The sequence below is a fragment of the Vidua macroura genome, chromosome 3, assembly GCF_024509145.1.
Source record: "Vidua macroura isolate BioBank_ID:100142 chromosome 3, ASM2450914v1, whole genome shotgun sequence".
NCBI lineage: Eukaryota > Metazoa > Chordata > Aves > Passeriformes > Viduidae > Vidua > Vidua macroura.
Window position 1 is genome coordinate 553,506 of NC_071573.1, and position 112,796 is coordinate 666,301.

At 48.2% G+C, this 112,796-nt stretch overlaps 8 protein-coding genes and 1 long non-coding RNA gene across 18 annotated transcripts; 6 read left to right on the plus strand and 3 right to left on the minus strand.

Annotated features, from left to right (window-relative positions):
* Nucleotides 1-8,276: 8,276 nt before the first annotated feature.
* Nucleotides 8,277-23,333, minus strand: SNX5 (sorting nexin 5). 2 transcript variants are annotated; one of them, XM_053974284.1, is made up of 13 exons: nt 23,261-23,333; nt 16,216-16,320; nt 15,615-15,725; nt 14,993-15,114; nt 14,550-14,673; nt 13,823-13,918; nt 12,866-12,971; nt 12,711-12,786; nt 11,812-11,851; nt 11,616-11,702; nt 10,383-10,542; nt 9,568-9,653; nt 8,277-8,836 (listed from the first exon to the last, which is right to left on the minus strand). In XM_053974284.1, exons 1-13 carry the CDS (start codon nt 23,291-23,293, stop codon nt 8,789-8,791), a joined length of 1,194 nt encoding a protein of 397 aa, XP_053830259.1. In that variant the 5' UTR covers nt 23,294-23,333; the 3' UTR covers nt 8,277-8,788. The 2 variants fall into 2 exon arrangements, with proteins under 2 accessions (XP_053830259.1, XP_053830260.1); XM_053974285.1 differs by lacking the exons at nt 8,277-8,836; nt 9,568-9,653; nt 10,383-10,542 and adding an exon at nt 11,380-11,534.
* Nucleotides 23,334-23,686: 353 nt separating this feature from the next.
* MGME1 (mitochondrial genome maintenance exonuclease 1) lies at nt 23,687-31,265 on the plus strand. 3 transcript variants are annotated; one of them, XM_053974464.1, is made up of 6 exons: nt 23,714-23,734; nt 24,699-24,857; nt 26,712-27,317; nt 27,985-28,207; nt 28,624-28,756; nt 29,923-31,265. In XM_053974464.1, exons 3-6 carry the CDS (start codon nt 26,795-26,797, stop codon nt 30,055-30,057), a joined length of 1,014 nt encoding a protein of 337 aa, XP_053830439.1. In that variant the 5' UTR covers nt 23,714-23,734; nt 24,699-24,857; nt 26,712-26,794; the 3' UTR covers nt 30,058-31,265. The 3 variants fall into 3 exon arrangements, with proteins under 3 accessions (XP_053830441.1, XP_053830439.1, XP_053830438.1); XM_053974463.1 differs by lacking the exon at nt 23,714-23,734 and adding an exon at nt 24,437-24,496; XM_053974466.1 differs by lacking the exon at nt 24,699-24,857 and having other exon boundaries at nt 23,687-23,734.
* A 2,049-nt stretch (nt 31,266-33,314) lies between these two features.
* Nucleotides 33,315-40,175, minus strand: OVOL2 (ovo like zinc finger 2). The gene is given in 5 exon segments (XM_053974467.1): nt 33,315-33,855; nt 36,584-36,773; nt 38,986-39,176; nt 39,874-40,010; nt 40,012-40,175. Coding segments are annotated over 5 exon segments (993 nt in total). The 3' UTR covers nt 33,315-33,544.
* Nucleotides 40,176-53,467: 13,292 nt separating this feature from the next.
* Nucleotides 53,468-57,853, plus strand: LOC128805294 (protein PET117 homolog, mitochondrial). The gene is made up of 2 exons (XM_053973876.1): nt 53,468-53,607; nt 57,704-57,853. Exons 1-2 carry the CDS (start codon nt 53,512-53,514, stop codon nt 57,851-57,853), a joined length of 246 nt encoding a protein of 81 aa, XP_053829851.1. The 5' UTR covers nt 53,468-53,511.
* A 3-nt stretch (nt 57,854-57,856) lies between these two features.
* On the plus strand, nt 57,857-76,859 carry KAT14 (lysine acetyltransferase 14). 2 transcript variants are annotated; one of them, XM_053973874.1, is made up of 10 exons: nt 57,857-58,363; nt 60,661-60,779; nt 63,989-64,110; nt 65,752-65,933; nt 66,460-66,879; nt 67,728-68,299; nt 68,796-68,929; nt 69,215-69,390; nt 72,449-72,639; nt 75,082-76,859. In XM_053973874.1, exons 1-10 carry the CDS (start codon nt 58,108-58,110, stop codon nt 75,253-75,255), a joined length of 2,346 nt encoding a protein of 781 aa, XP_053829849.1. In that variant the 5' UTR covers nt 57,857-58,107; the 3' UTR covers nt 75,256-76,859. The 2 variants fall into 2 exon arrangements, with proteins under 2 accessions (XP_053829849.1, XP_053829850.1); XM_053973875.1 differs by having other exon boundaries at nt 66,463-66,879.
* A 375-nt stretch (nt 76,860-77,234) lies between these two features.
* Nucleotides 77,235-78,761, plus strand: BIRC5 (baculoviral IAP repeat containing 5). Its single transcript, XM_053973588.1, has 4 exons — nt 77,235-77,819; nt 77,897-78,006; nt 78,134-78,251; nt 78,479-78,761. The coding sequence occupies exons 1-4, from the start codon at nt 77,706-77,708 to the stop codon at nt 78,557-78,559; spliced, it is 423 nt and encodes a 140-aa protein (XP_053829563.1). The 5' UTR covers nt 77,235-77,705; the 3' UTR covers nt 78,560-78,761.
* A 763-nt stretch (nt 78,762-79,524) lies between these two features.
* DZANK1 (double zinc ribbon and ankyrin repeat domains 1) lies at nt 79,525-100,636 on the minus strand. Of its 6 annotated transcripts, none has more exons than XM_053973584.1 (21): nt 100,579-100,636; nt 99,369-99,493; nt 98,575-98,728; nt 97,395-97,512; nt 97,016-97,112; nt 96,142-96,254; nt 95,507-95,592; nt 94,710-94,827; nt 93,711-93,824; nt 92,671-92,763; nt 90,648-90,764; nt 89,773-89,934; nt 88,937-89,165; nt 85,537-85,640; nt 84,269-84,340; nt 83,250-83,346; nt 82,358-82,443; nt 81,199-81,279; nt 80,535-80,662; nt 80,148-80,222; nt 79,525-79,732 (listed from the first exon to the last, which is right to left on the minus strand). In XM_053973584.1, the coding sequence occupies exons 2-21, from the start codon at nt 99,475-99,477 to the stop codon at nt 79,612-79,614; spliced, it is 2,274 nt and encodes a 757-aa protein (XP_053829559.1). In that variant the 5' UTR covers nt 99,478-99,493; nt 100,579-100,636; the 3' UTR covers nt 79,525-79,611. The 6 variants fall into 6 exon arrangements, with proteins under 6 accessions (XP_053829559.1, XP_053829561.1, XP_053829560.1 ...); XM_053973586.1 differs by having other exon boundaries at nt 100,619-100,626; XM_053973585.1 differs by lacking the exon at nt 100,579-100,636 and adding an exon at nt 100,499-100,542.
* Nucleotides 81,240-83,308, plus strand: LOC128805107 (uncharacterized). The gene is made up of 2 exons (XR_008436284.1): nt 81,240-81,328; nt 83,229-83,308. It is a non-coding gene; the product is annotated as an uncharacterized LOC128805107 (long non-coding RNA).
* Nucleotides 100,637-100,940: 304 nt separating the features above from the next.
* On the plus strand, nt 100,941-108,004 carry POLR3F (RNA polymerase III subunit F). Its single transcript, XM_053974475.1, has 9 exons — nt 100,941-101,114; nt 101,548-101,665; nt 103,100-103,167; nt 103,284-103,351; nt 103,624-103,736; nt 104,259-104,402; nt 105,742-105,849; nt 106,553-106,744; nt 107,329-108,004. The coding sequence occupies exons 1-9, from the start codon at nt 101,059-101,061 to the stop codon at nt 107,404-107,406; spliced, it is 945 nt and encodes a 314-aa protein (XP_053830450.1). The 5' UTR covers nt 100,941-101,058; the 3' UTR covers nt 107,407-108,004.
* The last annotated feature ends 4,792 nt before the right edge of the window (nt 108,005-112,796 follow it).

The window sequence follows — 112,796 nt, forward strand, 5'->3', positions numbered from 1 at the left end:
CTGGGGCAGGAAAGAGGGCAGGAAGCTGTCACCACCTCCATCTTTCCCCAGAGCAATCCACCTCTCACCAGCCATCAGTCAGCGGTGTCCTCCCGCTGTCCTTGCTCCTTTTTTAGCTGCTTTAAACAGAGCCAGGTGGTTTATTTGCAAAGATTTCTCCACTAAGACACAGGGATGCCTGTCTCCCACAAGAACTCCCTGTTTGCACTGTACCTCCCCCTGCTTGCTGCGTGCACCAAGGAAGCTCTGGCACTTTAAGCGTTGTGTCCTCGCACACCACATGGCTTTTATGATTAACCAGTTTCTGCAGACCAAATTATCCTGCCTGAGGAAAGCCTTCCAGCCAAGCGTCGTGTTTCTCCCTCCAGAGCACATCCTCCAGCTTGCCATTTCACTGAAGCACACAAATACTACGTGCACAGTCCCAAGGAGGGCAAATAAATCTTTAATTTTCCCCTCTTCTCCTCGAGCGAAGGCTGAGCCGTGCACAGCACCCAGGTGCCACATTACATTTTGCACTTGGCTTTTTGCAGCCCCAATATTTTGTAAGCATCCTCTTCTCCAGAGTCCCTTGAAACGTCTGACATAAAGAGATGGTGTGTGTATGCAAAAGATGGACAGACACACAGCCACCCAGCGCTGGTTCCATTAGCATTGCCTCCTGCAGAACACCAGGCCCTTGACGTCCTTTTTGCCAGTCCGTGCCACAAAGGAGGAAGATGCTGTCACGAGGTCTAATGCAAGAGATTTGTTTATCCCCAAGCAAGGTCTTTAGCTCCTTCTTTTAACAAAAGGATGTCCTGGTCCTCTAGAAAATTGAAAGAACAGGCTCCATGCAACACAATTTCCAGAATCGTTGCCATTGACAACCAAATTGAAGATGAGCAAGACCATCTCTGTTTTCATTTATTGCCTTTTATTCCTCCTTTTGCACACACCTAAAGGCCAGGCCGGGGGGGGTTCTTTTTCACGTGGTCTCATTGACACCAGTGAGTGGTTTCTGTGTCACCTTGCACATTTTACAGGCCAAAGGACTAGAAACACTCTGAGAATCAGGTGGCCCTAAAGAAACCCAGCCAGGCCCTATACTAATGGGCCAAACAGTGCCAGTTCAGCCCCAGAATTAAGGGTTAAGCAGGCATTCTGCAACAAATGGATGTGAAGCTTAAAAAGCCCAGCCTCCCATCAGGGAAGAAGAACCCCATCCTAGCAAGGTGAAGACACCTAAACCACACAGCATTCCCAGCCACTGATGGGAAAATAAAGCAGCACAGAGGGTGGGACTTGACTTGTGCAAATATACCTAGGGAGGGCTGGTGGTAGAAAGGAGGAGGTGGCACTTTGTGGTCAGTCATAAAAGGAAGACATGGATCAGGTGGCCTTGTGGTGACTCCAGAGAGACGTCACAACTTGCCTTATTCAGGGCTGGGCAAACACAGCCAGGGAGCCCTGCTGGTGTAAATCAGTCTTGCGTTGACTTGAGTCAACACAGCCATGCCAGGTGACATCAAAAGACTCTCTCCCAACGTGAGAAGACGCAGAGCAAGAGGGTCGTTTGAACATTCTGCACTGCATCAAAGCCGGGCTGTGGCAAGGCTGGGAACAGCTGCAAGGGAAATCCTGGAGCAGCTTCAGGAAGGATACAGGAGTTCTGAGATTTTGACACCATTCTCATCACACTGGGGGCCAAAGGTACCTTAAATTCACCCACAATGTCCCTATGAGCAATTCCAAGAGGGGTCCCAGAGACTCTGCTCCTGATTTAACACATCACGTTGAAAGCAGTGACTGGTGTACAAAGAGAAGCTGATGAGCGCAGCTCCCTTTCCAGCCAGAACACCACGGTCTACTTGCAGGAATATCCTCTGGAGCCCTGAAACAAGTCCAGTTTCATGAGCATCAGCTCAAAAACTTGACTTAGAAAACACTGCCAAGCAAAGGCTAAAGCTCACCAAGTCAGACATGGCCTTCTCTTCTTCTGTTCCAAACACAACTTGGGGTTGCAATGGTGTGAACAGCAGTGGGACAGGACCAGACCTGAACTAAACAACTGACAAACCTGTCTCTGGAAGAAGGGAAATTCCTGATCCAGTGGTGATCAATAATCACTGGGGTACATCAGTGGTTACCTGTTTATCTGGCCTCCAAAGCAGTCCACAGGCAAGAACGACAACCCTGGTGATAGGTGAGGTATTCATGGGTTGGGCAGCATCCAGGCAGCTCAGCCCTTATACAGCTTGACAATGTTAATTAACAGTAATGGTTAAAGTTATTAACCCACCACAGGCTTGTCTGGTCTCAGCTCCTGAGGGAACTGGATCCTCCCACAGAGCCTGCAGTGGAAAGGTGGCACCAACATGTCCTGAAAGATCTGTCGGGATCCATCCCCGTAGGGGCGCCAATTGTCGGTGCTTGGCACCAATCGACGGTGGATGAGAACTGACTGTCATCTCCAGTTTGTTATCTTACTGCAAAACTTTCCTACCTTCTCTCTGGGAGTTCTCATGGGCAGCTCCTCACTGACTCCTTCTCTTTCTTCTGCGTGGCTGGCTGACTCCTACCTGTCCCTCTCACAACCACCTGACCCTTTCTGTCCCCAGCAGCACACACTGACCCTCACTCCTCACAGCAGCACAGCCAACTGACTCTCCTCTCACAGCTAACCCACTCACAATTTTATAACACCAATTTTATTGGACCATCCTTATTGGACACAGCTGTGGCCTATTAAAGGCAAGGCTGTTCCTACTCTTTGGTACAGCTGCAACTCCTCAGGGGTGAGATGCCTTCAGCACTGTCTCTGTTCTCCCACAATCCATCCTCCCACAAAGATCTGCCTGGAGTCTCACCTCTTACCCATCTCATAAGGACAGGGCAGCTCTAAACATCTGGGTATTTGCAGGAGCAGATGGCCAGCTGCTCGATCTGCACACGTGGCCCAAACTGGTGTTCCCACCTCCAGCAGCAGCAGCCAGGATATGTTAAAGATTCCAGGTAGAGAACACAGAGCCAGCACAGCACAGAGGCCTGCAGCTCCAAGAGGTCCAAGGCAAGAAAAGGCAGAGAGGAAATGTAGAGGGAAACAGGAATGAGAAGAGCTGCAGAGTTAAATGGAGAGACATACACTGAAAGTTTGCTAAGTATCTTACTTCCAAGTGAAAATCCCTCCTGCTTCTCACATTAATCAGGGCACTTAAAACTAGCCCTAACCAGCTGCGCACAAGCAGCCCACTAAGAAACAGAGCAAATACGTGCAAAAATTTGCAGACAGAGCCAGAGACCTTTGGAAAACACTCCGTAGAAGCAAGCACCCCTCTTCCCAGCACAGAGGCAGCTGTGCTTTACAGTAGGACAGTTTCCAATGTTTTCTTTCTCCGTGCAGACGAGGGATTTCCTGTCCTCCATGGCAACCACTTTGCATTTACTGAAGGAGACTGTGCCAATAATCTCCAGAGCAGAATGAAAATTTTTAAAGTGGCACTGCCTCTTAGCTCCTGGCTTTAACTCGCTGATGTTTTCCACACACGTGGTTCCAGTCCATTCTTCTGCCCTCCTTAAGAGTGTTGCCAATTGGGGTAAAACTCCAGTGCTGCATTGCCCATGCAGAGGGAGTTTCTCAAGCACTGGTGACACAGGTCTCTCTGAAGAAGGCACCAACCACCAGCACCTCCCAGCAAGAGCTGTCTGTGCAGCTTCCAAATGACAAGGTTTTTGCATTTTCCAGCAAGGCACAGTTCCCAGTTTGAAGACAGTCCCTGTCATGAAGACAGCCCTGGACTTTGATGGCCCAAGTCTTCCTGTTACAGGCTTAGAAGTAATCTTTCCTTGAAGGGAAGCACTCAGTGGACCAGTGCTGGTCCAACAGTTCCAAAAAACAGCTGAGCCAAACTAAGCCGCCCCAGCAAGGTGTCCTTCTCCACCCCCTCTGAGCTGCCCTTGCTTAGGTCTGTGTGCTTCTCGGCTCCAGGGACACAGATTCAGTGCAGTGACTTGGCAAAAAGCCTTTGTTTTGTTTTGGCCCATCTCACACCATTTTAGCGAGTTACATCAGCTTGGCCTGAGGCCACACGAACATCAGGACCAGCCCAAGGCATGCAATAAGAACAAAATAGGAGGGGAAGTGAGGCCATCTCCTTTCAGTGACAGTGAGTTCATGATGAAACTACATCCATTGCTGTCTCAAGTTCTACTGTACTAGAACATCTCTCATTAACCCCTTACACTTAAAGAGGTTTTGTTTAGCAAGGCCTTCAAGGAGGAGCAGTTCAAGAAAGAGCCAGAAGCTCCTGACTAAGTTGTACTAAACCCGAGGTACACTTTTGGGCTGAGTCACAGGTGCAATCTAAACTCCCTCTGCTGTTTCAGAGTTGAGCTCTCTTCTTTCTACTTTTTTCTTTTAAAATCCCTTGGCAAGGGAGCAGAACAAACTTGATTCTAACTAAACCAGACATAATAAAGCAGGACATATTTTTCAAAGTAGGCAGTAGACTAGCATTAAACAGGAACCTTAAAGTTCTTTTTCACTCCTGTTTTATGTCAGTGAGTCAGACTCTCATGAGCCTTTTCCTCAAATGAAACAGGAAAGTTTTTTAGTAACAGCAAAACAACATTAAACACAAGGAACAGAAAGGGAATGAGAATATCTGAACTGATAGGGAAGACTTCTGCAGTCTTGCCTAAGAGAGGTTAAGGTGCTACAAGCAGTAAATGCACAAAGTCCACTGCTCTCTAGCTTTGAGTGCTGACATGAAGCACAGGAGCTCTCACAACACATTTCTACCTGCCCTGGACCCCAGCAGCCTCTCTTGCAGAAAGTGACCTTGCAATTCTACTGCCAAGTAAAACAGACCCACAGAAGAGAGCACTAAAAGTCACTTAAACTGACTGAAATGCTTCACTGCACTGGAGTGGAGGTAAAACAGTGACGTTGGCAGCTGCCACATCTGCACAGAAGAGCAGCAAACCACAGCCAAGGGACAGCCAAACTCAAAGCCACCAGCACTCATTTGACTGCTTCCAAGAGCAGCTGATCAAGACAGCAGGAGCCCTGGAATGGAATTTCAGATTCAAGTTAATTTCCTGGATCTGACAAAAACTCCCCATGGAACCTTTTCTGCACACCACCTGAATTCCCTGTCCTGTAAAACAGGCACCGTTCCTGCTGCTCTGTTTAAGTCATGAAGCACTCCTAGCAGGGATTATTTTTAGCATGCAAGCATGACAGCCCAGCTGAGCTGGACTCTGATCTCAGCTGGGCCTTCTCATTGGCTTTGTAATATTAAAAGTAAACAAAAAGCAAAGCTGAGCCCACACCAGAGCTCAGCCACCAGGCAGCATTTTGATAGCAGATGAAACACAACTTGGTAAACAGTGAGCTGCAGATCCAAAGCTGCAGCCAGCCAACAAAGTGAGGGATTACGTGGATCACCTGTGGCTGCACTCGTTCACTGGTGAGCAGTGATCCGCCAATGGACCGACTTCAAACCCATTTCAGACATTCCAGTGTCACCAAGCAGTGACGCAGGTGCTCAGGAGGACGAACTGAAGTCGCTCTTAACTGTGCTCTCAACCATGGCAGCAAGTGCTGGGAGAGCAGGGAAGAACTGAAAACTCCATCTAAGAACAGGAACTCTGCAGAGCTCTCTGCTTCACAGCACAAACAAGCAGCTTCTCCCAGTCTGTTGAAAGAGACGCCAAGTCAGAAACTTAATACCTGCTGAGAAAACCTTCCCAAGTCCATGTTTTGAGAAATTAACATTTGCTATCAGAAGCGCAGCACAAGGGCCTCAGATCAGAGCTCCTCTACAGAGTGTGCAATCCAGAAGAAAGAGGGTGGAATGGAGAAAAGCAGAATGAATTGGGATAAAGAGCACAAAGAGTACATGCCCATGGCTCTTCCAGGCTTTATGTATCACAAAAGCACACAAAATGTTCTCTATTTTCTTAACCAGCCTCAGTGATGTGTCTTCCTAGAATCATGACTACTTGGATATGTCAGGGCAAACCACTTCCTTCCTGAAGTACATTTGATCCTTAATCACGCCTTTTCTCTGCCTACAAACCCATTTTATTGCAGCACCTGGAATCACAGCCTTGTGCAAGAGGACACGTTTTTGAGCCTCTCTTACAGGACCAGCTTGGTTCCCATCTGCAGTTTTTCTACAGCTGAATGCTTAACACATCTTGGTGTTTGACCAAATAGTAGATTTTTCTCTGCCCTTGTTCAAATAGGGGGTGAAGAACTGACATCTGCAGCATGTGGCTTTTCCCAGCAGTTAACATCACAGTGATAAGGCCTGTGCCTGCTCTCAAAAGCCAATTTTTAACTCATAAACTAGAGGAACAAGCTTGTAAAGTTAAAGTTAACCTGCTTTACAGATGGGATCAGTAAATATACATTAGTCAATCTTTGTTTGGGACATCTATGAAACTCTGCTCTCATCCACCCCAACCAGACTTTTAAATTAAGTCTCAGCAGTATTTCTAAAAACTTATTTTCATACTGATGATAACCTGCCTTATCACACTGATTTGCCCAAGCTGATCTTCATTCTACTAAGGCTTTATTCAAAGCCCTGCTATAAGAAAAGGCAAGTCCAGTGATATTATATGCCTTAAAGGACTATTTCTATCCTTCCTTATGAGCAGGCTGCCTTCATACACAGCTAATTTCTCTTATGTATCAACATCTGTCCAGCTACCTGGACAGGTAAGAACCTGGGGGATGCAGCAGCCTTTTCAGGACTTCACCTCAACTCAGCCTGAGGGGAAAGGCGGGAGCAGGTAAGCAGTGGCTGTTGCAGCCTGCCGCCCACTGGCCTCCCGAGGTGTGAGCTGTGCTGGGGCTCATTTTCCAAGTCACCACGCTGAAGCTGACTGCAATGCACTCTGCTGGCAGCAGCTGACAGGCAGCAGCTTCCTCCACAGCATCAGTGGCATTAGCAGAGACGTCTTTACAGCTTTCTTGCAGTTACTGTAAATTAACTGCAACATCAGTATAAAGCCATAATTACAGCCATTTGTAGTGCTTAACATACTTTTAATCTGTTCACATTAATATCTTGACTTGGATTAAGGTATGTCAAGAACTTAGAGTGCCAACCACACAAGAACAAACATCTTGTGGAAAAGCTCCAAAAGGGTATTTGAAACAGAAAAAGGGTCTCTCACTTAGCTTCCAACACTTCTACTGGCAGTGCATGAAACCCACCATAGTATGGACCACTTCTGGGGTTGGGACATAAAGTGTTGCTTGCCATGGCAAAAACAACTGCTCCCTTTCTCTGGAGAAAATGAGAAGAGCCTTTGAGCCAGGTTGAACTAGTTTAGGATAAACAGTATGCTTTTTTAGGAAAAACCAAAGCTTTGCAGCATGAACCATCCAGTTTGGGACCACTGATGGCCCCAGGACAAGTGCAGGGAGCTTATTTGACATCTGTCATAGGAAGCATCACTGTCACCTATCAGCTATATAGAGGCCACATATGCACAATGTGCTTATGGCAAACAGCCCCAGGTTGAAACTATTCCTGCCAAACAAAGGAAAAAGCAGTTCACACATTCTTCAGCTACTCTGCTGCAGGATGGTGTGGCTGGCACAAGCTGCTCAGTTCTCATGGAGCATCAAGAAGAAAAAGCAGTAGGTCACAGGAAAGTAAACCCTTAGAAACAGCCACAGAGCTGCCCATTCTCAGAGCTCCTCTGGTTGAAGCTGCTTCAGGCAGTCTGCCCAGAGCACAGCCACAGAGCCCACTTTGAACAGGATGAGAAGTTTAGTCACATGAAATTAAGCAAGGCTGAGACACTCATCTCACCCAAAAGCTGCCTTTGGGAGGGTCTGACTCACTGGCCTCTATCCATGGATGCCAACTGATAGTAAACTGTCCAGCAATGGCCCTGGGGTTTATGGGCTGGGCCACCTCAGCTATGGCAATGTGAGCCCAGCTGTTTCAAGAGGTTTATACCTTGAAGCCTATGCTTCCAGAAGCCCTGAAGGTTTAAACAGCCTCTTGCTGCTAGTAGGAGGTATAAAATTACTTTACAATGCTGTACGGCAGCACAGGGGAAGTAAAAGTTGCAGCCAGCCACTCAAACAGCAATGTGACTTGAAGTCCACACATTTCATTTCAACACCCATTCCAAGAACAATCCTCTCGAGTCAAATATTTCTCTCCAGTGATCTGAAGAGCTCCAGGTGATGAGTAATTCGTGATAGTTCTGTGTCTGAAGCCTCTTTGTCACTTTACGTCCCACACAAATTCTTGCCATACAACAGCTTGTTGTGTCAGACATCTTTATTTGCTGTGTTGCCCAAGTGTACAAATAGTGAATGTAGTTATAGAAATTCAAAATATATTATAGTAGAAATCTGTCTGGGAAGTGGAATGCTAAGAGATTCACTTTATAAAATTATTACCCTTAAGTCACTCTCACTTGGCAAGTTTTAAATATATCAGGGCCATGAAGAGACAGATTATGATCCTGCAAAAAAGGAGTTCTCAGTAAACTTTTCCTGCTAGATAAAGTCAGTCAACAGCAAATTAATTTCTTACATTTGACTCATTTTGAGTTATCAGCCAACAGGATGTTAGCTACATCCAGACAATTCATACACAATTCAGCTCCCATTTATACCAATAAAGTCAATGTATCACTATCAACATACCTAAGCATTAGTGAAACAATCTCAGTGACAATATTATTTTAAGCTAATGAAATCAAGCCAATAAGTTGCCCCTGGCTATTGAGTGCAATTGATGCTTTTGTCACATTTTCAGAGTGAGAATCCTCAGTTCTTGAACAAGTCAATACAGCTCTGCAGGAGAGACACATTGTTCTGCAAAGGAAGAGAATTAGTTTCAGATGAGGATGACTGATAATTCAAATCCTGCCTTTCACAATGAAGTAGCTTCCCAAACAGTGGGTCGGTCACAGGATTTTGTAGCCTGTACCAATGCTAAAGATCTCCTACTGCAAAGACAAGCATTCAAGCAGTAAAGAATCAAAACCAGATCACACATTCTGCAATCTGCCTCTTCCTGCAGGCCTGCAACCATAAATCAGTTTGTGGTAAGGAGAGGGGCAAGAGCCAACAGGAAACTTTTAAAGTGGGCCAAACTGAGCAGTGCTGTCAAGGCTTTGTGTCACATTCCAGTTCAGCACTGAAGTAGCTGCCTGTGGTAAAGTCCAGTACTCTCAGGGAGCGGGCCATTAGAATTTCCTTCTTCAAAGGAAGCTGAGGATGCACAGCTACTGCTTTGTTCTCTACACTAAGTTAACAGACCCTTCAAGCCTGCCTAGCAAAGCTTGGCAGAGGCTGCTATAAAGCCAACATCCCCTCCACTGACAAGCCAAGTGACAAGGATTGACAGCCTGATCACAAGCTGCAGGATGTGCTCCTGTCCCAGCACTCGGGAGCACTGGAAGCAGCAGCTGCCTCTAGCAGTAGGGGTCAAACCTCACAGATGAGGCTGCCTGATGGGAAGTCAGATGACCCAGCAAATCCTCCCAGTTACACACTACTCATTTCTCTCAACCCATGCCTGTTAAATTCCAAAGAGAACACACCTTTGCATGTTTTATTTCCAGTTCTGCCATTTCAATTAAGTTTTTACGAAATGCTGCTATTCTTTTCTGTTTGAAGCTCATCAGTTCTGTAGAGAAGGAAAAAACAAAGGTAAGAGATATACAAGGTGTGACAAGTAATGCCCCTTATGTTTCAGGAGTTCTGTTGTGCAGTTCAGATTAGAGTATTTGATCAAAAAAAGGTTAGAGTCAGTCATGCTGTTTTTAGACAGAGATGCAGTCATCACATGATACACAGACAGCTTAAGACAGAAAAGCTTTGTAGGAAGACAGCTGGAACAAACCAAAAATAAGCCACACAGGCTCTGTTGAGAACCTGGATCATTTAAAAGCCAGATACACTAAAGGAGCAGCATGTATACCATGAAAGCATATTTCCTCTGCTTTATATTGTCCAAATATATAAATATATATACACACATGTACTCTTCTGCTGAGAACCAGTGTTTGAAACTCTGTAGAAGGCACTCAGCTGTACTGGGACAGAGCAAGAGCCTGTTTGCACAGTTCTGACTGAGATAATTTGTTACCCTCTAGTAGATACATTCACATGGAGTTCAGTCCAAAAAGCAAATACCAGGGGCTTATAAATAAGGTTGGTGTAGTACTGACACAGCTCTGCTACAGAGAATTACTTTAAAAAATGTTTAGCTGCATTAGTTTTACAGCATCTATCTCTACTGTCCTTGGGATGTCCAGACTGTTTGTTCAGGAGCCTTCAGCAGCTGAAGGTCAGATGGAGACCTCGGCTGCATTAAGCTCTCCTTTAAGCATAAGTTCAGCAAAGCCTGTCTTACCTTGTTTAGCAGATTCTGAAATCTTTTCAAACTTCTGACAGCAATCCTGTTGATGTGCCTCAGCCAGCCTGACGTCCTTGCTCTTTAGTCTGGCTTTGTCTAGAGCTTTGTTCGAGTTCTCATAGTCAACAAGAGCCCTGGTTCGTCTGTACAGGAGATCCTGAATAGACAGAAATAGCACACCAGAGCCTTAGCAGGACTACTTCCCAAACTGAGGTTACAACCACCTTAGCAGCAGGAGGTTACACTTCTTTCAGCACCAGATTCTGCTTTTTCAAACAAGTTTTACAGCCTGCTTTTGGCAGCCTTTCACAGTGCAGAACTACATTTTCAGGACAGCCAGTTATGCCCTAGTGAAGGAAGTCTAAGGGCTACTATAGGCATTGTTTCTTCCCTTAAAGTAGTTTCTCCTGCTGTAAGGTGGATGTCTCCACTAGGAGCAAAAAGCACTTTCTGAACTCTCAGTCTACTTCCAGCAGACATTTAATTTGTTGGAGATCTGACAGTTTGACTGAAGCACTGCACTAACCTAGACAGGAGAAGCAGTACAGGTCTCTGAGCCAATCCCTTCCTAATGCAGCAGGAGTATAGTTGTGATGTCTAAATAACAGTACACCCCAGGGAGGGAGGCTGTAGTGAATGTTCTGAGGTACCTGACATTACAGGTAAGACACCAGATGAAGAGGACCAGTAGGTTGTACCTAGATACCTTTTTGCAGCATAGTCTTCCCTGTCAAATCAAGTTTTGATTAGAAAAGAGTTGCCAGCAATGCTTTTGCAGTCACATCAGTCTACCAAAGCCCTCTTGGAAGCTCAGACTCCAAGAGCCTTCACAAGTTACCACGTATTTGTGCTAAGGTACTCTAAAAATCCTGAAGTCAATCACAACTACTAATTAGTCATCACTGATTTTATTGACAAGTCCCTGAGTACTCAGGCAGGGAACAGGAAAGAAACTGCTGCAAACTTAAATTCAGTTTGCTCTAACTTACAGAAATTTAAAGAGTTCTTCCACTTTACAAGCCAAAGAAAAATTGGTCCAAGGTCTTCTGTAAGTGGCTGGGCTCCAGCTAGCTAATATACAGCTTCTATATTCTGCTGTGGTTTAAGAGTCTCAGGTTTCTTAGGCAAAACAAGGGTCCACTTTCCTGTCTTCTTAAAGCACAAAGAATACCATGAGTGAGTCATGTTGCCCATAACAAAACTAAGCTTCAAAAAGAAAACTGTTCTCACCTTAGCAGCTTCTATATTGAGCATGTAGTATCTCAACAGTTCAGAGAGCTTTAAGTCTTCATCAGATGAAACTCTACTCTCTACCTTCTACAGAAGGGAAAAAAAAAAAAATCAGTTAGTTGGTGTGTAACAGAACAGCAAGATCCAGAGTCAGAAATTCTTCTCCCCCACACCTGCCACCAGCAAAGCTTCTTACCCTGAGTTTCTCAAAGAGTTCTGCAACTTTCAACAAGTATCTAGTGAAGGGAAGAAAAAAAAAGCATAAATAAGTTTGAGATACTTCTTAGTCTGATAAATACCAGGATCAATTGGCAGGAAACCAGAAAGCTGAAGGCTGGAGTTTACTCCTGTATACAGATCCAAACAAGGGCTTGAAAAACACTCATTTAGGCAAACACTCATTTCGGCATCGAACCTTGGAGAAAAGGTTCGATGTGCTGGATTCCAGCTCACCAGAGTAGTACAGCTGAGCAGCTCAACACCATTTAATGTAACGATGCTGATCTCCAGAGCATAAAGGTCTTGTGGAGAATTTCCCTGCTGCTATGCAAGAGGGATGAGCTGACTTGTTTATCCAGCTATACACTCTGTTTTAACAAGGTCTTGGTAAATTGATAGCAAAGTCAAAAGGTGGAAGAAGTCACCTCAAAAAGGCAACTGGGTTCCCCCAGCTTAAAAATCCCCTACTATTCTGGAAGTGCAAAGGTCCAGAAAATAGTACAGACCTAGTGTAAGCTGACCTAGTGCAGGTATATTTAACAGCACATTAGAACACACACACAAAAACCCTTTCTTCAGGGGTCTCCAGCAGTTTATGACATGAAGGTAATCAAGGAGATTTCTGTTCAGAAGGAGTTTGATGAGCAGCACAACCTCTAGGCCACAACTGGCAAGTGGCCAACTAGTTCAGAGTTAGGTGCAATTGATAACATTAGGTCTGCCACAGCAGGAGTGCCAGAAGAAGGAAAGTTTTAATGCCACTTGCATACAATTCAAGAACCTCAAACCACCTATGACTCAATCCTCTGGATTTTACAGAAGAAATTTGGTATTCCCAGACTCAGGATATGTTTATGAACAGTTGGAATTGCTTACTTTTTGATAACTGTAGGCTCTTCTAATGCCAGGCTGTTCAAACAAGCTGAAGTATAAATATAGTCATCTGCAACATCTGCAAGAACAAGACAAGGTTTTCAGGCTGAAATTATCAAAACTGCATGATCTCTCGAAAGGGCTTTGAAAAGATTCACTTTTATGAGATCTTGTCATCTTATCTGCTTTTGCACATGCATCCTTGATTCTGTTGTAGTAGTTCACAAGGAAAGTCTTCTCTTGCTCAAAAAAATCTTCTACTTCCTGAAAAAGAATATGACCTGTTAAGTCAGTAACTGCAGAATACAAGCTCTTCCCTATTTTAGGAAGGGCCAAAGAAACAACCACAGCCTGGGCATGAGCTTGAGGCTCATCAATCCCTGTGGAAAAACTGTTCAAGACAAGATGTGAGCCAAGGGTTGACTGGCAAACTACTTCCTCATTATGCAGTGAAGATGAAGTTGACACTCAAGTACTGATGCAGGTTTTCTGAAGCAGCCAGTAAGTTATGGGACAGCCCTCAGGACTCCCAACTGTGGGATTTTATTTCCTAGGCCTGCTGCAACACTGTAGCTGAGTACTAAGCAGTTTACAAGCTTGTTTCTCATGCACACCAAGCATGATACATATTGTAATGTTTCATGGCACCGCTCATAGGACAACGAGCTTATTGGGAAGTGCTGCCGTGGCAACACAACACAAAAGCTGGAGAAAGACCAGTTACAGGGGTCTTTGGTATTTGATCTTGTTTAGTATAAGCAGAAACCCATAAATCATGTCTGTTCAGAGCTCCAAAGTAGACAAAGGCCACAAGCACATTTCCTGAAGGTATAATTCCTTCCTTTCCAGTATCAGGTATTAAGGTAGGTTTTCTGCATCCAGAAACTTTAATTATACACTGAAATTGAACAGTGTAAAGCGACAATGTCTTATTTTCATAGAAATCAGAATTAATACAGGCTACTCCCCTCAACTGGGACAGCAGTAACAAGGCAAGTTCATGTCACTAGCTGAGCCTCATGCACAGCAAGCCTGAAGCAGACAGGAGTAACTTCCCTGGGGCAGGAAGCAAGAAACACTCAAGATTAGGGTAAGAGACAAAGCAACAACCTTACCTTGACTCCAGAGAAGAGGACCTCATCAGCACTCTTTACTACACTTTTTAAAAAGCCACCAAACATCTCTTTAGTGTTTTTCCTCCGAACACTCAACTGTAATAGAGAGGCCAAAGCAGCTTTAAAGTTATACCAGGGGAAGGGTAAAAGTGACTGTTTTGATACTTGCAATGTTAGTAACATGCTTTACACTTTGCATATGTCAGAGCAGGTTGATTTCCAAGCCCTCCATAATGCCCATATAAAAATGCAACATGTAACACGTGGCTTGGCTACAAGTAGTTCAACTGTTCAGCACCACAGATTTTTCCAATTCCAATAAACAGCTCTGTTTCTCCTTGCATATCTTGGCTCAGCATCTATCACTCATAATTAGGTGTGACAAAACATATGCAGGAGTGACTTTAATACACCTCCATCCCTCCACTTCAGGACCATGCAACACAGCACAGGTACACCAGAACCATACATGTTTCCAAGATAAAGACATGCAAAGGTGGCTTCCTAACCAACTTGACAAGGATTTAGAAACATGGTGAGATTTATAACAGAGTAAGGTCTAAAGGTCAGGCTTTCATCCTTGAGTCATCTCACAGAAATACTTGCAATATCTACTTGCTGATGCTGCACATAGATCCACAGAACATTCTGACTGTGCCCAGCAAAAACAACAGCACTCCTAACAGTTTGCCTCGCTTGGAAAGGGAAACAAGGAAAAATGTCTCACATCTTGGTCATACTCCAGGAAAACATGGAAATTGCGATCTTTGCTGAGCACAGGATGAGAAGCAATCCGCTGCAGGAAGATCTCATGTGATGAAACAGTCTTCTTGAAGACAGCGAGGTATTCACTGCAAGGAAACAACAGACTGAGATCCTCTTTGTACTTACCCTCTTCAGTACACAAAGAATTGCTTTAAATTTAGCCCATGAAAATATCAACTGCAGACTTCTGAAAGAGCCAGCTTGTGATAGTGAAGCTACTTTCAATCTCTTTAGCTAGGAAGTTTTCCAGCTTGAAAGCTGGAAAACCTGGGCCACTCCCCAGCTCCATGATTTTCAAGACACCCTTCAAAACAGAGACACTCAAGATCAGTTATCACCAAATGAGTTGCTCTCCCAGGAGGTTTCTCTAAACACAGCTTTTGGCAGTAGATTCATTTTACTTACGCTTCCAGCTCTTGCTTCATTTTGGCAAACTCTTCTTTTGTCATGGACACTTCTCCTTCCCCCAGCTTCTGCATCTTCTCTCTGGGACCATCAAAGTCAGGCTTTGAAGGTGCTGGAGGTATCTAAGCAGGGAATTGGTTAGTCATGGATATTAGCAAATTAAGTTTTCCAAGATTACTTCTCTTTTGCCTGGTCATAGGAAAGTGTGGTAAAGAGTGCATGATCCAGGAATTCTAGGTCCCTGGTTTGTGTTATCCCTCCCCAGGAGGGAAACAGCTTCTGTAATCCACCCCATTGCCAGCCATCTCTTAAAGAATCATGATAGGAAGGAAAGCCCACAATTAATAGATTATTTCAGTGTGCCATCTTCAGGCAGATATTAATACCACCAGATAGTCAAGGACTCTCACAGCACCTTTTGCTGCTCCAAGCTATATGGAAAGTTAACACAAATGCCATACCACTCAAGTTGTTTAGGAATTAAGGAAACAGGAAGCATAGGGAACACCCAAGTCACTGAACACCAGTAACACTGGTAAAATATACTTCATGTCCTTATTAGTAGGCACTTTAGATTGCTACAGTTTTTCACTTAGAATCACATTCTTTAGGAAGTACTTACAATGAGTCCTGCATACTCTTCAGTTTCAGTGAGTGTATCATGTAACCACACAAAGTCTTCGTGCTGCCTTGTAACTGAAAACTCAGGGCTTTGAAAAGCTGGCAGTGTAGTCTGGAAGAGAATATATAGAAGCCCTACTGTTTTGTAAATCAGTGCTTTTAGAAACAGTTCTGCCCATTTCCAAAGGAAGCTATTCTGCTTACTAAGAGCCTTGCCCACTCCCTTTTAGCTGAGCTGGCACTTCTTCAACAGCACCACTAAGGAGACTGTTAGAAAAAAAAAAGTACTGGTGTAGAACAGCATTAATGCAGTTTCTTTTGTGACATTTCACAGTAGCTCCCTTCCTACCCCCCAGCCTTCTGGTGTCTAGCTAGGATTCCTTAGCAAAGCCAACCTAACCATCAACTACTTGCCTCTGTTTAGAGAGTTCAGATCCTAGGAAATCTGAAGTTTCTGCATATATATACACATCCTCAGGCCACCTTTAAGTGGAAAATCTCCATCTAATTAGATTTACTTCATTGCCAAGCCCATCTTTGCAGGTATGTGTACTGCAAATACATCTGTTACTTGCAAAGCCTCTTTTTGCCCATGACCTTACCTTAGTGTGCACAGTGAACTTCACTCTGTCCTTTTCACTTAGGGCATCGGGGATATCAATTTGGAGAGAAGGATCAACGTTCAGGTCTACAGAAACAGACCTCAGCTGCAAGAGAATTCACAGAATAATCCTTAATCAAGCATCAAGTAGGTTTAGTGAAGCTGACTGATCATCAGCCATGAACAAGAACCACACTGCACTACACACCTGCCTTCAGGTACAGACTTATGACCAGAATTCCTTTCCCAGTGCTTCAAAGAGCCATAAACTGAGCAAGCATCTTCCTTTGGGGGCTTATTCCTTCTTTCATTCCAACAGAATGAACCAGAACATCATTTCAAGCCTACTCAAACTTTTAAAGAGCAGCGGAATAGCTTTCTCAGTAGAAGATCCTCCAGCTTACACATGAAGACTATCTTCTAAGAGGCCCTCCCTTGCTGCAGCCTGACAAATTCTTGCTGTTTTCTGCAGAAGGGAGAAACCACCAGAGATCAAGGTCACAACACAGGAAGTTTGCTGAAGAGCAACCGTCAGAGCCAGGAGGAATGCTGAAGTTATCCTTTGGAGATAATTCTGAAGGCCTTCTCAGAAAAGCAAGCTAGAGAACTGCAGCAGGACTGCTATTTCACCACTCTGCAGCACAGACCACACCAGCCAGGAGCCTGCTCCTGCCTCTACAGTGTAAGCTTCAGCACCCAAGCCCACAGACAAATGGTGCCAGGATCTGAGCAATCCTGTCATATCACAGATGGCTAAATGCTGCCTCAAGCCTCTGTAAAGCTGCCTAAGAACTGTTGATAGGCTGCATGTTATAAGGTGAAGCTCTGCTTCCAAAAGGCTCTGGAAGCTCCCTCCCCCTAGGCTGGCCATCTGCAGTCCAGATCTGTTATGTGACAAGTCTCTCTGGCTGTCTGCAGAGGACACAGCTGCCAGGACAGGGAGCATTTGCCCCTGCCACTGCTCTCCCCTATGATCAGACTGCCGTGCATTAAGTGAGGGATTCCCCAGTCACTGCACCCTCCAACCACGCTAAGAACTCTTCTATCTGCTGTATCCTCACTGTTAGCTGGAATTAAAAGGAGATAAATAATAGATAAAACTCTTGAAGCCTTACAACTATGGAATGACCTTGCATGCAGCACATTAAGCTTACCAGAGGATGGGAAGGACAGAAGACTTTTAGCCCATCCTGGGCATTGCCTTGGCAGCGAGCACACTTACAGAGTATGCCCTGGAGCACAGTTCCTAGCAGTCCCAGGCCCTGTTCACATCCCTCAGGACATGGTGGGACTCCAAACTCTTCAGGGACTCCAACTGTAATCACTTCCCTCCAGTCCCACTTAGGACAGACTATTATGTTCCCATACAGGCAGTCAGTTCTGGTCCCTGCTAGGAAGGCACAAGCCAAACAGAGCTGCATGGTTCAGAGGTCACTGACACGGACTTGGGCAGAAGCTGCCCGCCCCAGGCACTGCAGGAAGGACAGGTGGAAAGCCACCAGTCAGGCATTAGTTTCACTGGGAGCACAGCTCACTGCCTGTTGCCAAATGAAAGGCAAGCTGGTTGGTGTTTCCCATTTCCCAGCCAGATAACACCACCGGCCAGAGCAGCAAGATGCAGACCCCAGTGTTTTACATCCTGCTTACTTCTATTTGCTGTCCAAACAGGATCAGCAGTGCTAACAATATGAACTGCTGAGTCTGGAAAGTATGATAAGCCAAAGGAAACCATTTCCTCTCAGCTAAACTAAGGAAAGGATTACACAGATCAGACAGTCCTGAATTTGTGAGCTTGCTTGCTTTCTTGTGGAGAAAGTAACCTGTGATTAGATGCTGTCTAGGCCCCTCCATGCCTAGTAGTTTCTTACACAGGAGACAGATGAGCACAAACATTAGGTGGTCCTGCTTGGTCAGATTAAAGCAGTTAACATGTCACAAGCATGTGTCTCCTGGCACCCTGCACAAACTGCAAAGGGGTCCTGGAGCTATATGAAACCAAGGATTGTAAGACCCTGGTCAGCTCTAGTCCCATGAAGGTCACTGTGGGCTCCTAACTCCAGGCCAGAGACCTTTAGGATTACAGAATCATGGCTCAGACTACAAAGGGAACATTCACACTGTCTGACTTCAGGAGTAGAGTGTGCTTTGTTTCCCTGACAAAAAGTGCTGGAGCAGCATTTGTCCCCTGAATGGGGGGAAGCAGAAAGCCCCACTCCTGTCAGCACAGCTCTGTAAAGCACTAACTCAGGGAGCACCCAGGGCAGAGGTCTCACACCAGCCCCTCACCCACCCAAGCACCTGCTCTGCAGCACCAACAGCTCTGCATGCAGGACTTTTCATGCCACCATCTCTCCTGCACCCATCCTACAAGCAGGAATGGGGACCAGCTTCCTCATGGGCACATGAAGGCTGTGCAGAGCAAAGGAATTAAATATCCATCTCCAGGCCCCAGGCTTGTCCTTTTACCACAGCAGGCATCCAACCCAAGGCTTTCCCAGGTCACCCCTCCACCTTCACTCTCTGGCAGCTCCTTCATATCCAGAGGCATTTCTCTGCTAGGACATCACTGCTTCCTCCCTGGACTCCAAGCAGTGGAGCAAGAGAACTGAAGGTTCCCCATCCAGTTACCAGAAACCAGTCTGTCACTCCTTACCCTCAAGGCATAAAATCCAAGCTCAGCAGCTGGGAAGGGATTATTCTTCATTTGTAGCAGATGCCCAAATAGGTACAGAGGACACACAGAATGGAAACAGCTGAGTTGGGCTGCAAACTGAAACACTCACCCAAAGCCAGCACAGTACTCTCAGCTCTCATTTCTCTTCCCCAGAAGCAGCTTCTGGTTTGCAATGACTCCAGAAACTGTTACAGCTTCTCTGACACCTCCCACTTCTAAACTCAGGATTTGTCAGAGACTTGTTTCAGGATTCCTAGGGTTTCTTGAGGATTCAAGCAAAACTACTCCCTGTTCAGTACGGATACTGCCCACCCATCCAACTGGTAAATCAGAACAAAGCAGAGCCCTTCACAATAACATAGACTTCATACTGGTTAACATTTCTAGGTTTCAGAATCAAAAGACTATAAATAGATATTATGCTACTAATGAGGACACCATGATAAACACCTGATCTAGAAGCCCAGGAAACAGCAGAGATCATTAATTACTGTGCCCAATCCAGGTAGAATTTTAGAACATTTGCTTTTTTTTCTATTTGTTAGAGATGCTAGGGAAAAAAAAAGAAAGTTGGAATACAAGGCAGTGATGACCATCAGCTACCCAGACTTCTGCCTGACAGACACTGCATTTCTGATCAGGCCTCACCCAAAGGCAAACACATCTTGATGCTTGCAGACACCCAGTGGGAGGAAATGCCCTCAGCCACTGGAGTCTCTCAATTCGGGTGAGAGGCCTGAGCTGCTGCTTTTACAGTTCCACCCTTTGCAGTTTTAGCATCAGCTCCAGATGATTTCAGTGTCACTTCTGCATTCTAACAAAAGAATCTGCCAGTGCAAGCAGCTGTGTACAACTTCTGACTGCTAGTGAAATATGTATTTGTTCTCAAAGACAGATTAATCCAGGGGTTTTCCACATAGCCAGGCTCTTGGAAGGAGCAAGGAGCCCTTCCACAAGGGCTCACATGTCAGAGTTTTCTGCTTATTGTCAGCTACCTTTTAAAAACCTTCTCCCCTTACTGATCACCTGCCTGCTGTCATTCAAGCAATAGCCCACAAACAAGACTTCACAAGTAATTACATCTGCCACTACCTAAAATCCTTTACTTTTTAGAGAGCAGGCTTTCTAATTAAAATTGTTTAGGTGCTCTCCAGAGAGCACTAAAAGATCATGGTGTTTTCTGGCAGTTTATACAGAACCCTCAGTTCCAGAGGGCCTTGTTTTGAAACCCAGGAATTAGCCACCAGATGATCTGGCCAGCAGATATCAGTAGCATTAGCTGCTGGAACTACATTTTAGTCATATTCAGCACAAGCAGCTTAAGTTTCCTTTTAATCAGGATACTAAAAGGACATCTGAAAGTGCACTGCAAGCATGGAGCACTATGGAGCACATGTGAAGCTTGGATCTTGCAGCCTTTGTGGCAGTTTGCTGTCACCACTCTGACACTGAGCTGAACAGTCCTGAAGTGCTCTAGTTACACACAGCCATGAAAACTGAAACACTGCTTACTTATGCCATGGAAAATGCTTCCCCAAATTTGTGACTTCAAACTGAAGAACTCCAGTGATGCAAAGGTTTAATTATTTTGCTTAAAACACCGATAAAGAGGGAATAACAGCTCAATCTAGTCACACTGAAATGGCATTCCTCAGCAAGTGCAGGGCTTGCCAAGGAAGCAGAAGGCCCAGAGCACCTGTTGCCTCGGGCTGAGCAATAAACTGGCCCTCTCCTGCCAGAGGGATCTCTGCATCACTCTCTGCAGGAACCTGCAGGTCACACGCCTCCTGACAGAGGGAAGGACTCTACAAACATTCAAGGATGCCACATTCCGAGCAAAAGCCTTGCTGGCTCACCCTGTTCCACCAGCAGCACGCAGGACACCTCCACCCAAGCCAGGGCTTCCTCTGCTGGAGGGGCCAAGCACAGCTTTGGCCATGCAGGGCAAGCCCCCCGTGTGCCTGCAGAGCACAGCCTGGGGCTGAGCCCTCCTGGCCCAGCTCAAAAGGAAATAGTGCAACAGCAGCAAGCCCCACAGTCAGCATCCCCGAGAATGCCTTGCCGACCTCCTGCAGTGAGGCCAGAGCTGGTGGCAGGGAGTGGCAGGAGCAGGGCAGCCTCACCGTGCTGGCTTCACCTTCCACTGCCCCAAAGTGCTCCGTGGAGGCTGCGTGTCCTTGAGAGTTCATTATCCCTGTCCAGGAGCTGGCACCCTGCTAGCAGCTCACCTCCCCACTTGATTTCAGGCTCAGCAGCATGCAGAAGCAGGTTTTTTGCTAAGCACAAGATCCAGTATGGTCTCATTCCTTTCAGAATGTGCAGCAGAATTTGTCCAGCAGAGTCACTATTTGTGAGTGATAACAGCAAGTCCCAGGTCGTGACACAACATTTTGTCTTCCACTGATTGGTTTGACAAAGAGGGGCTCCAATACATGCTCCTAGTATTTTGTTCTAGAACATTTCAACTGCAGACTGAAACCTTCAAATACCGTGAAGCCACTGACATTAAGAAATACCAAGGTATTTACTCAAGCTTAGCTTGGAAGTCTCACCACTCACTTCAAATTCTGAAGTGCCTTTTCCTCCCCCACGACACATTACACCTTATTTTCCGCTGCACTTTCAATCAAATCACCTTTATCCTACCGTCCTTTCCTCTTCCTACATATCCTGATCCTCTCCTGCTTTGCCACCTCAGGGTCAGTTTTTAGTTTATACTTAACAGTGGCTCCTATTTAAGTTAATACCTAATGAAGTTTCCTTTACAGGCATGAGTTTTATCTACTAGTCACACACCAGTTCCATGTTGCTGTTTCTTTGCCTAAACAGGAACAGTAAAGATAGGAGCACTTTTATCCTCCCCCGTGCTGCTGGAATCCCAAGACACCCCTACAACCTAAAACAAGCTAATCTTTGTCCATTGAGCATCAGAGTTTAAAGCTATTCCAGCCCCCACCACTAGAACATTTCCCCCTCCTCCCAATATTCCTGAGTTAGAAGGGCACATAAACACTCAAAAGTTACCGAATGTTGCAAGAGAGTTGATATTTGACCTTCCCCTCCAGTACTCTCCAGGGGCAGACACTTTAATACAAAGAGTTTCACAGGCAGCAGAAAAGAAAGCACTGGCCAGCTCACAGCTCAAAGCAAGCTAGTAGAAAATGCTTTTTCTACAAACTCTTGTCTGTCTTACTGATTCAGGATCGTTTCAAAACAAGATTCATACGGAAAAGAAGCACAGAAAAGGAAATTGTCCAGAAGTCAATAAAGACTGGTGTATTTGTAGCCTCCAAGTTAGTTAATATACATGCTCCAAAAAGCTGGAGAAACCACAGACTGAAGAGACTTTCAGCACACCTAACAGCTTAAAGCAAAGTCATCTTCCTGCCAGTGAAGCTTAGTCACAATGCAAAACCATATGCACATGTGATAATATGAAAGGCAAATAGGCAACTTGCTGACTCTTACAGGGCTGCTTTGCCTTCCTTTCAAGGTGTGTTGAGGGTAGTTATTAAACCAGGGAGTTTGGGTAGGTTGACCCAAGCAGCTCGTCTAGTAGAACAGAGAATTCCAATCACTGTCTACACTACATAAACATTAATTCACAAAGTTCCTGTTTCAGCATTTCACTTGCATTTCCTCTGAGAAGTTGAGAGTCTCAACATTAGGAAATCCCCTGTGCTGCTTTAAAGGGGAGATATGAAGCTCCTTGGCACTTACAGCTTCAACACTTCTCCGGAGAAAGGAAAACCAAGCGAGCTGCTGATGAGACAACCAAGGCAAAGCGCCTTCACCGCAGGTGAAGTGACAGCTGACAGCCTAATTAACGCAGAGCACACAGCCAGGTCACAGGCACAGCAGGGCAGCTGGCCCGCCGGGGAAGAGCAAGTTTAACCCCCTGCAGCACTTCGCCCGCAGCGCCCGGGGCCAGGTCCGGCTCCTGCATCCCTCACCTGCCAGGCCCAGCTCCCGCAGCTCCAGGGCCGGGGCCATCACCTGCTCCGCCTCGGCACAGAGCGCAGCCCGCCCCGGCTCACGGCAGCTGCACGGCCCTGCCCTTGCCACCTCTTCCTCCTTGCCGCTCCGCTGCAATCCCGCCACCCGGGCACCTCTCCCCTCAGGGGCTGCTCCCCACGCTCACCCCGGGCGCTCTGACCCCCTGCCCTCAGGGGACCTCGGCGCGCCAAAGGCACGAGGACTAAGGCGACTTTTAGTCTTTTAAAAAGTCCTAAGCGGAGCAAAAACTAAAACCCTGTCACCGTCCCAGCGCTGCCGGGGGCAGAGGGAGCAGGGAGCTCCCTCTCACGCCGCAGGGCCAGCCCTGCTGTGCCCTCACCGCCCGCCCCAGCCGGAGCCGGGCCGCCACCCTCACCTTGTCCTGCGCGTCCCCACGGAGCAGAGCCATATCTCCGGGCGCGGACGGCCACCCTGCACCTTTCCCTTTCTCCTCCTCCCCGCCACCTCCTCCTCATATAACCCGGGCGGAGCCGCCGCCGCCACACCCCCTGAGGGGCACTCGCCATCTTTGGCGAGGGCAGGGCGCTGCTTGCTTCCACCCATGATGGCACCCCAACGCTTTATTTTTCGGCTTGCATTTAAAGATTTGGGTTGTTTTCCTTACAGCCTTTCAAAGAATACCAAAAGAGCGCGAAATGGAGCAGACGCGTTCCTCTCGCCACCTTTCGGGGCGCTCCAGCAGAGGGGAAAGGGCTGCGGCTAGCAGTGCGGGGAAACTACAAGTCCCATGAGGCAGCGGGGGGCGCGCGCGCGCTGAGCGCGGCAGAGGCGGCGGGCGGGGCGCGCCTGCGCGCTGGCGCCCGTGGCGGTGGCGGGAAGCGCGGCTGAGGTAACGCGGGGCCGCGGGTCGTGAGGGCCGGAGCCAGGGAAGGCCAAGGGAGGGGAAGGAGGGAAGGGGAAGGGGAAGGGGCTGGTGCTCCCCTGGCCCGCACTGCCCCCGGGTCCATTAGCGAGCGGGCCGCATGGCCGGGCTGCCGTGGCTGGGCATGCCCGCGTCCGGCGGGGCTTCTTGTCCAGGGTGGTTTATCCCCCTCTGCACAAGGGCGCTGTCCGCCCCTGGAATTTTCAGGCACATGCAGAAGGTTTGTTTTCCTGAGGGCACTTGGTGGTCACTGGTGTTGGCCCAGCTCTTTCACAGATCGCAAAAAGCGCTGAGTTCGTGTTACAGCCCTGTTCCCCACTAATTCCATTCCCAGTGCTGATCTGGGAGTGAAGCTTGAACTGGGAACTGAAGCCTGTTTACCCTGAACTAAAGCTCACAACTGTGGGCTTGTGCTTTAAACGGGCTTGCTGAGTTGTCTCTCTTTATGCTCTAAACATCCAAAAGGCAGAGGTGTATCTTTAACCTAGATAGGTTCGATAATGTATTTTGAAAACGGCAGGGAACTCATAGTTATACCTTCATCAGTGGATTTGTTCTGCTCAGATTAGGGACAAGAGGCAACAGGTTTGTAGGTGTGTTTAGGAGTGCTCTTTTTTGTTATCTCTGAAATAAGCCAGTGGTTTTTTGTTTTTTGTTTTTTTTTTTTAGCTGGGTAGTTTTCTGTAGAGGAAAAGCCATACTGGTTATTGTGCAAAAACACAGCTGGAGGTAGGTTTTTAGAGACGTGAACTTTTCCTTAAGTAATCCTTTCTATTTCCTTCAGTCAAGCCACTCATTCCTATACTGGAAAAAAATTCCTCAGTTGTGTTAGCTCAGTTATTGCTGGAGCTGCAAAGTCAACTTGCTTGGGAAAGTAAAGTTGTGTTGGTTTTTTTTTTTTTAGCTCCAAGTTATTTTAATTTTTTTTCAGTTCTCCATTGTGGCTCATCACGCAACACTTGAAGCAATTCTGCCAGTCTTCAACCACAAATGCTTTCAGAGAGAAGGGAGACACTTCCCCAGAGGGAAATCTCATTAAATTCTGTTCTTTGTGTACAAGAGTAGATCCCGACCACTCCATTTCTTTCTTGTAAGTTATCTGCACAGAAATGCCACTTTAGTGTTTTATTGAAAAACACATGGTTCTTTATTCAGCAGGGCACAAGGGTTTCTTATTCCTTAGCAATCCTAGAACCTCTTTCTTTTTGTAAAACAAAAAACAGGACAGCAGCTGGCAAACTCTCCCTTCCCTGGTGGTTTGGTTCATACACTGCACAAACATTTCCACAGGTGTATTCCCCAGCACAACAAAGGCTGTTGAATCAAAACTCCTGCTAGTCACTGAAGCACTGTGTTGCACTAAATTTAACTCTGGAGCTCGTAATACTCCATATCTCAATAGCTCCATGATTCAAAACACTGATCTGGTATAAATTTATTCCTTGGAAAGTGTTGAGGGAGCAGCTTACTACAAGTGAGTTTATGCTGAATCAGGCATCCTCTTGCTTCCTCCAGAGGCACAAAGCCAGAATAAACTTTTTCTTTTCTGCTGTGGCTTTATGGAACAAAGCCACAGCGAGTGGCCCAACATTTGCTCTCTTCTGAGTAGTGCGTGTCCAGAGTGACCATTAATGAGCCTGTTAATAACCATCAAACAGCAGCCTGGGAATCCGCAAGCTTGGGTAGTGTCACACAGGAATAAGAATATATTTTTCCTCTTTTATTTTAAATCCCAGCTCTGGCACCTCTAGTTAGAGGTAAGCCCCAAGAGAGAAGGGACTAATTTTTCTGCACTGATGAAGGACGATACCTATGGATCCCAAGTCCAGGGTGTCGGCGTGCTGCTGCGAGATGCCTTGTTCTAATCAGCTGCCCCAGTTCTGGAAACTGGTGTGTGTGGCAGGTGCTCACCCCCACGCTGGGGCCGCTGCAGCTGTGCCCAAAAGCACTCCCCGTTCTTTTGCTTCCCGAGGTGCCCAGGGCTCGGGCAGTGTGGGAAGTGCTGTGTGAGGGGCGTGGGGAAGCAGGAGAGCAGCGTGGAAGGGCTGTCAGGAGCACAGTGCCGCTGTTGGCTGGCAGCGAGCAGCGGTTCTGGCTTTGCAGTGGGTCGGGGGAGCTTTGGAACGGTAAACAGGTTACTCCACTAGGGCCTCAATTCTGCATGGGAAATGCCACTGTGGAAGTGTTACATTCTATCCGTGTGCCAAAAACTTCCTGGGGCTTCCAGTGCGGCTCTGGAAGGTGTGCTGAGAGTGGTATGGCTCGTACGCCGCTCTTGCTTTTAAATTTTGTGTCTTTGAGCACAACTATGTTTGAAACCTGCTTTGGAAAAATATATTTATATTTTATTCTGAACTTTAAAAAAATTTCTTTGAACCTCAAAATATTTGCAGTGCATCTGGTTTCTATTTGCCTTTTCTAGCTTCAAGTCTCACAACTGTATTTACTGCTGCTGTCTGTTTAGGGATACAAAAGAAAATCGTGCTATAAGGTACCTTGTCCCCACAATCCCCTTAAGTTGGTCATTCTCTATAAACTTAAGAGTTTTAATACCTCACAGCAATGGATTTGCTTCAATGTCCTCTGCGTAGCTTTTATTTCCCCCTCCCTCTTTTGGGGGTTGTTCATGGCAGAGCTGGTTTTTGTGCCTACTTCCATGGCAGTTCTGATACTGTTGCTGTAGGGATGTCCTGTGATGCAACTTTAGCTGCTTGCAACAAATCTTCAAGTGTTTCAGATTTGGCAGGCCTGCAGCTGTTCCTTTCAGGAGCATTTCCTCTTTTCCTCACTCATTGGTTTTTTATCTTACTTATCTGAAGAATAAAGGTGATAAAAGGTAAATGAAGACACTTTGGTCATAGCAATTCTTTGTTTGGCAAAGGGCAAGAATAGGAGGGTGTCAGAGTTTTATGACTATGTAAATCACAAATTTCTTTTTCCACAGGAGGAAAAAAAATATGGTAACCCACAGACTGTTGCTGACAGAAGGAAGAAAACACTAACTGCTCACAAACACTTCTTGTCAGGATGCAATTCCTACAGATCCTGTCCAGGAAACTGGGGGGCCTGGAAGGGCTTTTTCAAATACCATTTTGCCAAAAGCAATTCCCATACACGTGTCTGTCTACCTCTGCATGTGTTTATAGCAAAAAGAAAAAAGGAAACAGTTATGAACAAGTTGACCAAGAAAAATACAAGAACTTGGTCCACTCTGTTACATCTTACAAAACCAGTGCCCAAACGCCAGAGACAATACTTGAGGAAGACAATTTCCTATATGGGCCACCAGCTAAACACACACCTCCAGTTAAAGCTGGGACAAAAACTCCCAAGAATTGGGTTCCTTTAATAAACCCCAGCAAGAGAATTCTTCCTGTCAGCAGTGATTCAAACGTCCCCATGAAAATCGGGTTACAAAGAACGAAGATGCCCAGTGTTACCCGCATCCTTCAACAAACCCTCTCTCCACAGCAAGTCTTCTATCTGGAAAGATGGAAGCAGAAAATGATAGAGGAGCTTGGAAAAGAGGGATTTGAAGAGTACACCAAAAGTAAGTCTAGCCACAGTGCGAGTGTAGAGTAGAAGCAGTAGTTTGGATTGCTGGCAGGTACAATGGGCCAAGTGGTTTGGAAATCCATGAAGTTGTTTCCATTTCATGAAAGCATGTTGTGAGTGTACCTGTTGCCAATGAGCCTAAGCTCTGGTCTTTGTTCTGGGACCACTAAAATGGATTTATAAATTTGTGGAAAATGACAGACTGTAGGCATACTTTGCTCAATCCTGTCTGACTTTCCTTTAGTTCTTAATTTGCCAGTATCTATTTAGAAATAGATATTTTTCAGATGATGTTATTGAGCCTCTTTGCAGTTACAAGCTACTTTGTAACAAGATGGAAATAGGCATTTTGAACTCGTACAGTCCTGAGCGTTTAAAAGCCAATGTGTCTTGCTGTTTATGGTGAGGTTTTTCAGTGACTGTTTGGTTTATCCAGTGTATGTATGAGTAAGCAGTGAGACTAAAAAAGTAAAGGAAGCATTAATATAAGGGATACCAATTTCACTATTGACAATTTATTTTTTGTTTCTTTCCCTTCTCCCCACACCCTCAAACTTTCAGTACAAAAACCAGGACTGGTTTAAGAGCTACATTGTGGAATATGTAGGATGCAAATCTAAAGTAGTGTCTAAAATGTGAGGGGGTTTTCCCATTTTTCTTAGGTCTTTTTCTCCAAGGAGAGCTCTTCCATTCAGCTTTGGAATCGATATTCCTGTCTGAAGAGACAGCAGCTAGGGACCAGGGTGAAAATGATGTTGTGGCTGGCTACTTATCCAGTGTGGAACGTGTCTTGGAAGACATCAGCGAGGTGAAGGCTCTGGAAAGTGGAGTTCACCACGAGACCCTGCAGTACCTGGGCCTGGTGGACTGCGTGGCCAAGTATCGGTGAGGTGCCCTTCCCTAAAACTCCTGTCCTGTGAAGCCGTGGGGGCGAGTGTGTGACTGAGTGGCTGGGGGAAGCTGGACGGGTCTCTAGGACTGGCAGGCTGGAGGAACTCCCCTGGATGATCCTCATGGCAGAAGTGCTGTTTTTGCTGGTGGGGAGTTCCCTACTGGAGAAGGGACAGCTTTAAGCAATTGTCAGCACTTTCCAGGAACTGCAGCAGGTTGGAGTTAGTTAGTTTTAGTTTGGTTTTTAGGATCTAAACTGCCTGTGTGAAAGAGACTTGTTTAGTCACAATAATGAGCAATCGGGGGGAAACAGGCTGAGTGTGAAAAGTCTTTATGTGCTGTCTCCCTTATTTCTTACTTGTGACTAAACTTAAGTATAAACCACTGTCCTGTCTTGTTCCCTTGTGCAGGGGCCGACTGTGTGTGATCGACTGGAAAACTTCCGAGAAGCCAAAGCCATTTCTGGAGAATACTTATGACAACCCATTACAGGTTGCAGCGTATATTGGAGCCATAAATCATGATGCCAATTATGACTTCCAGGTCAGTAGGCCTGCTGCATGCCAAGACAAGCAGCAATGCTTATGTGATCTTCATTTCTTCCTGCCTTTAGAACCTGCTGCCCATTGTGGAAGTGTTGGTAGGATTTGTAACAAAAGAGCCCAGTCTGAGATCAGGTTAAGATGTGAAATACTGTGAAATAATTCCATTACTCCAGCTAATCCCGCTGCCCTTGGCTGCCAGTAGTGAATTTTCAGTGGTGTTAAGGAAGTGTTCAGTGGGACTGAGAGATGCTCAGATGAACTCCCAGGGACTTGGCATCTGGGCAATCCCCTGTGCTCTGTCCTGTGCGGTTTTGGCTTGTGTCAAGAGTAGGAAGGGGCAGGAGAGGAAATAAAGCATAAGAACCTGCAGACAAGAAAATGGTATGGGAGGGTCTTGCCTGCATCCTGCCTTGCTGTGTCCCACTAGCAAATGAGGGACTAAGTGATGCACTTGGTGTCTGGAAGCTGTACTGAGTTTCCTCAGGAAAAAGCAGTGTGTTGGGAATCACTTCATCAGAAAACTCTGGAATACTGTTTTTAAAGACTCCAAAATCAATTCTATCCTGCCTGCTTGGCCTGAAGTATTTTTTCCTCAGTACAGGTATTGAAGGGGGAAAATAAGAAGCAGAAGAGAGCAGGTTAATATGTATATTGTGCAAATGACTTTCTAGGATACTGTAGAGGTCAGTGACCACAAGCAGTCCACAGACATGATCCTTACAGAGTGAAATATGGGCTGGAATTCTGCTGGTAGCTTCCTGTCCCCCACTGCCAGTGGCTGTTTGGGATTTGTCAGCTATGAAAGATGTCAGAACATACCCTAAGTAACCATTTCTGTCCAGACTGAAGCTGGAGGGTGGCATCAGTCTGGTTGTATGGCCCCAGGCAAAAACTTCTCAGTCTCTGGCAATTTTCCTGGCAGCTGCAGGGTTTAAATATCACTCATGCTCAGAGTTCACGTCCCCTGGTTTTCACTGGAGTTACTCAAAGCTTTGGGCTCAGTTTGGAGCATTTGAATGTTAAGTCTCCAAGTGTTTTACGGTAAGCTATTTTCCCTTTTTATCCGTACGTGAGATGTGTACGTTAGGAAGATGTTTTTGTGAGGTTTAGCTCTTGGGGTTGCACACAAGTGTCGGGTTTGTGACAGCCCCGTTTGTGCCGCAGGTTCGCTGTGGGCTCATTGTGGTCGCCTACAAGGACGGCTCTCCGGCACACCCGCATTTCATGGATCCTGACCTGTGCTCTCACTACTGGAATAAGTGGCTCTTGCGCCTCGAGGAGTACATGGACCAAAACTGACCCACACTAAGCACAAGCAAGTGGCCTGAGCACAGAGACAAATGAAAAACCTTTTGTTTAAATGTACCACTTTCATGTTCTTTTTTGGGTAACTTTGGCCAATTTCTTACTAGCTCCCCTCTCCCCCCTCCCAAAAAGGCAAGTAACTATCAAATGGGGAATATCTGTTTCTTCATACTGTAGGTGACCTCAGTGGTCCAGGCAGAAAAAACCCAACTTATTTGGCCTCTCTTTTTTATCCCACACAGTTTATACAGCCTGGGGTTGATAGAAAAGTTTCTACTATCAAGTAAAACTGTTTGATCAAATCATCTTTCATTTGTGATTTTTGAGGAAAAAAAAATGTTGCAGAACTAAGTCTTTAAAAATGAAGTTGGTGAACTAAAGCAAAACAACATCTGTGATGTATGAGCTGAGAGAAATGCAAATGATAAAGAAATGGATATAGTAGACTGGGTTTCAGTCAGTTCTTGCTCATGCCGTCATCAGGCTTGTTATTATTTGTGGTTTTTCTTACAGCTATGACTGGAAAACCTGTGCTGAGAGTTATAATTAAAGTCCTCATTAGTTCTTATTTAGAATAGTACAGCAAAGTGGCCACTTAGCAGAAGTGGCTCAGCAAGAGAGGAGCAGAACTGGAGCCAACACTCCCAGAAATTTCCAGCGCGTGTTCTGAGAGGTGGGAATGTTGGCTGCTGCTAGTGGCTCCTCCTGCAGGTGTTTTAACACCCAGCCCACAGAAAAGCACTGTGAGATGGTGTGTGTGCCTTGGCTTGGGAGCTCTGTGCTGCCACTGCCTTGAGCTCTCCTGACTCTGCTGTGGGTCTGAGCCAACAAGGAGCCCACCCCAAGAACGATCCCCAGTGCCACGTGAGTGAGTTTCTATATCAAAGCAGGCCTGTGGCTGTGAAGCAGGGCCTTCTGAGGGGTGAAGAGCTGCTGGTTGGGTTTTGGGGGCTCTTTTTTATGGGTTTCTCTTTGGTTTTTGGGGTTTTTTTTCCAAATAAGGTTGTGAATAAATGTTTTGAAACAGAACTTTTACTTTTGAAGCATGTAAAATCAAGTCTGTAAAGCAGAGAATAAGCCTTGATCATGTCAGACAGTATTACTCTGGAAAACCGTTTTCCTCATTCTGTTTGTGTTCTGTGAATTGTATGTATGAGTTTTCAAAGTAGCACTGCAGCTTACAAATAAAATTATGACCAACCCCTAAGCTTCAAGACAATCGGCCAGAACGCCGTGCCTGAGGAAGGCTGCCAGCAAAGCCACTTTGTAAACCTCAGTCCCAGCTGAGTCTGTACCTCGGAGAGCCAGGAGGAGGCAGGCAGCCTTGAAAAGGCAGCAGTGCTGGGAGTCACTCGTGTCTGGCACTTCTGGAAGCCTGGCTGCTGCCTTGGGCATCCCTGGCTGAGCTGTGGAGCATTTCTGGAGCAGCACGAGCTGGTTTGTCCTGTAACAGGACTGGCGGGTGGCTGTCACCAGTGTCACACAAACCCAAACACTCTTTGTGACCAGTTTCAATTAAGTTGCCAGACTGTTAAAAGTGGCACTGCTACACCCAGGGCACTGCTACAGGCACTGTCTCTCCTCTGCAGAAAAACTGGCTGGGCAGCCAGGGCAGTTACTTCAGCTCTGACATCCAGCTTCCCAGGGCTTTGCTCTCCATCCAGGATGGCTTTTTCCCTGTGGCCTGCTCCCTTTCTCCTTTGTTGTGAATCCTTTCTGTGGCCACCTCACTGTGCCTGTGGTTCTGTCAGCAGGGATGTGCTGTGGCAGTGACACTGGAGGGAGGGCAAAAGCAACACGTGGTGCAGGAGTGATAAAAAACCAACCCATGCACACAGGTATACCCACAAGACATGTCTCTGGCTGGAGAGGAAGGGTTTCAGCCCCAGCTCTGCTGTGCCAGGGGAAGGGCTGAGGTTTCAGCAGAGCTGAGCATGCAAATCCCGTGCAGTCAGGTGAACGTTAATCCCATTGCAGTGAGCAACCTTCTCTTTACACTGCTCAGTTATAAGACCTGGGGGTCTGCGTACAAGCTTTAGCTTTCTGCAAAGTCAGGATCTTCTAATTTACCTCAGATGCTTTTTTTGCCCAGCAACTTCCCATTTATCAAAGTATATTACAAACTTTCCTGCTATATAGGATAAGTTTGCTCTTAACACAGTAGCATCACTTTATTACCCTCATTTTCAAGGTCTCAAGCACCAGCAGTTGTGCTCAGTAAAGCATTATTATCCTTAAGAATGCTTTAAGACCCCTAGAATCCTTTCCCCACAAAAACCCAAGCAGGTGCCTGTACAAAACTGAAGCAAGTTGAAAAGAATTTCTTACAATTCTTGTAAAGTTGCTCAAAATGTCTCATTTTAGCAGCGATGACGGTAGAAGTCCTGGCTAAGCCTGACTTGGTATTTTAGGTGGGAGGAGCCTTCTACTCTCAGAGTGGTCACAGAGGAGCAGCCAGGTTGGTGCCTGCAGTTTTACACTGATCTCCTGAAGCAGAACAGGCTCAGTCCCCTTTCCACTGCATTGCTGTACTCATGAACAGCACTTGAATGTAAAAGAGAAACATCCCCCCCCCCCCCACACACACACCATAAAATATGCACAAAATTGCATTCCATCATGACAGAAAATACTTGTTTTCAAGTCATTACAGTGCTTTCTTTGGGTTTCTGGGTTGCTACAGGTGTATGTTAAAAGGATGTGGTGATAATCCTCAAAGTGAGCACAGCAAGTCCAGGAACATCAGAGCTAAGATTTCACTTGTATATCAACATGATAAACATAAGTTCATGGCTTCAAGTACTTAAGACACCACCAAAGGTCTGCCCCAGAATAATGTCATTTGCTAGTAGAGAAACTTTGGGAAGAAAACGTTCTGCATCCTTTGGGAAGAGTTTCAACTCACCTTGGAACACGCTTCCATAAATTGTTAGCAGACTGCACAGGGGGCAGAGCTGAGGGTATTTGCACTTTGTAACTCATTTGCTGATACAATGCACTCCTGTTCTTTAGGCACTTCCATTAATGTTGCATAGAACCGTGCACCAGTAGCGCTCTTACCCAACACTTTTCACCCAAACCTCTCATAAGTAATTTGCATGGGAGGTAGCAGTTATTAACTTTACAAAATACAAATACACTGGGGAAAGGTGAACTCATTTGTCAGGGGTGTTCAGACGTGTGGCAGAGCTGAAACAGAAAACAGGTTGCCCAAATGTCAGTTCAGTAAATACTCCATCCGAGAGGTGACAGCCTTTGCAAGCATTCCGTTTTTATTGGCCAGATAAAAAAAAAAGTCTGATGTTTCCATCACAAATGGGAATATTTCTGTCAAGCTGAGGTTTTACCAGCATCAAGAGAGTCCCGTTAACAAAAGCATCCCTTTAATTTCAGGCGTTTCTTTCAAAACTGTTCTTAAAAAAATAATATACGTAGTCCTACATGTAAACTTCATTCCTGCCGAGCGCCGTGAGCCCCCGTGTCACTCGTCCTTGCCATCCTCTTTGGAGTTCCTCTGCAGGACGGGGCTGAGTTTGGTTTGCAGAACAGCCGCGAGTTTTTTGGAGGTTTTCTTCAGGAAGGCGCTGCCGGGGTGGACGCCGCTGACGTGCAGGTACAGGTCCTCCTGCGTGGGGCCCGTGTAGCCGCAGTCCTCGCACACGTACAGCTTGTCCCTCCTCTGCTTGTAGGCGTACTGCTGCTGCACGCCGTGGATCTTCTTCAGGTGCGACTCCAGCGAGCAGCGCTGCGTGAAGGCCTTGTTGCAAACCTCGCACTTGTAAGGACGAATGCCTGCGGCGGGGAAAGACAGCTGTCACCTGTTGTGTCACCCGTTGTGTCACCCGTTGTGTCACCCATTGTGTCACCTGTTGTGTCACCCGTTGTGTCACCTGTTGTGTCACTTGTTGTGTCACCCGTTGTGTCACCCGTTGTGTCACCCGTTGTGTCACCCATTGTATCACCCATTGTGTCACCCATTGTGTCACCTGTTGTGTCACCTGTTGTGTCACCCGTTGTGTCACCTGTTGTGTCACCCGTTGTGTCACCTGTTGTGTCACCTGCGTCTTGTTTCCTACAGCCAGCCAAGAGCAAGGCTCTGGCACGTCAGCTGCTGAGATGGTATCCAGCAGCCCAAGGAGCTGCCTCTCTAAATGAAACATCCTCCTTTCAGGCTGTGGGTTCTCAGGAATGGGTTGATATATTTAAGCACAGAAAACCTAGGAATGTTATCCTCATCATCTGCTACGGTCAGTGGTTTGGTCCTAAGGCAGCCATTATCAACTCCTGCAAAACTTATTTTAGACCCCTGACTATTTGAAATCTAGTGATTAGGTAAAGCTATCAGTTTCAGCTTTTATAATGAATGAAAACTTCTGTCTTGGTAAGATTTTCATTTTTATCTTTTGGTTTAATGAGGCTTCAGTGAACAGCAGTGAATGTCCAGCGATCCCAAGTGCTTCAAAGGAGCGAGAGCGCTTTTGTACAATACAGTTTTGATGACTGAGATTACAAATTCTAGAGAAGTGCAGGAAGATGAAAGAAATAACTCTGTGTGTTTCCAGAAGAAGGAGAAGAAACTGGCTTGTGATTTGAAATCCCGGACAACCAGCACCACAGAAATCAATTTTACCACCAATCAACACTGATTTAACAACAACTCCCCCAGTGCTTAAAGAGCTGAGGGTTTAGCAACACTTGAAAGAACTTAAACCAGCAGGAATTCTGCTTACTAGACTAGATCAGTAAGTTTCCAAGCAAAGACCACCCTTAAAACTGATATAAGGAGTCACCTAACCCCCTCTTTTCCCCAGGGAAGGTGGAATCTGGAAGATCAGACCTATGGTGAGCCAGGCAGAAATGGGTAAACCAGATTGGTCTGTTCAGGCAGTTGTAATTTTGTGCTTGCATTAAGTTACCAGTCAGGACCTGATCTATCTACCAGAAATCCAAGCTAATTAGAAGTTCCAATAAGCAGCATCTCAACCGCATTTTTGTTTAGTTAAAAGAGGCTATCCCAGTGCACCAGATTAAACTACCAAGAAAGAAGTTTCCTAATGCCTGCTGCTGTGAAATTGCTTCATTTCCATTAAACTGGAGTTGGAGGGAAAGCCCAAACCTTCATCAGAATTCACACACCAAAGCAGTTTCGTGCTCATTTGAAGGCAATTTAAACCTGCACCATCCTTGGTGCCTGCTCCAACACTCCACAGGCAGGAACTCAAGCACAGAAAGGGCAGTGCCAGGATGGCACAGCCCATTAGGGCAGTGGGAACCTCTTCATCACTTAGGAATAATTTAAAATCATTTGGGAATCATTTGAAATTATTCTGACTGGAGACCCTCTTGGATTTATTTTCTGACACTCTGATGAGGGGACAGCTTGAAAAATCACTTCCTTTGGAAGCACTGACTCCACACTCCAGCCATACCCCAGTGGCAGCTCTCTTTCCCACATGAAAGCTTTGCAAACAAACCCAAACAGCCCAAGACATTGGCTCCAGGCAATGCTTTCCCATCCAAACAGGTGTCATTGGTTGTGGGGGCTCTACTACTAAGAAACAGCTCCTGCCTACCAACATCCTTGTGTTCACCTGGTTAATGGGGCTCTGCAGAGCATCTGCACACATCTGGAAAGATGGGATGTGCCTGGGAGATGTGGAGGATGCACCTTCTGGGTGCCCAACAGTGCAGAGTCAAAATGGCCCACCAGGAAGCACTGTCCTTGGAGAGGATGGGGTTAATGTTTATTTAAGCCACTGCTTCCACCAAGGGAAAAAAAAAAAAAAAAAAAAAAAAAACAAAGCAAATCAAACTGGCAGCCTTCTCCCTGCTCCAGGCTGGGGTAAGAAGTTCTGGGAAAAGTGATCTGGATTGGAGGCCACAGAAACACAACCACTGCGATTTGGGACGGACTCAGGAGCTGGCCCCAGAGCAGAGAGGCCACAGACAGCACATCCTCCAGCCTGGGGGAGGCACAGCATGAACCACACTCTGCCTCCTCCAGACATTTCCAAAATCAAGCCAGAATCCCATCCTGCACAGCGATCAGCTGGGAAGGCTCCCAGCAGCAAAATCCCAGGAAACTGCTGCTCGTTGCCTCTAGAGGGCAAAGCGTTTTCATCGAGCTGCTGCCTGCACTCCACTCCCCGCTGCACGCGGGTAACTGCAGGGATTGGCTGTCCCGGGGTGGTTCTCCCAGGCAGCCCATCCTGGGCGTTATCCCAGCCTCGCTGCCCCGGGCACGGCAGCACGGGGCTGTGGCTACCCGAGCTGTGGATGGCAGGTCCTGCACCCTCACTGCTTCCCACGGGTTGCAATAGCTCTCCTCGGTTTTTTCATCGTTCCCAGGACTTTTCTCTGTCCACAGGCACGTCTTCCCCCTTTTCTCTGCTTCCCCACTGTTTTTGGCAAATGTTGTTAACCAGGGCTTCGTGTTATGATCTTGCCAGGTCTTTGTCCTTGCTCCACCCCACCCCTTCTCCCCGAGCCTCCCGCGGGTCCCCAGGGAAGGCATTCTCACCAGTATGGGTCCGGACATGCCTTTTCAGATCAAAGGTGTCATTGAAGCCTTTTCCACAGAAGGTGCACAAGTGTCTCTTCACCTGGCTGTGGCACTTGATGTGACGGTTGAGCATCCTCTGCAGGCGAAAGCCTTTGCCACACAGCTCGCAGCTATGCAGGGCAGCATCGTTGCAGGTGCCAGTGGTGAACTGAGGAGTGAGAGAGGACTTTGTGAGCATTGGGATGATCCAACAGAAAAAATAAAGCAAAACAAGCAGGGCTTATTGTGGCATTAAAAATTGAAAAAAAGAAAAAAAAAAGGCAGGGGGATATATTAAAAATGAAAAGTGGAAGCATTCAAGATTTTCCTGCTGGGTGAAACCTTCATGCTCTCCTTGCAATCAAGCGGGGGACTTCATGTGCACAGTTTGGGACTGAGGTATCACTGGCCAGCTTGGATTGAGGGGTTAAAACAAATTCTGTGTAGTGGTTTCCTTCCAGGGGTAGCAGCCCTTATCCGGCTACATCCGTGAACACGAGGGCTCAGGCTATGAGCACCTTTCTGTGGGACCACTCGTGTGCTTGCTCCTGCACTCAGCTGATATCCTGGAAGGAGAAGGGAAGTCTCTCTGGTGCCAGGGAGTTGTTTTATGTGCTGCCTTCACCAGTCACGCCTCCAACTGCTCTGGATCCCTCAAAAACCAGCCAGCAGTGATAAAAAAGGTGGTTTTGGAGAGATAAACTCAAGGCACGTTGTGCTGACTCAACAGAGACCAAAACAATGGCCCTAATCTTGCCCCGCTGGCGTCCCCGGCTCCTTAATTAACAGCAAAGTCACATTAGGGGTAATCTCATTCCCACTCCTAGCACCAAAAGCATTGTGCCAACACCATGACATAACTTGACTAAAGAAGGCACTGATGATTCAGCTCCTGGGAAGATCATTCCTCAGAGAGAAGGCTTAATGTCTGGAAAATGTAAATACTGCGCTGCTGGTTTAATTATTCCTAGTGGAACACACGGACATGCCCCCTGTTAGATGCCAGGGATGAGGGAAAGCCAGCGAGCAGACAGGACCACGTGCACACATCCATCGGCTGAAAAGCCCAGCTCTGCTGAATCGAGGTTTTGCTGTGACAGTCACAAATAGCCCAGGTTAAATTATACAAAGTAGGTTAAAGTCAAACAGCAGCAGGGCGGGCTTTTCACAAAGACAGGAATACGTCTGGGGTTTCTTTTTCCTGAAGAGCCAGTTATTTTTCCCGGTTCTCCTCCTCTGCTTACTACTGAAGCAACGCTACTCGAAATTGTAAAGAAAGATTTTTTAAAAATCGGCAGCTGTGAAACCACGAGGTGTGAAACTGGAGGGGGAGCCATCTGGGAAGAATCTGTTGGGCAACAGGGCTATGACTCCACCTCAAGCAGCTGCATATAACCGGGGTGAAATTTAATCATGAGACTTCAGAACACGGTGACTGAAAAGCTGTCAGCCCGGCACAGACAATGGTAATTTTTACTGCTCCATCCAGCAAAGCAGCAGCCAGGGTTTAACGAGGTGTTAACTAGCAGCGGTAAACACATCTCCTGCCTAGCGCTGGGGTGGCCGGGCTCTGCCTCTGCCTCTGCTCAGCGCACCCCGGATGCTCTGAGAGAGACGCGGCGCTGCTCGGGAGCTCGCTCGGTGTTGAATTCTCAGGTACCACGAGGACCTGGGGCACCGTGAGCAATCTGCCTTCTCAGCCTTTGGGAGGGAAATCACTGCGCTGCTCTGCGGGCTCTGCCCGGGGAGCAGCCGGAGCTCCTGCCCCTGCAGCAGAGGGGCTCCTCAGCACCCTCAGCGGACAGATGATTGCTTCATTTCACCCAAGCCCGCAGGTCGACCTCAAGGTGGCAATGGTCCTTCACAGCTATGGAGGAGAAGCTTTAGCTGCTTTCTTGACAGCTCGTGGCGGGAGGGGGGCAGCCTGAAGAGTCACCCCAGCCCCTCTTGGTGAAGGCTTGAGTACAACCTAGAAGGCAGCTTTTAAGGAGGCCCCACGCTAAGGAACAAGATCCACCCACGCACCATGGGGCATGACTCCTCGCTGCCAGGGCTGGTCCTTCCTGGCTGGGTTCAGAGCTCCTGCGGGCCCCGAGCCAAGCAGGTCAGGGGCAGCACATCCCAGGCAAGGATAAGAGAAGGCAAAGGGCACTGGAAGATTATGGCACATCGCTTACGAGGCTTTCCCTGCCGCTGCCATCCTACAGCCGGCTGCTCTCGCAGGCCTCCACCTCGGCGTGCGGGGCAGGTGCTGTGGCCGCTAGCAAAGAGAGCCCAAGGGACTGTTGTCACCTGGTATCCCCGGGCAGCAGCCAGGCCTTGACCTTGAACAGGGGTCACCCCATTGCCAGAGAAGAGATGGTCGGGGTGTGGGCGGTTACCTTGATTTTTGACCTGACCATGGGGCGCTTGACGGCCAGGTCCAGCAGCATCTCCCCGCCCGTGCCCAGCTCGCCGGGGGCAGGTTGGGGCGTCGGGGGGTCGCTGGGCTCGGCGTCCCGGGTCCCGCTGCTGCCGCTGCTCTCCAGGCTGCAGCTGTCTTCATAGCCCAGCAGCACGCAGCCGATCCCGCCTGCAACGGGGTGGGGATGCGATAAAGCGGGGGGACCCCGGAGCCGCGGGCAGGGCAGGGCAGGGCAGGGAGGCGGCGGGCGGGAGCCGGCGGGCCCCGGTGTTTAACCTGCGGGCGGGCCGCTGGCGGCGGGGGAGGATCCCCGGCTCACGCTGCAATCGGAAACTCAAACACGAACGGTCCCAAAGTTCAAACAAGCCAGCTCCGCCGCCTTCCCGTTATACCCCGGGCAAGGGCAGGAGGAGCGGGAGGAGGAGGAGAGGGGGAGGCCAGAAGTACATCACCCCCCCCCCCCACGCCCTGGGTCCTTCCTTCTCCTCCCCCAGCCACCTTTCTCATGCAAACGAGGTTTCCCACCTTCCTGGAGACACACACACACACACACACACACACACACTCATTCCCCCCCAGATCCGCTCCCCGCCCCGCCATCCCGGGGGCTCCCCGGGGTGGGAGCCGCTGCCAGGCACGGGGGCGCACGGCCCGGCGGGGCTGGCACCCCTGCCGCCGCCCGGGGACTTTTCCCCCGAGCGTTGTCCGTGTCCCCTCCACCGCGTTCCGCACAGCTCTCTCTAAGCCGCCGCCCGCCCCCTCGGGGCTCCCCCGGCCCGGCAGAGCCCCCTCCCCAAGTCGCCCCCTCCGCGGACCGCGGGGACCCCGCTCCCTCCGTCCCTCCCGGCGGCGGCCGGCGCCGTACCTGGGATGTAGGTGTCGGCTCTCTCCTCGTCGGGCAGCCCATCCCAGCTGCGCACCGCCGGCTGCGGGCTCCGGCGCTTCACCAGGAAGGCTCTGGGCATGGCGAGGGCAGGGGGCACGGCTGGGCACGGAGCGGAGCCGCTTCAGCCCCGCCGCCCGCCCGCAGCCCGACGGGGCGCGGGCGCTGCGCTGCCGGCCGGGGGAGCGGGACCGCACGCACCGGGCAGAGCCGCTGAGGCGCGGGGAGGGGAAGGGGAGGGGAGGAGAGGGGAGAGGGTGGGGGGGGGGGGAGGAAAGTTTCATAAGGTGGAATAGAAAAATGCACCAGGAAACTTGGGAAGGAGCATGCGTGCTGCAAACATAACGGTGTCAACAAGTCTGCTTACCTGTCCGACCGGTTGGAGCAGCTGAGCTTTGTTCCAGCCCTTCCTAAGGCATGAATGTTTGCAAAAGAATTTAACGTCTGAAAATTAAAAAAAAAAAAAAAAAAAAAAAAAAACCAAAAACCAAAAAACCCAACAAAACCCAAACCAAACCAGAAACCCAGCCGAGGAGGCAGCCCCGCCGCTGCCGCCTGCCCCGGCCGGCCGGCCGAGCCCCCGCCGCGCCGGCCCCGCTGCCCCGAGCCTCTCTCCGCCGCCGCACCGGGATGCCCTGCCGGGAAAGGGGGCCGGGGTTGCTGCCCGTTCGCGAGTGCGGGTCCCGCGGCCCACGGGGGGCTGAGCAGAGACCCCCCCGGGACTGCCTGTCGAGGGGAAGACTTGCCGAGGCGCCGGGAAAGAGGCCGAGCTGTCCTCGGGGCAGCAGCAGGAAGAGAAAGTTCTTATTACTTTTCTTAATGACTAGCCTTTCTTCTGTTCAGAAAGAAAAAAAAAAAAAAAAAAAAAAAGAGAAAAAAAAATTATTCTTTTTCAGTCATTGATTTAAAATTCAAAACGTGTCATAGCCTTTTCTCTCCCCACTCCTTTTTTTTTTTTTTTTCTTTTATTTGCCTCTTGTCGTCTTCCTCCTCTTCCCAAAGTGGAAATGAAACAAAGACAAGAGGCTAGGGTATTGGGGAAGGAAGCAAAAGAAACAGAAGAAAACCCACAAGAAGTCTGCGAGCAGAGCAGAGCCCGCGCCTGGCGTGGCCTTGGGTGTTTAACAACATTCAGGGATTCCTTCTCCCGTCCCCTGTTCAATCTGCTTTTTTATTAAAAGCAGTGGAAACGCACTCGGTGCCTCCCTCCCCACGCTCATCCTGCGGCAGGGGCGGCACCGCGCTGGGGCAGTTGCGGGAATGAGCACCGGGAGCTGTTTCCCCACCCGAAGGAAGAGGCCTTTCAAACGGAGTCACTCCTCCCCGGCGGAGCTTTCCTCCCACAGGGCAGAGCACACACCGGGGGAATTGGTGGCAGTTTCATCGTCGGTTTCACTGTGACCAAGACTTCACTTCAGGGGCTGGACCTGGAGCCTCTGAAAGGAGCCTTCAAATATCAGGGCCGGATAAAGAGCTCTGCTGGATGCCCGTGTCCCCGTTAGTCTTCTGGAGCCCCAGGGGTAAAGCTCGGCCCCACATCAGGCGATGCGCTGTCAGAGGGCTCCTCCAGCAGTCTGGATTTCCACCAGGGTATCCCAGCACCTATTTGCTGCCCCTGCTCCTGCGGGGAGTTTACACTTTCTGCAGGTACCAGCTGGGAAGCCGCCTCAGCATGGCTTCAGGCAATACCTCAGCGAGACCGCACGTAAAACCTTCCCTTTCTCTCTTTCTCTTTCAGGCTATGTAATTTCTCTGTTATGTCTGAGATTTTGCTCCAGGACAAAATACAGCTATGTGGGGCTTAACTGATTTTTTTTTTTTTTTCAGTGCTTTCAACTTGAGGTTTCTTTTATTTTAACATCTCCTTGTCGTTTAAGCCAAAAGAGGTAGCAAATGACATTAATCAGAGCACTCCCAAGCCAGGAGCTTGCTGAGACGACTTCACTGTCATCTGGGCTTTCTCAAATCCTGCTTTGAGGTTCTTATTTAACGAGGTCCTGGAGCACACACTTCACTTCCACTGGGTGCTCTAAGTCAGACGTGCAGTTACAAGCATGGCTGAATCAGGAATAATAACAGTAATAATAGTAATAATAATAATAATAATAATAATAATAATAATAATAATAATATCAGCAGCAGCTCTGGAGCCTTGCTGAGTGGTCAGGGCTGAGCTGTGCCCAGCACCACAGGAGACACAGAGTGGAGAGAAAGTCCTGCAGCCTCTGGCAAGGCGAGAGGAGCTGGGTGGAGAGGCACCAGCTCCCTAAGGAGAGCATTTCGGGGTAGTGGGCTGCCTACTCGCTGAGCCAGCAGGTGGAAATGCACACTGTTGATGGTTGGTGTTGCCTGGCCACAGGAAAACCATACTGCCTTTCCTACAAATGCCATTCCTTGGTGTTTTCTAACCTGGAGGAGCCTGAGGAGCGTGCTCACGGCATGACACCATTGCAGGGAGGCACATGCAGCTCCACGAAATGGGATCTTTGGGGATCCTTGTCTTCGGCAAGGCAGCCCACAGACATGTCACTGCATGGCCATGTCCTTCTCCATGCTCCCACTGGAGCAACGCTGCATGTGCTGCTTCAGCACTGCAATTAAACTCGATAAATAATGATACTAACGAGGTAATGGCACAAACATTTCTGTAGGATCTTGTGTAATTTTCAGCATTACTTGGGTGTGGGAGAAAATCTAGCATGTTAAATTAATATTTCGAGTGTAAATCAAATTAAATGTACAAAATGCCCCGTAGGGTCAAAGCACAGTGGGACCCACCCTTATGGATTTGACTACTAAAATGTCTTTCATTTCACTCAGATCATTTGTGAGTCAGGAGGGAGAGACGGGATCAAAGAAAGAACCAGCCCTGTGTCGCTGTCCAAGTCACATCCCACCCCTTCCCAAAGGAACCCTGTGTGGGGCTGGATTGGTGGCCACGTCCGAGGGGCAGGGGGACTCATCCCCCTCGTTCTGCAGGATGTCACTGCCAGCATCACCTCTTGATGTGGCAGCCAGGAGGGAGTGGGGACAGCGTGCCTGGGGACAAGGACCTGGGTGTGGGGAGCAAGGGGAGGAGCTGGGCTTGAGAAGAGCAGAGGGAGAGACACTCGGGAAAGGAGGTGTAAGGAAGGCACTGCTCAGGGGACAACAGCTCAGTTCGATCTGTGAGCAGGGAATGTTTCAGCTGTGATCCCAGGGAACCCTGCCCATTCTTCTTTTCCCCATGATCAGCACGATGAGGCTGCAAAGGGACGTGGCCTGGGCAGGGATGAGGGTTTGACTGCACAGCCCGTCAGAGCTGAGCGTTGTTGAAAGGCAGAGTCCCTCAGCAGTGCCAGGGCAACGCCTTCAGCACGGAATCCAGCAAAGGACCTTCCTGCTCAGCCCCCAGTGGCATCTTGTCCCCAGCCATCACTCGTCTGGCACGGGAATGGAGGCGGTCCAGCAGGTCCACCTGCAGGGGCTGGGGGTGCTCTGCTCACAAGGCTGAGAGCAGTGGCCCAGGACCCCTTTTCTGGCCATTCCTCATGATTTTGAGTCCAACCAGGCCAGACAGAGATGAGAGCCTGGCTGGTACAGCAGCTTGGCCAGGCAACCTTTGGCTTCCAGCTCCCAGAAGAACTGTGGTGAGGAGATTTATTTAAGTTTACTGACCAGGAGAGGCCACAGCTTCATACCCTTGGGAAAATGGACCTTCATCTTCAAGGTCTGTAGTGTTCTTGACACACCAGGGCTGGGACACCTGGGCTGCTGCAAGTCTCCGAAAACCCCATCTGACACCCCCTTGGCTGGCGAGCCCCCACACTGCTCTCAAGATGCATTTTGGGAGAGACGGGGAGGAGTCTGGGTGTCAAAACACTGCCCAGACCTCTGCAGGACACACCCTGGTGTGACACCCATTCCCTGAAACGCTCCACGTGTCCCCATCCGAGGTGGGATGGTGAGCACAAAGCCCAGTGCAGCACCCAGGAGTGGGCACTGCCAGGCCACCACGAGCCCCGGGGTCACATCCCAGCCCCGTCACAGAAGGAAAATGCTCTCATTCAACCGAGGCGAGATTAGAGCCAGGGAGAGTTTCTCCTGTGCAGCCTTTTCCAACCTCCTGCCTTCTTGGATTACCCGGTGGAGGTCCAGCATACCACAGAGGACCTCTGAGGACTGTGTCTCGAAAGCCCACAGAAAAGCACCGTGTCCCCCTGCTCTGGAAGAAACCCTCACCTCGGACACACGCTGCTTCCAGCCCCGGCTTTCCTTCCGCCTGGCTGTGTCCGTGCCGCAGCTCAGCATGTCTGTGAGGAGCCGAGGCGCTGCCGGGGACGCTCCGCTGCTGCCCGCGCTGCCCCGCACGCCCGCGGCAGCGGGGCCGCTCCCGGCTCCGAGGGCAGCTTCCCACCCAAAGCACGGCGTGTGGCTGAACACCGGCCCGCGGGGCCGCTCCCGGCTCCGAGGGCAGCTTCCCACCCAAAGCACGGCGTGTGGCTGAACACCGGCCCGCGGGGCCGCTCCCGGCTCCGAGGGCAGCGGGACGTGAGCGCTGCTGGGGCGGCACGGGCTGCCGGAGCGAAGCTCCTGCCCCGGTCACCCTCTGCGCTGCCGGCTCTGGGGCCCGGCCACTGGAAAGCCCTGTTCCAAGCCAGGTTTTGGCAGCTCTCCTGCTTAGATGAGGAAACACTTCACCGCAGCGGCAGGAGCCAGAGCGGCTCCGTGCCAGCGTTATCTTGGAAGGAGGGAGCAGCGGCTCCGCAGGCTGCCCCAGTTTGGAGGGCGATCTGCTTCCCTCGACTGAGCAGGGAGGGATGGAGAAGGTGCCAGCTGGGGGGAGATGCCTCCCCAGGCTGCGGCAGAACCTGCCCTGCCTGTGCTTCCCTGCCGCGTTTCAAAGCACCCCACCAGGCTGACTCACCGGGCTCCTGTCTCCTGCCTCCCACGGCCCCTGCCACTCCCGGCGTCTCCCTGTCTTTCTCCACCTGGAGCTCCACTTCCTTCCCACCCTCCCAGCGGCTCAGCGCTGTCTCTCAGGCCACCCATTCACTGTGGCTCTGCTTCCTCGGGGCACCCAGCATCCCCACGGGCTCCCACTCCCTGTGGAAACGGCCCCACTGTGAGGTGAGTGTTGGACCTGAGCACCCTCCCCAGTGGTATCCATGGCCCTGTGCTTGGGGCAAGAGGCTGCTGCAGGATCCTGTGTGCCTCACACCCCCTACACATTGCCCAGCACCAGTCTGGGAGGACAGTGACCCTCTTGCAGAGATGTCCACTCTCTGAAGGTGGTCAGCAGAGCCCTGAGCTCTCAGGCTGACATGGAAAGGTGATGAGCATCTCTCTCTGGAGATCTCTGAAGCCCCTTGACAGTTTTGCCTGCATTGTCTAGCTTGGGGGTTTTTTTGTTGCTTGGTTTCCTGCAATCCTACTGCCCAGTGTTTCCTCCCTGGGAACTTCCATGTGTTCCTACCAGCCTGATCCAGCAGCAAAGGTTCCAAAGGCAGTGAAATCCCACGAGTATCCTGCAAGTCAGTAGCTAAACAGTGGACAAAAAGCTACTCCCTCTGAATGTTTCTGCTGTGCTTCAAAATACATCACCCTTTTCAGACACCAGCAAATCCACATGGGCTCTAACTTCCAAAAACTTCCACGCAAGTCAGGGCCCCTCCAGCCTCTTCCAGTAACCAGCCACTGCTGGAGGTGGCCCTCAATGCCCTGTGTTTGTCTGGTGTGACCAAACCCAACAGCTGTGTGAACAGTGAAGAGATGTGGCAGCAGCCTCTCACCCTTCTTGCCCAGTTGCTTGGATTTTGGATTCTCTCTGGCAGGTCACAGGAAGCTTCAGCCAGGTGGGTTTGGCCACTTGAGCAGCTTTCCAGTTCAGTCTCTGGAGGGGGCTGCTGGAATGCAGTGGAAAGGATACCACGGGTGTTCTGCTGACACCCCACTGCCCGGCTTTATCCTTGGGCATTTTCCCTCCTTGCATTATGCACCATCAGCACACCTCCCTGTTCCCATTTTGCTGCCCAGCCTGAGCCTGCTTCCCATGCAGATGGGAGGTATTGCCCTGGAAAAGACACGTTTTCCCTGTCACTGGGATGCCCAGCACATCGGGAGGCACTGCCACCAGGATGCACTGCTGTTGGGATGCTCTGTGCACTGGGATGTGCTCCTGGAGGCTGGGAGCTCAAGACAGGAATGCGAAGCCCATTAGCTGACCGGGATGACAAGCATTTGTAGGGGTTTGGGAAGACAGGGGGAAAGCTCTCCATGAAAAGCTGGTGGAAAAAAAAGGCTGGATGAGCCACAACTGGAGGCTGACTCAGTCAGTCTCTTTCCAGGCTCCTGAAAATAATGAGCGTGCCTTTGAACCCCGTGCTTCCCGCAGCTGGCACGGCATGATAAGCTGTGCTTCCCCCCTCCCACAAGCCCTGCCATCTCTGCCAACCCCCGCCAAGCTCAAACCTCGGTGGTAGAAAATCCCCTGTCCCCTCCCCAGGGACAAATGGCACCTCTGGGGCCCCCCAAGGCTTCCTCATTCCTGCCGGATGACGGCTGCCATAAATCCCATTGTATGCGTAGGGAGTTCAAGCATTTCTTTACCATTTCAGAAATCTCCAGGAGGGGCTAGGTGCTGTCCGTGCCACTGCTCTCCTTTTGCAGGATTATTAGAGTGAGAGAGAAGTGATAAGGGCGGAGAGGGTCAGCTGGAGGAAGGAATAACTTCCCCCAGCTGGGTGCTCTGGGACAGTCCCATTGCTGCCACCCCTGCCCGAGCAGCTCCCTGGGGTTTTGGCAGCAGGAGAAACAGGAGATGGTTCTGCTGCACTCCTCTCAGCTCCTCCCTGACAAGGAAGTTCCACCAGGAGAGCCTTGGCCACGGGCAGTGGTGATGCCAGCCTGGGCACAGAACGGTTCCAGGCAGGGCCAGGGCACAGGACAGGATGTCCCGAGCCCCGTGTCAGGCACTGCCTTGTCAGAGATGCACCTTTGCTGCTCCTCGTCCTGGCGCCACGCGTGCAGGGCAGGGCTGCTTCCAGCGGGGACCAGCGCTGCTGCTGGAGAGTCCCTGCCTGTGCCGCCCGTGCTACAGCACAGCATGTGCTCCAACACGCCCAGGACGAGCGAAACGCCGAGCGAAACGCCGGCACACACACACCCAGTGCCCGTGGGATGGCCTCGGGAGCGCACGGGTGCTCTGCCCCCTTCCTTACAGCTCTGGTTCAACTGCTGAGGGGGCTCAGGGCTGGCTGCAGCACCCACGGGTGCCTCTGGCCCCTCCACACACACCCAGATGTGCCCTCCTCTCCCCGCTGCCTTCATGGCTGCGGCCCAGGAATCGCCCCTGCCCACGGGAGAGCCCCGGGAGGGTGTGAGCTGGGGGCGCAGCTCACCCTGCTTTGGGGGCCAGGACCCCCACACCTCCCTGTCTTGCTGCAGCGTGACTGCAGAATTACCCTGCCTACACTTCGGGGCTCCGTGCACAAGGGTTTTGATCTCCCAGCGCCTTTTACAATGATTTCCAGGAGAGGAAGAGCCCAGCCCTAAGCCGGCAAGCACCCCTGCCCTCAGTTCTCGGCCGCGGGCAAGGGTCTGTGCAATTGCCACCAATATAATTATTACGTGCTGGGATTACACCCTCTCCGTGCTGCACAGCAGGCAGACTTTGGCCTCTGCCTGCGATTCGTGCCCCTCTCCGGGGAGGCAGCGGCAGGAGGGAGCCAGGCTGCACTCCCTGGGCCGGGTACCCTCTGCACTCCCCGGGCCGGGTACCCTCTGCACTCCCTGGGCTGGGTACCCTCTGCACTCCCCGGCTGGGTACCCTCTGCACTCCCTGGGCCGGGTACCCTCTGCACTCCCTGGGCTGGGTACCCTCTGCACTCCCTGGGCCGGGTACCCTCTGCACTCCCTGGGCTGGGTACCCTCTGCACTCCCTGGGCCGGGTACCCTCTGCACTGGGCCGGGTACCCTCTGCACTCCCTGGGCTGGGTACCCTCTGCACTCCCCAGCTGGGTACCCTCTGCACTGGGCCGGGTACCCTCTGCACTCCCCGGCTGGGTACCCTCTGCACTGGGCCGGGTACCCTCTGCACTCCCCAGCTGGGTACCCTCTGCACTGGGCTGGGTACCCTCTGCACTGGGCCGGGTACCCTCTGCACTCCCTGGGCCGGGTACCCTCTGCACTGGGCCGGGTACCCTCTGCACTCCCTGGGCCGGGTACCCTCTGCACTGGGCCGGGTACCCTCTGCACTGGGCCGGGTACCCTCTGCACTCCCCAGCTGGGTACCCTCTGCACTCCCTGGGCCGGGTACCCTCTGCACTGGGCTGGGTACCCTCTGCACTCCCCAGCTGGGTACCCTCTGCACTGGGCCGGGTACCCTCTGCACTCCCCGGCTGGGTACCCTCTGCACTGGGCCGGGTACCCTCTGCACTCCCCAGCTGGGTACCCTCTGCACTGGGCTGGGTACCCTCTGCACTGGGCCGGGTACCCTCTGCACTCCCTGGGCCGGGTACCCTCTGCACTCCCTGGGCTGGGTACCCTCTGCACTGGGCAGGGACCAGCCCTGCGGAAAGCAGGGATATGGTGGGGCGGCGGCATCCAGACCCTCTCCTCCCTCCCCCGTGCTGGTGACGCCAGGGAAGGAGCGTGGGGTGTCTGGGGCCCCTCTGCCCCCCTGGCCGGGCCAGTCTGAGGTGTTGGTGCCTGTGGCAGCCCCATGCCTCAGCTGATTCGGCTGGAGGTGAGCCGCCGGTGTCCCCGGGACTGTGCGATCGCACAAGCCCGGCTATAAAACCAGCAAGGCTGCAGTAGCGGCCGCCCGGAGCTCCTGCCCTCTCGGCTGGAAGCAGGAAGTGCACGGGGAATTTAAAATCCAAAGTAACTGTTTCACAGGCTGCCCTGCAAATGGAAGGAAAGTTTCAGTGCTCCTTGCTCTGAATCCTGTCATCTTCACCCCCAGTTTATCTTTACTCCATCATTCAAATCTCAGGACAATCAGATTTGCTTCCCTCCAGCTCCCTGGGAAGAACTATCAGAGGGCCCTGGGGCTTGTCTGAATGGGAGGAGCAACAAAACTCATCCAAATTGTTGGCGAGGACAGGTTCAGGGAGCTTTTTCTGCACAAGTGCTGAGAGGATGAGTTCCAGGGGCTTTCACTTCATTCATGCCCATCAAAAAATAAAACTCACCCAAGCCAGGCACACCTCCACCTGCCTGGAAAGGAGGCTGACCTGGTCAAAATAAAGCATTTTTAATACACACACTTAATGAATTAAAACTATTTTTGGAGTTTCTGTGCACAGAGAAGCCTTCAGTCACCCCTCTGAATTACAGAGGAGGGACACAAAAGGTTACACGTTACAATTTTTTCCTGTGCATAATGCACTTCTGAACACCAACAAGACGACCCTGCCAGCGAATCCTACGGAAACATTTCCTGCAGGGCCAGGGCGGCTGCCCCTGCACCAGCAGCGCCTACAGCGCCACAGGCAGCCCCGTCCCTCTTGCGGAGGGACGGGAACGATTCCGTTCCTTGGAAGGGAAAAGGCATCACGGCGAGATAAAAGTGCCTGCAACACAGCAATTAGCTCTTTTCGCTGCTATAATTAGCGCTGCCATAAGGAGAAAATCAATGCTAAGAGCAGCAGGCACAGCCTGCTCCCCTCCTCAGCTCTGCCCCTGCCCCGGGACCTTGGCAAAGCCGCGAGGCACCCAAGGCACGCTCGGCAGCCACGCTGGGCTGCACGGGCAAACGGAGACTGGGCTGGGCCGGGCTGGGCTGAGCTGAGCTGAGCTGGGCTGGGCCGGGCTGGGCTGGGCCGGGCTGGGCTGGGCTGAGCTGAGCTGAGCTGAGCTGAGCTGGGCTGGGCTGAGCTGAGCTGGGCTGGGCTGAGCTGGGCTGGGCTGGGCTGAGCTGGGCTGGGCTGGGCTGGGCTGAGCTGAGCTGAGCTGAGCTGAGCTGAGCTGGGCTGAGCTGGGCTGGGCTGGGCTGAGCTGGGCTGAGCTGAGCTGGGCTGGGCTGAGCTGGGCTGGGCTGGGCTGAGCTGGGCTGGGCTGGGCTGGGCTGAGCTGAGCTGAGCTGAGCTGAGCTGGGCTGGGCTGGGCCGGGCTGGGCTGGGCTGGGCTGGGCTGGGCTGGGCTGGGCTGGGCCGGGCTGGGCCGGGCTGGGCTGAGCTGAGCTGAGCTGGGCTGGGCTCGGGCTGGGCCGGGCTGAGCTGGGCTGGGCTGGGCTCGGGCTGGGCTGGGCTGGGCTGGGCTCGGGCTGGGCCGGGCTGGGCTGGGCTGGGCTGGGCTCGGGCTGGGCCGGGCTGGGCTGGGCTGGGCTGGGCTGGGCTGGGCTGGGCTCAGGCTGGGCTGGGCTGCGGCTTTGTCCTCTCTGCCACCGAGGCAGCCGAGCCCCTGCGGCGCAGTGGAGAGCTCTGCGTGTGTGCAAAGCCCCCGTGTGAGCACACACACTGACACTCATACTGACACACACATTGACACACACTCACACTCACACACACACTGACACACACACACACACTGACACACTCACACACACACTGAGTTGCCTCTGCAAAGAGGGAAGGACAGGCAGCAGCTCACCAGAACGCCGGGGGGAAACCAAGAAAGCTTTCTGAAAACACACCTCCAGGGTGGTTTTGGAAATGGGCGTTATTATTTTTTGTTAGGTTGCAGTTTGATAAGAGAGGTCGGTTCCTCACACTGCGCAGGACGAACGGAGCAGGAGGGGGCTGTGATTCAGGACCAAAGCTGGAAATGGGCTGTGCTCGAACTTTTCTCCCTCCCCTTCCATATCTTGCAGGGTTTCCTTAGGCTTCAATCCTTTTTCTTTTGCCACTAAGGCAAGCTACAGGCGAGCAGCCAGTTTCCTGGATTCTCTGGTGGCTAATACAGGCTCGAGCTGACACTGCCACCCCTTCTCTTCACAGGATGCCACCTAAAGTGACAACCCATGACCCAAAGCCCAGCCAGAGCTCCTCCTCATCCATCAGAACGGCTGGAACAGGGAAATTAACGTGGAAGTCTTACTGAGGCAGGGCCTGCAGTGCAGCCTTATCAAAGAGGGTGCCAAATGCCCGTGAAAGAGCGTGGAGGCTGGATGAGGCACTCAGGGGTTGCACGAGCTGAATTTTCTTTGAAATCCAGGATAAAAATGACCCCTAAGGATGGACCGCAGATGTTATCCGAGATCATGATCCTGATCTGAGCTGTTTGCCCAGGGGAAAAATGGCCTTGAGCTTCCCGGTCTGGTTCAGGAGTGACCCAACCCTTTCCCGCCTGGCGCTCGGCCCCACTGCCGTGAGCAAAGGAGGAACCGGGCAGGAAAGAGGGACCAAAGCTCTGGGCAGAGCACAGGTTTCACCAGCAGAGAAACCCTCCTGGTCCACCTCGCCCTCAGCTGAAGCCCATCCTCTGCCTCTCTGTTTGGGAGTCTCATGGACACAGCCACCAGGCTGAAAATCTGAAATCTCTCGTGTCCTTCTGCCCACCAGCAGCTGGGAAGGTTTTCCCCAGCAGGAAAACATCCTCCATTCGTGCACATCCCCTCTGGGCACTCCTGCCCTCCCACCTCCATCACACATCACACCACTTCCCTGCCCTGCAGCCGGGCTCCCAGAAAGGAAAATGGGCTTTTCCAAATGGGCTTTTCCACATCGTGGCCGCTGCGAGCTTTGAAACCAGACCAGCTGCCAATGTGGGCTTGGAGGAGGCCCCCTCTCACGGCAGAGCACGGGGAGGGGGCAGAGCAGAGGAGCAGGGCCACAGCAGGGAGCCGAGCCCCTTGGCCAGCCCCAGCCCTCGGGAGAAAGGGAGGAGGGCAGGAACACCTGGGCCACCGGGCAGAAACCGAGATGCTGAAAGCCAGCCCGAACGCCGCCTGCTGCCCGGGGCTTTCAGCCCCTCCAGGGACTAGTGACAGCCTCGGCTGGAGGCCCTGGGCGAGCTGCACCCTTCCCCAGGGCCAAGGGCTCTGTGCTGGCTCCCACCCCCGGCCCTGGGCTCGACCCCGCTCTCGGCACGCCGGGGGCCTTGGACCCCTTACTCAGGCACAGAGCCTAAAGGCAGTGAGCACGCCAGCGGAGCACAGCCACTGGACTCCACTGAAACGTCGTCATCCCCGCTAATTTCACTGTTTATTTTAATCACGTTCGTCCAGCAGAGAGATGGAGAAGATTATGATGAGGAGGGATCAGCCTGACGTGTGCTTGGTTTCCCTGTTCCACTGCAGACAGGGCTGGGGATGGAGTAATTCTGTCTTCAGAGCACGAAAAACCGGCAAACATGAGGCCACACACTGAACAATGAGAAGAAACCACACAATTGAAGAGCAGCCTTCTCCAGCTGCTTCTCTCACGCAATTGGGGATTTCTGGGCGAGGTCTTCACTCGACAAAACCAGAAATGTTTCTTGCACGCACAAGAAACCTCCCCTGGTTGGCGCTGGCCGGCAGGAAGCTCCAGCGAGCATCCCCTCCAGGGAACAGCCCCGGGAGAGCCGGCACAGCTGGGCACCCAATCCCAGCGGCGCCGAGGGAACGCAGGCCCGCTTCTAGGTTTTTAACAGCCCAAGGCAGAGCTTCTGGCCAGCAGGGCGCGAGTGCCCGGCCCCGAGCGGCATCCCCAAACCCAGGGAGCAGCATCCCCAAACCCAGGGAGCGGCATCTCCAAACCCAGGGAGCGGCATCCCCAAAGATCTCCAACCCTGGGGATCTCCATCCCCAGGGAGTGGCATCTCCATCCCCAGGGAGCAGCATCCCCAAACGAGATCTCCAACCCCGGGGATCTCCATCCCCAGGGAGCGGCATCCCCAAAGATCTCCAACCCTGGGGATCTCCATCCCCAGGGAGCGGCATCCCGAAAACCCAGGGAGCAGCATCCCCAAACCCAGGGAGCAGCATCCCCAAACCCAGGGAGCTCCATCCCCAGAGATCTCCAACCCCGGGGATCTCCATCCCCAGGGAGCAGCATCTCCAGGGATTTCCATCTCCATCCCCAGGGATCTCCATCCCCAGGGATCTCCATCTCCATTCCCAGGGATCTCCATCCCCAGGGATCTCCATCTCCATTCCCAGGGATCTCCATCCCCAGGGATCCCCAGGGATCTCCGTCCCCAGGGATCTCCATCCCCAGGGATCCCCAGGGATCTCCATCCCCAGGGATCTCCAGGGATCTCCATTCCCAGGGATCCCCAGGGATCCCCAGGGATCTCCATCTCCATTCCCAGGGATCTCCATCCCCAGGGATCCCCAGGGATCTCCATCCCCAGGGATCTCCAGGGATCTCCATTCCCAGGGATCCCCAGGGATCCCCAGGGATCTCCATCTCCATTCCCAGGGATCTCCATCCCCAGGGATCCCCAGGGATCTCCATCCCCAGGGATCTCCAGGGATCTCCATTCCCAGGGATCCCCAGGGATCCCCAGGGATCTCCATCTCCATCCCCAGGGATCTCCATCCCCAGGGATCCTCATTCCCGGAACCGTTTCCCGCTCCCGCCTCCCGGCGCTGCGCCCCGCCCCGCATCGGCGCTCGGCTGCCCGGGCCTGGCTCGGTGCGCTCGGCGCTCGTTGGGGGGCGGGGCGCGCCGCCTCACGCCGCGCCGCGCCCGCCCGGCGCTTCCCCCGCCGGCCATGTCGCGGGGCTCCCGCCTGGCGCTGGCCGTGTCCGCGCTGCTCTCCGCCGCCATCGTGGCGGCCGTGCACGTCCAGCAGCGCCGGGAGCTGGAGGTGAGTGCGCGCCGCGGGCCGCGGGGGGGAGCCGGCCAGCGGGGCCCTGCCCCGGCCTTCGCTGCGGCCCCGCCCCCAGCGCGCAGGCCCCGCCCCCACCTGCGGGCTCAGCGCGGAGCCCCGCCCACCGCCGGGCCCCGCCCCTGAGCACACGTGTCCCTGCTCCATCCCCCCCTCTGTCCATCCCTCCATCCATCCATCCCTTCATCCATCCATCATCCATCCATCATCCATCCATCCATCCATCCATCCATCCATCCATCCATCCATCCATCCATCCATCCCTCCCTCCATTCCCCATCCATCATCCATCCATCCCTCCCTCCATCATCCATCCATGGATCCATCCATGGATCCATCCATCCATCCATCCATCCATCCATCCATCCATCCATCCATCCATCCATCCATCCATCCCTCCCTCCATTCCCCATCCATCATCCATCCATCCCTCCCTCCATCATCCATCCATGGATCCATCCATGGATCCATCCATCCATCCATCCATCCATCCATCCATCCATCCATCCCTCCCTCCATTCCCCATCCATCATCCATCCATCCCTCCCTCCATCATCCATCCATGGATCCATCCATGGATCCATCCATCCATCCATCCATCCATCCATCCATCCATCATTCATCCCTCCATCCATCCATCATCCATCCATCTATCATTCATCCATGGATCCATGGATCCATCCATCATCCATCCATCCATCCATCCATCCATCCATCCATCCATCCATCCATCCATTCCCCATCCATCCCTCCATCCCTCCCTTCAGCTCCTTGTTGCCTAAGCCGTGCCCCAGCTCTGTGGGCACTGTGTGTGCCCAGCCCGGCTCCCGAGGCCGGCGCTTGCTCTGCCCAGCGCTGTCCCGCTGGCACTGCCCCGGCTGTGCTGCCCCTGCCCAGCGCTGTCCCGCTGGCACTGCCCTGGCTGTGCTGCCCCTGCCCAGCGCTGTCCCGCTGGCACTGCCCTGGCTGTGCTGCCCCTGCCCAGCGCTGTCCCGCTGGCACTGCCCTGGCTGTGCTGCCCCTGCCCAGCGCTGTCCCGCTGGCACTGCCCTGGCTGTGCTGCCCCTGCCCAGCGCTGTCCCACTGGCACTGCCCCCGGCTGCGCTGCCCCGCTGGCGCTGTCTCCACAGGCCAGCCCTTCCCCGCGTTTTGCTGCCTCGGTGCCTGTGCTGTTAGCTCTGCTAGCTCTGCCAGCTCCGCAGTGCTGTCCTGTGCGTTTCCCCTCGGGGGCACACAGCAGCGAGGAGCTCAGGTGAGGCTCGCTGGAGGCGCTGCCTCCCTCCGCAGCAGCCGGCGTGCAGGGCAGGGGGGATGTGATCCTGCAGCCTCCTGCCAAGGCCGTGCCCCTGGCAGTGTTCCCAGGGCTCTCCCCTGTCCGGCTTGCTGTCCCACTGGCGTGCCCTGTTTTTCCTCAGCCCCACAAGCGCAGGCTGCTGGAGGACAGGCAGCCCCGAGCTGTGCTGTGCCGTGCCCCTGTTAGGTGTATTTTATCTATAGTGCCCCTGCTCCCCTCTTGTTCTGCCAGGGCAGGCGCAGCGCAAGCTGTCAGAAGCACCACGTGGTAATTTGAGCAGGGCGGTTCTCTGTGCTATATTTACAAAAATCAGGGAATTCCTGGCAGGCAGCCTGTGTGCCAGAGAGCCCACAGCCAAAAGGTGTCAGGTATGACCATGGTGAGTCCTAAAGCAGAGCAGTCCTGCCCGGGACTAAAAGCTGTGTGGTTGTGTAAAGCTGTGCTGTGTGGGCAGTGGGTGTGCTGGTTTGGACCCTGCTGATGAGCCCAGGGTTCTGTGAGGGCACACATCTGATCCTTCTCCACTTACATGCAAAAAAAAATCTGGAAAATGCACGCAGAAACAGCCTGTGTCAAATGGCACTGAGGCAGTCAGGAGTTACAGAACACCAGGGTTCAACTTCCCCATCCCTAGCCCAGCTCAGCTGGCTCTTGCTGGGGCTTTATGATACATTCTGTAATTAGAGGATTATATTTTCTTCCCCTGAAGAGATTGTCTCTGTCAGTGCTTGAGAGGGATGGAATTTGGAGGATGAGACTGGTGTGGGTAAGGAAAGAGGCAGGTTTGTGTGAGCAGGAGTTGGAGAACACTGGATGGCACAGGCAAGGAGAGGATAGTTGGGATCTGGAGTGGCCACCAGCAATGGCTCCGCACTTGCCAGAGCTGATGGATGCTCTGGGTAGATCACCTAACATTTTAGGTAGATCACATCACATTTTCGTAGCTGGCTGCTCTCTAATTCAGTGTGCCTGCCTTGAGGCACTGAGGATCTGGCAGGAGGAGCTGCTAAAGGCTCCTAAAGTGAACTACAGCTGCAATTAATGGCAGCTGCACTTTGAACAGGTGCTGCAGAGTAAACATCACCCTTGGGTGCTTCAGTGGGACACCTAAACTTCATGGATCTTTTTGACCCAAATCCTTGGCTAATACCTATTCAGAAGGGCCAAGGCTCAAAGCTTATGTTTTGTAAATTAAATTGGAGATTTTATTTTTATAATTCCTCATGGCCAAGTCAATCAGTAGTTGTTTGGCTTCATGTTCAACAGATCCAGTTATTTAGATAACATAATGGAAATAAATAATTTGGATGTTTTACACTCCCGGTGTAGAGATTATTTCAAGTTTATCTTTATGCAGATTAATAAACGTTTGACTTTTGTAAATTGATGTGCCAGGCCCAGAGTGATTTGAGCTTGCACATGCTTTTCATGCCTGCAGAAGACAAGCAGGGCTAACTTCCAAGAACTGAGGAAGATGAGGAGATGAACTTTGTCATAGGTCTTTGTCACCTGTGACACTCAAATTCTAAAGGTGTCTTTTGCAAAGTGTGCATTTTCAAATACATCGACCATCTGAAAGATGGCAGGGTTTTGTGAAGGATTACCTTGCATCTCCCCACATCTTTATTGCTATTAACTAATAGTAATGTAATAAAGAGTTTATGAACTTTGTGTTCAGTTTCAAATTACTGATTCCTAGTAATCAGTAATTACAGTAATTCGTAGCCTGAGTTCAGTTGGTGGAAGCTGGTGGGAAGGAACTGGTTTTATTAGATTACTAATTAAAAAAAAGAGTTTTGATTATTGGGTGACATATGTGTCTATGCATTTTCTTAACAAGATAAAATTATTTCTTTAAACATTTCTGTTTCGATCTTGACAGGAGAAACTATTGCATTTGAAGAGTGCAGTCATTGGCATGCTAGGTGAGGAATAAAACCCTGTGATACCTTGACAAATAATAGTCATAAGCATCCTCTCAAGTGACTTCAGGGTCAGCTTTCAAATGAATTATTTGCAGGAGCATTTTGGCATCATTCAAATGGGTTAAATAAATTATTGACCTTTCACCTAATTATCCAAGTATCAATGTGAGTAAAATTGTCTAGGTAAGAGAGAGAGAAGCATATAGAGGAAGCAGCTGGGATTTTCTTAGGGCTTTTTACACCCATTGAGGGGTTGAAAGCTGCTGGTGTTGTGTTGCACGTTATGCATTTATTTATATATGTGTTATATATTTACATGGTATATAACGAACATTTTAGGTAAAGGGGATATTTGTGAAGCAAGTGCCTTGCTTTTTCAAGAGTTTGGCATAAGCAGGCTGTGGGTATTTTTTTAAGATTAAGACATGAGCAGAAAGAAGCCACATGCCAGTTTTTCTTGAAGTAGTTTCCAATTTGTCACAAAATTGCCTCCAAGCAGGGAAGTTTTGAGGAGCTTATTCTGATTTGGTAAAGATTTAGCTCAGAGATGACAGGATTTTTTGGATCACATCCGCGCTGCATGGCACGGGAATGACAGGCTCCTAGCTTTTATTTGCTTTTATTTGCTTTTATTTACTAAGCTTTGTCGCTTAGTAAACCCAGGCGTCTGGAGCGAGCGCAAATAAAGCACTCGGTGCGGTGATGGTGGATACTGGCTCCCGAGGATGCCAGAGCCTGCCGAGGCAGCGGACGGAGCAGCCCTGCCGGAGGGGCGCAGCCTGGGCGGGCTTGGTCCCGGTCAGCGACCCCCGGGCTGCGATACACCTGTGATAAACCCTGTCCTTTGTGTTTCCAGAGGCTGCGAAGTGGCGTCCTCAGAGATCTTGAGCGTCAGAATCAGAAAAAGGAGAACGTTCGCCTGTTAGAAGAGCAGATTGCCCTGACAAAGCAGCTCCTTGAAGAGAGAGACAAGGCGCTAATGGAGAAACCTTCCCAGCAGTCCTAGGCACGGGCCCGGCTCCTTAGAGGTTTGATTAAAGACGTTTGAAGGTCATTTGCATCTCACTTCTCGCCGGTGTTTTAACAAACACAGGTAATCTGTGAAAGACCGGTTGTTTTGTGTAAGTTCTAATGCAGGCTCTGCAGCTTTAGAGCGGACAAAAACCCATTTCGTGTGTGATTGGTACTTGCACACTGGAGGCTTGGCCCACCTCTGAGGCTGGGGAGGAACAGCTCCTTGCTGGGCAGGCTCCCTCGAGGATGGCCAACAACGTTCACATGAGTGGGCTGCTCAGCCGCCACGACGATGAAGCCACCAGGACCTCCACCTCCGAGGGCCTGGAGGAGGGCGAGGTGGAAGGGGAGACTCTCCTGATCGTGGAGTCCGAGGACCAGGCTTCCGTGGATTTATCGCACGACCAGAGCGGGGACTCCCTGAACAGCGACGAGGGTGAAGCTTCCTGGATGGAGGAGATGTCCTACTACTGTGAGAAGTGCCAGAAGTGGATCCCAGCAAGTAAGGCTGTCCCTTGTGTTCTTTTTATAATTCTTCATGGCCAAGTCAAGCAGTAGTGGCTTCATGTTCAACAGATCCAGTTATTTAGATAACATAATGGAAAGAAATAATGTGGATGTTTTACACTCCCGGTGTAGAGATTATTTCAAGTTTATCTTTATGCAGATTAATAAACGTTTGACTTTTGTAAATTGATGTGCCAGGCCCAGAGTGATTTGAGCTTGCACATGCTTTTCATGCCTGCAGAAGACAAGCAGGGCTAACTTCCAAGAACTGAGGAAGATGAGGAGATGAACTTTGTCATAGGTCTTTGTCACTTGTGACACTCAAATTCTAAAGGTGTCTTTTGCAAAGTGTGCATTTTCAAATACATCGACCATCTGAAAGATGGCAGGGTTTTGTGAAGGATTACCTTGCGTCTCCCCACATCTTTATTGCTATTAACTAATAGTAATGTAATAAAGAGTTTATGAACTTTGTGTTCAGTTTCAAATTACTGATTCCTAGTAATCAGTAATTACAGTAATTCGTAGCCTGAGTTCAGTTGGTGGAAGCTGGTGGGAAGGAACTGGTTTTATTAGATTAATTTCTGGAGAGTTTTGATCATTGGCTGACATACGTGTCTGTGCATTTTCTTAACAAAACGTGGGCGTTTGCGAGGTGTTTGTGCTGCCCTGTTCCACGGCTTGTTGGGCTGTTCCCTGTCCTGCCTTGGTGGGTGATGCCTGCTGGCAGGGGCTGTGTGTGCCAGAGCTGGTGCTCTCTCTGAGCAAGTCAAACTGTCTTCTTCAGTGAGTAGAGAACATCAACGTTCAGAAACATGCCCACCCTTACAATGCCTGCAGCTGTTTAGGGGCTTGGGCCAAGCGAGCTGACCTCTGCTCACTCAGATAATGACCCTTGCTGTAAAGCTCTGGGGAGGAAAAGGACTTTGTGTGTTACTTTTTTCCCCTCCCCGTTGGTTTGTCACATCTGTGGAGCTTACGGCTGAATCTCAACCTTAATGTTTTCCCAGTAATGTGAATTTAAGTTGGCTTAGAAACATGCCCAGCCTTCAGCAGCCAGTTCTGGGGGGTGTTAGGAGCAAGCTGCAGAATTTGATGCCTCTCCTCTGGCACTTGACATAAGATATATGCTGTTAGCAGTGTAATAGACAACTTCACATTCTGAGTTCTGGATTATCTGATCTGTTATTACCAAGAGCCAGATATTGCTAAACAGCAGTTGGCTTTGGTTTTGGTGGGGTTTTTTTGTTTGTTTTGATTTGGTTTTTTTTTTTTTTTTTTTTTTTTTTTTTTGTGGTTAGAAATAATGAACTGTTTAGGTGGCACCTGCCTTGCAGATATGTCAGAGCTGCCCTTTTTGCCTTCTTAGAATTTGCCAAAATTTATAGTGCAAAAATCTGCTCTCAAGGCGTGTTAGTAAATGTTCAGGTGTTAATTTAATGAAACCAGCACCAGACTATTAAATTACTATGCAGCAGAAGGAAATATTAACTTGAAATGTATTAATAAAAAAATGAAGCAGAGTTAAAGGTAGCATGTGCTCTCTTGTGCTGGAGCACTTGATTTTCAACACTCAATTTGTTTTATTTTAGAAATATGTTCCTCTCTGCAGTTGCTGTGGAACAAATGCAAGGAGCAGAAAAGGCCAGTTGCAAAGCAATGGTAGCCACAGTGGTAGCCACGTTTACAAATGTGCAGAGTAAACGAGCTGTCAGAGGGAGAATACTGTGCTTTTTCCTAATCATTCAGTTCTAGGGTGTTCTGTTGTCTCGTGTGAAAATGGCCAATGTGCTCAGGCAAATAATCACTTTTAAAATTTGAATTGCCATTTAGAAATTCTCTTAATCTACCAAGTGTTGGGAGTTTTCCCTCCATCCGATGCAGTTGCAACTTGAATTCTGCAATTCAGTATGGAACCAGGGTATCCATATGTTAAAAATTATACAGTAAAAGAGATGACATCCTTGTAGAGAAACATCTTTTGAGTGTGACTTTCCAGAAACACTCTAGTCTTAACATTGTTTCCCTGTCCTCCGATTTTTCATTTTTCAATTGTTCATGTCTGTGTAAACTATCTCCTGGTGAGTTTAGAAGCCCTGATTCATATGATCTTTTTTTCCTGTGCCGTAGAAACATGGAATTAGAGCCAGTAACTTTGGGTGCATGGGGGTGTACAGGTGGTTCTGTCATTTTTGTTCAGACAAACCTGATCTTGGAAGAAATCCAGATTTACTTTGCAGCACTTACTCCTATAAAAGGGCCAAAAGATTGATTTTTACCTTTTCATTTTAGGTCAACTGAGAGAACAGCTCAGCTACCTCAAAGGAGATAACTTTTTCAGATTTACTTGCTCTGATTGCTCAGAAGATGGGAAGGAGCAATTTGAACGTCTGAGATTAACATGGCAACAAGTAAGTGAAATGTTTGTGTCAGCAGAACAGCCGTGGGACTTTCTGAAATTGTTGGTTATTGTGCATATGCTACCTGGAAAAGGAGGATCGGGTATTGGTAACAAAGGAGCATTTGCATGAACTTCAGAAATTAATTAGCTGAGGATTGCCTGCACATGAGAACTTCAGCATTTGGCAGGGAAATTGAAAGATAATCATATAAACCACATTCCTTTTCTTTCTTTTTTTTTTCCTTCCCCTTATGTTGCTTATGAATTCATGGCTTCAAGCAGGTTTGGAAAAGCAAAATAAATACAATTTGGCTTCTAGGCATGAACAGTTTTTTGTGTCTAAGGAGATGTAAAACTGGGGAGGTGGCAACATAGAAACAGAAAGCTTGCCAGTTCCGTGGGTACAAAGCTCCAACCTGGCTGCTTGTGCACTAGCATCAATCCTTGCTGGAAGTCACTGTTCCAGTCATTTGCACACCTGAGCAATCAGAATATCTGTTTGCATCCTCTGGGCCCATAATAGTGTGTTGTCTCATAGAATATCACAGGATCAGCTAGGATGGAAAAGACCTTTGAGATCATCAAATCCAACCTATGGCCTAACAGCACATGGTCAACCAGACCATGGCACTGAGTGCAGCATTCAGGCTTTCCTTAAACACCTCTGGGGATGGAGACTCCACCAGCTCCCTGGGCAGCCCATTCCCATGCCCAGTCACTCCTTCTGTGAAGAAATTCTTCCTAATGTCCAGCCTAAACCTACCCTGCTGCAGCTAAGGTGTGTCCTCTCATCCTGTCACTGGCTGCCTGGGGGAAGAGGCTGAGCCCCCACCTGGCTGCACCCTTCTCTCAGGCAGTGCTAGAGATTGATAAGGTGTCCTCTGAGCCTCCTCCTCTCCAGCCTAAACACCCCCAGCTCCCTCAGCTGTTCCTCATAGGATCTGCACTCCAGATCCTTCCCCAGCCTCGTTGCCCTTCTTGGATGTGCCTCAGCACCTCAACATCCTTCCTAAGTGGAAAGGCCCAGAACTGGACACAAGGCTGGAGGTGCGGCCTCACCAGTGCCAAGTACAGGGGAAGAATCAGTGCCCTGGTCCTGCTGGCCACTAGTCCTGATCCAAGCCAGGATGCCATTGGCCTCCTTGGCCACCTGGGCACGCTGCTGGCTGGTGTTCGGGCTGCCAGCAGCCAGTACCCCCAGGTCCCTTTCTGCCTCTCTCCAGCTGCTCTGTCCCCAGGCCGTAGTGCTGCAGGGGGTTGTTGTGGCCAAAGTGCAGGACTCAGCACCTGCTCCTGTTAAACCTCCTGTTGTTGGATTTGGCCCACGGATCCAGCCTGTCCAGGCCCCTCCAGATGGTGTGGGAGGCTTTGCTGAAGTCCAGGTAGACAAAATCCACAGCTTTCCCTGGATCTACCAGGCAGGTCACCTGGTCATAAAAGGAGGTCAGGCAGGAGCTGCCCCTCCTGAATCCATGCTGTAGGTGCCAAGTGATGGCACTCAAGATGATCTGTTCCATAACCTTGCCAGGCACTGAGGTCAGGCTGACAGGCCTGGAGCTCCCTGGATCTCCTTCCAGCCCTTCTCATGGATGGCTGTCACACTGGCCAGCCTTCAGCCACCAGGTACCCCCTGGTGAGCCAGGACTGGTGATAAATGATGGAGAGCAGCCTGGTGAGCTCTTCTGCCAGCTCCCTCGGCACCCTAGGGTGGATCCCATCTGGTCCCATAGACTTGAGAGCATCTAAGAGAGTCAGCAGGTCACCACCTGCTTCCTCCTGAATAACAGGGTTATTAATTCTGCTCCTGGTCCCCATCTACCAGCTCAGGAGGCCACTTGTCCTGAGGAAAGCTGCCAGATTGTTGAAAACACCAGCCAATACCATTCTTGGCTTTTCCTCGATTCTTAGCCATAGGCACTCAGCTTTGGCATCGTGTAAGATAGTTGGGAACACTGATTGTAACTCCTGCACTGCCTTCTCATGGTGGCCAGTGCAGGGAAAAAGGTTGGTGTAGGTAGGGGCTGTGCTGGCAGACTGGCAGAGTTTCACCAAGTTCCAGACTGGGAAAGCAAAGGCTGCTGGCATTGCCCAGGTCTCTTCAGAGTGCCATGGGGAAGGGGCAGACAATGAAAATGGGTGAGGAAGAAAGCTGTGGCCACCTCCCTGGGCTTCCAGCAGCCAGAGCTGCTGCTGCTTCTGGGTAAGTGGAATTGAGAGAAATGGTCAAACTAACTTACCTGAAGCAGGAAGAATGGGGACAGTGATTTCTGGATTTTTTTCAGAGTATGTGGCCTCAACAAGTCTGTATCTTTAGCCAGTTGAAAAGAGAATTATTTTTGACATTCTGAGGAACTGTCCCACATGACTTTAAAACCCACAAAATCCTAGTTATCAAACTGAGAGGGGTTGTGAGGTAAAAATAGGTTGAAGGGGACATTAAAGGTGTCCATATTTCCTCATTTTGACATCTTTGACAAAGATTGGCATCCCAGAAAGCCAAGGTCCACTGTGAGGAGACCCATCTCCCTGAGAAAAGCAGATTTCAGACTTCTCTGAGGGTGAAATGCAAGTCGTTATTTGAAGTAGTACCAAACTGAGTCTGGGTGATTGTTGAAAGATGATCCCAGCCTAGCTGAGTTTAGCTTTGTTCTAATAAATTAATTGAAATTAATTAAGTAAACGTAATTAACAGTTGGTCACCTAGGATTTACTTGAAGGAGGTGAGGTATTTTCCAAACCTGCCCTTTAGTTTGGGTGTGTAACAGGTCAGAGTGAATTGGGTTGTGAAGTGTGTGAAAGACCACTGTCACAGTGTTCCTGATGTATTGGATAGCAGGATTACTTGTGACCTTTTTTTTTTATTTATCTGAAAGACTGTTTCCCTACCTCCACATCACATTCAGACTCCAGCTGTATTGTAATTCATGTATACAGCAGCTGCACAATTATTGTGTCTCAGCACAAACCTGCATAACTAGGCAGCTTGTTAGTCCCCTGGGATGGAGAAATCTCTGGAAGAATGTGCATCTAACAATAGAAAGACAAGAACAGGCAGCATAAAACCAGGAAGAAGACGGATTGCAGAAGTTGTCTATGAGATGTTGCAAAAATAAGATATTTATGGGGGAACAAAGATCTGTGTGTGTGTGGCAGCTGTGGGTGTCTGTTCAGCAGAAAAAGCAGAAGGGATTCACTTGTGTCCAACACTTTCTGTTCCAGGTTGTCATGTTGGCAATGTACAACTTGTCTCTGGAAGGAACGGGCCGCCAGGGGTACTTCAGATGGAAAGAAGACATTTGTGCTTTTATTGAGAAACACTGGACTTTCTTATTAGGGAACAGGTAAAGACATGATATTTCCCTGAGGGTCTGGTTGGTGAGCCAAAGGAATTAAAGCCTGTCATACAGATGGACAAGAATCCTGGTTAATTTGGTGACATCTCTGTTGAGCCTTACAAGTGATAAAAATATTGAGAATCTGAATGCAGGCTTGAGGGGTACACTTGAGAAAGAATCAGCATTTCTTACTGGGGAAAAACAACCCCAGGAATGTCACACAAAAGCAATACAAATGCATGTGTATTGGATTATTTCTTATCTTCCTTTATGAACCTGCAGAGAATTGAGTTTTTCTGAACAATCACAATGGATAGGCTGATCATGGTATTGCCAAACTTTAGGGACAAAAAAGTGATCCAGCAAAATTCCTTGGCTATAAAGCTTGCAAGGACCGAGTTCTTGAAGAAGAGCTGAGCCTCACCTTTTAGATTGCTTCAGATCTTAATGAAATGGCTCTTACATAGTAGGTGTTAAACAACTGAAACATTTTTCACACTGTCAGAGTAGGAGCCCCTCTCATAGAGGGCAGCCTTCATTTTCCAGGTGAACAGCACATTTCTTCTGAGCGTGCTGAAGCTGTCAAACCCAAGCCTCACTGTTAATGTGTGTGCTGTGAGGCAGGAAAGGAACGGAGCAATCCTTGGAAGTTGTAGATTTGATTGACTTCACAGCTTCTTTTCTTCCCCAGGGATTTCTTTGTTGTAAGATCTGGCCTTTCTTCCTAACCAGATCTGGTCTTTGGCTTTGCTTCCAGTGCTTGTTTGTGCCTCCTTGCTCTGTTCTCAGAAATGTTAGCATTTATCCTCTCTGGAAGCCACAGGGACCCTGACAGGAGGGCAGCTGGTGGCCCATTGTCCCTCATTCAGGGAGCCAATGCCTCCCGGGGTTTGCTGCTGCCTTTTGAGACTTGCCCTGGGAACTGGGCACTCCTTGCTCTGATTAAAATTCAGAGAGTGATTCCTGGCCTCAGACACAGCCTTCCCACTTGCCTGGACAAGCCACTGAAGGAACAGAGACAGCTGAATTGTGTGTGTAGCAGTACAAACCGTGCAAAGATCTTCCTTAGCATATTGAAGTGCAGCTTACCCAGATTTACTGTAACACTCCAGACTTTGAGCTGCAGCAGCTGGGTTTGATCCCCCACCTTTGAGGTTCAGTACCTCAAGGTGTGTAAGGGCAGCACCTGGGCAGCAGTGAACACCAGCTCAGCCAAGCCTTGGCGAGTACAGAAGTTTCTGCATGTGGAGGTGTGCAAAGGCAAGAAGAAATCCTGAGATTCTGGGCAACTGAGGTTAAACTCTGTTCCATGAACCTGACTCGCCAGAGTCCAAGGGAGTGCCTCAGTTATTGGCTACAAGGGCAATTCTTCAGTATTTCTTCTCACCTCTTCCCTAAGTGACATCTTAGTTAGCCCTGTCACCAGTTCCTAAAGGAACAAAAAATGCTCAGATGCCCATTAGGAGTGCACGGCCCAGCAGAGGGAAAGGCTTAAATGCAGGTCCCTGCCTGCAGGGGGCTGAAAACGGGCTTCAGGAGAAGTTCAGTGATTGTGTGTCAGTGCCCCTGGCAGAAACACTCTGTCCAGGATGGAAACATGGCTGGTGTGTCGGGACCTAACCCTTGTTTTCCTCTCTCCCACCACAGGAAAAAGACCTCAACATGGTGGAGCACAGTTGCTGGCTGTCTCTCTGTGGGGAGCCCCTTGTTCTTCCGCTCGGGGGCACAGGAATTTGGAGAACCGGGATGGTGGAAGCTGGTTCATAACAAGCCCCCAACACTGAAACCTGAAGGAGAGAAGCTGTCAGCATCTGCACTGAAGGCAAAAGGTACCTCTGTCCCCAGTAGTGTGTAGATTCCTCACTGGTCCAGAGCTGGGAGACATGAGAAAAGTTCAGTTAAAACCAGTTTGTGTGCATGGACAGTTCCTCTGTTTTGTTCTGCTGTAATGGTTGGCTGAAGAGAACTATGGTGCTTATGCTGTAGTGTGAGAAGCCTGTTATATTTTATTACCTTTCCCCATTGTGCTGACTTACAGGGTTTTGAGGCTTGTGCAGAGTGGTTTTGGTTGGGTTTTTTTTTAGCTGAAATCCACAATTTTCCCACTTCTCTGTACCCTGGGGAACGTGTTTTATCTTTTGTCACTAGATGTAAATTCTCCTCTGTGTGGAGGAACAAAATTTGGGCTTTAACGAGGCTTTAGTCATACACTGGCTTAATGCTACGTGTCCCAGAGTGAACTTACTGGTCGCATTGAAAAGCCCATCTTTTAAGCCCTGTAGTCAGTGTGGTTTTGACTGCACAGTGAGAACCCAGTGGCTGCAGGAGCTCAGAATAAGCGAACTCCTTCTCTAGCAGCTTCCAAGCCCCCGCTGGATCCCATCATTACCGTGGAGGGCCTTCGGAAGCGGGCGAGCCGCAATCCGGTCGAGTCCGCCATGGAGCTGAAGGAGAAGAGGTCCCGCACCCAGGAAGCCAAGGACATTCGGAGAGCGCAGAAGGAGGCGGCCGGGTTCCTGGACCGCAGCACTTCCTCCACTCCCGTCAAGTTCAGCAGCCGCTGCCGCCGGCCCGACATCGTCCTGGAGAAAGGAGAGGTCATCGACTTCTCCTCACTGAGCTCGTCCGACCGCACGCCGCTGACCAGCCCCTCCCCGTCCCCGTCCCTGGACTTCTCTGCTCCCGGCACGCCGGCCTCGCACTCGGCCACTCCCAGCCTGCTCTCGGAAGCGGATCTCATCCCGGATGTCATGCCGCCGCAAGCGCTCTTCCATGGTAAGGGCTTTCCCGTAGAGATGAACCCTCTGCGGTTTTCTAGGAATATATTTTAAAAAAGAAGCTCCCAATGAGCTGCAGGATCCTTTCAGGATAACATGGAAAGTAACTGGCAACATTCTGTTGTCTTAATTGTGAGAATTGACTGGTTTTCCATACTTTTATCACCAGCTTCTAAGGCCAGAAGAAACCCCCATTGTCGTTTTCTGAGAGATGCTGAATAAACAGTGGGTAGACTTCACACAGCAACTGCTGGACCACTCAGCATAAGCATTTCACTGCAACACAGATAACAGTGTTATGTAGCAGGTCTAGTTTTGTCTCAAATGTTTTTCATGGGAGAAATTTTATTCCCACGGTAATACCCCAGTATTTTATAGGTTTGATTGTGCTGATTAGCAGATGCTGCATTTCAGTGAGATTACAAAGCAGTGATGCAGGCTGAATTCTCTTAGTTCCTTAAGGAGCCAGTCTTCTAGGTGACAGAATAGTGAGGGTATGCTAACTGAAGGTACAGCTCACCAGCTTGACTTTTTGATTCCCCAGTCTTTGGGAATTTTCAGCAGCTTAACGTTCCTCAAAGAACATGTGCTTGCAGCTCAGGAGGGACACTATTTCCAGATGCCAAATTACAAGACAGGATTGATTCTGTGTCCTGAATTGGACTCTTTTCAGCATCTCCCATCCAAAATCAGGAGATCTGGCAGTACATAGAAAATGAAGTGTGTTGGATAAACCCACATTATTGTTCCTTAGCAGGAAAATGCTGTGGCAGCCATTTTTGAAATGAGACTTTGATGTTTAAATTATTTTTTCTTTCCCCTGGACTATTTTGATCTATTCCACAGATGATGATGAGATGGAAGGAGATGGAGTCATAGACCCAGGAATAGAGTATGTGCCCCCTCCCAGTGGGACAGCTGGTGCTGGCACCATGATAGCAAGCAGGAAAAAAGTGAAGACAGCTGAGCAGATCAAGCAGGAGGTGGAGAGTGAAGAAGAAAAAACAGAACGGATGGAAGGTGACAGTGAAGATCCTGAAGAGTCAAACACACCCTTGCAGGTGAGAGGACGAGACAAGGGGAAGTCACAGCTGGAGAAGGATGCTAAACCCAGAGTTCCCAAGCACACCTCAGTTAGCATCTATGAGGAAAAGCTGCTGCTGAAGAGACTGGAAGCCTGTCCCAATGCTTTGAGCATGACCCCAGAGGCCCGGAGGCTGAGGCGCAAGCTGCTGGTCAGGCAGGCCAAGAGGGAGAGAGGACTCCCACTCTTTGACTTGGACCAGGTTGTGAATGCTGCATTGCTCCTGGTTGATGGGATTTATGGAGCCAAAGAAGGTGGTGTCTCCAGGTCCCCAGCAGGGCAAGCAACATACAGAACTACTAGCCAGGACTTCAGGATCTTGGACAGATACCAGGTGGGTGTTCCCAAATCTAGGTTAGCTTTTGGCACTGGTTATTTTAAAGCTTTTGCTGCAATCAGCAGTGTCACATTAAGGTTATCTGTCTCCTAAAGTGAAAAGGAACAAGACTCATTTTGGCTTGGGGCTGTGTCCCCACCAATGCTCTCCTGAGTCCCTTTCTTCTTGGGACATGCTGGTTCAGCTGTCTGTCTGTCAGCACCACAAATGTTGCTGTATTTGTACTCCAGCCCTGCCCAAATGCTGGTGGTGGAGGCCTGGAAGTACCCAGACAGCTGGGTGCTCTTTCATGTGTGTAGGAGGGAGATGACTTGCAGCACTTTTAGGCTTGGGCACCAGATTTGGGAGTGCCCAGCAGAGTCCAGAGGTGGGAGCACTATGGTCCAGTCCACCCTGTCACGCTGAGAGGCCCTTACTCTCCCTCCATACAGGTCCCTTGTTAAAGTACTGACTGACCTTCCTGCAATTGTTGTGCATTTCTTTGTGCATGCAGACGATGCTGCCCGCTGCGAAGGGATACCGCCAGCAGACAACCAAGTTTCTGTACCGCCTGGTAGGCTCGGAAGACGTGACAGACCACAGTATTGTCAGCCCTTACACCTCCCGTGTCCTTAAACCCTACATCAGGTACAGAGCGTCTGAGCTTGCTCTTGGCTTGTGCACCGCCAGCCCACGGAGAGGACACCTTTCTGGGGCAGTGCTCCTCACTCCTCCTCAAAGTACAACCCAGTGCACCATGGTAACCCTGAAGGGAGAGTGTTTGATTTAGCTGAGTAGTGAAACGGATTGCATTCTTTATTTTCCTAAAGTTGAGCATGTCAGAAGATATTTCATGGGCAGTGCCCATTTAGCTGCAGTGGCAGTTCTTGTTGCTCACTTGCTTTTTGTATTTCCTTTTCACGTTCCTGGCAGACGTGATTATGAGACAAAGCCTCCAAAACTCAGGCTGCTGGCAGAAATCCGGGCGAATCCACACAGGAATGATCTCAACTGGAAGGCTGAGCCAGAAGCACCCATTGATTACTGCTACGTTCGCCCTAATCACATCCCCACTATAAACTCCATGTGCCACGAATTCTTCTGGCCTGGTAAGATTCCTCCAGTGCTTGGGTTTCCAAGAAAGAAGTGATATGTTCAGAAAAAAAAAATGTTCTTGGGCCAAATTTTACTTCAGTCTGGCTGGTTCTTAGAAACCCATTATCTGATGTTACAGGAATGTATTTGAGGCGGAGGCTGGGTTTGGTGTCTTTGTCTCTTGAGATCGCATAGAGCTGGGCAATTAGGCCCTAATTAGCACAGCACTTATAAAACTAGGTGCTAATAGGAGTAGTCAGGTAGTTTAGTAGTTAACTAAACTTAAGCATCCAGTGAAATACTTTGCAGAATCAGGGGTTGAAATAAACAGATTTATACCGGAGATCACTGTTCATTACCTTTGTGAGAAGGTTTCTTCCTAGCAGCCGTAAGCTGGATGTGTCAGAGTGAAAGTTGGGAAGCCTATGAGGAGTGGCTGAGGTCACTGGCTCTGTTCAGCCTGGAGAGGGGGAGACTGAGGGGAGACCTCATCATGGGCTGCAGCTTCCTCGGGAGGGGAAGCAGAGGGGCAGGCACCGACCTGTCCTCTGTGGTGACAGGACTCGATAGAACAGCCTTGAAGCTGTGCTAGGGGAGGTTTAGGTTGGGGATTAGGAAAAGGTTCTTCAGCCAGAGGGTGGTTGGGCACTGGAACAGGCTTCTCAGGGCAGTGGTCACAGCTCCAAGCATGCCCCAGAGGAGTTTGGACAACGCTCTCAGGCACATGGTGTGATTCTTGTGGTTGTCCTGTGCAGGGCCAGGAGTTGGCCGTGATCCTTGAGGGTCCCTTCCAGCTCAGCTTATTCTGTGATTCAGTGAATTGCTTTTACAACTGTAGGCTCTGCTGTGATGTTCTTTTTTTCTTCAAGCCTCGGTATTTACAAGGTATGGGAAAGATTAGGTTTGTATTTTTCTGTGTTATTTCTGGACCTGCAGGTTCTTTGGGGACAATGGCTGCCCTTTCTGGGGGCGGTTATGGGGCTGCAGTGTTTAGTTCTTCTGAAATAATAACAGGGATGTTCATCTGCTGCATGCATCAGCTTCTGATCAGCAAACAACGCAGCAGACTAATTTAGAGAAGGCCAGTACAAACAGTACACACCTTATTCCAGGTAACTGTTTGCTGTGTGTTTTGATTTGCCGATGGTGATTCAGCAGGGCTGTAGTTCAGCAGTGCCCGTATGCCGCAGTCAGGATGGGAGCTCTTTTTGCTGCTCATTATGCAAATTGCACAGTGTGGGGGAAATAACCCGGCACGCCTTTCCTTTCACAAGCTGTTTGAGAGCTTGTGAGAGACACTTGCAATCCCAGCAGAGGCTGAACCACTTTGTCATAGTCTCTCCTCTCCTGATAATGCATTTGAAGTTCTGGCCAATTTGGGTTGCACCTTCATTAAGTTCTTCAGGACTCAGCCTGTTTTATTTAACATAGGGAGCATGGGTGTGTTCCACCCAACTGTGAACTGTTCATCACTAAATCAGAAAGCTGACACCCCCATCAGTCTCCAAACAGGAATCCCAGTTTTTTTCCGTGGTGAAAAAATTCTGATCCTGGGATATGATTGTTGCACCGTGGTTCTGTTTAGCAGGAGAGGGAAGTGAGGAATTGATGCAGGACGTAAAGCCGGGCTGCATGGGGTTTAGTTGGTACATCTTGGGGGTGGGAGCCAGGGATATGCAACTGGGTGAGCATAATTTAACCAGCACTTAGTTCTTGTATCCCTCCAAATCCTTCCTTTCAGAGCTGTTCTTGCCTCTCCCAAGGCAGAGCTAGGTTTCCAGGTGGAGAGATTCCCCAGTGTCGTTTCCCACAGTGCCGTGCTGCCCTAACGGGAAACCTCTCCCTAGCAGGGAGTGTCTCCAATGGTGAACCATCCTGAGCTAAGCATCTTCCTACAGGAAAAACTGCACCACTGCAGAGACACCAGCGCCTGGGGCAATGAGTGTTCTGTCCAGACACGCTGCAAGGCACTCCACAGGCAGCGGCAGCCTTGCCTTAATTAACACAGCTCTCTATTGCCAATCGATCCCTCCCACGTCTTGCTCCACCCAGCTTACTCTCCAGCAAGAAAATAACTCACCCACTTCTTGGTGCCTGGTGCCTTATGAAGTCTTGCATCTCATCGAGAGTGATTACTGGAAAACAAACTCTGCTATTTTGTTACCTTGTGTTCCGAATAGATTGCAATTGCCACTTCAGGCTGAAGCAAACGTTTCTGGCCCATCTCCTCTGTGTCTTGCATCTCATTTAGGGTCTGTCCACACAAATTACCCAGCGGTCAGTCTCAGTGCCTGGAGCTGACAGGCTGTGTGGATGCTCTGGGACTGCAGCAGCAGCGTGACTGGGCAAGGTCACAAACTCCCAGTCTCTTGCTTGTGTCCAGCCTCTGACTCACAGAAGCACCACTGCCTGAGAGGCTACTTCATCCCCCAGATTAGAGAATTTGCATGCTAAAAGGAAGTGTTTAGATAGCGTTGGAAGCTGTGGTCGGGCTCACAGTACAGCTCCACAACCAGCTGAGTCTGCACAAGAGGCAGCAGTAAGAGCTCCAGGCAAGATGGAGGAAAAAGACAGGAACCATAGCAGGCAGTGCTACCAAAGCTAAAGCCCAGTTTCATGTGTGCTGCTTCTAAAGAGAGTTAAGTTTCAGTTTCATCCTTGAGTCATTTGAACGGATATCAGCTTTATTAGTGTTTCCACGCAAGCTTCCCTGCTAAGCAGATCGTGTTTTGTCTGTTTTGTTGTATCATCTTTTCCCTTACCTGACAAGGGAGGCACCAGGATCAGGCACCTGGTTTTCCCAAGGCAGGGTTCATCCCCTGCACTCTGCGTGTCCTGACCCCTGGGATTTCCCAAAATGCAGGAAATTGGCTGCATAATTTGTAGTAACAGAGGACTGCTCTAGCAGGGGCCTTGGACTATTCTATGATGCTGTGATCTCTTGCTATCACAAATTTGAAATAAAGGTGAAAAGATGGGATCAAGTGTTTCTGAACAGCCTGAAACCCCTGGAATTGAACAACACTTTTGGTTTGCAGTCCTTCCAACTGCTGTTTCTCCCTTTTTCCCTAGGAATCGATTTATCAGAGTGCCTGCAGTATCCAGACTTCAGTGTTGTTGTCCTTTACAAGAAAGTTATCATTGCCTTTGGCTTTATGGTGCCAGATGTGAAGTACAACGAAGCTTACATCTCTTTCCTGTTGGTGCACCCTGAGTGGAGAAGAGCTGGGATTGCAACCTTCATGATTTACCATCTTATCCAGGTAATGAAATGAAATCATCCCGTGAATCTGCCAAAGATCCAGCTCTCACTTCTTCCTTGTGTGCACACATGCAGATATTAGAGAGTAGGAACCCTTTGTGTGAATGTTTATGGGAGGAAATAGCTCCTGCTTTGGAAGTCAAAATGTGTTTAGGAAAACAACCATCCTGGTCATGTCCTCAGAATTAGAGGGATGCTGCACACTTCAGCTGTGTCGGCGTTAACTCTGCGTTCTTCAGTGGTCAGTAGTTTATGTACAAGGGATACTGTAAACGGGGGGTTTAAGGAGAAAATGAAGTAAGAGTGGGCAGGGTCAGTTAGAATTATTGCAGCTTTCTTGACTACACCTGGAGGTTTATTCCATGCATTAAATCACTTACTGATCTCAATCACTCACTTTTGCTTTTGTACTCTGGTTTCAAATACAGCCGAGTTAATGATGAAGCGTTTGCAACCTCATTGTTTAAACTGGCTTGTACTGTGCCTTGTTCCACAGCAATATTTGAGAAAATTAATCTCAGCTATCTGAATGGGTGATGTTAAAGGAGTTAAACTTCATTAAATCTCTAAATGAATACTGTTATTCAAGTGGCCTTAATTCCACTGACTTTCTTGAATTAAATTGCAGGAAAGGCAGCTTAATTGTGACTAAGGATGCAGATACATGTCCTTTACAGAGCCCAACTCCACAGTTTTACCACTCCCTGAATTCTCTTGGCAGAGCTGCCAATGGGAAACCTTGTAATCAAGATGAGCTTCACTAACAAACACTCACCATTGAAACTGTTTTATCCTCCTCCTTATTTGGCTAAAGCAGGGTAGGGAGTGCTGGCAGAGCCCTGGGGAAAGTGATCCCTACTTTGGAAAAGCACTTTGCTCCTGGGCCGCCTGAGGGTGACTGCTACCTGCACAGCTCTCTGCAGTGCTGACACAGGCCTCTAATCAATATCCTGTAAACTCACTCCTGGCATCTCCCAGGCAGCTCTGTGTCAGGTGTTGAAGGAAATTGCTCTCAGCTCAGTGTGTTGATGTGAGATGTCAACACCCAGTGGGAACAGGCGCCAAGGTTTGTGGGGATCCAGCAGGTGGACTCTCAGAGACTTCCCTCTCCAGCAGAGCTGGGGTGCTGGAGTCAGCCACAGAAAATCCTCACACCTTCTTGTAGGATGTATCACATCAATTAACATAATCCTGCTTGCATGAAATTCCTTGTTGAGGAAAGCCAAGCAGATCTGAGAGATTTGAGTCTGATTAGGCACGCTAGCAGTGAGAGATCAGCACTGTGTGTTTGGCTCACGTGAGGTTTGTTTTGCCATTGCTGACTTGCTGACTGTGGTAGAAGGGGTTTAGTCCTGTGCAATAATGGTGGTTGTGACCTTCTGTTTGTCAGTCTCCAGGTTGTAGGTGCTGCTTTGCAGCCTCTTCTCTGTAGCTTGAGACACACTGATGCTCTGCTTTGATTCAGAGTAGGTTGCTGACTTTGGGATCAGTGTGCTGAGTTTGGGGCTGAATTCTTGGGAACAGTATAACTTAACAGGAAAATGGTTTGATGCAAATAGTGGTGGCTGCTTTTGCTGTCAGAATTTATCCTCTCATCATCTATACCAGAGGAATAAACTGCATTTTCTTAATGATCTCATTCAAATTTTCTTTTCCCCAAAATAGCTTCCAATTATTTTTTTTTTCCTTCCCTCCTTAAATTCCTGAGAGTTTTCCCCTTGAATGTATTATCTTGGAGATTTCCTAGAGGGTATTACTGTTCCCACTTTAGAGTTACAATACACTCAATATACATGGAATGCTATTAAATCACTTGATGAAAGCAGAAAATAAATTATTTCACATTCTTAATCAGAGTGTTGCTGGTTGGAATAATTTTGGATCTTCAAGGTAACTTCAGCCATGCTGTTATTTGCTGTCTGAACTGAATTTCCTGCCTTCTCGGGAGGCGAGTGCTGTGCCCTGAAGGATGGGAGAGGAGCTGGGTGGGATAGGCAGGAATTCCAGTGTGACAGCACAGAGGTGCTCAGGCAGTCCCAGAGAGCTCAGCTCTGTTTGCTGACAGGGAGGAGTGCAGAGCCTGATCCTCTGGCATGTTTTGTCTTTTCTTCAGGCCATTGTATTTGAGATCAGGGCTGTACACCAAGATTATTTTTAATTAACAATTACTTTAGTAATTTACAATGGGCAGATGACAAATTATAATCCCAAACCTTTCATTGTCAGACAATCCACGTTTCCCAGAAACAAAGGCTTGGAGGAGCAGCAGCAGCGCTCCGTTTGCTGTTGCTATGTGTGGCAACTCCTGTGACTTTTCTCATATTTCCTCAGTACCTTGGTTCCCTGAGCTGATGAATCTCCTCACCTCCGCATTCCCCCAGAGGCTGTCTCGTTCTCTTGCAGTGATATCTCCTTTTTTTCCCCTCTCCCCCTCCCTTGGCAGACCTGCATGGGCAAGGACGTCACCCTTCACGTCTCTGCAAGCAACCCTGCTATGCTGCTCTACCAGAAGTTTGGATTTAAGACCGAGGAGTACATTTTGGATTTTTATGACAAGTATTACCCCTTGGACAGCAAGGAGTGCAAGCACGCCTTCTTCCTCAGGCTGCGGCGCTGAGCTGCGGGAGGGGTCTGGGGAAAAGCCCAATCCATCCAAAAAACCCCCCAGCTTTTGGTGGAGGATGTTGGCTGCCACAGGAGAGCTGGAGCACGCTGGTGTGTTCATACTTAGGACTTTGGATGTCAGCAGTGAGATGTTGTGTGTGGAAAATGCAATCCAAGAGGATTGATTCCTGTGCTCCAAGGGGAGAGGCCTGGAAATGCCAACTAGGGTACACTGAAACCACTGGAAAATGGAAATTCCTTATGGGAAATTTTCCTGCCACTGTTAATTTGGAGAGCCTCATTTGGAAACAAAAATACCAAACAAAAAAGTGTTTCTCACTTCAGAGGGGCTCCATAGATTTCAGGTTTTGAAACCTGTCCAAAAAATATTGCAGGTTTTTTGTCTCTGTTTTTGTTTATGAGCAAAAATGAACACTTAAACCATTCAGTGTTTCTGTGGTTTGATTGCTTTGTTAGGAACTGTCTTGACTCTGTGAAGGGAAATAAGGTATTGGTGCCTGTATCTGGATGTTAACCTTAGAAAAGTCCTGCACATGCCAGAACCGTGGTTCTGGAACCGTGTTTCAGGACTGCTGAAGAGCGTGTGGATTCCTGTTATCCTGAGCACAAGGCTCAGAGGAGACACGTTTGTTTGCTCCTTCCTTGCTGCCTTCCCTTCCCCTCCTTGCTCAGTGTGAAGTTCTCGTAGCGCGCAGTGTTTTGTGTTCAGGAACGGTGTCAGGTGGGTTTGTTCTAGGCGAGGTAGGGCACCACAGCTGCCAAGTCAGCTCTTGGGAATCTTTCCAGCTCCCTGCCGGTTGTTGTTCTGCAGATCAGCCCTTTGGGCACAGCTCTAGCCACAGAGCAGCCTCGCAGGCTCCAGCACCCCCCTCCTCCTGCTACAGGCGCTCTGGCTGGAGGAAACCCAGAGCAGAAGGCAGTGGGGATCTTTGAAATGCAGGCTCTGGTTTGTAGAAGCAGCTTGGAGGGAGGACAGGGCAGAGGAGGCCCACAGATAGTTCTTGGAAGCACCTAGGCTCACCTAGCAAAGAATAAATAGAAATACCCAAGAATTAAAAAGTACAACCCTGAACACATTCTCTGGTAGTGGCTCTTGTCCTTTTCCACAATGTAGCAGCTTCTCTCTCTGCCTGCCTTTCAGTGCAGATGAACAAAAAGCTGCATGGACCAAAGGTCAGGCTGTGCATTTTAACTACGGATCACATCCATTGGGATGGTCCTTTTACATCAAGCCCACAGAGAGCTACACACCAAATGTGACTTTTGTCCTTAATCCATTGTGTGTACCTGTTGGCTACCTGACTGTAGCAGTAATTGCCTTAGTGGAGTCTTCATTTTGATAACAGAAGAGAAAGGGACAAAAAAAATATGTTTTTGTGTAGCCAGTGTCCTTCATCACCAACACAAAACCAGTGGTATTGGAAAGGAAAACCAGCCCAGCCAAGGGTTGTGTGTCTGAACATCCATGCACATTTCTGCCTGTTTCATGACTGTGAAAATTCTCAATGTTCTTAATGTTATGAGTTAGCTGGACTTTGAAAGAAAAGAAATATATGTCTTTATGAATGGAATTAAAGCCCTTCCTTTGGAAAAGCCTGTCTGTAGTAATACTGTTTGTTAATATGTCTCTCCATCATCTTATTTCATTGGAATCTAGCAAACTCCAGTATGGCCCTGCGAGGATGTGTGTGGGCAGCTGACCAAAGCAAGAAACTCATTTCTCTACGGGCACCCCCAGAGAAGGCACACACAGGCCTTAGCAAGCTCCTCCTTTCCAGACAAAATTAGGAAATATAAAGTATTCTGAAGAAGATGACCAGTTCTGCATTGTGTTCTCAAAGGTGACCATGAAGATTTTGAGGACCTTCTTGCTCTGTGGCTTTGTCCCTCAGGGGCTGCCAAGCGCTGACGCTGTTACAGCAGCCTTGTGTCACCTGCCGAGCTGCAGCCAGCTCGTTTTATCCCGCTCCCTCGTTTAGCCCCAGATCCTCAAAGGCAGTGAAGTGACCCTCGGGGCGGGAGCCATGGCTCTGTAAGGGGTGAGATTCCTCTAAGGTAGAGAAGCAAGCAGACAAACGGTGTTCCCAGCCCTCTGCTTCCCTCTTGTGCCTCGGGAGCCCGGCTGGGTCAGCGAGCTGCGCTTGAGGAGCCAGCACCGCCCTGCTCCGCGGCACGGCTCCTGCCGCAGCGGGGCAGCGACCGCAGCACCGAGAGGAGCCGAGCACCGCTCAACAGAGCGCAGCTCTCCCAGAGAGTGAAGGCGGAACCTCGCCCTGTCCGCACAGGGCAGCAAAGCCCCGGCGTTTCCCGGAGCTGTGATTCGCTGTGACGGGGAAAGGCCTCCTTTCGGCTGGCTCGCTGAGGGCGCCGTGAGGGCGGCGGGCCCGCCCCGCTCCCGCCCCGCTCCCGCCCTGCCCCGCGCGCGGCCGTTTGAACGGGGCCATGGCGGGCCGGGCCGGGCTGCCCGCCGTGTGGCAGCTCTACTTCGACTCCGTCCGCGCCGCCACCTTCCACAACTGGCCCTTCACCGAGGGCTGCGCCTGCACGCCCGAGCGGGTGAGCGCGGGGCCGGGGCGGCGGGGCCGGGCGGCGGGAGCGGGGCCGGGCGCTGACGGCCTCCCCTGTGCCCGCAGATGGCGGCGGCGGGCTTCGTGCACAAACCCAGCGAGAACAGCCCCGACGTGGCGCAGTGCTTCTACTGCCTCAAGGAGCTGGAGGGCTGGGAGCCCGACGACGACCCCCTGTGAGTACCGGGGGATCCCTCGGCCTCGGCCTCCGCCCCGGCCCGCGGGAACCGCTGGTGGCAGCCGAGGGGCTCGGCAGGGCAGAGCTGCTGCCTTCTCTTTTATTTTCTTTTCGCCTCTTTTCAGGGAGGAACACAAAAAACACAGTGCGGCCTGTGGTTTTCTTTCTCTTCAGAAAGAACCTGCTAACCTGACGGTGCAGGAGTTCCTGAAGCTGGAAAAAATGCGAGTGAGAAAGGCACTTGTACGTACTCGGCATCTTGTCTTTGAATTGTTCGGCTGGCCTCGTTCCTTACCACGAGGCTTTGAGCAGAGTGCTTTGTGCATCCAGGTCGGGCTGGATCAGCCGCTGTGCCCTTTCCTGGCTCTCAGCCGTGCTTTATGTGGGATGCATCCTGCTTTCTCCTCGAAGCTGAACGATGCTCCGCTTAGTGGTAGACAGTAACGTCATGTTATTTTTGCTCTTTGCAGAAAAAAGAGGTTTCTCAGATGATGACCAGGGTTGAAGATAAAGCCAAGATCCAGCGCTGTAATATAAAGAAGCTGGCCTAGACTGCTGCAGCTTCATAGCTGCCAGTGGCATCTGTCTTGTCCACGTGCTGTGGCACTGCCCCTGTCACTGAATGGCCGTGCTTCCTGAGGCTGCTTCCAGACTGCCTGTCCCTGAGAAGCAGAGGCAATTCTGCTTCACTCCTCCAAGTCTGTCTGGGAAGTACCTGGGGATTATTACTTGTGGGTTTACTTGGGTTTTTTTTTTTTTTGTTTGTTTTGTGGGTTTGTGTTTTTTTTGTTTTTTTTTTAATCCACCTGTTTAGAGATATTGCTATCTCATAGATATACTGGTAGCTCTGGTGCTAAAACTTGTGTTTCTCATAGGAGTTGACATGTGTTTCCATGTTTGTACTGAATATACCGATGCTTCTAGATACTTTGGGACATAGAAGGGGGAAGGGGTTTTAAAAATACTTCAGGGATTGAGGATTGTGGCTAATAACACTGAGTTATGCCACACCTTGGTGTGCCTGGTATTCTTGTAAACTTCTGTTTGTAGTTGGCTGCTGCCTCGTGTTGATGCATTTATAAATAAAAGTTGAAGGCAGAAGAACAAAGTAGTTTTACTCGATTTTCTGGAGGACAAGACTCTGACCTTTACTGCAATGGGCTGCACTGACTGCAGTTTTAACATCAAAAAGGAAATTAAGCTCATCAGTTACAGCTTGCAGTGCTGGTGCTCAAGTGTCAAACTCTTGTAAGCAGTGTTCATCAGATATTATAGACTTTTCAGAGACATTGAAATTTCTTGGTGCCTGGGAAGGTTTGGTTTGTCCCCTTGCTTGGAAAGGAAAAGAAAATTTGCAGAATAGAGTGCAATCAGAGGGGACTTGTGCTCTGAACTGCTGGAAAGGAACGGGGCAATCTTGGAGAAACTCTTTGACTGTTAGAGGGCCCAAGCTGATCACACAGGGTCGTGGATTCTGCAGACAGAACTGGACACACATGAGCAGGTGCTCCCAAAGTCAAAGAACCTTCAGCTTTATTTGGGGAGAAAGTTTGTTGTGATAACACATTGATGAGAACAATGTTCCCGTGTCACGTAAGTTTGTTCAGTGTTCTCTGTCCAGACTTACTTGGAAGAGTGAAATAACCTTATTATCTCCAGCTGCAACAGCCAGATCCAGCGCCGAGTGCCCTGCTGCATTCCTCTTTTGCACGCTTGCATTGCAGCTGTAAATACAGAACACATTGGTTTGAACTGCTGAAATTCAGCGCAAGTGACTGCACTTAGTGATGAAGTGGCTTGTAGGTGAATGTTGATGTGGAGTAACTTTGGAATTTCTGGAAGCTCCTTCCTGCAGGGACGTGGGGCAGGCTCTCAGTGGTGCCCAGCAGGTCTGTGCTGGCAGGCTGGGGGGAGTGATTTATAAGCAGTGATTTTAAAAATACAAAAATAAACACACAAATGTAAACTAGTGTTAAAATTATAGTTAACCTTATAAACATTAACTATTTTTTTATCTTGTGTATAAAATTTATAAACTAAAGTTTTATAAAAAGAAGTTATGTTAAAGTTTACAAATTTTTACACAGATCAATCTCATAATCTCATGCAGCTGAGCTGGAGGCCCAGCACAGTACCTACCGTAGCAGGGCTCGGATGCACTCCTCTCCCTCCAGTCCCAGCAGAACTGCCTCATGGAGAGCTGTGTTGTTGTGCCTGCACAGGAGGAACGAGCAATGCACTTATTACCTAAGGAACTTAGCAAGTAAAACTTGGGAAAATGAATAGGAGGATACAGACCACACTAGAAGTGTGGTAGGCTCTGGTGATGTTTATCATATTAAGTGTGTGGGAGAAGGAAGTGAAAAGAACAGCAGCTTTTATAACAGAAGTGAGGAGAAATCTTCAAAGCTGGCAACTGGAGGAGGGAGTGTGGACACTGTCCTTGAAAGGACCGCATTTGTGGAGGAGAGGTGGGGCATGTAAGACTTTTTTCAGTAGAACTTGGAAGGATCAGAGCTCACTTACGGCCCTGACTGCTGGTCAATGTCTGCCCCTTTCTGCACCAGAGGGGAGATGGCTCCTGCGTGCTTGTTCAGGACAGCAACTGTGAGGGCAGGGCGCTCCTCCTCGCTCAGGGAATTGGGGTCAGCTCCCTGCAACAGAGCAGAGCAAAGGGGGCTGCTGCAACCATACAGATTCTTCAGCTTCAACCTTGCTTTTGTATTATGCCAGCTCAAGCTGGCAAATGGGCTTCAAGCTCGAGACAGAGAGAGGTTCAAAGTGTGTTGTTTTGCTTTCTTCTGAAAAATGTTTGTCATCTCCTAGCTTAAAGCCAGAGTAAATGTGTGTAACAGCACCAAATCAGTTCCCAGAGCAGAAACAGAGATTATGCTTGCTTTTGTTGTACAGAGGACTTGATCCTAAATTGTAAAACGAATACCTTTTTTTTTGTTTGGCTGTGACAAACCCAGAGAAGACTGGCTTATGTACTGATCAAATAGAAATTAGGGGAGAACATCTGTAAATGTAAAACAGGCCCTATCTTCTCTAAAATGCTCTTTCAATCTGAAGACTGGTATTGCAAGGCTGTTGCTTCCTACTCATCAAGCTGAAGTTGCATTCCAGGCTAATATTCATGCAGTAAACAGCCAAAGAGTTGAAAAAGGAAACTTCAGCAAGTGTTACTTACATCACTGAGCAATTGTTCTATGAAGGTGATTCTTCCTTTCCCAGTTGGACCCAGTTCATCCAGCAGCTGTCTGGACTCTGGCTGTGGAGACACACAATAGCCAGGAACATTTCACACAGGGAAAATACAAGTAAGTGGGCCAGATCCTGCCTTGGAATGAAAGTGCAAATGCACACAGTGGCATGAATTTGTTGTATCTGAGCCTCTTGTTACTAATCCCTGACTTCTTTGGGAATGTCTTTCTGAACCTGAGCAAGTGTTGGGTAACCCTGGCTAATATCTCACTGCTGAGGTCTTCATTCAGCAAGTGTGTCTGCAAATGATTCACTTTGTCAGTGCAGCTCTCCAGGGCTGTACAAAGATCTGCTCAGCACAGTAAAATTAAACGTGCCTACACGTTTAGGAGTAAAGTTTGAAGCTTCCAGAACTTGTGGAAGTATTTTGTTTTAAAAATGTGCATGTTTTGCCTCAGTGAAATTAGTTCACTAAATCTTAACAAACAAACAACTAAAACAACACCCTAAAACCTTTTCCTTTTATTTCTTCCCAGTTTTCAACCTTTTCTCGTTTTGAAAGCTCAGTCACTTGACCAAGCATTTTTATTTCTGGACTCATATCACAGAGCTCTGTATCTGCTCCCACCTGTTGAGCTGGCTGACTGATCCAAGCTTAGATAAATGTACATTTCCCTTTTGAAATTGTCCATGTCATTATTGACAACCCCTTTAGTAGACAGTCCTTTCAGGAAATTTGGTTTCCAGTGGAAGTAAATTCTTGCTTCTTGAATTAAACTAGGCCTCTATGGAGTTAAATGTTGCCAAGTCAAGGGAAGATGACAATACCTCCATACGATGTTGCTTCTGAAAAAAATCTCTAAGAGAATCGCTGCAACAGTCCTTAGGCCTAATGCAGTATCAAAATTGAATGGGTTCAAAATGAGAGAAAAAAATCTAATTAAACTCCTAGTAGAAAAACAAATTAGTTATTTTCAATTCTGAACTAAATGTCAGTTACCAATGTTGAGGTTTTATATTAAATTGGACTTTATCCCCTGCCCTCAGTCAGGGCTAAAACCTTTCTATTTTAACGCCTGGATGCCCTCCTTCACGTTAGTGCTGCTCTAGAAATCTTTTTTCCTGTGTTTGCAGAAGATACTTACAGAGGGCTTATATTCCTGTCCCGTGAGTGTTCTTGACTTGGTTCTCTTTATTTTGCCTCTTGAATAGAAAAGATGATCATCTCTGCCTACCAGAAAGGAAAACAAGTGTTAATTCAAAGCAAAGTCAGTATCCTAACTAGAACTTGGAGCAGAGATCTGGAAATAATTTATCCAAAATCAAAGCAGTATTTATCAGTTTTCCACATGAGAAAGTGATGAAATACTTGTTGCAGTTCAAACTGGTTTTAACAAAAGGTTTGCACAGCTCCCACTGCAGTGACTGCCTCTTGCCAAGCCTCAGACTGGAAGCACAAAGTGGATGAAACTTACATGTGAATTAATATGTGAAATGATGCTATAAAAATTCCTGAATTGTAATGCTGACTTTACAACTGGTTGATTTAATGAAAACCTAAGTCCAATATGAAATGCCCACAGTGCTGAGCTGTTACTGACACCAGAGGGAGATTGCAGTTAAACAACATCTCTGAATGAATGTATTTCATCATTTCTCATCTCTGCCAAATACACCAGAGCTGGCAGTGCCTGGCAGAGCTCAGAAGTAGAGATAATATTGATATTTATGGTTCCTATTGTAAAAGAGTATGTGAAACAGCTAAAGTTTTAGTGTTATAATAAAAACACTGCTGTGACCTGTGGCTGCAGTTCACTGGTCTCCTCAGCTCTCCAGGGATGAAGTTCCCAGGAGTTTTTGAGAGTCTGTACATTGCTTAAATCTCAACTTGGACATATTTTGAGACTTAAAAAAGATCAACTTAAATAGGCACAGAATGTTTGCCTGCCTTGGTGTCTAAGCTTCCAAGCACTACTTCTGTATTTCTGACTGCTCTATTTATGGTCTACTGTAAAGACAGGGGGAAGAAAATCTCACCAAAATTAGTCTGACTGCCATCCTGCCCATCTGTGACTTCTGTTCCAGCACTCAGGTAATCATTGCTGAACTTCACTGCTCTGTTAGGATGAATATCCTGTAGAATCATCAAGTGCAGGCAGTTATTAAGATTCTCATGCAATGCTGCTATAATCCTAGTGGCACAACACTGTAGCATATGAGAAGATGTGTAGGCTTTGAATATCAGTGTCAAGCTACCACAAGACATTATCATATGTAATTGAACTGGGTTTTGAGGCAAAATTATGTAGCAGTTTTTTCCAAACCTTATGTTAGGTATTTCTTTTGATTTAGGAAAAAAAAGTGATACAACCTCAATTAATGAAATGAAGATTCTCCTCCAAATGAGAGTGTTTCTACCACTTGAGAAATTTCACTTCTGAAATGATGTGATACAGTTTTTCAGGCCTCACACAGCAAGGTAAGCTTTCCAAGATTCCACACAAGAGACACAGTCTGAATTTTGGATTTTTGAAATGGTAGATTTTCATCTTGAAAAGCTGGAAATGTATATGTTGTGATTTTTGGAACATGGTATTTCCTGAGATAGACATTCCAGATTTTGAATAGAGTTAACAGGAGCTCTGACAAAAGTTATCTCCAAACTATTGAAAATTACTAAGCTTAGTTTTTAAGAGCACACTTTCCAGGGTGAAGAAAAACAGGATCTCTCAGGATCTCTCTCAAAAGCTAAGGGGTGCTGGAATCATCAGACAACATGAGCTGAAAGGAGAAAGTTAATACTAATATAGCAAACTAACAAAACATGTGATGATAGCAACATAACCATGAAGTCTGGCTTAATCAGATAAGGATACCTGTTCATCCAACTCCAGCAGAGAAAGAAAAAGATTATTTTCTCTGAAGAGATGAGGTAACACCCTCTGAACAAAAGTATTATTTCTTTAGACCTGAACTGAAAATACATCAGCATTATGCTGCTGTAGGGACAGCTTTAGACCAGCTGCCTCTCAACAGGCCCCATCTCATGAACTGACCTTGTTAACAGCAGCAAAATTCAATGTAATAGTGACTTCATAGTCATCTTCAGAGATGGTGGCATAATTGATCTAGAAGGAAAGAGCAGCCATTAATATATCGTAGCAAAAAAACCCTCTTTAAAGAAGTACTTTAAAGAATAATTCTTGCTGATGGTGTTTCTTGTGCAGCCAATGCACAAAATCACACATGTAGCCTTTGCCTCCTTGTGATACTGTACCAACACTTCCCATGTCAATGAGAAAGAGGCAGGTGTGTTTTGAGTAACTGGAAATTTCACAACAACCGAAACGCCAGATGAATCCAAAACTGTACTGAGGCTGCATTTCATGGAAGTTCAGTCATTCTCCACTGAGATTTTGTAGCTGCATACAAGGCTGTGCTGTTCTTGGGACTCCAGATCCACGAGAACTGGTGGCTGCTTTAGGCACACCAGTCTGGGGAAGCACAGTCTGTATTGAAACTTTGGTACCTTTGTGTATCATCAATTCCTTGAGACAGTACTGCTGGCAACAAGGCTATGGAAGTCATACAGAAATGAGTGCACAGGGGATTATAAAGAAATGGAATGAAGATTATATTGCAGCTGGTTGAGAATTTTGAGGTAAGGTTGATTATATTTCTAATCCACATGAAAAACTGCAAAAGCAGCATTAAACCCAGATAGCTGCATCTGCTTTGAGCCATTTCTGTTACTTCTGGGGGCACAGCTTTTAAGACAATAAAGTGACAAAAGGCCACCAAGCAGCAGGAATAGCCTTCCCTAGGCAATTTTATATTCTTCAGGCCTTATCCTTTGGAATCCTCTAGCAGAGGAAACAAGTTGCAATGGACTGCACCTCTGTTCTATTAAGCAGATATTCTCTTATGGTTGCACTGCAGCTTCTGAAGATCCTGGTGGACAATAGGTCTCAGTGAATATAGAAATCAGGTGCACAGTATCTACTGGACTATCTACTCCCCAGGAAGGAGTCCTAGAAGGTTTCCACCTTCTTACTATATAAAAGCAGCTGAGCAAAGGGTTTCTCACTCCCCTTACAGCTCTTAGGTGAGAGAATAGGAATTGCCATTGGAAAAAAAGCAGAAAAAAGTCTTTAGGAAAAGACTGACCAAAAAATGGAACAACAAAATGAGACAAATGACACACACAGACAGATCAACATCTAAAGAAAAGGGAGAGATTTATTTTCCCAGTGCTTATGTAGCAGCCACAATAATCTTTTCATGACCCTCCATAGGAAGATATTACTCACAAGCTCCTTCCTACCTTTCCCATTTGAGGTTCTCCAATCAGTGTTCTGAATTCAAGGTTGTTCTGGGCATAGCTTCGTACATGAGCACAAACATGATCCAGCTGTTTTCTCCAGTAACCTGTTCACAGGGAGTTAAGCAGGAGAAAAATCCTTAAAATGTGATTAACATTCCTTCTAGTCAAGTGACGGGAGATTTAAAAGATAGCACAGTTTCACTGAGATTAAAAAAAAAATTCTGTAGAAAATTCATCTAATCAAGAAAATGAGAAGGAAGTTATACTCTAAAAAGCCAGGTGAAACACTGTTTAATCTATAGCCATAATTCATCCTTAGGGCCCTCTACTGACAACAAAGCCATGTCTTGGAATGATCCTTAGGAGTCAAAACTGGTTCCGTGTGAAGGGAAAAATCTCACACCATTCTAGATCATAACAGAAGAAGTAGAATATTACAATTAAGCAATCATGTGTTATTGAGCTGTTTTTTAGTTGATTTTGGGTAACTGACAGGGAACAATAATCCAAATCTGAAAACTGCAAACACAGAAACTCAGGATATACAACATTTGGTCTGTGTAACTTATCCTCCAAATAAATTCCTTTCAATTATATATGTGAGAGCATATGAAAAGCTTAAGCATTCCTGCTCTTTTGCCTGTCAGGATCTCTGGGAGAGAGTCAGCATTCCTTTATGCTGATAGAGGGCACAAAACATGAGGGGCTGATTGTGCCTGCATTAAAAACTCATCTTAAGCCATTTAGAGCTTTTGCACCTCCTGTCCAGGCAATTCCAGAGCTACATTTTGTTTTCATCAGAGAAAAAAACAAACTGACTTCTTCTCATTTTTAACTGATTGTTTTCAGGATCTGGCTAATTTTCTTTTTTAGCATCCTCATGGTAAATAGAGAGTATGATTCATTTTATTGTAAATAAACTGTGTAGGCTTGGTAACCTCATTTAACTTACACAATGCAGCTGCTCTGACCTTTTCCTTTCCTTCATGTTAAGTGAAGCTTAAAACTGAAAAGAGACCAAGCCAGAAGGAAAGTGCTGCTCTGGGTTTTACAGGACAAAGCAAGGGCACAAGGAGTTTTGTGCTTGGAAGACTCAAGGTTGACTAATGATGGTATGACAAACTAAACCAACAAATCTTACTTGTTAAGCAGCTTTAAATGGATAGAAAAAGAAGGATCCACAGAGAAACATAAATTGCTGCCTGCTGTGGTCTCATATGCAAAAACTAATACAAGCTGAAAGCAGTATTTAAAACATCTAAAATAGACTACTTGGCGAGTGATCTCACCATAGAAGTCAGTATTATTTGCAATAAAGTAGTACATAACTAGCCCAGATCCCCAGATTTTATTTGAAAAAATCCAGATGGTCAGGAACATATTCTTGCATGGCTGATATTCTATTAGATCTCGAAGGATTTTTGGCAGCATTGATGGAATACCTGGATCCATGCTGCCAATAGCAGATTATACCTTTATGACACTAATTTAACCTTTGTTACAGTAGAAAAGGGAAGTTCTTTGTAAAGTTTTCCTGGTAAATGTCTTGGTTCCCGTTCAAAACAGACTGAAAGTACAGCAAAAAAAGAAATACAGTATACACCAGAGGATTAGTGTTTTGGTACTGCTGTTGTTTGCCCCTTTCTTAACTGTTTAATATTTTTTTTTTATCTTCAAACATGAAAAGAAGGTTAGTTAATAGTTGATGTGGTCAAGAAATAATAACCTCCACCATTTTATTTAATTGCTTTTATTTAAAAACTTTAATATCAAATGCCTGATCCTATTTTGATTGAAGAAATAACGGTCATATTTGGCATATATAAACAAGATTTTCCTGGTGATAGTACATGGTCTTGTTGATACAGATAAGCTTCAAGCCACATATATAACTCAGCATGAAGTGACTGTAAGAGACATTTATTGAGTTATGGGGTGAAATACGCTCCTCAGTCCTTGGCAGGATCTAAAGGAGAATACATTACACAGTGCAACTTCAACAAAGTTACCTCGGCTAAGTGGATAAAAATGGAAAGAATTCAAAAGCAGCTCAGAATTCCTGCCCAACGTTTCCCAGTGAGCAGTTCTCACTCACAAGTCAAGAGCTGTACTTCTGACAGAGATATACAAATATTCAGTGTGACTTTCCTTTTTCCTTGGCACCATTAGGGGCCAATCCTTTCTTATCTCTGACTAAATTAAGCTCCCTGACATGTTGAGTCAAGTGTTGTATTTCCTACAGTGATGCCTAAGAGAACAATGTCACATTTCAGAGGAAGGGAGGAGGAAACCAGATTTCCCCAGTGGTTATTTTCAGAATTAGAGTCCATCTGAATACAGACACACAGAGTCAAAAGAGATATTTCTAACATTCATTAGCAATTCCTACTACCCAACAGAAAATTAATTCTGGTAACAGCCTGAGGGCTTGATTGCTGAAGAGAGCTAGATGAGAAAGTAGATCCAATAGAGGAACTGCTCCTCTAAACCAGGGTTTGGTGCTGGAATCATTTAAAATTAACTCTTTCTATAGATTGCCCAGCTGGACTGCCCTGTGAGATTAAAGACAATTTTGCCCACTGAGCCATTTATTAGATCCCTAATTAATACTGATGGACTGTCTTCAAGGGTGTGGGATCCAGAAAGCTGAAGATTTCTCAGGATCGTAAAACTAGAACCTCTAAAAATGGCAAGCATTAATGACAGCAAACAGCCAAGGGATTCCACAAAGAACAAAGTGACCACAAAACTCACTGTGAAAGAAAGTTGTCTGCACTACTGATACTGCTCCTACTGTAGTCTGTGAGAGGAAAAACCCTTCAATGAGTGATATTTTCATAATCCTATTAAGAATCCCTTCCTCTAGTTCAGTTTTCTTTGCTTCTGAAGCTTCTATAATTTATTGCAGAGCAGCACCCCAAACAAGTTCCTCACGTAGACAAGCTTCATCATATTTTCAAGAGCTCTGATCCCCCGTGTCTCAGAGTTTTGTTTATCACTATCTCTGCAGGTGCCATCACAGCTCTACCTGAGGTTCACATGGCAGGGGCTGGGGAGGGTGCTGGGAACTGGGAGCTGTTCAGTGGTTTCCAGTTCAAATACAGGACACCTGCCTCCACTCTTGTGGGATCTGAAGAAACCAAACTGCTACCAAATTAGTAAGGCTGCACAGGGCCCAGTAACCCCAATTTTGCTATTGCTGATGGCTTTATTTTAGTTGGTGGTGGAGATCAGTGATTGAATTCTAAGGCACTGCATTTACAAGTGACTGGTGGAAACACAGACTTGTAAAGATGTAAATCAGTGTCCTACTGATGCCACATCCCATAAACTATAATATGTTCAAGAAAAAAAGCAAAGTTATAAATTGTTTAGAAATAATAAAATTAGAACTTCTAACCTTTTCCAGGACTAATGGCTGTCAGGAGAGGCTTATGATCACTCATCTTTTCCACTTTTTCCTTTTGGGAAATCAGCTCAAGCTCCTTCTTTTCCAACAGTTTGCTGGATGGGTAAAAAAGTCCAATGGTTTGGGTTCCTCTATCTTCTCTTTCTGTTAGTCCTGCCCTCGATTTGGGCAAGGAAACAGGACAAGTTTGCCAGGCAACCTGAGCCTGTAATAGTTTTGCCTTGTGGGGGGTGGAGGAGAAGGGAAAATGTAAGTAATATAGATATAATTACATGGCTTACAAGCATAACTAACCAGAACACCAAATTGTAAGGGAATGAAAAAGCCAGCAGGAAGAATAATTAACAATTTTTAAATTTTAATTACCAGTCTGTAACAACAATGCAACTTATCACAAATATTCAAGAAAAATCCAAATTCTTCACAACTGCCAGGGCATGTGTATGCTTTTGTGGGGCAAAAGCTGGCCTTGCTAATTATTGGGCTCTTTCTTAAAACAGTTTAAAAACAACTACTACATTTGTGTGAAAGAACACCTTGTATCAGCAGACCACAAATAATTCACAGCCAATAAGATAAAACTGCTTGAAGGGCTAAGACTTTTGAAAGACTGACTGTTTCTCACTCTGCCATTTACAAAGAGGCTGGATGGAGGCCTTGGGCTGAGGCTGCTTTTCAGCAGAAAGCAAAACAAACAGTTTTGCCCTCCTTGTGCTCCCAGCCCACAGCATTGTCCAGGAACTGAATGGAGCTGTGCTGATGCTACCCGCAGTGGAGCAGCCTCTCAGCTGAGTTCAAAGCTGGCTTTGTTCCGCTGTGTGTCCTACCTGAGAGGCTCCCAGGGAGTCCCCAGGGGCCGTGGGGCTGCCAGGAGAGCTCTGTCTGCACGGAGGCTCTATGTAGACACCACACAACACGCAGAAGCGAGCATAGGGCTGGTTGCTGGTGCCACACTTGGAACAAGAAAAGTAGGATGGAGGAGGTCCAGGCTGGAAAGTTCAATGCAACATTTGTCACTAGAGAAACGTAGGATGAATGACTCAGGAATGATAAGAGCAGAGGAATGAATTAAAAGGAAGTAAAGTACCACCCTGAGTGCCCTAGTACAGTACAGGACTAATGGTTATTTATGCATATAGGGGAGTGTTTCAAATTTTATGTGCATTCAGCTCACAGAGAATAAGTTTTCCTTGAGTGTGATCTTAGATAGAAGCACTGTACAAGGGGAAATTGCTTACATTGATTGTAATTCTACTGAGCAGCAGTTAAGTACTTGTCCTTACTGAAGTTAAGGAGGCCTTCAGTCAAAACACTTGCATGCATCATCTCATATCTGGTAATTGCCTGTATAGGTGATTATAGCCCAGAGCTGTTATGGGAAAACTTGCATTGCCTCAGCCTATACTTCAACCTTTGATGGTTAAGTTACTTTGCCTGAGCACAGCGCTGTTGCATCTCAGCTGATGCAACGATCTGGTGCTTGTTGACCCATAATAATTTGTTTGCACCTCCAAACCCTCGGGTCACTGACTGATGTGGGGTCAGGATGTTTTCTGAGTTCACTTTTCCATACGCAATCCTCTGTGCTCTAAGCAAGTATCCCGATGACAACAGTGCTCACTGGCAGGAGTTGTGCACAGAGCAGTGTGATGCTGCTGCAGAGAAGCAGCCCCAGGGGAGTCCCCACAGACAGCAGACAAACCTTGGCCCCACACCAGGCACAGAAGCGCGCGTCGCTCTGGTTCACGCCGTGGCACTTGGAGCACTGAGCCCTTTGCTGGCCCTGCAGAGCTGGGCAGGAGCCTCCTCCAAACACAGGCTGATTAAACAAAACAAGCATTAGGGAGAAAATGCTCCTCACGAAGGAAACTCCACAAGCCTAATAAGGGGAAAGAGGAAAGCAAGCTGCTCTGGCAGCACAAAGTAACATTCAGCCTAAAGGAATTATTGCAGCTTAGAACGAGCCACAGAGTGTCTTGGATCTAACCTATAATTTTCATTACAAAGCCACGGTAAAATGTAGCATCAATTAATTTGAAAATATTTTTAGCAGAACTAGCACTAAAAGATAAAAACCTTACCAATGGTGTGCTTTTAACCTGAGTATTTATTAATAGGGCCCTATGTATAAGTACAGATGAAAATTCAGATGGAGGCCTCTCTACTGACAGACTTGCATTTTCAAATCCAACACACAGTTTTCCTTGTACCTTTCTTTTTAGTAATATAGCAGGGACAATGTGTTCAGACAGAGTTTCCTCACCATTTGGAATTTGCTGCATAAATATTTTTTTGCACTCTTTTGCCTTGTGCAGATTATGTATTACTCAACTTTTCTACAATTAACTTATATGAGTAAGCAAAACAGGTTTTTCATCTGAAACCTCTAGAGCTTAAGTACAGATCGCAGTTAGGACAAATAGGACTTAAAAATGTTTTGTTAGGTTTTGCCTTAAGGCTTATGCAGTTTATTTTCTCTACAAGTCAGGAATATGGACAGGGGACAGAACCCAAGGAAAATTATTTTAATTACACTGTAACAGCAAGTAAGCAAACACAAAATAGCCCCGTTTTAATCTGTGGCCTGCATTGCAATTTGAACAATGTAATTTGGGGGTTCAGTTGGAAAATAAAATTTAGAGAAACACAAGTCTAAGTATGTTCTAAATATAAATTATTTAATAGCCATTAATAATGATATCAGCATTATTACTACTATTAAAAATACCATGTTTATCACTAATTAATTACTATTATTAGCAAATTTTCTGATTACTATTAATAATTCTTAGTAATCATTTAACTTTCTCAGCTAATACAAGTCTCACATTAAGTCACATGCCTCACTACATATGCAGCTACATATTATCTCCACACATACCTGCATTCAGTGAAGCAGCCAAAGATAGATATGTTTATCTTAGGTAAGTACAGAATCCTACTGAAATTCACTTTAAATGACACTTATGTGGCTCTACAAGAGACTTTTGCCTCTAGCTACGGACAGTTCTAGAACTCAGGATGTTAATCGTTATAATCAGTAGATTTTAACTTGCAAACCATTATAGTTCTATCATTTTTGTATTTACCACAACCTGGAGAAGTGAAATGTGCCAGACATTTTTCATACAAGATTTTTTCAGAACTGAAAATAAAATTCTTCTAAGGAACCAAGCTAAACAGGGAGTTGAAACAGAGCAATTTTAGGGGTAACATTTCAGTGCTTTTCTCACCTCTGTGCAGAGTCACAGCCAAATACAAGCATGCTAGCTGTATGCATATAGGAGAAGCAGCAAGTGGAGATAAGAAAAATAATGTAAAAGTGGAGATACGAAAAATAATGCAAAAGCACGTTCTGTTTTCAGAAAATAACTGAAATCAGTGTGAATGATGTTCCTGGTGTATTCACTCAACTTTTCTACTGCAATTGAAAGTAATCTGGACACAAACAAGACTCCCTTGGAGTCCCATTTCCTAAGAGCCTTCTGAGCTTTCTCAGTGGCATTCACAATCCTGACTTCCATGTCAGAAACTTGAAGGTCCATGAGACACTTATGTTTAGCTGGACATTTGTGATGGAGCTTTGGGAGGACTGGGCTTAAATATGACACTGGGGAGAGAATCTCTGCTTTGGTAGCACAGAGACACGGGGACATGACTTGGTTTTCCAGAAATAAAGGATGTTCTGCTGTGGTTTGATTCACCCAGTGTGATCAAAGTCTTACCATCTGTACTTCGGGCAGCTTGCTCTCACAAGTTGCACAGTGTTTATGGTGAAGAGGATTTCCTGTGCCACACACCTGACAAATGACTTTGCCCTTTTCAACAGAGAGAAAATACATTTCACAGAGTGTTTGAAAACTGTCAACAAAGAGACAAAGAAGAAGACTTGATCTTACAAAATGCCGTGGTTATTCAGCCCTGCAGAAAGAGGATATCCTTCAAATCTGGGCTGTTTCACACTTTAGTTAGGCCATGTTGCCTCTCACCTATGGGGACTAATTTTTTTTTAAATTATGGTACAGTCTCCTCAGGAGATTCAGTGTCTCCAGGTCTTTGTATACTCTGGTTTCAGTTTGCTCAGTCACTATACTCACAAAAACCAGACAGCCCAGTATCTGCACAGACAATTATTAATAACAATATAATACCACAGTACTCTGTGTGCCTTAAAAGACCTCTGGTGGTGAGTTGACCCTGGCTGAAGACCAGGTGCCCACCAAAGCCATTCTGTTCTCCCCTCCTCAGCTGGACAGAGAAGAGACAATATAATGAAAGGCTCATGAGTTTAAGGGCAGGGAGAGATCACTCACTGATTACTGTCAGGGAAAAACAGACTCATCTTGGGCAAAGTTACTGAATTTATTACCAATCAAGTCAGAGTAGGAAAATGAGGAATGAAACCAAATGTCAAAAACACCTTCTCCCCACTCTTCCCTCCTTCCTGGACTTAACTTTCCTCCTGATTCTCTGTCTCCTGTCCTCCTCAGCAGCACAGGGAAATGGGGGTTAAGGTCAGCTCATCACACACTGCCTCTGCTGCTCCTTCCTTCTCAAGGGAAGTATGTCCATGTCTTTCTTGTACTGGGGAACCTTTAATCCCTTTTTCCATTCAAGCTGTTTTTTATCCCACTACCTCTTAAAGCTGTCCATAATGTAATTATACAAAGCGAGGTTGGATCAAAATATTTGTAATGAAGTCATCTGTTAGAAAAATGCATGCCAGGAGTCAAATCACTATTTTGTTTTACCTATCCTCAATTACCTTTATGCAGATGTTGTTTTGGGGCTGCAGCTGTGGAGCTATTGGTGCCTCACAGATAATGCAGGTGGGTGTATTCATTGGCACAAGATGTCTGCATTCGAGGCACGGTGCCATCTGAAGGAAAAGCCACATCACAGTTATGTTAAGAACCACAATGAGATCATTCAGGTTATTCATGAGATTTCAGTATTTTCCTACTGGAATATACATCAGCAGCAAGGTCACTGGAAACAGAAATTGACAGCAACTGATGCTGATATTGATCCTTAAAGATCAAAGGATCATACTGAGAAAATATTAACACATCTGGAAAGAGAATGTCAGAAAGGTATTAAGGTAATTTTCAATAAAATGAAAATGATATTATAAAATATAGCAGGACTGGCAAGGTGCTGTGGTCCTTGAGGGGACCTGTGAGAAGGCTTTCTTTGTTTCCAAGAGTAAAAGTATAATCCTGTTATTCCACTGTCACCCACTTCATACAGGTAATTGAAATTCTCCTAATTATGAACCTAATCTAAGGAGGTGGTGAATCTCGGTCATTACTTAAAACTGCAGCATTGCCCAGACCAGACAAGTCTCTGATGATACAGGAAGGGAAACACACCACTGACTTGTTAGGTCAGGTTACGATCTCTTGGGAAGAGCTTAGGGAAAACAGTTACACACACCACTCCAAAAACTTGGTGCATATGCCCACACATGCCACCATTTAAATTTTCAGGACTGGTACTGTTTCCTGATATAGGCAATAATTTACTTTTCCTTTGTTTTTCTTATTAGAATACCTGGCCCCTGAAGAAATCTCTGGTCGATTTTGCCCACTGTTGGAGAATTTCATTGGGTGCAGTGCTAAAGGCATTGGGCACAACAGAGCAATTAGAGCAGAGCTGTGAAATGAAAGTGTGAGTAACAGTTTGCCAGCACTGACTGTGTAACTTGCAGAGGCTGCTGCTCTCTCCAAGGAGGGTGTGTGGGTTGCTAGGATGTTTTGCTGACCTGTGCTCCTTCGGGGGCTGGGAAGCGCCGGACTGGCACAGGGGGGACAGGAGATCCACATTTCTGGCAGAAGTGAGCCAAGGGCTCAGACAGGCGAGGGGCAGAACAATGTGCACATCTGAAAAGAAGAGCAAACTGGCTGAGCTTGGTTTAGTATTGCACTGCTGCATGATAATGAACAATCTGGCATTGGCTGTGGCAGGACTTAGGCCACTGATTTCTCAGCTGTGGTGGGACAGCAGACCATGCCCCAGCATCCATGGTACAGAGTTCTGAACGCCAGACAGCTCTGCGAGGTAGAAAGCTCTCTGGCTGCTATGGAGTTTCATAGTTTCCTTCATCAGGGGAGGTAAACAGGTCTCTGACAGGCAGTCTGTGTCAGCCTCACTGCTGCACCATGGGGAGCCACTGATGTGCATCACAGAGCTCTTTCAATACTGATAAGCATTAACCTTGTGTGAGACTACTCCAGTGAGAAATGTTCACCTAGAGCATGGAGGGTGTACTGTAATTTGAAAAGACAGTTTATCCTCTGATCCTATGGGTGTTAGGAGGTTTTTTTTAAGGGATGACAAGACAGCTGATAACAGACAGCTGAAAACTACATTTAAGGAACAGAATTTTCCAAGTCCTATCTAGATTATGCAGCTATGAGCCAGCTGCAGATCTGCAGCTATGAGCCAGTGTCTGTCTTTGCCTTCCTAATTTTTATAGAAGCCCACAGTATTATCAGCTTGGTTGCAAAAGGATCAGATGTTTTCCAAAGGACAAGTGTGTTAAAAGGAGAAGCCACTTACTTAAGGAAATCTGTTTCGCTCTGGATCCTTGACACCTGTGTGCTTGCTAAGCTTTTCTGGCTAGTTACTGCAGAGGAACTTGCAAACTGAAACAGAGGTAATTCTTTATGCTTTAGTAAGGAAATATTTGCAAAATGCATATAAAGATAGAAAAATCAGCTACAGATGTAATTTGAAATAAGCTGCACTGAAATGCACTGCCTTGAGGAGTACTTACTATCCTTCATTCCCCCATTAGCTGCATCAAGGACACATGGCTTCTTCTAATAAAAACAAACCCATGCCTTGCTATGTACTTCCACCACAGCATTGCTGAATACTGAGTTTTAAATATTACCTTGCCAACAACCAGCACTAAGTATTTGCTAACTGCAGATTCAGGAGTGTATTAGAAAAGAATTAATAGGAATGCAGTCAGTGTTGATTTCCTTTGCCTGGTTTTGTCCATACTGACAGCTGTGTCCTGCTTTGGGCATTCCTATTCTCATGCATCATTACCAATACATTTAGATCAGCACTGTAGAATGCAGGCAAAGGCATTGAGAGCTGAGAGAGATCACCAGTCTTCACCTCCTCCTTTTTTTAGACCTGATGACAGCCTTGCACAGTTTTCTTTGGCCTACCCCTTTGCTCACCTGCAATGACTCCGTTGGCTGTGCTGAGGTGGATTCCTCTCTGTGCTCTGTGGCTCCCAAACCACTGGCAAGGAGCTGAGGTCCTTGAGGGGACCTGTGAGAAGGCCTTCTGTCTGTTTCCAAGATTAAAATTACAGTCCTGTTATTCCACTGTCACCCACTTCATGCAGTTAATAGATACCTGAACGTGATTGTTACATACTCTCACTAAGCATAATTAAAAACATATTTGGCATGCACATTTTGGGTTCAAATAAGCTGCATAGAATCACAGGAAATTAAACTAGAAGAAACCCCACACTTCTCTGACAGAGCTTACTTTTGTGTTTTAATTTATTTACCATTTTCTTCCTTCCTGCATGAAGGAAGAAAAATCCCAGCTCCTAAGAGTAAATCAAGGAGTAAACATTAATACAATTACCTGCTCTAAAACAGTCCCATTGCTGTTGCCAAGGAATAAGAGACTTTATCTACAGAGAAAATCTGGGTGAAGCTTTCATTTCTGCTCAGTGTATTTATTTTGGAATCTTGCTGCAAGCAAACATCAGTAAAGAAACTCTGTGAAGGATTTGCAATCCCATCAATTTAACAGCATCTTCTGGCACAAAGGGAAATACAGACAGGGCCTTGTTGTGTTGCTGAGAGATGAATGATGTTTTAATATGTTTTTAAGAAGTCATGTGAAATGTATGCAAAGTAAATTTTGTTCTCTATGTGCAGTCTTGAGCAATCAAAACTGGAATTTCCAGAGGATGTTCTGTCTTCTGAGAAGGTTTTAAAATTACCCACATTTTACAAGCGATGCAAGAGGGAAACTCTATGCAACTTTCTGCTAGAACAGAAGACTACCTCAGCTTTATGAAATTATACTTACCTTGAAGGTCCTGGGATGTTTCATCCCAGGCAGGCTTGATTTCCACATTCAGTCGATTCTTCTTAGGTTTTGTAGCAAATGTTCCACCTTCCTTATTCTAAAATGTAATTCCAAATAATTTTTTTGCTTTTGCTCTCATCCTCTCTTGCTATAGTTAATTGTTAAAATTTTAAAAGTATGTGTTTAAGGTATTTATTTGCAATGCAAGCATATGAAAAGCTTAATTTTAATATTACAAAAAGGACCAAAGCAACAAAGATGGGCAAACAGAGAAAATAAGATATGTGAACAGAACTGGCAGTCAAAGCTAAATCTCTAAATAATATCATATATACAACATTTTATACTCACACAAGGGGTTACAATTTCCAAAACTTACCTGTGTGGCCATATCTTTTAGGAAATTCTTGTCATCATCTTCAACAGGGAAAAGGATGTTTGGTTGCTGGTACTCTACCACAAACACCTTTGTCACAATTGAACTCTCCCTGTAGTCCCTGAAAATCAATATTCACAAAGCTAAGAACCTGCCACAGACCCGTGTGCTGCAACAAGAAAATCACTGATGGATGTGGCTTATTAGGTGCAACATCCCTTCCAAGCTTGCCAGTCATCGCTGCAGTCGAGTCCTGAGCAATATTTATTTGGTAAAACTGTCACTCTCTAATACCTATTAACTTACAACAGTGGATGGAAATTGCTGTAAACGTCCAAACCACTCTTCCATGATTTATAATTATTAGAGTGATCTCTGAAAATGTCTTAGCATAAACAGACTGCAAACAAGTGTTAATCTAGGCAGTGATAGCAAGAAATTAAACACAGGCCTAGGTTTTGAGTGTTACATAGTGTTGTTGTACTGCAGTGCAGGCACGAGCACAGGCTGGCTGCAGGTGCTGCTAACAGGGAACAGCAAACACAAATCTCCAAGTGGAGTGGGAGCTCCTGCTCCCTTGGAAATAAAAGACAATGCAACACACTACAGAGAGAGAACTGATGTGTCCTCTTTCTGTCTCTAAGCATGAAGTTATTTTGGACAAAGTCAGTGGCTGTGCAGCCAAATCCAGTTTTTTTTTCTGTGTATTGTATTTTTGCTTCACCCAACGTTGTACTTAAGCTGTGAGGTTCAGCTTTCTGTGATCCTCTGGGAGAAACGAAGCAAATTCCTGGTTAGACCAGCTTCTGTAAATGCCCTGAAGCACTGGATGACCCCAGAAACACCAGCCTGGTTTCTCTGGTGTTTCTGATGGTCACACTCCAAAGGATGGGCTCTCAGGACAGTGCATCAGCTTCTCACCCACAGCCTCCAGGATCACTGGACACCCTGAGTCCAGGAGATAACACCCAGAGGTTATCCAACCACACAAACACTTGATGGATAAAAATTATCCTGAGAAAGCCAACTCAGTGCTGTTCATGAGGATCACTCAGATTGCAAACTGCCTGGGGAAAGGCTCATCTCACTTGCAGGTATGGAGTATTTAAACAGCACAAGCTGTGACAGGGCTGCCTGGCCCTTGCCAAAAGAGGACTAAAGTAAACCAAAAGAGGATACTCACTTTGTAACTGCCAGGGCTTTGAGCACTATTTTCCCCTCGGGTAATATGATAGGACCCTTATACTCCAAAGTGTTATATGGCCCATAGCCAGGTTTCCTGATGAGTTCTGGTTTGCTTCCATCTAGAGTGTAATAAATACAGGCCCCAGGTGTATCTGAAAGAAACAGAAAAAGTAATTCCTCAGACTGTAGGCAACCTTGGAAAAACAAATTACTCACTGCAGTGCTTGATTGTTCTCACATAAAGAAAACAAAGCAGTTCCATAAGTGACCAAATATTTGGGATCAAAAGTGTTTCTCCCATGAAATATCAGTTACTCAACAAAAGCAATTTCATTATAAGCAATATTTCTGACAGCAAAGTATCTGTGAAATGATTTTGCACGCAAACATTGCAGCAGCTTGTCCATTCCAGTGACAGAAAGGATAATTTCTGCCACAGCAAAAGGTGGCAATTCAAAAATTGTAACGACAACGCTGGGAGTGAGCCTGGCACACGATTCTTTCAAGAACTGTTTTTGCAGTCAAAGCCAAATGCAACAGCTTAAAAGTTTGGCTTGGAAGCAATTAAGACTGCTAACACATATAACTTTTATGTCAGTAATATTGTTGGGGTGAATAAAATTACATGCAAGCATACCTGCTCCATCAAACCTGTTAGTTAATTTTATAAGTTCCTTAATGAAATGCACACTCCAAAAGTCATGACTAAATATGAAAAAAGTATAAAGGCCAAATATTTCAACTGGACACATAAGTACAGGTTTGAGGTGGAGTTAAAGCTCTTGCTCATACCTGATTTTATTTCTATGAGAGTATTTGTGTCTATTTCCCGTTGAGCTTTCCCTGGAGGTGGGATTCGAAGTGGGATGATCTGAGGAGCTGAGACAGAGCCAGCTGTCATTTTTCTCAGCAGTGATCTTTAAAATAGGGAAGTAAAAAGGCAGACGATCATTTTCCTATAAAGAAGAATGCACTGAGAAACACAGTCTTTTAGCATGACTCCTGGTCTTCATTTGTTTCTCTAAAAAGAGAGAACACTGGATTCTTTAGACCATCCTGTGACTGTGATTCTGTGTGAGCTAGAACAGCTTCAGCACCTCATGTCAGTGACACTGGAAGGAGTAAGGACAGGAATCTCCACCCTCACCGTGTCACATGTGGAACCAGCCTCGTCCCACTGTGGCCACCTGGGCAAGTGCAGCGTGCCCTGGAAGGGACTAAAGAAAACCAGCTGTTTCTCAAGCCTATGCCAGACACCACGTGAATCCAGAACACATCCTGGGAACAGGTGCCGAGCCTGATTTATCCTGATGTGCAGTCATTACCGTGTCATGCAATTCTAGAGTGAAAAACCGCATTTGGGTATGATGACATCTCACAAAACAAAGAGATGGACTCCCGATCTTGGGAGTCGGTGCTCAGGGCCAGGAGACACGTGTGTGCTACAGGGATTTGGTTTTGTCACCATCGCCCCGGCGCTCCAGAAAGAGCTCTGGTGCTACTCATGCCGGCAGGCAGCCAGGGCACTCCCCGCGCTGTGCGGGCAGCGTGTCCCGGCGCTCAGTCACCCGTGCAGGGCGAGGCCGACCCTTCCCCGCGTCCCGCGTCCTCCCTGCCGCCCCCTGTCCCATTTCGGGCCCGGCGGAGCGGAGCCCGGTCCGTGCTGCGGCACACGCCCACCGAGCACGGCCGGACCGGCTCCCCCCGGGCCCGGGGCCGTTCGGCCCTTCCCTCCCGCTGCCCCTGCTGCGGCACCCGCGGCCTCCGCTCCCGCCTCCCGGGACCGCATCCCCGGCTCCAGCGGCACCGCGCGGGCCCCACGGCTCGGCCCGGGCCCAGCGCCGCCGTGCGGGGCCGCTCACCGCCGTGCGGGGCCATTCCCCGCCGTGCGGGGCCGCTCACCGCCGTGCGGGGCCGCTCACCGCCGTGCGGGGCCGCTCACCGCCGTGCGGGCTCGGTCACCGCCGTGCGGGGCCGCTCACCGCCGTGCGGGGCCGCTCACCGCCGTGCGGGGCCGCTCACCGCCGTGCGGGGCCGCTCACCGCCGTCCCGCTGGTCCCGGCTGGGTCCCGTTGGCTCCCGTTGGGTCCCGCTCGCCCCCGCTGAGTCCCGCTCGTCCCCGCTCGCCCCCGCTGGGTCCCGTTGGGTCCCGCTGGGTCCCGCTGGGTCCCGCTCGCCCCCGCTGGGTCCCGCTCGCCCCCGTTGGGTCCCGTTGGGTCCCGTTGGGTCCCGTTAGGTCCCGCTCGCCCCCGCTGGGTCCCGCTCGCCCCCGCTCGCCCCCGCTGGGTCCCGCTCGCCCCCGCTGGGTCCCGTTGGGTCCCGCTCGTCCCCTCTCGCCCCCGCTCGCCCCCGCTCCGTTTCCAGGGCCGCCGCGCGCCCGCCGCTCCCGCCGCCCATTGGCCGTTGCGTGGCAACCGGCCCCGCCCGCTCCCGCCGTCGCGCGTCCCTGACGTCATCTCGCGGCGCCGCAGCCCGCCGCGCCATGGCGGAGGTGAAGGTGAAGCCGGAGGCGCCCGACCCCATGGACATCGAGAGCAGGTGCTGCGGGCGCCGCGGCGGGCCGGCGGGCAGGCTGGGTGCCTGTGTGGAGGCCGCGAGGGACGGGTGGTGGGGCTGGGGGCAGCAGGCGTGGCGGGGCCTTGTCGTTCAAGACGCGCGGGGGTGGTTCGACGCCCGAGTGTTACCCAGGAAACAGATGCCGGAGCGGGGCGTTGTTAGGGGCACGGAGAGTTTCGTGCTGGGAGGTGCCGAGGGGGCACCGAGGGTTGGGTCAGGTCAGTTCCGGCCGTCCCGGAGGCTTTCTGGCCTTGGAAGGGGAGGTGGTGCACGGGGGCTGGTGCCGAGCCCCCTCAAGAAGCAGCTGATGGACGCTTGTGCCCTGAGCTGCTCTCGTCGCTCTCCTCCGTCCCGACTCCGGCACTGCTTGCATGCAGCAGAACACGGCTTCTGAAGCTGCTTCTCTGGCCCGCAGGATCATTGAGCTGTGCCAGCAGTTCCCCCACGGCATCACGGACCAGGTGATCCAGAACGACATGCCTCACATGGAAGCTCAGCAGAGGGCCGTGGCCATCAACAGGCTGCTCTCCATGGTAGGCACAGCCCACCTTCCTCTTGCTCAGCACACGGAGCTCGAGCCCGTTCGGCACGCAGTTAATGGGCTGTAGGGACGAGCAGGCTCTCATGCTGGGGCTGTTCTCTGAGCCCCCACGGGATCCCGAGGATCGCTCTGAGGGCACACGGGTGAAACCTGCCAAAGCTGTCAGAGCCAAGGATCAGCTGGCAGTGAGAGCGTGAAAGCTGATTCCTGCTGTGGAAAATGCCTATTTTGTGATTGGCTTTACGCAATAGTTACAATGAATATTATCTGTGTAACGTTGGAAAGTTATGCTGTATTAGTTCTCTCAAGCAGTGTGTTGAATGTATTTTTAGGTTATAACACAATGTTAAAATAGGAACTATACTATGTAAGATACTTTTTAACTAGCTCAAGAAAGAGATGGGATAATCAAGGAATTCTTAGCACAAGGATAACAATTACAGAAACCCCTAAATTTTCCAGAGGAGAGGAATTTATGGTTTTCCTTATCAACAGAAACGAACTTCTTCAAGCCTGACTTAGACTCAAAGGCGCCTGGGAATTAACAGAAACTTTTTGACAAGTACCAGACGAAGTTCTTGTTTTAAATAAAATATATGCATAATCATGAGGTGTTTTGTATGTGCAACAGGCTCTTGCTTTTAAGGTGATTCCTTTGTTCCCAAGGCATGCTTGTCGTGGCTTAAGGGCCCGAGAGCATCCGGACGTCCGGAATTCTTTGCTTTTTATTGTCTTGAAATTGTCCTAACTCTAAATTTTTATTACCCTAATTGTATTGCTATTTTAATAACCATTTTATTATTATTAAACTTTACAAATTTTAAAAACCAAGTGGTTGGCGTTTTTCACACTGCTGTTATACACTCTTGTGCTTGCCCAATTGCTTTCCTCTTCAAAACAGGAATCAAGCACTGGCCACAAGCACGCAGAGCACAGCAATCTCTCTGGGTGGCTGAGAGGTGCCAATAATTTGCTTCTAGGAGTCACTGCCCGTCAAAGCTGGCAGCTTGCCAGTGGTGGCCACTTAGTACAAAGCAGAACTTTGCTACTGGAGCTTGGAATTGTTCCAGGGCTCCAAGTGAGTGCTTTGGTGGAAACTGAGAGCAAAGTTTACAAGAACTTGATGTGCCTTGTACCATGTGAAAGTCAGGAGAAATAACAGGGACTGTGTAGCTGTTGTGGGAAGGGTCAGGAGCTGTTTGTTATTTCTGATAGCTGATGATAAGTGGAAATTTGTCAGGGGAAAAAAAAAATATCCTCAAGGCTGTTATTGTTTCCAGTGGTTAGAAACATTAGTTTTTATTTTTCTTTATTTAGTTGACATTAAACAATGTTTTTGTTTTAGAAATTCAGAATATTTTTCTAGAACACCTTCTGAAACAAGCTGTTTGAAGGGAAGTAAATGCATTGTGCCCATCTCTCCTAGGGGCAGCTGGACCTTCTGAGGAGCAGTGCAGGTCTCCTGTACAGAATCAAAGATTCCCAAAATGCAAGGTAGGCCTGTGTCTGCTGGGTAAGTAAGTTTGGAACACAATTCTTGTTTAAAACAAATCAAACTTCTTTCAAATGGTGGACCTTTCAAAAATCCTGGTGTCTGCCTTGTTTTACAGTAAAATGAAAGGTTCTGACAATCAAGAGAAGCTGGTTTACCAAATCATAGAGGATGCAGGCAACAAAGGTACTTTAAATTATGGTTGTGCATGGTACTAACTCTGTTTGCTCATGGGAGCATTCCAGTCCAGAGTCACAAATGCTTGCCCAGACAATACAAATATAAAATCTAGTACCCCATACCTGCTTGTTTTTCCCCAGTCCCTTCCATTCCTTCCCTGCTGCTGGGAGTGGCAGGCAAGCAGCCCAGGCAGTGTTCTGATGTGACTTTTGGTTGGTATATATGGAAAGAAATGGTTTCTTCTATTTATTTCTGTTCACTTCTCTGTTTTTTAACAGGTATTTGGAGCAGGGACATTAGGTACAAAAGCAATCTGCCTTTAACAGAGATCAACAAGATACTGAAAAACTTGGAAAGCAAGAAGCTAATTAAAGCAGTTAAATCTGTGGCAGTGAGTATTTTGTGACTTCCTTTTTAACAATTTCAAACATCTGCTGCATGCTTTGTATGCTTTCAGCAGGGGCAGAGAAGCCTCATTTTGCCTCCAGCTTTCTCTTTGGCTGTGCAGCAGTGTTTGACTCTGCTTTAGAGCTCAGGTCTGAGGTGCAGCAGACACTGGCTCCACAGGTCAGCTCTGTGCTGTCTGTCTTCACTCACCTGGTTCTCATGGGTCTGGTAAAGCAGGTGGGGCTGGAGAAGTCGGACATGGCAAAGCAGTAGCTTCTCTGTGTTCATGTGAAAGGTGCTGGCTTCATCTCGTCTCCCAGCACTGTTATAAAATGATGAGGAATCCAGATCTCTTTGTCTCTGTGTTGCCTGGGGGTCAAACAGGTTAGGGCTAGCTGGAGTCAGGTGGATTGCTGTGCCTTAGGTATAGGAGTGATACAGCTCTTCTGCAGATTGTCTGCTTGTCTGTTCCTTGCTGATGAAGGAAGGAATTTGTTGCTGAGAGCTGTGCCTCTCCCTCCCACAGGCATCCAAGAAGAAGGTCTACATGCTGTACAACCTGCAGCCCGACCGCTCCGTCACCGGAGGGGCCTGGTACAGTGACCAGGACTTCGAGTCTGAGTTTGTGGAGGTGTTAAACCAACAGTGTTTTAAGTTTCTGCAGAGTAAGGTGAGTGCCAAAGTCACCTGCCATTTGTTTTGTAAATGAGGCAAGGCTCAGGTTTTCCGTAAGTGCTGGCCGTTGTTGCAGCTAGGTTGGCAAATCCGTACTGGACTATTCTTGTCACAGTGGTGTGATGGTGGTGTATTTAATGATGGGTATTTTTCCACCCTGGGCAAGGAGGGAAGCCTTTTGTCCCCGAGGTCCAATGACAGCTATCCTAGGTGACCCAAAATTGTGTGTTCCTTATCTTCTGTGTGCCAAGCTGCCCAAGAGTACTGCTGTCCCTAAGGGCCAGCTACCCGGGAAAGAGGAGCCTGTGTTTTATCCTGGAGGGAGGGGTGCAGGATCCCTTTAGAAACGGGAAACCACGGGGGGCTTTTGTTCTCCCTGGGTGCCCGAGGGGATGGCCTGGGGCGGGTCTCCAGGTCGATACCCGAGAAGCTGCTCCAGGGGGAATTCTGCAATACCTTTTCCTGCCGAGGAGGAGTCAGACCCTCTCTCCACCATTTTCCAGCCGCCTGCCGTGTGTGTGTCCAGGAGGGGGCGGACCTGCCACCTGCCGGGAAGATTTTTCCAGCGTTTTTGGCAGCATTGGAGCCTTTTGGCCAAAAATTGTTTTAAATAAATAAAATTGTCCAAGTTTTCTTTCGTCCCTGTCCCCCTCTGATTGTTGTTTGTGGAAGTTCTGGAACCGCAGAGGCTGTTATCTTTTATTTGATTTTTTTCCCCTTTCTGTCTTCTCCCATTTTGTCTCTTATTGGTGGAAGGAGATTGGTTAAAACTAAAGGGGAGATATCCCATTTTGGAGTCTCCACCCCGTATAATTATCTTAAACTAAGACACAAACCAGGCAGCAAACACCAGAGGACCAAAAAATCTAGGGAAAGCCACTGTGGTTTCTGCAGAGCACCTCATTTCTGAGAGGATGTAAGGCAGCAGCCAGTGAGGTAGCTCTGCCTAGAAGACAATTGCCCCTAGTCTAAATTGTCCCTGGTTCATTAAATATGTCTGCAGATTCTGGCATGTGTCCATTCCATTACAATATATTTTTAATTTGCTCTAGGTACAGCAGAAACTTTTTTTTTTTTTGTCAACAAAATGCCATATGCTGATATTTCTTCATATTAATCTGAATTACAGTGTAAATTTTATGTCATTTATTATAAAATTATATTTGATTGTGCACTGCATTGTCTCACACACACCAGTCTTAAGAACGTGGCTTTAAATGCCAAACACGTGCCAGAAATGGAAAACAAGTTTTGTTTTTGAGTCTGCCTGAACTGACCCACGAAGGAGGCTCTTGGCACTGAGTGCTGACGAAGTAACCTTTGCTTTTTCTCAGGCAGAGGCAGCTCGAGACAGCAAACAGAACCCCATGATACAGAGGAACAGCTCGTTTGCCTCATCCCACGAGGTGTGGAAATACATCTGTGAACTGGGCATCAGTAAGGTCAGAACAGATTCATCTCACTACTGTTCAAACGGGCAGTGCATGATTAGCTCTAGGAGCTGGGTGCTGCAAACTTGCTGAAGGTCTCATAAGTGTCTTAGCACCCCCAGCTTGTGTAGTGGAGGAGAGCTCTGTGGCTTCACTGCTTTTTGGGGAGGGTCACTGATACTGCCTGGCATACCAGGATAGCTTGTGCATGTGGGTTTTCAAAAATGTGTAAAGGAATTAGCATTCACATCCTTGTTAACAGTCTCAGCTGGTTTAGATTTCATAATTTCTCTTAGGTTTACATATGCACTTCAAGGAATTTGAGGGTAGGGAAAAATACCCCACCTTTACTGGTCACCATCAACAAGTATATCTTCAGCAGTTTTGTCTTTTTCTTCTTTCACAATTGTTTTCTTGCCAAACTGGAACTGTATTGTGCTAGGCTGATGGAGACATCTCAGGTGCACAGGGAAGTTCTTTTTGGTAAGACCAAGGCTAGTGCAAATCAGAAGTGCTCAGGAGGTAGGAGATATTAGTATTTGCTTTTCTTCTTGCATATGCACAACTCCATAAAGTTCCCAGTGAGTCTGGTGTCTTTTTCTGGACTCGGTTAGAACTCTGTGGATTTCTTACTCGTGGTGTTTGCTCCTTTCCTCCTTGCAGGACTCACTGGCATGCATCTTCCCTAACATTGATTTCACAAATTGTTTCTTAGGTAGAGTTATCAATGGAAGACATTGAGACCATCTTGAATACTCTGATCTATGATGGCAAAGTGGAGATGACCATTATTGCTGCCAAGGAGGGGACAGTGGGCAGCGTGGATGGGCAGATGAGGCTGTACAGAGCCGTTAGTCCTCTCATCCAGCCCACTGGGTTGGTCAGGACACCCTGTGGACTCTGCCCTGTGAGTAACTAATTCTGTGTATCGTGAGTGGTGCATGCAGCTCTTGAACACAGGCCTGCAGTGGCCAGATGGCACATGGCAGGTTCTGCCCACGAGTCAGCCTCGGGGCTAAGCCAGCTGTGCTTAAAAGCTGCCCTTGAGGCCTTAGCTGTGGTGTCACAGGCTCTGTGTTTGGTCTGAACACCTGCTCTGCCAGGTGTTCCCCACTTCCAACCTGTCTCTTTACTGGACTGTATGTGAAAGGATGCTGTCAAGTGTAGCCTTTCCCAAATTATGTTATTGTATTTCTGATCCCAGGTTTGCCTGTGTTTTTATCAAGCTAAATTATTTCTGTCTAGCTTTTGGTCTCTCCTCCCTGGACTGTGAACTGGCTTGTAGGTAAAACTTCCCAGTATGTCCCTTTGTGGTGGGATCTGTTTTTCTGTTCTGCCTCAGAGCTGCCATAAGACTTCCTAGGTTTTGGCCTCTGTTAGTCTAATGCTGATCTAGTGGGAAAGAGGCAGAAAACCTGGGAGCATGTTACACACAGCAAGCACCGTCCAACTGGACGTAATTACTCTGCTGACACAGGGCTTCTTTTGCAGGTTTTTGATGACTGTCATGAAGGTGGTGAGATTTCTCCATCAAACTGTATTTATATGACAGAGTGGTTGGAGTTTTAAAGTCAAAGAAAACTGTAAACTGGATTCATCCTTCACAGCCAAAGTGACAAAGCAGCTTGCTTTTTTTAAAAGCGAACTTCTAAATTTGTAAGCAACTTCAGGACATGGAGTGACAAACCAGCCATGATCAGTTGTGTGAGCTATCCTGGGAGTGGACTGGAAGTGGAGTCAGTGCTGAAGATCAAGGCTGAAGTGGAAATGTAGATCCATTCTTCAACCAAAATTGGAGATGGCAACTAAGGTGGTTAACAAAACAGATTTCTAAGCAACAGTTCAAAATAAAGTTCAAACGAGGTTGAGACATTTTAGTCTTAACATTTATCAGTCCCTCACAGCTGATCAGAAAAACTTGCAACAAGTGGTACCAAGAATGAGATCCCAAATTTTGCCTTCAGATTAATGCTACTGATGGATGCTTAAGTTCTAAAGCTGACACTTTTCTCCCACGATAGCTTCCATCTAACTGAAGAATATGAATCTGATGTGGGAAAGATTCTGAATATGTCAGACAGACACTGAATAAGTCAAACACTTACTGGTTCTTTATTATCTTTCTTACCTGCGTATTTATCATTAAACCCCTGATTTTTCTTACGTACACCTGTGCTTGATTTCCTGTGTTTCTGCCTGGTGATGCATCTACTGTGTTTATTCCTTCTTCATCAAATTTCTGGTGGTGTGTTCTGCAGCTGTGTCACATACGTGGATGTCTCCACTGCAATTTTGAGTAGAGGTGTTCTGGGAAGATATGTCTTCCACAAGAGAAAGGGTTCCTCTGGCCTGATGATACAGAGAAAATTTTTATAGATTCCAGCATCCAGAGTAGCAGAGGGCTGGCCTGGCACACTGGGAGGCAGGGTGGGGTGCACAGGGTCTGTGCACAGACAGGCTGGCTCCTGTGCCACTTGCTGCCTGTGCCTTCAGCTGGCCAGGCTGATCTCTCCACAATTACTCAGTATCTTCACAATGCTCTGCCAGCACTGGGGAACAATCAGGGGGTCAGGCACAACACAGGGCTTGTTGCATCTGGCTATTTTCAAGTGTGCCTGGCTGAAAACAAGCCCTTTGGACACTGTGTTGGGAGGGTGCTGGGAAAGCACCTCTGTGGCTGAGTTAGCAGCATCCTGGGTAACCTGGCAGAGGGTTAACGTAGATTTTGGAACAGTTCACCTCATAAGGGTAAGAGACTTTACATCAGCATTTTCAGTACTGTCCAGGAGTTTGCACTTTCTAAAAGCAGTCTGGATCACATACGAAAGTGTTCACATCTTGCTTGATTTCCATTTCCCTTCTTACAGCGAGGATGGAGGACAGAAGCTAATGAAGGTGCTGTACAAAGAATTAAAAAACCTCCCATGGCTCCTGTCCCACGCAGGGGGGGTATGGAGGCAGAGGCAAAGGCTCCTCGTCTGGGAGCAGCTGAGTGTGTACTGGAGCAAACAATGAGCACTGATGAGCTGGCAAGGCCACGGAAGGACTCTGATTGTCCCAGGAGGTGAGCACCCGCAGCGGGCTCTCCTTTTGCTGCAGGGTTGTCTCCAGGTGAAAGGGATGCATATCTCTGCAGAGGCTGAAGGGCTCTTAGGAAAGAGATGTGGGGGTGAAGTGATTGGAGCTTCATTCTCCCTCTGCCCCCTTTAACCACTGCTCCCTTCCCTGGAAGGCGCCTTGGATCAGACATCCTTTATTCCAGCCAAGGTAATTTCATTGAGATGTGGGGCTGGGGTTGTCTTTGTCTTCCTGTCTTCAAAGGGGACCTGACACAATGGGGTCCTGAGCCTGCAGCTGCAGAGATAACACAATGTTTGTGCTCCACTGCAGCTAGAAGATAACTTCCAGGGGAACAACAGGGCTTTGTCATGCAGGTATGTCACTTTATGCTCTATAGTCACATTCACTGGCAATAAGAAAAAGGAGAGAAAGCTTCTCCTCAGTGAACAGCTTTAGGAAGTAGATAGATGGTTTATTAAGCTCTTTAAATTTTGGCATTGTGTTTATCTGGCTTAGATGACCTTAGTGGTATCTGAAACTTCTTAGTGTTGAAGCTGTAACAAGACTTTTCATATCTGGGGGAAAAGTGCCTATAAGGGAAAAGTAATTTCAATTTAGTTTCTAACAGATAGGAATCTGTCTGTTCTATTTCTACATGAATCAGAGAAATGATCTTTCTGTCACTCTGGTTCTTCATGAACTTGGCTGATCTATCAGCCTGACATTCTTATCTGAAAAGGGAGTAAATGCTAAAAGGTAGCATAAATGGTGTCCTAAGTTTTGTCAATCTTCCCCTTGGCGAAGCTGTCCCTATTCCAAACTGGTATGAAATGTAATCTTTTGAGGATGCTACTATAGTAGCTCCAGTACTCAATATGAAAACACTTACGTGTGGAAAGCTGAATTATCCCTTAAAACATGGATGACAAACAGGAAGCATGACCTGCTCATTTGTTTTCTCAGGCAAGAGGTCAGCGTTCTGCTGCAGGACCAGGAGATCCCTCCTGAGCTGGAGAGAGCTCATCCTTGTTTTCATGAGCCCCGATCCTGCTGTCACCCCATGAGCCTCTTTGGAGTGGTTGCCTCACTAGTAGCAGCCAGCTGTCCAAAGGCAAGTTGGAGGGTGGGCACACCCAGACGCCACACGGAATCGAGTGCAAAATCGTGTTTTAATTCCAAGAGAAACATTCACTATGGTAGCTGGCTGCACTGTGAACTGACAGTGTACAGCTGGCAGGTATTCCCTGCACGTGTAGCCTTTACACTGCAAAGTTTAAAACATGAGGATGAATGGCAAACTTGAAGCTTTGGTACTGAAAACACTTTCCCCGTGGCTGAGTGGCTGTTTGATTTTTTCCTGGGTTGGGTTGTTTGGCTGGGGGTTTTGTATTTTCACTTTGATGGGGACTGAGCCGTCGGAGGAGTGACGGGTGATTGCTGTTCCTCTGGTGCTGTTAGAGCACCATCTCCTGTCTCTTCCTGGGATGGCTCCAACAGGGAAAAGCTCGCTCTTAAGCCGTGCTGGTTTCTTTTTTGCCTCCACATGCAGAGGAGATTTTGGGAAGAAACTCGAGTGAGTGGAGACAACTGGGTCTCCTGTTGCTGCTAAACACTTGATGCTTTGAAGCAGGGTACAGACACCTCAAACAGAGCTGTCCTGTGCCACACACAGACCACCTTTCCCTCCTCTTGCTCTGCTTGGCTGGGGCTTTGTGTCATTTCACCTGTGAGAAATGCATGGCTGGGCCCTCCTCAGCCATGCCGAGCCCAGCTTAGCTTGCAGCCTGGAGGAGACTGAAAGGTGGCGTGACAAGATCCACAGGTGGTGTCCGAGTTCTTGCTGAAAATGTTCATTTCCACCACGAGAAAGTTGGTCATTGCACTTTGCTCACTCTTCAGGAAATCTTCTGGGGAATGGGGAGGACAGGAACCGGAGCTCAAAGTTCTCCTCTCTGTCAGCTGTTTAACACAAACCAAGTTGGGGCTTGTGTAGGCAGCCTGTGGTGTTTTCCTTTCTCCCACTTTTGGAGCAAGCTTGTGCTTCTTTTGGGAAATGCTTTTGGGAAAGCTTTTACTCGGGTTATTTGTTCCACAGACACAGGGCTTTGAGATTGTGCTCCTCTTCCAAACTGCTTTGGTTTAACCCAGCAGACAGGTAAACACCCCTCAGGTGTTCCCTTACTTCCTCCCCAGTGGGATAGGAGAGACAATTGTAAAAAAAAGTAAAGCTTGTAGATTCAGATGAGGACAGTTTAACAGGGCAGAACAGGAAGGGAAAATAAATCCAGTGATGAACAATAGAGTTGCTCCTCCTCTGCTGACCATTGCCCAAGGAGTGCCAGAGCAGTGGGCTGAAGCCAGCAGCCAACTCTCCCCAGATGTTTTGTTCAGCATGACACCATATGATAAAAAATAAGGAATATCCCTTGGGCCACTTGGGATCGCTTGTCCTGCCTTTGTCCCCTTCCAAATTATTGTGCACCCCCAGCTTTCCTGGCTGACAGGAAGAACCTGAAAAGCCCTTGACTTAGCATAAGAATTGCTCAGCAAGGACTAAATTATCAGGGTGTATCAATATCTTCATAATCCTAAATCAAAAAATGCAGCACTAAACCAGCTCAGAGGGAGGGAAATTAACTCTGAAAGTTGAAAGCAGGACACAAACTCACAATAGTTGCTGAATATTTTAGTTAATTTAATGTTTGCAGAGGGGGGCACTATGGCCTTGAAGCCCTGGGTCCTGGTAAGGCTCTTTGCTGTTGAGAGGTGGCAGTGGGAGGAAGATGTAAACAAACAGACACCTTCAGAAGAGCAGATCTGCTTTGCCTCCTACTTGGAGAGCCAGTCCTGGGTCTGAGAATGTTAGCAAGATTAGTAATTTGAATTTTACACACTTCAGCATACACATATCAGTAGTATGCTTCTACTTTTTTATTCCCTTTGTATTTGGGATGTCAGGAAGCTGGGAAGGCAAAAATTAATGTTCACCTCAGACAGCATTTCATCTTGCTTTGTTTTGGACGTGGAACTGTACTCTGCATATTCCAAACATAGATTTCTGTTGCATTTAAAAGAAAGAAAACAGGGAAAAAAAAAAAAAAAACCAAACAAAAAACCCAGAGCTGGACATGGGGTGAGTAGACTTGATCACAGGGCAATAATTTCCTTTAAGCAAAGGTAGAGTGGTGCCCACACGTAAGCCTGGGGGATATTTGTAAGCTGACCACTGCATGAATGTAAGGCAAACACCCAAACTCTTGGAAGCAGATTGAGGCATTTCCCTGCAATGCCTTTGCACCTCGAATATGTGTGAAAGCCTGCAGGGTTCAGGACTGGATTTGCATCCATGCATTCAGATAGGACAAATACCACTTGCACGGCATCATGCAAAGCTGCAGGGGAGGATTCCTGTCTTGGGCTCACTAGGACAAGGTCTTGGCTTTGGAAGAGAGTCTGGGAAGCAGTGAAAGAGGGAACATATTTGCCTAATTTCAAGGCAGAGACAAATTCCTGGGGCAAGTCAGGTGTGCCAAATCTCTACCTCAGGCTCCCTGAAAATGGTGTCCATCCCTGGAGCTCTCCTCTCAGAGGGCCTGGGCACGGCAGGGCTCTCCCCCGTAGGCTGGGTTACAGATTTCCTGGCAGAATGAACCACCGTGGCCTGGAGCAGATGTGGGGTAAAGCTCGGCCAGGGAACAGAGCTGGAGGAAAATCCGACGGGCTGTCCCTGCCTCGCTGCTGGAATGGATGGCAGTGCCCGGGACAGGACCCTCGGCCCCGGAGAGGAGCCGGGAACGAGACCAAGCTGAGGCTGCGTGGGGCTCCATTCCTTTAAAACGTGTCTTTTAGTGTTTCTAGTGGAGCGCTACTCGTAACCTTCCCAGGAAGCGCTGTGCTCC

What these genes read in the sequence shown, in the direction of transcription:
- SNX5 (XM_053974284.1), bottom strand. Translation starts at nt 23,293, where the DNA reads ATGGCTCTGCTCCGTGGGGACGCGCAGGACAAG. An exon ending in GTGGGGACGCGCAGGACAAG is followed by an intron (nt 16,321 to 23,260) that starts GTGAGGGTGGCG and finishes ATTCTCTTGCAG; the next exon opens with CTGAGGTCTGTTTCTGTAGA. An exon ending in TCAATATAGAAGCTGCTAAG is followed by an intron (nt 10,543 to 11,615) that starts GTGAGAACAGTT and finishes CTGTCTATTCAG; the next exon opens with GATCTCCTGTACAGACGAAC.
- MGME1 (XM_053974466.1), top strand. Translation starts at nt 26,795, where the DNA reads ATGCAATTCCTACAGATCCTGTCCAGGAAACTGGGGGGCCTGGAAGGG. An exon ending in ATTTGAAGAGTACACCAAAA is followed by an intron (nt 27,318 to 27,984) that starts GTAAGTCTAGCC and finishes CATTTTTCTTAG; the next exon opens with GTCTTTTTCTCCAAGGAGAG. An exon ending in ATGCCAATTATGACTTCCAG is followed by an intron (nt 28,757 to 29,922) that starts GTCAGTAGGCCT and finishes TTTGTGCCGCAG; the next exon opens with GTTCGCTGTGGGCTCATTGT.
- LOC128805294 (XM_053973876.1), top strand. Translation starts at nt 53,512, where the DNA reads ATGTCGCGGGGCTCCCGCCTGGCGCTGGCCGTGTCCGCGCTGCTCTCC. An exon ending in AGCAGCGCCGGGAGCTGGAG is followed by an intron (nt 53,608 to 57,703) that starts GTGAGTGCGCGC and finishes TTGTGTTTCCAG; the next exon opens with AGGCTGCGAAGTGGCGTCCT.
- KAT14 (XM_053973874.1), top strand. Translation starts at nt 58,108, where the DNA reads ATGGCCAACAACGTTCACATGAGTGGGCTGCTCAGCCGCCACGACGAT. An exon ending in GCCGCAAGCGCTCTTCCATG is followed by an intron (nt 66,880 to 67,727) that starts GTAAGGGCTTTC and finishes TCTATTCCACAG; the next exon opens with ATGATGATGAGATGGAAGGA. An exon ending in GGATCTTGGACAGATACCAG is followed by an intron (nt 68,300 to 68,795) that starts GTGGGTGTTCCC and finishes TTGTGCATGCAG; the next exon opens with ACGATGCTGCCCGCTGCGAA.
- BIRC5 (XM_053973588.1), top strand. Translation starts at nt 77,706, where the DNA reads ATGGCGGGCCGGGCCGGGCTGCCCGCCGTGTGGCAGCTCTACTTCGAC. An exon ending in GCGCCTGCACGCCCGAGCGG is followed by an intron (nt 77,820 to 77,896) that starts GTGAGCGCGGGG and finishes CTGTGCCCGCAG; the next exon opens with ATGGCGGCGGCGGGCTTCGT. An exon ending in TGCGAGTGAGAAAGGCACTT is followed by an intron (nt 78,252 to 78,478) that starts GTACGTACTCGG and finishes TGCTCTTTGCAG; the next exon opens with AAAAAAGAGGTTTCTCAGAT.
- DZANK1 (XM_053973584.1), bottom strand. Translation starts at nt 99,477, where the DNA reads ATGACAGCTGGCTCTGTCTCAGCTCCTCAGATCATCCCACTTCGAATC. An exon ending in TAAAAGATATGGCCACACAG is followed by an intron (nt 97,113 to 97,394) that starts GTAAGTTTTGGA and finishes ATTACATTTTAG; the next exon opens with AATAAGGAAGGTGGAACATT. An exon ending in GTGCCTGGTGTGGGGCCAAG is followed by an intron (nt 89,935 to 90,647) that starts GTTTGTCTGCTG and finishes TGAACTTTCCAG; the next exon opens with CCTGGACCTCCTCCATCCTA.
- POLR3F (XM_053974475.1), top strand. Translation starts at nt 101,059, where the DNA reads ATGGCGGAGGTGAAGGTGAAGCCGGAGGCGCCCGACCCCATGGACATC. An exon ending in AGAGGATGCAGGCAACAAAG is followed by an intron (nt 103,352 to 103,623) that starts GTACTTTAAATT and finishes GTTTTTTAACAG; the next exon opens with GTATTTGGAGCAGGGACATT. An exon ending in AAGCAGTTAAATCTGTGGCA is followed by an intron (nt 103,737 to 104,258) that starts GTGAGTATTTTG and finishes TCCCTCCCACAG; the next exon opens with GCATCCAAGAAGAAGGTCTA.